The 144,179-nt window shown below is 36.4% G+C and overlaps 1 protein-coding gene and 1 long non-coding RNA gene across 2 annotated transcripts; one reads left to right on the top strand and one right to left on the bottom strand.

The window, feature by feature from the left end:
- Nucleotides 1-25,144: 25,144 nt before the first annotated feature.
- On the bottom strand, nt 25,145-113,688 carry LOC306664250. Its single transcript, XR_013764685.1, has 3 exons — nt 113,379-113,688; nt 107,328-107,455; nt 25,145-25,241 (listed from the first exon to the last, which is right to left on the bottom strand). It is a non-coding gene; the product is annotated as an uncharacterized lncRNA (long non-coding RNA).
- A 16,078-nt stretch (nt 113,689-129,766) lies between these two features.
- LOC306663947 (SPRY domain-containing protein 4-like) lies at nt 129,767-131,079 on the top strand. Its single transcript, XM_079144596.1, has 2 exons — nt 129,767-129,912; nt 130,114-131,079. Exons 1-2 carry the CDS (start codon nt 129,827-129,829, stop codon nt 130,667-130,669), a joined length of 642 nt encoding a protein of 213 aa, XP_079000722.1. The 5' UTR covers nt 129,767-129,826; the 3' UTR covers nt 130,670-131,079.
- The last annotated feature ends 13,100 nt before the right edge of the window (nt 131,080-144,179 follow it).

Genomic DNA, 144,179 nt, shown 5'->3' with positions numbered 1-144,179 from the left:
AGTCAGTTGTGGCTGACTATAATTTGGTGCTGCTCTGTATTCACTTACTTATTCACCCATATATTTAAACAATTACTGAGTACAGTCTGCCCTCCTTATCCATGAACTCCACTTCTGCAGATTAAACAAACCACAGATTGAAAATATTTGAAAAATTCCAGAAAGCAAAACTTGAATTGCCCTGTACCAAGCACGATGCTGAATGCAGTCAAATAACATGATGTGAGGACACACCCTGCTTAGCCTCCCACCATTTCTCAGGTCCTTACTCTGTCTCCAGCACTGGTTTGAGTGTTGTTCAGCTCATACCATGTCTTCTGCAGTTAGGCCTGTGGGGGTTGCATCTGTATTGAACACAAACATTCTTTTCCTTTTCATTATTCCCTGAATAATAGCATTCACATTGTAGGAAGTATTATAAATCATCTAGAGATGATTTAAAGTGAATGGAAGGATGTGTAATGTGGGTTGTTAGTATGCAAAGACTACATCATTTTATATGAGGAGATGGAGCACCCACAGGTTTGTGTATCCATGAGGATCCTGGAACCAATTCCTCTTGGATATTGAAGGATGACTGTACTTGTTTCAGCAAAGCCTGGTGAGGGAAATAATGAGTAAGCCATGATCTCTGCTTTTCAGGATCACTATGATCCTCCTAAAAGGATCATACTCCTCTCTCTCTCTCTTCCCTCTTTCTTCCTGTTCCTCTTCCTCCTCCTCCTTCTACTTCATTTTAAACATCTATTGACAGTATATGATTCAAGCATTGTAATAATTCTTTCAATTTTCATTATTCCTCATTTTACTGAGGAGAAAACTTATTCACACAGAGGTTAAAGAACCTACCAAGGATGAATAGCCCAGCTGGACAGGATTTGAATCCAAGACATAGGTCTTCAGAGCTTTAGTTTCTAGTAATTATGTATGTATAGATATTGTGTAAATTATTACAATTAATTATAAATATATGTATAACTTAGAGCCTTCCAAATTTAAAAATATTCTCCTTCTCTTGGTTACATCTTTATAATATAGTAAACACAGTAAGATAGAAATTTCAGTATACCAAGAGTGATAAACCAGTCAAGAGTTTCAATTCTCTTCTACACTTTAGACTGACCCTTTTACACTGCTCTCAGCCCTCAGCTTGAAGGAGATTATGTCACTTTTCAGAAAGGTCCAGGACCCCGCATGGCAATGTCTACTTCATTGACTCAGAGGTAGAGACTGGGGTGTGAGAGTAGTTGTGCCTGTAATTGTAGAAGAGCCTGAGGACTTGACCCACCTTCTCTTCCAGCAAGGAGAAGGGTTCTGATATAGTTACAGAAGGACACCCAGGTTAAAAGTCTCTAATAAGGAAATTGGCTCACACACTTCCCCAAGGCTAATCCAGAAGAAATTGCTGAGGGAAATTCCCAGTCCTTGCCCAGAGAAACCCCACCAGTTATTGAAAAAAAAAAAAAATTAAAAAAGGAACAACTTCTCTTTAAATATATTAAAGAAGCAGGAATTGAAGGAGAGTATTTGAATACATTAATATATTATTTATCATTCCTGTCTGTGGCTGCCCTACTTTTAGATAGAACTGGGACCACAAATTAATAAATTAATACCCACTTCTATTCAGAGTGCTCCTGAGTTTTCCCAAACATTCCCCATAATATCGTAATGTCTTTGAAGAGAGAGAGAGAGAGAGAGAGAGAAGGATATCAGGTATTATAGGATCTACAGGTGTGGCAATACTGCATCTGGGAATACCATATCAGAAAAATCTCTCTAGTCAAGAAGTACTTAGGTTAAGAATAGAGCATAAGAAATTAGTGGTAAGCAACTAGGTTAAGAGATGACTTCCACAGGGTACAGAGAGTTGTTATAATGTGAACTTGGGTAGAGATGGTGAAGATGCAGAGGAAGGTATGAGGTCCAAAGATTCCAATAATGTAGAGTCAAATGATTAAATAACTGCATGGCACGGGGAGGGCAAAACAAGATTCTAACCAGGCCTCTGGTTAGAGTGACTGGAAGAATTGATAATGTTGTTAAGGAAAAGAGTAAACCTCACTTTTTTGATGAGGAAAATAAAAGCATTTGATTTGCTATCTTTCATGAACTAGTCAGATATGCTTATGGCGTTGTCTAGTGAGCAATGGAGGGACAAAATGGCCTCAGCTTATAAAAACCAGAGGTGGCCTGTTTTCATGTAATGCTTTATAATCTTTCAAGTCCTGATTTGATTCTCATAATAAACCCATTAGTCAATCAGGAATTCTACACTTAGTTTCAAATTTCAAAATTGAGGCAGTGTGCATAGCAGAGCCAGAAACTTGAAGATTCCTGGTATGTTCAACTCATTTCTGCCACAAGCTATGCTGTCACAGAACCTGAATATCTTATCAGTCACAATACTCCTGAGATAATATAGATGCACTCTAGACTAATCCCAAGAGAAAAATCAATAACTTGGTTCTTAGTTCATTTCATAATAGATTATGTAAAGTTATGAAAGACTTGGGAGGGGATGTTGGTCAAATGATACCAAATTTCACTTAGGCAAAAGGAATGATTCTAAGATCTATTGTACAGCAAAACAATCATTATTATTATTGACTATAATGTATATTCCAAAACTGCTAAGAACACATTTCAAACGTCTAACCACAAAAAAGTGATAGTTATGTCAATTAGATTCACTTAATCATTCCATGTTGTATACCTGTATCCAAACATCACATTGTACATACAATTACAGATTGTCAATTAAAAATATTAATTTTTAAAGTAAAAATTCACTATTTTTCAAATGATTCAACCTTATTAGTCCATTCATAATTAGTGTGTTTGTCCAAACCTCTAGTGTCCTGGTGTATTATCCATGCTTTTTATTTTCTGATGCTTTAACAGCTTGGGCCTTCCTGATCCTAAAGGAATTGCCACTCCTAGGATTAGCTAATTTATGGAGACAGCCAACGATTGGCCTGCAAGCATGCCTTTCATAGGCAAACCAACCAATCCACACATTCAGCTACTCTATCACGGTCTGGGCCACTCTCTGTTTGCACTAACCACCCCGGAGCAGACACTGAACAACTAGGAACAACCTGTAGACCCAGGAAGTCATTCAAACTGGCCGGTACTAAACCTGCTTACCCTGATTCTCCCATTTCTTGCTGCAGAAACAAGAACTGAGGCTCTAGTTTATGAACCCCTATTCCAACCCCAGACCCCCGTGCTAACTCAAGTATCTCCTGGTGGTATGGCATGCCAGCTTCTCTTAGAGTCCATGAATGTAACAGGCTGGCTTTCAAATGGCAGTTAACCCTGGGTCTATTGACTTAGCCATACTTAAATAATAGAAAAATGTCCTATATTTTAAAACAACCAGTTAGAAACTAAGGCCCAAAATATCTAAGAAAACAAAGTGAACAGATTCTCCTCTTACTGGTAACATGAATAACAGTCATTATTTAAAAAAAATAAATAAAAGCTAAAATTGACAGGGCAACAAGTATAATAGCTACATAAAACAAATTAGGTCTCACCTGTTATACATAATAAACGGATTATTTCAACATTGTTTATTCCTAAAAATGCATTTGCTACAAGTTTTTAGTTTTTAAATTCCTCCTTATTATTAAATATTTTTACTTTAAAATCAATTATGCTATATATATATGTGTATATATACATATATATACACATTTGGACATATCAGAAAAGATAATTTCACTAATAATAACCACTATTCACATTAAGTTCTTTTCTTTGTATCTCTATTGTTATATTATTTGATATAATAAAATTATATTGCACATGCCAATGTTCAGTCATCCCTCAGAATCTGCTAGTGATTGATTCAGGCCCCCTCTAAACACACTATAATCCCTTCTATAAGATTGTCTGGTATTTGCATGTGACCCTATGCATATCCTCCCATATATTTTAAATCATCCCTAGATTACTTATAATTTTTAATACAATGTAAAAACTATGAAGTAAGTGCTATATTGTATTGCTAAGGAAATAATGACAAGGAGAAAAAAATACATATTTAGTACAAACAAAATTTTTTCCATGTATTTCCAAACCACAGTTAGTTGGATCTACATATATAATGTCTAATGATATTTTTTTTCTGTATTGTAATACATTTCAGTGTTGAAAACTCTGATGAGAAGTCAAACCTGGACTGCTGCCTGTATTTGTAAATAAAGTTTAGTCAGAATACAGTCATGTCCACTCATCTGTGCACTCCAATAACTACTTTCCTGCTAAGATGTTAGAGTTGAGTAGCAGCAGCAGATATCAAATAGCTAAACTATTTACTATCTGACTCTTTACAGAAAAAGTTCACTAACCTCAATACATAATGTACATTTTTGTATCATTTCTATTAAAATAATATTATTTTGAATCCTATAGTAATTTATTACAAGTTACACACTAATGTAATAAATCAAGTGCTAATTCTTGGATCATAATGTTGGATTTATGATTCTTAGGAGTAACTTTTTCAATTTGTTTTTAGATCATGAAGTTTTCCAGAAGTCTGAAAAGGCTACTTTCTAAACAATAGAGTTTTTTTAAACTTTAAATTACATCTACAAAGCAAAATATTGTGTATTAGCATTTGAAATATTAATTAGTCTAAATTAAGTCTCTGTGTATTGCATTTTCAGAAAGTATGAAACAAGAGCATAGGCAATGTTGAGTATGAGATGCAGAAGACATGTGTACATGTCAAGGCATGCAAAATGCCCAAGTTCTGCCTGACCACAGATATTCTCTCCACATGGTTTTTGTCTCTTCAAAGGGAGCCAGTACAGTATGCTGATAGTTCTTTTGCTCCTACATAAACTTTCCTCTGTTTTGGTGCAATTTGATAAGGTAGAACACACTTAAGGAAGAGCAGAGACTGTAGCTTATTAGTGACTGTACTAATAAACACTAGAATATATGAGATGACACGGGAGACTAAAGCTGTCACCCAAGGCCCAGTTCATTCCAAGTGACTCTTATCTCCACAGAGTGACCTCAGGAATGTTGAAAATGAATTGCAATAATGAGATGGACATCAAGAAGACATTTATACTATGCTAATACTAATGAAATTCTTGGGGTTATGCTTACTTTTGAAAGGAAATACACACAGTAAGTATGATTTTGAATTTATGACATTTGGATAAATTTACCTGAAATTGAGACTTTCTAACATGCAAAATAATTCCAGAAAATGAAAATCATTATAAAACAAAAGTACATATCATAACATAGTATGTTCAAACAGACCACTGCATATATGCCCTTCTCCCACATCCAGAATGTGGTGAAGCCCTTTGGTTTTATACTTTCTTATAAACCCATATGTCAGTTTTTATAAATTAGCAGTGAAAGAATAACAGTGCCAAGAGTAAGTGAAGGATAATCTCTGTAGGTACATGTAGGCGGGCAGGAAAGAAATGATCAAGGTCACTGACAGACAGGCAGGGTGTAAGGGATTTTAAACTGTCACCCGTCCTTAGTGCTAAGGTTATAGAATCATTTACAATCAGCAAGCCAATTAACTTAATACCCTTGAAAATTGTTAATGATCTATATAAGCATCTACATTTTGAAAACCGTAACTTCATAACTTTTTGCATAAATGCAAAAATAAGTGGTTATTATGCATGCTTATTAAATAACTTAAACAAAACAATCAGTTAAGAAAGAGCAAGTACTAGGGACTAAATTAGAACAAATTATATTCCATACTTTTAAAATTATGTCAAAATGAATCCTGTTATATATAACTAAAAAGAAATAAAAAAGAACAAAGATAAAAAATGAATAAGAAAAAACAAACTAAAGTTTTACTTTCCTTTCTCTGACATTTTTTCTAATTTTCTCTATTTTTACATCACCAATATTCGGAGGCAAGGTAAATTCAGGGCAGGGAATATTCTATGAAACCTTGATTCTGGTTTATATTGCCAGACATACTTCTTTAATCCCATACAAGATGTGCTTCAAATTGACGCAGAAAACATTACCAAAGAGAACAGCTGAGGTTAGACTGTTCATAAATAATTATAAACAAGCGAATTGTTTACTTAGTCTGCAATGTTTGAGCAGTCAATTATGCTACAATTTTCAAAGCCCTGCAACGAACCGACCAATCTGCAACTAGATTCTTTTCCCTATGCAAATCGTAGGTTGTTACTGCAGCACACTCATATCTCACCACTGAAGCTTTGCTCTTCCTCTTTCATTATGCTTAACAGATTTGAAAGAGAACAGGGGTAATTTTTCAATAAATTACCTTAATGTTCAACTCCAATAGTGTAGTAGTACCCTGGAGAAATATACCCAAGACTTGGTAAATGGGTATAGCTGTACTAGAATTTCACAGTGTGTGGAAGAAGTCATTTTACATAACAAACTAAATAGATAAGAGCCAGATTTCTCCCCTTTTGCATAATGTATATTCTGGTGTGCAAAGGAAGGTGTTACTCTTACATGTTATTTAATGCCACTTAAGTGTCCTCAACTGAAAGAAAGTCAAGTCCATTTGTTACTTAAGGATGAGAGTAGGTAGCCTTCCAAGATCTGTTTGAAGATATTACAGGTACAGTTGATCATAAGAGGCCCTTGCTTGCCATTGTTCATGTTCTTACTTGGTTTAAATATTTTATTTTCTCCCCAGATTATATTGCTACCATGATGCTACTATATCGTATCAATATGGCTTTGTAATTTGCTGATTGATAAATATTTCAAACATTGTAGAAGTAAATAAAGAAAACAGTAAGAATAAAATTCTTCCCATGGCTTCTTCCTGCCAACCCTCACCCCTGCCATAATCCTAGTCCTCAGGGAAAACTACTTAGTAAATCAGTGTAAGCATCCCAAGACCTTTGTGATGTACACAGCCATAACGTATATTTTAAATATTGCAATAAAAATCACATCATCCTGTTATATTTCTTAAAGTAATTACATGATCATATATTATGGGTAGTGCCTATAGAGGTAACAATATTCTTTTTTTGGCAGTGGGGGCAGTATTGGGGATTGAACTTAGAGGCACTCAACCACTGAGCCATATCCCCAATCCTATTTTGTAATTTATTTAGAAACAGTTGCTTAGCACCTTGTTTGTGCTGAGACTGACTTTGAACTCACGATCCTTCTGCTTCAGCCTCCCAAGCCTCTGGGATTATATGTGTGTGCCACTGTGCCTGGCAGGTAACGATATTCTTTAACAGCAATATAATCTTTCTTTGTGTGGCTATAATGTACTCTGTGGAACTAATAGACCTCTGGAAAATATGTCTTACTTTTTTCTAATTCTGTGATTCTACAATCATGCTGCTATAAACACTTTTGTAATATTTACTGGTATAATAGTTATTAGCAATCATTTAGATAGAGTTTACTGTCTTTCAATTGCTGTCAAAAGTGAAGCCACTTTGAGTGGCTTTGAGTGGTTTGAGTGAAGCCACTCAAACCTCAAAACAAGAGTTTGAATATAGTATTGTTACTATCTCCTATTTGGAATGAGAAGTAAAAGCAAAAAGGAAACAGAAAAAGAAGGTTTGTTTCCACATAGTGATTAAATGACAGAGTCAGGTTTCAAACCCTCACTGTCTGGCTCAAAAGCCAAAATCCTAACCACTGCACTGTACTGCCTGCAAGTGCCTTCACTTTGGGGAAAGGTCCACAATTGTAAGACTCATTTCTGCTTTCTTCTGGGTGTGCTTGGGCCTTTGATTACCTGACAATCTCCATGTTAAATTCCCCACTTTGATAACAAGTCTAGAAAGACAAGCCGTTTTCTTGACTCTTTTCTCAGTTCTTTTTAGGTCTCCACCCTGGTCCCACTACTCCAGAAATCTGACCTAGCTTCTCTGAGTTCAACCCACTAATCGCCTTGGTTTTAAAATAAAACAAGAATTTTACATAGTCAAAGAGGTGTAAGCCTTGGTGTCCGTTACGCTTGGGAAAAGCATGGATACTTATGATGTCAGAGTATCTGCTACAGATGTGTGAGTTTGTGACCTTGACCTCAATGTTCTCATCCATATAATGAAGCAATTTACCTAAATTCAGTGATGTTTGTACATTTCTTTTTTTTTAGTTTGTTCTAATTAGTTATACATGAAAGTACAGTGCATTTATGTATTTTGAAAAATCATACATAGAGTGTAATTTTTCATTTTTCTGATTATACATGTTGTAGGATCACATCAGACATGCAGTCATATATGTACATGAGGTAATAATGTCTGGTTCCCTCTACTATCTTTCCTACCCCCACAACCCCTCCCCTCCCTTCATTCCCCTCTACCTCATCTAAAGTAACTCTGTTCTTCCCTAGTCACCCCACCCACCCACCGTACTGTGAGTTGGCATCCACGTATCAGAGAAAACATTTGGCCTTTGGTTTTGGGAGTGTGTACATTTCCTCATTTGGTTATCTAGATGTCAGTCATCTAGTGTGTAGATTTCTCCTGACCCTATGGGTTTGGACTCACCTCCTCATCTCAGCCATTATGTACAATGAAAGGAGAAATTCAAATATGCCATCAGTTCTCATTTCTTATCTGATCAGTGATTTTTCCTTCCTCTCCTTATGTTCTCCAGGATGTTACTCAAGAACATTCACCTGAAATTGGGTCACAAGAAAAAAAAGTTTTGTTTGTTTGACACTGGGGATTGAACTCAAGGTCATTTTACCACTGAACTAGATTCTCAGATCTTTTATTTTTTATTTTGGGACAGGATCTCACTAGCTTGCTTAGTGTAAATTGCTGAGACTGGCCCCAAACTTGCAATGCTTTTACCTTAGCCACTAAGACTATAGGCTTGTGTCACTGTACCAGGTTCATTTTGGAAAATTTTATAATGAGTTTTGAGAAAAGATAAGTTTGGTGTATAAATCGAAAGACTCCTTATATTTATGCAGAAGAGCTTGGGCCCATAGGCCAAGATGGGACAATTAGGTGCAACTTAGTCAAGTCTTCAAACTATAGAATAAGAATGTGCAAGGACTATGAAAGACATCAGAGGAAACAAATGGATGAGAACTAAAGAAATAGTACATGTGAGATAAAACCCAAAGAGAACATTTTGTAATGGAAATTTACAGCCTAGCTCAGAGGTCAAAATGGTGCATTGGTCAATCTGGATAGAAGCAATTTCTTAAAGCAAAATTATGAGCATTATATTGCAGATGGATTACAGAAAACAAGGAAAAAAAAGTTCTATAGTTTGGAAACCATTGTTCTTATTCAAATCCCAACTAATATTAGTTGTGTAAGCTGAGAAAAAGCACAATGTGTCTCCATCTCAAATTTATGAAAAGGAGTCATTGGTTTCTACATTGTATTTCTTTTTATAAATATAATCTGAGTTAATGTATTTCTAAAAGATGTGAACTGTGAATATCAATGAATAATTCATCATCATTGGATTGCAATCTCTCAAGGTAGGAAGGACTCCATCTTTATTGATAATTGTTACAGGATTGCTTTCCTACTCTCTTTTGCTTTTTGCTTTTGTCCACTCCAAACAAGTAACATGTTACAGCTGGCACATAAATGACCACCAAAGAAAAAAATGCAACTAATTACATTTGATCCTTGGTTTTTCTCAACCAGCTGTTCATCTCATGGATTTTAAGACCTGATTTCAGCTCTTTCAGTTTCCTTAACCAATTCTTTGAATTATTGGGATGTGTCACTCATAGTTAAATCCTCTCCAAAGTTTTCATTTCTTGCAATTTCTCTTCAAGCATTGCTGCAAGTAATCATGCAGCAAGGAAGAGATAATTCTTAAAAGCTATGAAATAATAGTAATACTCCAATAATTATTTTCAGGTTTTCTCAATCATTGCACGTTTACTGGTTTACAAATCAGATACATTCATAGAGATTGCATAGAACAAATTAGAGCTTTAGAAAACAAAATATAAACAAATGCACATTCTTGAAAAGAGGACTTTCACAACAATAATATACACATCAAGTCTATTGCTATGTTTATTCTAACACATATCAACAAGACAAGTAGTTCCCGATTGCCTTTCCTGGAATCAATATTAGGCCAGTTGTAGTAGAACCACCTTGAGAGCTTTGAAAAATCAATTCATTCCTTAATCTTGTTAGTGACTTGTTGATTTGTAACCTCTGGGAGGGGATCTCAGGGTTCAAAGTATTATTTAAGGTTTCCCAGATTTGGCCATAATCTGATTCCAAGTCAGGATTGGATATCAGTCTGGAGTTACTGCATTTGATAATGTACACAAGTGCATGTAACTATGAATCTGATTTCCTAATTAAAGGCATCGCCTATCCTTCTTGGATTAGGTAGCTATGAAAGATTTTTTTCAACTTTGTGACTCTATCACATAGCATAATAAATGGCATGTGATACTTCCTTGTTGCATCTATCAATGCACAAGGCTGAATTCTGAATTTTATTGCTACATTATCTAAGACTGAGACTTAGCTTAATATAAAAAATGCATGGGCAAATGACTGGCATAACTGAGGCTGAGCATATCTTCTAATATTATTATATAAACAAACTAAATTTATACAACTATCCAAATTTATCTTCTGTCCTTTTCCATTGAAATAAAAAAGCAGCTAAAAAGGAAAACATCAGGATTCATGGAAAATCATGTACATCCTTAGATGTCAGAGAGAATAAAGGTTTCAAATTATGTGAGAAAGAATCTTCTGCCAACAAAATCAAAGTTACACTAGGAAAAAGTTAAATTTTTTAATCTATACAAAATCAAAATCCAGTTCACTATTTGAGTTATAGTGACAACCATAAAATAAATTGAGCTATATAATTTCCCTTAAGAAATAGTGCTTTCACTGGGTACAGTGGCACATGCCTGTAATCCCACAGGCTCAGGAGGCTGGGGCAGGAGGATCCATAGTTTAAAGCCAGCCTCAGCAACTTAGTGAGGCCCTAGGCAAATCAGCAAGACTCTGTCTTTAAATAAAATATTAAAAAGGGCCGGGAATGTGGTTCAGTGGGTAAGCAACTCTGAGTTCAATCCCCAGTGCCAAAAAAAAAAAAAAAAAAGAAGAAGAAAAGAAAAGAAAAAAGAAGAAGAAAGAAAGGATGGATGGAAGGAAGGAAGGAAGGAAGGAAGGAAGGAAGGAAGGAAGGAAGGAAGGAAGGAAAGAAACGGTGCTTTGGAGAGAAAATGGTTCATTTATCTTTTTGGTCCTAAAGTTTATTAATGTAAATAAATTCTTATTTTAGGTTACTCAGTCTTTATTATCTACCACTGGGGACAACTCAATTTTTTTTTTAATTACTGAAGGTAGAATAAAATCAAGCACATTCATACTGAGAATAGGAATTTTTTTTTATTTTTTATTTGTTACTATTAGTTATACATGACAGTAGAATGCATTTATGTACTTTGATATATTATACATAAATGGGGTATAATTTCTCATTTTTCTGATTGTACTTGTTGCAGAATCACATCAGTCATGCACTCACATGTACATCAAGAATAATGTCTGTTTCATTCTACTATCCTTTCTATCCCAGTATCCCCTCCCCTCCATTCACTACCTAATCTAAAGTAACTCTATTCTTCCCTTATTGTGAATTAGTGTCCACATATCAGAGAAAATATTGGGCTTTTGGTTTTTGGGAATGGCTTATTTCGCTTAGTATGATATTCTCCAATTCCATCCATTTGCCTGCAAATGGGATAAATTCATTCCTCTTTAAAGCTAAGTAATATTTCATAATATATATATACCACATTTTCTCTATCCATTCATCTGTTGAAGGGCATTTAGGTTGGTTACATACTTTAGCTATTGTGAGTTGAGCTGCTATAAACATTGACATGGCCACATCACTGTAAGTATGCTGATTTTAAGTCTTTTGGGTATAAATCGAGGAGTGAACCCAAAAGGTGGGTTCATTCCAAATCTTCTGAGGAATCTCCACACTGCTTTCCATAATGTGCACCAATTCGAAGTTCCACCAGTAATGTATGAGTGTATTTTTTTTCCCACATCCTGCCAACATTTACTGTTGCCTGTATGTCTTTAATATATTAATTAATTGCTTAGGAATTTGAAGAAGCAGAACACCAAGAAAAAACTTAGCCACAATTATAGCAGTTCTATCAATATCTTACATTCCAAACACTAAAGCCTGAGCACAGAAAGATTCCTTAAAGGACTGACTCTCATCAGATGAGATGATACGCACCCTCCCAAGATAGACAATGATCTCTCCTCATAAAGCATCTTTTTAAACAACCTAAGGGAAAATCCCATTATAAGACTATTGCTGGGCTGGATTTAATTCTTAGCACTACATAAAAAAATTTAAAAATAAAAAATTAAGTCATTGGGTCCATCTACAACTAAAAAAAATTTTTTTTTAAAGACTATTGCTACCTGCGATGTAATAGAAAAGAAGTTTTGTTTTCTTTGGTTTATGTTTTTAGCAATGTAATATAATACTTGGTACACATGCTTATTCTTCCTACAGTCACCTTTCTTATGTGATATTTCAGAGTCTCCTATCAAAAGATGAAATCCCATTCTCACCCCTTGAGTCTAAGTTGGTGAGATGAACTCCTTTAGTCAACTGAAATTAGCAAACCTTTTGCAAAAAGAGGCCTCAAACATGCTTGTATATTAGGACTCACCCTCTCTTGCTGATCTTAGAAACCTTGAGAGTGGTTCCATATAAACAAGCCTGGAGTGAGCTGATGGATGATGAGAGTCGTATGTTACCCTCATCACCCTGGCTGTCACCCCATTTGACAGTCTAGAGTGTAAGGAAGTCAGCTGCATGATCACAGATGAAAAGAACTGGCAACTAAGCCCAGAGCAATTGCTAACACTCAGATTTGGGAGCTAAAAAAAAAATGAAAGTAATTAAATATTGGTGTAGTTTGTTAAGCAGGAAAAAACTTATACAAGGAGATAAAGTCAAATTCATAATAAGAAGAAAGAAGTGGGGAAAAAAAACATTCTATTCTGGTTTGGTTACTCCATAAGAAAAGCCTTTAGAGTTGAACAACATGAGAGGTCATTCCAGTGCACGAGACTCTATCTGATGGGCACCAACTTCATTTCATTTTGTGGTTCTTTACCAAAGAATAATGAAGGGAACCAACACTTGATGCGTGTTTTTCATGCATTACCCATGTCCATAATTTATATCCATTACTTCATTTAACCTCAACAGCAACTGATGAGCAAAAGATTCAGTATTGCTATGCTAAACATGACACAATTATTGCTCAGAGAGATTGGCCCCAGGCTATATACTTAGAAAGTGGCACAACAGAAGTTCTAACCCGATTCTGCTTAATTCCAAAGCCTATTAAACTATGGCATAAGTGCATCTCCTTTGGAAGAAACAAACATGACTTTTATAAACAGATGACTGAATACTTGTCACGAACCCAAAAAGGTTTAACTCAGCAGTGGTTTTTCTGAGGCTATTGCTACCAGAGCTAGTTTTCTGAGACAGACTTACTCTTATTAGTTTTCTGTAAAAGACTCTGACCCTACCAAAAGCTGCCCTCGTTACGCCTCCTCTTGTACCTAGTATTCTAGCAATTACAAACTAAATGCAGTTCCTGTAACACCTCAGACTCTTTTTCTTTAAAAATAAGTTCACAGAAAATAGAAGAGAATGACATAATAAAATTCCATGTACCTATCATTGAGATTTGTCAAATAATGACACTTCACAGTTTCTTCTGTTTTCAAAATGAATTATGCATATAAACAAATATTTATAGAATATTGCTAAAAGTTCAGAGATTCTGGAATGTAGTTAAGCCCTGGTGAGAAAAGAACTAGGATGTGCCTGCTAATGTAGTTGCTTAATCATTGGTACTGACAAATGCAGCAATCTGGTGCCAGACTTTTTTCTGGATTGCTGCTACCTCTCTAAGAAATGTTTTCGTCAATGTCCAGGGTTTAGTATATCTCTCATTAACCACATGTACCTTCAATAATTCCATTCTGCTTCACATTTAAAAAAAACATCATAGCAGTAGACTCCATTCCTTTTCCTCCTCTAATTGTTCTTGTCAGGTCTTTTAGTTGCAGCAGTGAAAAAACTGAAATATGCTTTATCCTGAAAGTATGTTAAATTTTGTCACGTTTCTCTTTTCTATTGAGGTGATCATGTGATCCATTTTGTTCTGTTGACGTGGTAGACACTTTATCAATTGCTGCATGTTGAACCATCCTTGCATCCCAGAAGATAAGTCACATTTGATTGCAGTATATTATCCTTCCAATGTGATGTTAAATTGCATGTCCAGGATTTTTTTCAATCTCCATTCATCAGAACTATTACCTGTAATTTTTTTCTTGCATTCTTATCTGACTTTGATGTCAAGGTAATACTGACCTTACAAAATGCATTTGTTCATGTTTCCTCATCTTCAATTCTTTTGAAAGATTTTGAGAATGGTTATTAATTCTTCTTTAAATATTTTGTAGAATCCACCAATGAAGCCATCTGGTCTTGGACTTTTCTTTGTGAGGATGTTTTTGGTTACTGATTCAATCTCCTTACTCATTACAGATCTATTTAGGTTTTTTTATTTCTTCATAATTCAGTTTTGGTAGTTTGTATGTTTTTAGGAAGATATCCATTTCTTCCACATTATCCAATTTGTTGGCATGTAATTCTTCATAATAGTCTCTTAAGGTCCATTGTATTTCTTTAGTATCAATTGATATGTCTCCTTTTCCATTTTACTTTTTGTATTTCAATTTTATCTCTTTTTTTTCCCTTGGTTAATCTTGCCAAAAGTTTTTCAGTTTTTCTAATCCTTTAAAAAAACAACTCATCATTGATCTTAAAATTATTTTTCTGTTACCTACTTCATTTATCTTTCTTCCGATCTTTCTTGTTTCTTTCCTTCTGCTAACTCTGTTCTTGATGGGTTCTTCTTTTCCCATTTCTCCTTGATGTGAATTTAGGTTGATAGCTTTCTTTTAGTATAGATGTTTATCATTGTAAACTAACCTCTCAGAACTGTTTTCCCTACAACCTATATGTTTGGGTAAGTTATGTTTCCATTTTTGTTTGTTTTAAAATATGTATTAATTTCTTTTTCGAATTAATATTTGGCTTAAATTATTTTAACATGTTTAATTTCCAAATATTTGTGATTTTTTTTCTGCTATTGATTTCTAATTCATACCATTTTGGTCAGAAAATATTGAGATGATTTTTATCTTCTTAAGTTACTTAAGGTTTGTTTTTTGGCCCAACATATGATTAACCCTGGAGAATGTGCCACCTGCAGTTGAGAAAAATGTGTATTTTGATGTTGAATGTCATATTTTATATATGCCTTTTAAATCCTTTTCCCTAAATTGTAATTCAACTCCACTATTTCCATATTGGTTTACATTGTATATGATTTATCCAGTATTGGAAATGCTGCATTTTAATCCTTTATAACTATTATAATGCAATCTATTTTTCCTTTATAGTTATTAATATTCACCTTATCTAGTTAGGTACCTTGATATTGGGTGCATATGTTTTTATACTAGTTATATCCTATTGACGAGTTTTACAGTAATTGTTGGTAGATAAGTTATTGGATTTAACATATTTAAAATTCCCCAACTTTTCCTTTATTAGTAGTACTTTTTGTATCTTGTTTGAAAAACCCTTTATAACCAAAATCATGCATATATTATTCTAAGTTATCCCATAAAAACTTTATGTTCTGTTTTTACATTTAGATCCTTCATTCCACTAGAACTTACAGAATTTTGTAAGTCATGTTCTTTACTGGTCAATATGTACATGATGATCATTTTATTTATTTTATTAGTTCATTTTAGTTATACATAATGTTAGGATTCATTGTGATATAATTATGTAGACATGGAATATAATTTGCTCTAGTTTAGTCCCCAGTACTTCCCCTTCCCCTCTCATTTTCCCTCCCCCCCCCCGTTCATTTCCCTCTACTGATCTTTCTTCTCTTTATTTATAATTCTTTTAAAATTAGTGACATGTGGATTGAATAGAAGAGACAGAGAGAAACCCACATAGAAACAGTCATCCAAAACTTGACAAAGGTGCCAAAAACATACTTTGGAGTAAAGAAAGCCTTTTTGGGATTGGCTTATTTCGCTTAGCATGATATTCTCTGTCCTTCCATTTAACAGGAAATACCATAATTTCATTCTTTAAGTTGAGTACTATTACATCGTGTAAATAAATATCACATTTCTTTATCCATTCTGGCAGAGATAGACCTGTTCAGTCTCATGTTATTTAAAAAAAAAAAAAAAAAAAAAAAAAAAAAAAGAGTATCTTTTCCCATTGATCAAGTTGTTCATTTTGTTTTGTTTTTGTTTTTAGAAAACTACTAGAATTTTCTTGTTGTGCTGTGATTAGGGGTTTTCACTTCTGTCACATTGCATCATGGTGATACGTTCATCGAGCTGCATTTTCGTGATTCCTTGGACCTCACAGCCTAGTAAAGAGGAAGGCACAGTCTGTAATATAAGTCCTCATCTCTTGATATCAGACACATTAGCACTTGTTAATGCAGACACATTAGCAAGTTGTTAGTTGCTTGAATGTGATTTGGCTCACGAAGTGTGCATTGCTCACACATTTCCCACCAGCATCCACCACAGGAGAGACTGTCCAGCTATCTCAGAGTCGCTCCTACTGCTGACCAACCCGAGAGACGATGCATATCTAGTTTTAGCAGAGAACATTTGCGTTCCCCCATGACTCCTTAATGCCGCCTTAAAATGAAGTCTTGTTTCATGCTTTCCACTGGGCTCTGGACTCATTTGCCAGAGTGGCATTGTGCATGTACTAAGATTTCCAAGCTTTAAGTCAACAATAAATTAAGCAACAGCTGCTCCAAATCCTGAAGGTGAATTGAGTCTTTCAGCCCCCATGGTTTCTCAGTCCCATTCCATCTCTCTCTCTCTCCTCTTTCATGGTAAACCTCCCTTCTCCTTCACAACAGCATGCTTCTTTGCAATTTGTCTTTCCTCTCTCTTTCTTGCCTGTTTTTATAATATTCTCTCACCTTAAGCTACCACTTTAAAATGCAAATATAACTATAGAATTTTAGGATAGAAGGCAGATTTTAGGGAGTCAGAACATGAGCTCATGAAGAGATTTTGCATAGATTTGCATTAAACATTGGAAACATAAATCTTTGATCCCATCATACATACTGGAAATCAAGATTTTTTTCCCCCCCAATGGAACCCAAAAAAAAAAAAAAAAAAAACCTCACTGGCTTAAATACATAATACAATTTTTTCAAAATGTGAAGTGTGCCTTTAATGGCAGACTTCATGGGTTAAAAGTAATGTGATTTTATTATTATTGAGGACATTTACCTCTTTTGCCCTCAGCTGGAAGGTTTCTTATAAACAATTACATATGAAATATGCTGATATTAAAGAACACTTTAGATAAGTGAATTTGAACTTTCAACCTAAAAACAGTTTTTGTATTTTGCCTTTTTCCTTCTGGAGAATGTATGTAAATGGAAATTGCTGACTAATAGAAAGTTCTTTTAAGTAGGCTCATATGTATATACTAAAATTTAATTCATTTAACATATATTTTTAAAGTATCTATTAAGTACTAGGGCTTTTTCTAAACACTAAGTATATAGCAGGAGACTAGAATGGTATTCCAGTGCACTTATTCTAATTGGTGTGCACATATTCTAGTCAGAAATAAATACATATATAATTCAATATATATATATATTTAAGATCCAAGACCAATTTTAGTTAGCAAAAGAGTTGATTTAAGGATGGAAAATATGAATTTGTCAACAAATATAACCATACAAACAGAATTAAATTTCTTGCTTTTAAAATAAGTTGCATTGTTTTTCTTATGATTTCTGATATGTTATTTTTAAAAAGAAATGCATTAAGAGCAACATTTACAATACTGAGAACCTTTACTGGGAATTATACCATATACCTTTGTTGCAGTATCTCATTTAATATTTATAAATGTCCAATGAAATGGGTATAAATATTATCTCCATTTTTAACACAAGTAAATTGAATATGACTGGCTTAACACAGTCTAATACATTGAATGGAAACTTCTAGAATAAAAGCAAAATTTACCAAATCCCACACCATTAACTACTATACTATTTGTGGTAGGCCAAAGAATGGTTCTCCAGGTATATCCTAATCCATGAATCCTGTAACCATGTTAAATTTTATAAAAAGAGACTTTCAGGATGGAATTAAGGTTGCTAATCTGTAGAATTTAAGAGAACACTGCATTATACAAGTGTTTTCAATCTAACCCCTCAAGGTATCAAAAGCAGAGAAATTTTTCCAGGTGGGTTCAGTCAGAGAGATACCATGGAATAGAAATGCAGGAGAGACATGAAGCATCTGCTAATATGAAGATGAACAAGGCATGAGCCACGAAGGACCAGCTGCCTCTAGAAACTGAGAACAACCCCTGGCTGCCAGTCAAAAATGAAACAGAGGCCTCAATCCTAGAACCACAGGAAACTAAACTTTCAATCATCTAACTCAGCCTAGAGTATTTCTCCTACAGAGTCTTTAGGTAGGACCCCCAACTGGGCAACCCTTGGGACCCTATGGGACCTAAAGCAGAGAATCAAGCTGGGCCTGCTGGCCTTCTGACCTTTGGAACACTAGATGACAAATCTATGTTATTTTAACTGTTGAATTTGGGGTAATTTGTTACAGTATCCACAGAGAATATGTATGTTACTCTACCTACCAATAAATAAAAATGTTTTTTCTGATCTCATCATCCAGAGATGATAATTACTATCAGCATGTTAGTGTTTAACTTTTTATTCTTTCATATATATATATGTATGTATACATATAAAATCATATATATGTATATATATGTGTATATATATAAGAATCATATAAGATAAAAGACATTATCTTAATGTTTTTAAAGCCACATTTATTGTGATACTCTTCCTGTGATTATAGACATTCTTATATAAGAATTTTAATGGCTAATACCATTCCACTGAATAGTTAGAAGTTTAATGCCCTACATTGAATATTTAAGTGATTTCCAATATTTTTCTAGAATTTACCTAAACCAGCTATCTAATGTAACCTCATCCCCTGAGATTTAGACAGATTTTCCTGCAAATACTTTCTTTAGCCTAAAGGAGTTAAGATTCCATGAACCACAAGGGACTTGTGGTCTGAAGGTGACATCTGTCTTCCCATGTTATCTCCAGGCTATGTGACTTTTCTTTATATTTAAGATTTACTTTCAAATCCTCCAGAATGAGTTTCCTGACTCTAAATCATTAGTGGCTAATGTATACATTATTAATAATTTTGAGCATGAACTTGGCTTAGACAATGGACTTCATTTCCTTCTAAAATTTTCATCATTTGACATGATCTACCTTTCATAAATTGAAGCCAGAAGTCAAAGTAAAGGATTATTTTTTCTTATTTTTTATTACTACAGTACATATTCTTGTCCATGCATCATTATATACACTACTGAATATTTCCTTAGCATAAAGGTTGTGATCTGGAATTACTGAATAAAAAAGTCTACACACTTAAAGCCTTTCAGAACATTCCAGTTTCTTTTGACAAATATATTGTTCAGGTACAAATCAAATGCTAAAGTGTTTATTGGAAAGATTTTGAGATAAATTGAAGAGAACTATTTTTATTTCTTTTTTCTGCGATTAGCTGATTTTATCTGCTTTTCATTAATTCTTTTTTTCCCTCATGAGTTATAAAGGGTCTTAGTTATAAAGGAATCCATTATGTAATAATGCTTTGAAAAGCAAGCTGAGCATTGTGTCTTCTAAGCTGAATATTGTAACAATGAGCTAGGATTATTATATTTTTCTCAAAACAGTTTCTAGTATCATGTTGAATCTATTCAGGGAGAAATTACAAATGTGCTTCTACCGAAACCTCTTATCTTATTAAAGCATATTTCCTTCATGAATGTTTACCATGCAGGAAATAGAAGGGTTGGACCTATTAGAAAACTTTGTGCATTGCTCATTTCCCTAATTATTAGTGAATATTGTTCTGCTAGCATCACAAATTCATTTCTAAACTCATAATTAAATGACTAATAAATATAAGGTTTTGTATCCAGTAAAGGAAATAACCAAATAATTTCCTATATTTGATGGTATTTGGTCTTCTTAAAAGCACATGACCTCATTCTTCCCGATGCCAACATTGGGGTGCCCTAGACAAAAGTGGTGGGAAGAAAACTCGTCAGTTTTTGGCTAAAGTGGATTTCAAATTTGACACATCAGAATTTACAAAAAAAAAAAAAAAAAAAAAGAATTTACATTTTCCCAAACAACCCTTGAGAATTAAAGCCAGATTTTTATTAACTGAAAGAGGAAATTTCTGATTTGTTAATGATGAAGGCATGGCTTGATATATAATTCATGAAGAAACATTCTAAAGTTGATACCCAAAGCATTCCCTCAGTCTTCTGGTGACTGTAATTATAAATGAGTAAATTCTAACAAAAACACACGTATGGTTTGATTTAGTAATACAATCAGAGGTTTATTTCTAAAGGATACACCTCTTATCGATTTTGAGTTTGTGGAATCCAAATAAAAGTATGTTCTAAAACAGTGGCTCTCCAGCTTTGAGAGGTATCAGAATCTTATGGGGATGGTGGTAAAAACACAAAAGTCCAGGCCCTCACTTGTTCCAATGAGTCTGTGGCTCTAATTCCCAGTACATTCCCTTACGCTCTCTTGGAGAACCACTGTTCTAAATTCTGCTTCAGTTGATTACTTTCTTTAATGTATGTATGAGAAAACCTGAGGACTCTATTAAAAAGCAGACTGCAATTCAGTAGCACTATAGTAGAAATCAAAGCATGTATATTTTCAGCCATGTACCCAGGTACGGCTCTGGCTCTGAGGTGCAGACCACAGTTTTGATTAGCCTGGGGCATGGTTTATGTCACTCTAAATACAACATTTTCCCCAGGCCAATGGGAATAAAAATTTTCCACTTCCAGCAGCATTTGCCTAGGAGATATTAAAGTGACTGTTGTATTTCATCACAGCTGGCTCTAAACAACAGAAGTTTCCCTGAACTTTGAGTGACCTAGATACCAGATCTTTGTTGGACCTAATTGAAGACACTTTCCTGAAAATTGGAAAACAAGACTGTTTTAACTCCATGTACACAGACCAGTAGACTCATTCTGTCCTCTCCAGAGAGCTAGTTTTCCATGCTTAGTATAATTATAACCTCCCCCTCTCTAGCATATAAAAACCTGACTTTGCTCCTTCAGCAGAGGACTCTGAATGAATTTCCTCACTGACAGGTTTCATCGATTGCGTGTTTCATGTCTCTGGTTTGAGCTGTTGCTATCCATGCTGACGTTTGACTTCGAAGGTCTTAGTTTTACTCTTTGACATCAGGTTTAAAATACTGTTTTTCCTGAAAATTCCTGTTTGTCTATCAGGTTTTTCTCAATCCTGTCTAAGGACACTCACTACCTTTCCCAAAGGGATTCTGCTTCTTCATTGCCTCCTGGCAAAAGCTTCCATCACCTTCCAAACAGGAAAATGTGACTGTTTTCTACTCTGTGCCAATGCCTCTACCTCTAGTATGCACCGATCCCATGACTGGCCATTTGTAGGGTTACGTCTTCTCTTCTGCATTGCAAAGACAGTACCTTGAAAGCAGAGGTTATGTTTTCTTATGTTGTTTTCGTCATCATTTTAATATGTGTACCTCTCTGTCGAATTAAAATGCAGTATGGAATTTTATGAATGCTTCCCTCCACTTGACACATCAGAATTCATAGAGTACTCTTTTATATATGATACAATATGACCTGGTAACTTTTGTAAAACCTTTGTTTTTGGTGCAAATAATAAAGCTAAGACTTGGAGAATATAAATGATAGCCTTGAAGTCATACATAATTCAATATCATAAAAAGTACTGGAACCCACATATTTTCTCTAGATACACATTAATCCATCCTCAACCACAAGCAGATAAACAAATTTTCTTAACAATTTTTATTTGTAATTCCTTATCAAGACAGGATAAAGCCAAACCTTTGGAGAATAAGATAAAGGCCAAATAAGATGTGATAGAAAACAATGTTTCTTAAAAGAAAATAATATGCAATGAGGAAGCAGGTTAAGTAAGAACTCCAGCATTAATACAGAAGATACAGGCAGTCAGGAGAAATATAGGGGCAATGACTATCCCAGCAAGTAGGGAGACATTAAAATGGAGTAGGAAAGGAGAGACATCAAGATCCTTAGGAATCCAGCTGGGCACAGTGGTGCACACCTATAATCTCGGTGACTTGGAAAGCTGAGATAGAAAGTTCTCAAGCTCAAGGCCAGCCTATGCTACTTAGTGAGACCCTAAGCAACTTAGGGTCTTAGGTTTTATTTTAAGCCCGGTGTCAAAATAAAAAATAAAAAGGACTGGGATGTGGCTCAATGGTTAAGTGCCCTGGGTTCAATCCCTGGTACCAAAAATAAATAAATAAATAAGTAGATAATCTGCAGGAATCTAAGAATTTTTACCTGAGTTCCCAGCATTTTTCTTATGTTTCCAGTACACTTTTTTCTTCAAGTCTATCTTGAAACTTTAGAATTTGTTTACTATTTTTTTTTTTTAATTTGCATGTTTTCAAGAAAGTCTTCCTGACCTCCATTCGTAGCATTTTGGTAGACTCTATGTTTTAAGACTCTCCAATTATAGAATACTTAAAAATGATAGCTCTAACAAACTCTAAAGAAAATTGCATCAAACCAAGCTCATAGGAAACTAAAAGGCTACGTATGGGAGAAAGAAAATTTGCTGAAACCAGAGTGGTGGGCAAGCTCCCCACAGGTGGTTTCCCCAGGGACATTAGTCACTCAAAATAATTCAGCGCTTTGTTTTGTAAAGATCATTCGGAAAAAGGAAAATAAAATCTGTGGTCCCGGGGATAAGCCAAAGGAAAAAGCACCTACTTCTTAAAAGGGGAGATTGAATTGTCTCAGCCTCAGCTCCAGGTGAGGGAAAAACAATTCTCCTGAGGACCAGCTGCATCCCTGGGGACTGGTGGTTGAATTCACATTACCTATGTGGTTGATATATGACCAAGAAACTCCAGACCAAAAAATACATGTCATATGGTTCTGCGTTTAATTTGCTGGGCTTCTGGCAAAAGTAATGGTGAAAGAACATAACATACCATCAAACCAAAGTTACCAGACCATAAAAAATGAGTCCTCAAAAGCAAGAGCTAAGAAAAACAAAAACAGTACCATTAGATCTGCAAACTCTTTAGGTATTATAATTATTATAATCAAAATACAAAATAAGTATGGTTTAAATGCTTTCAGAAACAAAAGAAGAAAATAACAACTTAAAAAAAAAAACAAGCAAAAAGCAAAATAGCAGATGAACTGAATAGATTAAAAGCACAGGAAGAGAAGATTGATGTGGCAGACTGATTACAAAATGATTTCAGTTCTTCATTCCTCCCTGATATTTATATCCTTTGCAATGTGACTTTGCAAATCTTCTCACCAAGTGTGGAGCCTGTTTCCCAATCTTAAAGTCTAAGTTTGCCTTTCATTTGGCTTTGGCCAGTGCAAAATTGCAGAAGTGACAGTGTGCCAGGTCAATACCCATTAGGCAAGATGGTCACAATACTTAGAATACTAATGGCTCACAGTAATATAGGGACCTGCAGCAATGCCCAAACTTTAATTTCTTTTTTAAAAAAATGAAAGTGGGATATATAATACTGAGTCCAGCCTGGATTATACTCATATTTATACCAATATATTTATAAAATATAAATTTTTATGGAGTAAAGTTTATGAAACCAAAACCTGGCAGTCTCACAAAAGTAATAATAAAACCTGAGAGTATGCCAGTTTGAGTCAAGGCTTCAAGGAACCTTGGTCTGTCATAACCCTGCTATCGCCCTATCACCACAAGAATATGTATCACCTGCCCTGATGATAATGAGAGACTACACCAAGCAGACCTTAGACTTCAGACATTCTGGTTGAAACTACCCCAGATTAGCAAAACCATGTACCCGACCCACAGCAGCCTACAGATATGACATAAAGGCATAAAGGCAAGCCTAATCAAGACCAGCAGGACCAATCTGTCAACCTGCTTCATAATGAATAACATTCTTTTCATTTTAGGCCATGGAGTTTTGGGGTGGTTGGTTTTATAGCACTGACAAACTGATACAATTGGTAAACTGAAAGAAATTCCTAGAATAAAACCAAGAAAGATAAAGTAAAATAATGAAATTAAGAGAATGAAAGATAAATATAAAAAGTTGAAAATACCTCTATTTGGAATTTCATGTGGGAACTATCAAGAGATGACATTTAAAGTTAGGAAAACAATTTTTTTGGAATGGATGAAAAGCATAAATTTATTAAGGACAATAAATCTGAAAGAGCAAAATAAAAAAAAAACCCATATCTTATTACAGAGAAATAGTAAAATATATAAAGCAACTCACATTTGTAACAACTAGAAAGAAAAGAAAAACTACTAAAAGAAGGCAAAGTCATGAAGGTACGGCAAAACTAAAGCTTTCTAAAGCCACTTTAGAGGTACAATTGCCAAGAAAATTCTGTTTACTCCATTTATTTTCTCTGATCATTTAATGTAGGAAGGTTTTATCTCTTTCTGATTTTTCAGGGCACTCTTTAGAAACCTCTTATATAGTATGGATCCCAAAATTCTTAGTGTCATTATTTATGCCCAGGACAAACATTTTTTAATAGATATTTCTCTAAAGACAAATACAACCAATCAACAAATATATAAAAAATGCTCATTATCACCAGTCATTACAGAAATGCAAATTAAAATCAAAATGACATATCATCTCACATGTATTAGAAGGTCTATTATCAAAAAGATCAGGCATAACAAGTGTTGGTGCAGATGTGGTGAAAAAGGAAGATTTAAACATCATTGGTGAGAATGTAAATTAGTACAGCCATTTTGGAAAACAGTATTAAGTTGTGTGATCTCACTCTTGTGTGGAGTCTAAAAACCTTGAACCCATAGAAGTACAAAGTATCATGGTGCTTACCAAAGGCTGAGGAGCAGGTTGCGGGGCAGGGGAAAGGGAAATGTTGATCAGAGTGTAGGAAGTTTCTGTTTGGCAGGAGGAATAATTCTTGATGACCTATTGCAAAACAAGATGACTATCATTAATAATAATAATATATTTTAGAATTGCTAAAAGAGATTTGATGTATTCTCACCACAAAGAAATGAAAACTACGTGAGATGATGGATATGTTAATTAGCCTGATTCAGTCATTCCACAATGTATACATGTGTCAAAACGACACATTGTATTCCGTAAAAACGTAAAATTATTATTTGTCAATTAAAAATAGAAAATAAAAACTTTTTCAGTAAGAGAAATTTTCATGCAAAGGTATCTTGGTAAATAGTTCTGTTTTTGTTCTTTTCCGTTGTTTTTAAAGAGTCATCAAAATATTGTGTTTTTTTTTTCATATTTTTCCACTCTGTTTGCCTACTCAAAACCTTAAAATGTTTGATTGGCTTGTTTTTCTCTTCAATATGTGTTCACATTAAAATATACAACATTCCAGTTAAAAGCAGTACTTCAGTTTAGACTGTAAATAGAGTATGCAGTGAAGCACATTCAGAAGGAGCTTGCTTGCTAAGGATGGTTTTTAAAATCTTCTTATGTGTTATTCAGTCTGTATTTAACAGGGTTGTAATTCTTGATGCAGATGTGATTTGGTCTATAGATGCATGCTTCCTGAATCTCCATATTCTCAATATATTTATTTTGCAGTGTATTAAATAAGTATTCACTTGCTATGTTATCGTGCACATTAAATGCTGTCTACAGCTGTGCTGTGTAGCAGAGATTACCTATCTTTCCCTGGATGTTTTCTTTTTCTCTGGAGATTATAGTTATCTTTGTTGTTTTACTCGGTGAAAATGCTTTGTATCTTTTGTTATAATTTGGAGAGTCAAGTGCTCCTCACAGTGTATAAATACCAGTGTGTCAATACATTTAATTAATTATTCTATCAATCTGATCATTTGTAGAAATCTCTCCTGAATCCTTCTATCTTGTCTCATTGCACTTTTTTTCATGACAAAAATAATCTCTAGTGCAAAGATTGTGTTTTTATACTCTTAAAGTCCTGACTGCCAGGAGAGTCACTTACACATTGTCAGCTTTCAGTAAATTACTCAATAATGATGAGTCTATAACAAGCAGAAAGCAAATGAAGACTTTGGGACTGGACTACTCACTCTGGAATATCCCAGTCAACTGTTGACAGAAAGCTTTTATTATCCTCAGTCTGTATTAATAAGGCTACTTCAACAGGGTCTTCCAGATCTGTGACTTGACTTGTCAATCAGTTTAGTCCAACTGGCAACTCCATGATTGATCTGGCATTTGCATATCATATAACAACTGCTCATGACATACTGACTTAAACTGACAACTAGAAGTTATTCAACTCTCTCTTATTCTGAGTCTTCCCTTTTACATAAATGCATAAAAATATGTATATGTGCACATATGGGAAGATTGAAATGATTATCTCTAGCTACTTACTGGGAGTAGAATGTCTTGAGAAATTCAAATAACGACTCGTAATATATTTTCAATTAGCTGATGCAACTTTCATTTTGAAGCTTGGAATACTAGCTAACTCCACTTAGATTTGCTTTGAATCATGACAATGCCAGTCTGAAACATAACTACAGAAATAACTGACTTAACACCCTGCAATCTATTGTCTACTATAAGGTCTGTTTTGGTCACTTCCATACAGAAACAGTAAAATTGAATAGAAGAAGACAATATAAGAGAGGCAATTGAAACACAGTGGCCTGTAAATAGCCTCAAACTTTCTTGGGTTTGAATCATTTCTATCTGGAGAAGGATCCATAAGACCTCTAAACATTTCTGTGCTAATCATGAGTTTTAATGAGAGAGAGAAAAGTAGCAGTCGTATCCATCCCTAAGGCAGGGTAAACCAAAACAACTATACCAGCATAGTCCTGGGTGGACTTCATGTCTGAGACTAGATAAACAGCAGGAAGTGAGAAGCAACCAGAAAGAGGAGCAATAACTCAACCCACACATCCTGCCCTCAAGAGTTCTTTGCTGTTTGTTTTAATCCAATATGTTTGGGAAATGGAGAGAGACTTGGAGGCAGAAAAACCGGCATAATTTACACTGAGTTCTGTGTCTATTAGAATTTTTAAAAAATCTTTAAAATCGCATAGAAAAATGCTAAATAGTACATTGATAAGATATAAAAGCAATACCATATCTTTTTAATTATAATTTCCTAATTAAATATAGTCTTGAACCATGACTAAATTTTAAGCAAATGTGGAGCAGGAATAGACTACTTGGCATCTTCTCTCCTGACTCATTATCTTGTCTATGGGGAATCTCTGAGGATCAAAATTCATCTTAATGCTTGTTCTGTCTGCCAGCCTGGGCTGCCTCCTGAATTCAGCAACAGGTGCTCTCTCCTAAACCCTTGCATACTTTGTCTGTCATGTCTTTGACATATTTTTCCTTTTATCAAGAATCCTTCTTTAGTTTAGTAAATAGACAAAGAAATTAGTTGTTGTGTTTCTAAGTTAAGAAAGCATATTTCTTTATTTATTATATGTGATTATTGTGTTCATTTATTTACAGAAGTTATTCCTCTTTGTGCATTTCTTGAAGAACAATATCACACCTGTTGAAAAGGAATCCAGAACACAAAGGCCATGTGTCATTTATTTATTATACATTTTATTGTAGAAAAGTTCAAGTAGCATATATACAACTGGAGAGAATACTACAACTCATCACTCAGATGCAGCAATTATGAACTTAAGGCAAATCTTGTTGCAACTACAATCCTTACTTACTGATACTTCCATTATTTTGAAATGAATCAGGACTAGGTAAGAAATTCAAATATTTCAATTTTGTTCTCTGAAAGATAGGAATATTTTTAAAACTCACATAATCTCAATATCATTATGGAGCTAAAAGAATAATTCTGAATATTATCTAATATCTAGTTGTAGTAGTCCAGACCCTCCAGTTCTGGCAACAAATAAAGCCCAACATTCTTTACATTGCTATTTCTTTTATAGCATCTGTCAGTTCTTCTACTTCAAAAGTGAGAGATGGAGAAGTGAGTAGGGGCCTTGTAAAGGGAAGAAAGCTAGGGCAGATGGGCAGTTCCCTGGACTAGAGAGAGAAAAGCTAGAATTAAGATGTGTCAATCAAAAACTTCAAGGGGCTGCCTGCTAGCAAGGCCTAATCCAGAAGTATTTGTTTTGTGTTGATTGTATTGGGGTGCTCTGTCTCTATGAAGTCAAGGTATAGGGAATATCCTCTCTAAAGGAAGAAGATAATCTTTCATATACGATGTTGGGCAATGAATTAGAAATTACCAGGCATGCCAAGAAACATGACCAACTTTAAAAATAAAAAAAAAAAAAACAAAAAAAAGAATGGTACCAGGTGTTTCAGATGCTAGGTTAACTACAGTCTTTTATAATAGTTATGATTAAGTGTTCACAAACATAAGATGAAAGGAAAATTGAGTCTGAAAATTTAAATGTTTTCTTAAAAAAAAAACTAAATTGCCTATTTTGGAACTGAAAATGTAATAACAAAAATTGGTATTCAATTGCATTCAGATTTCTTTGTTTTATGAATATTTTGTATTTTAAAAATAATTTTTAAGTGGAATTTAAATAAATCAGGTGTGTCGCTTGTTTGATATATCTCTCAAGAGTCTTTTAAAATCACATCACTACCTGGGTGCAATGGTTAACACCTGTAATCCCAGAGACTTGGGAGGCTGAAGCAGGAGGATTGTAAGTTCAAAATCAGTCTCAGTAACTTACTGACGCCCTGTCTCAAAATTTGAAAAACCAAAAAGGACTGGGGATGTAGCTCAGTGGTTAAGTACCCATGGGTTTAATCCCCAGTACCAAAAAACCCACACCTCTATAAAAAATAAGTGTATAAGGTAATTAACTTTTTAATTTAGCTCATTTTAACCATTTCACAATATATACATATTTTAAAATATCATGATGCATGCCGTGAGGTAGGAATACAGTTTTTAATTAAAATAATAATTTTAAAATATTGAAAAGAAATTTGAGTTTTAACCTATAAGTTTCTTCTCATCTCTTTATTTCTCTCCTTTTTATTTTTTCCACATGGCTTCCTTATTAATACAAGTTCCTGAACCTGTAATTACTGGTCTACACTGCTATGTTCTTTCCCCTGGTGTGCTGGGTGTGTTGCTCCCTTCTCTGTTCTGCCTTTGGGTTGGTGGTTGGATCTGGATGTTTGATGAGATACAGGATTAGTTTCTTCAGCAAGCCTACTTGACAGGTGATGATGAATGTTCTTGTTAAGAGGAATATAATGATGAAGTAAGAAGAATATAAGGATGACATGAGCAGTCATCGATGACTAATGCCTAAATGCATTTTTTCCTGTGGAATCACAAAGAGGTGATAATCTAACTTGATTGATTTTTTTCATCATTTATTAACTGGAATACTTCCAAAAAGGGGAAATGTCCCTCACCATTCTTTGACTACCCTGAAGTAGAGTTTTTGTACAAAAGACAGGATGAAAGACTGATTTTTTTTCCTGTTTTTTACAAGTTTTCAAAATATTAAGTTGCTATGTTAGCATTGTTTAACAGTGACCATTTATATTGCTAAGTTTCATTATGAATTAATGGATTTAGAAGCATTTGGTGTCTAACCCATTTATTTCTAATCCATTTTGATAATACAATTACAAGAAGCCTATTCAAGTTGACTCCTTAGCCCTTTTTACATAATCTTACTTTTATTCTATGGTTTCCTAGGCCACAGATTTTTAACCTTAAGGAAATAGAAGCATGATTAAGAGGTATGTGTGTGTGCACATATATATGTGTATATTTATCTAATGGAAACATCATTCAGGTTGTTGGTCACAGACATCAACTGAAAACAAATGGAGAAAATCTTAAAATTAAAGGATAGACTAAATCCACCTTCTTATATAGCAGGCTTGAGAGGAAGCCTTCCACCAACAACCTGTCATTTCTCCTTACTGCCAGGCATTTTGTGGCAGAGTACACATATCTGCAACAGAACCAGCAGGAAACATGCCAATGTTATTTCTTCCTTGAGGACAGTTAAAAAGGAAACTGCCTTAAGATGCAGTGAAACAGGGACTTTTAAGTCTGACTTCGTGTGTACCAGTTTTGGTCTGTGTAAAAACTATGATTTTTTTTATGGATATAGGGAAGTAAGGGGTGGAGGGAAAACAGAATTTTCTGAAGCAGGATTGCCTGTTAAAGGGAAAAGTCTGATTCCTTGTGTGCCTTGGATGGTGTGGAAATGAACCCTCTGAAAAAAGACAATAAACTGGATGATTTTTCGGCATTTGGTTCCTTCAAAACTTCTAATTTCATACGACCAGCTCAACAAAAAATAAAATCGTCTTAGTTTCTTATTGTATGTCGTGTTAAGGCTGGATAATTGGCATCCTATTGTTTGTTCAGGACAAAATATTACAGGAAGAACACCATGTGACTTGGGTACCTCTTGGTTCTCGTGGGAACAAGAAGGTTCTTAGCAAGAGGGAAAAAAAAAAATATTCCAACAGCATAACCACAAGCTCACTAATGGCCATTCTCTGCTTAAAAGCAGGAGCTGGAGGAACTTTCTTTGTTTGATTTATTTTTTCAAAAGCATTTTATTTTTCAAAAATCAAGTAGGGAAACTGGAATATTTATTACAATTCTTGTCAACTTTATTGTTTTTTTTTTTTTTTTTTTTTTTTTTTTTTTTTTTTTTTTTTGCCTTGATATAAGAGGCTGCAGCATTCAGAATAGAATGTAGTTAAAGTTGTATGGTTTGTACTCTCTTAGTTGAGTATTTTCATCTTAATCAGGGAGACCTCCTCAATTTTCTGTGGTTGTGAATAATAATGATAGTAACACTTATGGAATACCCTATTAGTTTCCTCTTGCTGCCATGAAAGATTACCACAGACTCAATGACTTAAACAACATGAATACGTGGAAGTCGCAAGTCCACAGTGGGTCTCACAGGGCTAAACTCAAGGTGTGAGGAGAATTGTATTCCTCCCACAGGCCTTGGGGTAGAAATCTACCTCTTGGACATTTCCAGATTCTAGATGCCATCTACATTGCTTGACCCGTGGGCCTGCCTCACTGCAACCTTTGTTTCCCTGCTCACATCTCCTGCTTCTCACTCCCCCGCCTCCCTCTTTTCAGTATGAGGACATTTGTGATGCGTTAGGCCCATGTGGATAATTCAGGATAATCTCCCAATCTGAAGATGCTCAACTTAATCCAGGGATCAGGACATGGATATGTTTAGTGAGGCAGGGGGCTTTGCTCTTCCTCTCCCATGTGTATTATATACTGGGCAAATTTCTAAGTTCTTTATACATGTTAGTTTAAATAACGTGTATGACAGCAGATTGAGTAGTAAGGCTGGTAGTAGTAGTATTCCTACTTTACAAAGGAAGAATTAAAGTACAGAAGTTTGCACTTCTAGGAAATGGTAGAGCTGGTATGTATACCCACCTGGGCTCAAACTTTAACCTTTAAAGCATACTGCCTCTTTGAGAATAAAAATCACATAGAAAATTGGAAGACACAGATATTCCCACCTCCCATTTTAACCAATAATATCAAATATTTCAAGTATCTTTTGCGAGACCTCAACTAGGAATGACACTGGTTGTTTTGATTCTCAATTATTCATAACATATTGATTGCTCAGAATTCACAAAATCCCTGCCTTTTAAGAACTTACTTGGAAAAATAAAATGAAAACATTTAAAAACCACTAGAAAACAATAAAAAAGGACATGTACTCAAATGCTAAGTGGAATGGCACACTTCATTTAATAGTTTTTAGTAGAGTCCAAGAGGCAAGCCACATCATGAGTGTGTAAATTAAAGTATTTGGAAAAACAGTGAAATAGAAGAATCAGCCAGAGACATGGTCGACCTACAGAGTGAGTATCCATGCCTAGGTAGATGCTGTGTTTATCATTTCTTAACTCACATTAGAAGGGAGATTATTTCAGGGTCAAATTAATTTTGTTAATATTGATCATATTATAAAATGCCTTAGTTTGGATAATCTGTCACTCTCTCTGTACACTATGGTAGAAAATAAGTATATCTTAAACACACCTGATTGCTTTAATGCTTCCAGGTCTAATTGTTTTCAAATAATTCTTCATATGAACAGAATAATAGATTCATTTTATTATCACTTATCTGGAAGTGTTCATGTGGACAAAGAATATTAAGCACCACATAGAATACCAGATTTTTTTAACTTTTTAGTTTTAATTTGTTCTACTTGTTTATGACAGTAGAATTTATTTGTTTTGATAGATCATACATAAATAAAATGTAATCTCTCATTTTTCTGATTATACATATTGCAGGATCACATCAGTCAGGCAGTCATATATATACATGAGGTAATAATGAGAAGACCACATATTTAAGCTATTGGCATCATATGAGCTTTAGAGTCTAAGTGAGTTAAATAGGATCAGAGTAGATTAAGACAGATTGTTTGGAGTTATGGGTAGAGGAGATTGAGAGAACATACATTAGCAGATCTGATCATGTAAAAGATGAAACTCTTGAAAATAAGGGATTAATTGCCCTGAAGATTTCAGAAATGAGTTAAGTTAGAATTAGATGCAGGTGACAGAACCTGTTCATCTATATCCTCTGAAATAATTCTATATTCTCCATTATTACTTCAAATATTTAGTGTGAATAACATATTAATCATGCTACTGAATAATTAACATATTAGTCATGCTACTAATTAATACATTGGGATCTTATTTTTCTTTTCTGGGAATCTTCATTAATTATGCAATCAACTAACTTGTATTCAATTTGGGGGGGGGGTATCAGGGATTGAACGCATAGACACTCAGTCACTGAGTCACATCCCCAGTCCTATTTTGTATTTCATTTAGCAAGAGTAGGGTCTCACTGAGTTGCTTAGTGCCTTGCTTTTGCTGAGGCTGGCTTTGAACTTGCAATCCTCCTGCCTTAGCTTCCAAAGCCATGGGGATTACAAGGCATGCACCACTCCACCTGATTCTTATATTCGATTTTATTTCAATCTCTTTCTTAGCCTCTGGTTCAATAGATAAATAGCACTGACCCTGATCTATTCCATCTGTTGTAGAATCATTTAACCAATCCCTTCCCCAATTCCTGAACACAATATCATAATACTAAAATAGTTGTTGCTGTCTATCACTTAGTCTTGGGGTGACACCTAATAGATGAAGTTAACCAAGCAATAGATAACCAGACCAATAGGCTTTAACACTTCTCAATATACAGGTGCCATGAGGAGATCCTGAACACTTTATAATCTCTAATTTCTAACAGATTATCTACTAGGGGAAGCCCATTGCTGGAACGAATCCCCAAATCTCACTGCCTTAAAATAATAAAGATTTATTTATCCTTTATATAATCAGTGTTTAAATTAACATACTTTGAAGGAAAATACTCTTATATGATAGTCCAATGAAGTTCCGCAAAAATCATCTTTGCTGCAGTCTGTCAAGAACTCCTTCCACCTATCCAGTGGTTCTGCAGTCTCCTTCATTAACTCCTGAATCCAACAGGTTGTGGATGTCTTCTTTAGATCTTCTTTGGGCGACACACTAGGGAACAGAGGACGGGCAGCAGGTGGTGCCGAAGTTTCTTGGTTAAGCCTGGTGGTCTTCATCACTTTTGCCTCCCTTTGACTAGAATGCAGTCATTTGCCACACCTAACTACAGGAGTTTGGAAAAAGCAGTCTAGCTCTCTGTCGAGAATGAAAAGGAAACAGTTTGATGAACACAGAACTGTTTCTGCCATACATGGCCACAGTATGGTGAAATGGCATTATCTCTTGATCTGATTTTCAAGTGTGCTGTTCTGCAATATGCCTGCTGCAGAATGAGCACTCCTCGTAAGTAGAAAAGGCCACATGCTCAGCTCCTCAGGCACTTTCTGTCTCCCTTGCTGCAAGGTCCAGGAGTTTTGGCCATTACATCTTTCCTACTGTGCAGTTATGCTACCCACTTAGATGCAAAGTCTTAAAATAGGCATAAAGAGAGAACAGCTAAGGTCAGGAATGGGATGGGACTACAGGTCAGGACTCTGGCCAGCTCGGAAGTCAGCTGCTTGAGTGTCAATCAGGGGTCAAAGACCACTTGAGCCAGAGCCACACCATGCTCTTTCTGCTCTATTTTTTTTCTAATTTGTTTTCTCTGTTAAACCCACGAAAACTGCAATCCTCAATTCTGAGTTGGGTCTGTGGTTTTCTCTTTATTTTTCAAAACTGCTGTCAGCTTTGGTGCATGAGTGTGTGTGTGTGTGTGTGTGTGTGTGTGTGTGTGTGAGAGAGAGAGAGAGAGAAAGAGAGAGAGAGAGAGAGAGAGAGAGAGAGTTCATAGGTTTTTAGTCAAGAGAATTATCATGCACAACTAGACTACTGGGCTAAGTGAATTTCCCTCAAAATTTTTGTTTGAACTTTCATTTTATTTGTTCTTTGTTCGTGTTGTTCTTACTTGTTTTTAAGCTTTTGACTGTCACTTTCAGTATTATTCAGTGTAAACAATAACCAACTGCATTGTGGAACATAACCTAGTGTTTCTTCAAGATATCACTTGTTCAGTTAAAAGAAAGTTAAAAGACAGGTGTTAGACCAGGGAAAACAACTCAGACATCACCATTTACACAGGTGCTATTGACCACTGAGTTCTTTTGCACTTTCAAAATCTTCAATCCACTTGTTTAGTGAGCCCCTAGCAATCAGACTGGGCATGTGATATGAAGTCTATGTGCCACCACTGAGACAGAATTATTTAATTTTGCTGAAATACTGTGTTCCACTAATAAGCATTTACTGAGCATATACAATGTGGCAGGCACTATGATCTTTGCTAGAGATAAGTGATAAAGAAGAGCAAGTTCCATAGCACCAAGGAGCACACAGCCTACTGGTGGAGAAAACATTATATAGAAAGCAAACATTACTGGAGTTGATATAAGCACAAGATGCCATTAGAGAACCTAGACCAAGCATCCAACATGGTACTGAGGGTCAGAAATGCCTCTGAGAGCTGAGTGGAAGTGGGAGTTAATGAGATAAAGAGGAACAGCAGGATAAGCCAGTATTCCTTGTACCGCTTTTTAGCACTTACCCTGTTGCTCTGTTTAACCTCGTTCCTGGGTAATACCTTCTCCCAGGAACTCCTAGGCTAATTCTTCAGGTATGATATGGAAACATGCATTCTCAAAACATTATTATCTCATGGTGAATCATTTGTCTTTGTGGTGTTGAAATTTCAGAGGGCTGACATCAAATAGCTGTGGTTCTTACTTGGGAAACCTCCAAAAGGACTCTTTGCTCTTCTTTCTTTTTATAGAACTTACCTCTCCACTTTCTCCCTTGGTGAGGTGTTCTTGGAGACAAGTTCTTCGGCCCTGGCTGAACTAATCTATTGGAGTTGCTATGAGCCACCTCTACTCTTTGATTTGTGTCAGTTTTTATTTGTCATTCCACAATGAAGAGACTTGAGGACTTCAAATCAGAAAAACAAATTTCTGTCTTATCCTTGTTAATGAAAAAATGACTTTGTAATCATTTGAGGAAAAATTTTTTTAGGGGGGAAGTATGAAGACAATTTTTTTCTAATAACTTTCACATGGAAATGTCCATCCCTAGAGGTTAGAAGAATCTACAACATAAAAGATAGGGAATAAAAGATACTTCAGGGACCTACTGCCTCAGACCTCACTTGTCCAAACCTATCTTGTGATTCCTTCCATTCAACATTACCGTTTTTGAATTATCCTGAAAGTCTGTGGTTAAATACATTATACCACACCCTGGTAAAACCTCTGTGTTCAGCCTATATTCATATTCCAGCTTAGATATCTCCCAGTTTTATTTTGTTCTTAACTACCTAAAACTAACAGAGTACTGGCCTTGTTTTAAAAAAAAAAAAAAAAAACAACTGAAGGTAAATATTGTTGGATAGGAAGCATTTAAAGGATTTGCAGCAGGGACATTTCTAGATAGTCATTCCCAGTTATACCCTCTGTTAAATATTAAATGTACAGTGGGGAGATAAGCAGAAATCATAGATAAATAATAATAACTGAATCAGTGCAGGTTTAGATGCCAATAAAACACATGAATGTATGTTATATTTGAATTATTTGTCTCTTCCCACACTTTAACTACCAGGAAACACTTTAGGTTATGTCATTTCTGCTTATACCTGCAAAGAGAAAAGTGAGGGGAAGACTAAGTCACTTTATAAAAGTTGAAATTTAGTGAGTGAGATTGTAGCATTTATTTTTCTAAATCTTGCTCTCTACCTATTTAAGTATAACCTCTTCTGCTATTTATGCTTAGGTATTTCAGTTAAAGCATCATAGTGTTATTTCTAAAAAGGATAATAGCATTGACAATATATTGCTTGAAACCCTCATTTAAGTCACCTTTGGGAAATTTGGTTGGTGGACAGGCCAAGTTATAACCTAAAACTGAGAAGTTTTACAATAACTATGAGATGGAATGTTAAAATAAATTAAAAATTTAAAAAGCAACCCTAAACATCTGAACTACTAAGTAATTGAGAACATTTCAAAATATATATGTTCACCAGGTAAATACAATACAGGAATATCTCAATGAACTGAAACTAACCCAATGGATCCTGCAAGTAAGAGGAGTATGTTTAGTATTCTACTTCTTTGAGGGAAGGGGCATGGGAGAGTAAGAAAATTTCTAGCAAGTAAAAAATAAAGCAAATTTCAGTGTAAATCTGGTGATGAATACATCAAGACAAGCCTTCTAAGCTTCTGACTGATACTGCTCTGTGTGAAATTCACAAGTTTCAAAGGCAGGAATCTGCGCTGATGCATTTCAGAAGGATTTTGAGTAACAGTTTCATACCAAAAAGGGGTTTTCCATATTAGCCCCAGTTGACCACCACATTCAGATCAATGGCTTGCCCCACTTCCTAGTCATCCTGGTTGAGGCTGAAGGTTCTCACTGATGGAGCTATTTGCTGCACTGCGTTTTGAGCATCTCATCCCCTTTATCAACCGCATATTCACTTAGAAACAACCTCATCTGCCACAGCTTCTGTTGCATAAGGTCTTTTGATTATAAACTGTAACATAGGATGACTCACATCGCACTACTCAATGTGGTTATAAGCTCCTGAGAGAAAACAGTGCCAGAATATGCCCAATAATTCACTGCATGACCATTTCCCTGAAACCTTTAGAATGAAATGCTCCTCAACAGTCATAAGCACACATTATTCCCTTAACACACTTCCTACCCACTAAATAGGGAGACAATCACCCTTACATTTTCATTTATATCCAAAACATGTGACACGGAAAGTTCTGACTTCTCTGGTTTTATTGTGTAAGATTATGAATGCAGTATATATTTTCCACTGGAAAATTATATTTTATTAAATATTTGACCAGAGATCAAAATTTCTGCTTCCATTTTTCTTCCAAGTCCAGATGTTATATCATCAGCTAAATCACAGGCATATTTGGAAGAGTTTAAGTCCATTCCAAAACCTTTTTCCATCCCAAGAAATTTATTCCTTTCAAGTTTCTCTTCTCTCTGTCAAGACACCAGGATTGGATGAGTAAACTGTACTCTTCACATTTCCAAGTATGAATTTTAATTGTTGTCTTCTGATTCCAGGACAATACTTAGGTTGCAGGACCCACTATAATACATATGATCTGGTAAAAATTAAAGAATATATTGCTAATGCTCTCTCTCTCTTTCTCTCCTCTCTCTCTCTCTCTCTATCTCTTAATCTCAGGTATTTCAGTTATGAAATCTGAAATTAAAGATGTGAATCTGTGTGACCTTTAGTTGGAAACAAAGTCAACGGTCTGCTACTATATTGTTTGGTCTCTGGCATCATAGGTAGTCCTAGGTAGTAGGAAAAGGCTGTGGATACCAATTGCAAAGATCTCTATGGAGAGAGTAAAACTGTAAGATCAGTTTCAAGAAGAAGAGAACTGAAGGACCAAAAACTAATGCAGAGGAGATCTTGGTTATTAATTTCCCTGAGATTACTTGCAACAAGGGGTCCATGTATCTTTTATATCTGTAACTTCTCTACATTCCTATTATGAGTTTCCTAATTCAAGCTACCAGCATATCTCTCTAAGATCACTGCAATAGCAAGGGGTCACCTTTCCTTTCAGCCTCCATCCCTCTTGACTAGTATCCATAGCATAGCCTGAGACATTCCCTGCTTCAAAAATTTAAATAACTGACTCCTCATTACCTTTAAGATAAAGCCAATCTTTATATTCTATCTTTATTATTTTGCTCCTGTGTATTTTTCTGTCATTATCCTTTGACTACTCCCAGTTCTATGCCACCTAATCTCCAGTCAGACTAAATTTCAACTTTTAAAAAGTGACTTAGTCTTCCCCTCACTTTTCTCTTTTCAGGTTTAAGCAGAAATGACACATCCTAAAGTGTTTCCTGGTAGTTAAAGTGTGGGAGGAGACAAATAATTCAAATATGACATACATTCATGTGCTTTATTGGCACCTAAACCTGCACTGATCCATACTCTCTTACCTCAAAGGTCTTTGAATAAGCCATGACTTCTACCAGGGACACCATCTCGGGATAATTCCTTCATTTTCTGGATTAGATGATGCTTCTAGATGTTACCTTCCCTAAATCCTCAAGTTGAGTTGACTGACTCTCTAGTGTGGCTCTCCAATGTGCTTCCTCAATTCACTAAACCCTAGAGTCCATAACAGGAATGAACTATGGCAATTGGGTAGTGTGGACACTGGATGTTCAGAATCTCCAAAGCCCCACTGGGGTGTATTTAGTTTTCCATTTAGGAGAGTAGGAGGATATCTCATGGACACACTAGTCATCTTCAGTGGAAGGTTCTGGTGCCACAGTTTCAAATGACTTTTTCTTAGCACCAAAAATTATTTTGTTATAACTGCTTTAATTTTTTATTTGTTCTAATTAGTTATACATGACAGTAGAAAGCATTTATGCACTTTGATATATCATTCATAAATGGTGTATAATTTCTCATTTTTCTGATTATACTTGTTGCAGAATCACATCAGTCATGCAGTCACATATGTACATAAGGTAATAATGTCTGTTTAATTCTACTATTCTTCCTACCCCAGCATGCCCTCCCCTCCCTTCACTACCCACTACCTAATGTAAACTAACTCTATTCTTCCCTAGCAATGCCCTCTTTTTGTGAATTATCATCTGCATATCAGAGAAAACATTCAGTCTTTGTTTTTTGGCAGAATGACTTATTTTGCTTAGTATGGTATTCTCCAACTCCTTCCATTTACCAGCAATTGCAACAATTTCATTCTTCTTTAAACCTGAATAATATTCCATTGAATAAATATACCATATTTTATTTATCCATTCATCCATTGAAGGGCACCTAGGTAAGTTTCATAGTTTAGCTATTGTGAATTGAGCTGCTATAAACATTGATGTGACTACATCACTGTAGTATGCTGATTTTAAGTCCTTTGGGTATAGGCCAAGGAGTGGGATAGCTGGGTCAAATGGTGGTCCCATTCCAAGTTTTCTGAGGAATCTCCATACTGCTTTCCATAATGGTTGCACCAATTTGTAGTCCCACCAGCATTGCATGAGTGTGTCTTTTTTCCCCACATCCTGGCCAACATTTATTGTTGCCTGTATTCTTGATAATTACCATTCTGACTGGAGTGAGAGGAAATCTTAGAGTAGTTTTGATTTGCATTTCTCTTATTGTTAGGGATGTTGAACATTTTTTCATATATTTGTTGATCGATTGTATATCTTCTTCTGTGAAGTGTTTGTTCATTTTCTTAGCCCATGTATTGATTAGGTTGGTGTTTTTTGGTATTAAGTTTTTTGAGTTCTCTATATATATCCCAGAGCTTAATGCTTTATCTGAGATACATGTGGTAAAGACTTTCTCCCACTCTGTAAGCTCTCTTTTCACATTATTGATTGTTTCTTTTGCTGAGAAGAGGCTCTTTAGTTTAATCCATCCCATTTATTGATTCTTTATTTGACTTCTTGTGCTTTAGGGGTCTTATTAAGGAAGTCAGATCACAAACTGATATCGTGAAGATTTGGGCCTACTTTTTCTTCTAATAGGTGCAAGTTTTCTGTTTTAGTGCCTAAGTCTTTAATGCATTTTGTATTGAGTTTTGTGGAAGGCAAGAGATAGAGGTTCTATTTCATTTTGTTACTGATGGCTTTCCATTTTTCCTAGCACCATTTGTTGAATACACAATCTTTTCTCCAGTGAATGTTTTTGGCACCTTTGTCTAGTATGAGATAAACATATTTGTGTGGGTTTGTACCAAAATCATACAAAGACACATCAAGAAAAGAAAACTTCAGACCAATATCCCTGATGAGCATAGGTGCAAAACTTCTCAAACTTCTCAATAAAATTCTGGCAAATAACACATAAAAACATATTTAGAACAAATAAAAAATTAATAAAATAAAAAAAATACTGTGCCACATCAAGTGGGGTTCATTCCAGGGATGCAGGATTAGTTCAACATATAGAAATCAGTAATCATAATACATCATATCAATAGACTTAAAAACAAGAATCATATCTTAATAGATGCAGAAAAAGTGTTTGTCAAAATACAGCACACCTTCATGTTCAAAATACTAGAAGAACTATGAATAGTAGAAACGTACCTCAACATGTTGAGGAATCGTACAAGTTATATATGCTAAATACCATAAAAGTTATATATGCCAAACCCAAGGCCAGCATAATTCTAAAATTAAAAGCATTCCCTTTAAACACTGGAACAAGACAAGGATGCCCTCTTTCACCACTTTTATTTGACATTGTCCTTGAAACTCTAGCCAGAACAATTAGACAGAAGAAAGAAATTAAAGGCATACAAATAGGTAAAGAAGAACTCAAACTACCACTTTTTGCTAACGACATTATTCTATATTTAGAAGATCCAAAAAATTCTACCAGAAAACTTCTAGAACTAATAAACGAATTCAGCAAAGTAGCAGGATATAAAATCAACATGTAAATCAAACACATTCCTATACATCAGAAATGAATCCTCTGAAAGAGAAATTAGGAAAACTACTCCATTCACAATAGCCTCAAAAAAATAAAATACTTGGGAATTGATCTAACAAAAGAGGTGAAAGACCGCTACAATGAGAACTACAGAACACTAAAGAAAGAAATTGATGAAGATCTTAGAAGATGAAAAGACCTCCCATGATCCTGGATAGGAAGAATTAATATTGTCAAAATGAACATATTACCAAAAACATTATACAGATTTAATGCAATTCCTGTTAAAATCCCAACAACATTCTTCATAAAACTATAAGAAGTAATCACAAAATTCACTTGGAAAAATAAGAAACCCAGAATAGCCAAAGCAATCCTTAGTAAGGAAAGTGAAGCAGGAGGCATTACAGTACCAGACCTCAAACTATACTACAGAGCTATAGTAACAAAAACAGCATGGTATTGGCACCAAAACAGACACATAGACCAATGGTACAGAATAGAAGATGCAGAAATGATTTTTTACATTGATTTCACAAACTCATGAACACAGGAAATTAAACATTTATATTTTTTAAATTCACATTCATCTCTGTAGTACAAATATAAAGCTTATCAATTCAGGTCTCAGTCATCTCACTCAAGTCTGGGAGTCCCATGCCTTTCCTAGAAATGCATATAGGTTGAAAAGAAAAAAAAAAAGCTTGTTTTGTACCTAGGAGATGGGAGGAGTAATGGAAATCTGATTCTCAGTCATCACCAGCCATGCAAGCTGGCATTTGCTTCTTTGGTCATTGGTCTATTATAGGTCAGTAGTACTCTTGTTCTACCCCAAGTCCTCTCCAATCCAGTTCTATCTCAGCTCTTTTGGAACTCTCTCAGTTATTCCAAAACACTTGGTTCTTCCTGGCCCTGCATAGCATGGGTAAAATTTGAGACAGCATGTACAACAGTGCTGACTGTATTGGTTTTAATGGTTTTATGCCTTTCTGGGGTTGATACCTCCACAAGTCTTTACATCTCCCAGAACCTCATGTAGAAAAAAGGATACACATGACTTTCTCTTATGTCATCCTGAAACTCTGAGTCAAAATATACCTTTCCTCCCTATAAATTGTTTGTCTCAGTTATTTTGTCACAGTGATAGAAAACTAACAAAGAGTTTTAGTGCAGATGTCTTGCCTTTTGCCTCTTACCTCTTTCAGATTAACTAAGAATTATATTTTGTTACTGCATGTGGAACAAAACCTGCTCTTACACAAATTTTCAGAGTGAAAAGGTGGTGATTAAGATAAGCTAGGGTGTCCCTTTGCCTGTGACAAGATGTAAGCCCAGTCCATGTCTCCACAACATTGAGGAAAGAATAGAGAGCATATGGAGGAACTCGATTTCTTGAATTTTAAAGAATAGTCACCTTATTCACCAAAAAAAAAAAAAAAAAAATTGAACGAAGAAATAAATGAATAATTAAGCTAATGAGTGAATTAAAGTATAAAAGGGAAGATGCACAGGGAAAGAAAAAGTGAAGAAAAATGGAATTAGGGGTTCTTAAGATGTAAGAACAAATTCAGTTGGAAATTTCACTAGCTGTGATCAAGATTTATAAATCATTAAAAACTCTGAGCTGGTTTGGTTAAAAAAAAATGCATTTGAAAGACAGCTATCCCTGCCAGAATTAAATCAGTTCACTGGAAAAGGTTGAACTTAATACGTTGAAATACTATTACAACAGTCAGTAAGAAATATTAAATATGCTTGCATATAAGCATATTAAATATGCTTGCAAAGTTATAGAATTAGGATTTGTTTAGAAAAAAATTAATTTTTAGTCACTTGAATTAAAATTTCATTATATAGAAACAGAAAGTATGTAATAGATTACAGAATGTTCTAAAGAGAAAGTTATTGCTGTCTATTATTAGGATTTATGGAATGTCACCAAATGCTAATTCTGTTAATTTCAAAAAGATAGAAAGAATACACAAGTATTTGTGGGGTATCTGATGTTCCTAATTTGCTACAGAGCTCAAACCATTTTTGAAAACCCAGAAGAACTTGGGAAAGAAGCCAACAGGGGTAGTTGCTTTGCCAAGCAAGAATTTCCACCAGATCAACAAACAAGAATTCAGTTACCTGAATGAGCAGAAATGCCATAGCTGAAATTTTCAAACCAGTCAATGATGCTTTACAAATGGCTGTGTGTCCAGGAATTCACCTGACCTTTTTCCTGCTGCATACATAGAAGCACACAGTTAAGACTGTACAGAGTCATATGTTAACAGAAATAAATGCTTTTGCTTTTATTTCATTTCTTTATTTTTTATTTCTCCTTAACTTCTTACTTCTTAACATAATTCTGAAAGGAAATTTGAAATTGGAAACAGTGCATGAAATGCAATATACTGAAAATAAATAGTTGAAAAAATCAGGACAGAATCAAAAGGATGGTAGGAAAACCTGATTGACGCCAGGGAGAGGAATGCTGGCCTCTGAGCTCCTCTGTGTCCCATTGAGGCAATGTGATTGTTTTCAGAGTCATAATGTCCACATGCAGAAACACTGACAAGTTTTCAGAAGAAACTTTTCAAATATGAGCAGCGCTGAGCCACTTGTCTTCACTACATATCTATAGAACCATTGCAATAGAAGTTTCCAGGTCTTTGCTCCCCATATAAACACAAACTCTATCTAAACTCTACCTAATGAAATTTTCCTTTCTGTATCAATGTCTTGTTAAACATAAGGTACATTAGTAGAGAATGAGTCTCATTTTGCTAAGGAATATGAACATGTACCTTACTTATTTGAAGCACCTGTTGTTTTGTAGAGGGTGGAGCTTTTCAGTCTTTGTCTCATGTAATGTTTTCTGTTAGTAATCATGATTTACTCCTTGTGATGATTCTGTTTTCATGTTGTGACCCTGCCTTTGTGGGTGTGAATTGATGAAGTGTATTTCTGTTCAGTTTATGTTCTTCTATTCCTACCTTCTTTTTTTTTTTTTTTATTGTAAACAAATGGGATACATGCTGTTTCTGTTTGTACATGGAGTCAAGGCATACCATTTGTGTAATCATAAATTTACATAGGGTAATGTTATTTCATTCATTCTGTTATTTTTTCCTTCCCCACCCCTCCCACCCTCTTTTCCCTCTATACAGTCCTTTCTTCCTCCATTCTTGCCCCCCTCTCTAACCCTAACCCTAACACTAACACTAAACCCTTCCACCCCCCATTATGTGTCATCATCTGCTTAACAATGAGATCATTCATCCCTTGGTTTTTTGAGACTGGCTTATCTCACTTAGCATGATATTCTCCAATTTCATCCATTTGCCTGCAAATGCCATAATAATGCCATAATTTTATCATTCTTCATGGAGGAGTAATATTCCATTGTATATGTATATATATATATAGTATATTGTATATGTATATATATATATATATATATATATCACAGTTTCTTTATCCATTCATCAATTGAAGAACATCTACCTTGGTTCCACAATCTGGCTACTGTGAATTGAGCAGCTATGAACATTGATGTGGCTGCATCTCTGTAGTATGCTGATTTTGAGTCCTTTGGGTATAGGCCGAGGAGTGGGATAGTTGGGTCAAATAGTGGTTCCATTCCAAGCTTTCTGAGGAATCTCCACACTGCTTTCCAGAGTGGCTGCACTAATTTGAGTCCCACCAATGTATAAGTGTACCTTTTTCCCCACATCCTCACCAACACCTACTGTTGCTTATGTTCTTGATAATCGCCATTCTAATTGGGGTGAGATAAAATCTTAGGGTAGTTTTGATTTGCATTTCTCTTATTACTAGAGATGTTGAACATTTTTTCATATATCTGTTGATTGCTTGTACATCTTCTGTGAAGTGTCTGTTCATTTCCTTAGCCCATCTGTTGATTGAATTATTTGTATTCTTGGTGTAGAGTTTTTTGAGTTCTTTATAGATTCTGGAAATCAGCACTCTATCTGAAGTATGAGTGGCAAAGATATTCTCCCACTCTGTAGGCTCTCTCTTCACATTACTGATAGTTTCCTTTGTTGAGAGAAAGCTTTTTAGTTTGAATCTATCCCAGTTGTTGATTCTTGCTTTTATTTCTTGTGCTATGGGAGTCCTGTTAAGGAAGTCTGATACTAAGCCCACATGTTGAAGATTTGGACCTACTTTTTCTTCTATAAGATGAAGGGTCTCTGGTCTGATTTCAAGGTCCTTGATCCATTTTGAGTTGAGTTTTGTGCAGGGTGAGAGATAGGGGTTTAATTTCAGTCTGTTGCATATGGATTTCCAGTTTTCCCAGCACCATTTGTTGAAGAGGCTATCTTTTCTCCATTGCATATTTTTGGCACCTTTGTCTAGGATGAGAAAATTGTATTTATTTGGGTTTGTGTCCAAGTCCTCTCTTCTGTACCATTGATCTACCTGTCTATTTTGGTACCAATACCATGCCATTTTTGTTACTATTGCTTTGTAGTAGAGTTGGAGATCTGATATTACGATACCCCCTGCTTCGCTCTTTCTGCTAAGGATTGCTTTAGCTATTCTGGGTTTCTTATTCTTTCATGACCCAAATGTCAGCCCTTTCCTGGTCCCATGCCCTTTCCCATTTGCTCTCAATATCCATATAGGGACCTGAGGGCAGGGCTGGCCTGGCTGAGTTGAAACTCTCCCAAGTCAAAGGAAAAGGCAGGGGGCCAGTATAAACTAGAATCTTCTGAGAAGCCTGCTCATTTCATTTAATTGGATTTGCACTGCACAATGAATGAGTTACTGCATTCTGTGGGCATTGCTCATATTTTTTTCTGTGTGCAACGAATTTCTTAGGTTGATAGAAACCTGTGGACACCTTGGATTCTGTACTCCCCTCAAATATTGGTTTCCTAAGGGGAATTCCAACCACGGCCTTAAAGAGCCATCTGTCTTGATCCTTCTACTCTAAGAAAACACGAGAGATTTGTGTCTCACCCTTTACATTAGTGTTATATTGTTGCCCTAGCAAATAATCTCCAGGGTGGCAGCTTAGGAAATAAACATCTATTTATTATTTCATAGTTCTGTAGGTTCAAAGTCCAATGCAGGTCCAATGAAGCTAAAATCAAGCAGGCAATGTCCCTTTTGGGTCTCTGGAACTAATCTGTTCCAATCACACTGAGTTTGATGGTGAAATTCAACTCTTCAATCACAGGGCAGAGGTTCCATTCGTTTGCAGATGTCAATTGAAGTTCACCCTCAGCTTCTGAAGACCCCGTCTCAAGTTCTTACATATGAGTCCCTCCATCTCAGAACCAGTATCCTTCACAAGAATTGTCCTCATACTTGGAATTTCTGATTTCCCTCTTGGTGCAGCTCTTTCCTACCTCCACAGGAGTTAAATTCTCTGCTTTTAAGGATTGGTGTGATTAGATTGGATTTGCTTGACTAATTCAAAATAATCTCTCTATTTTAAGATCTTCAAATAATTCAATCTGCAAAATTATTTTTGCTATGTTAGATAGCATATTCAAGGCTACTGGATTAGGATATGGGCAGTTTTGGGGGACTATTACTCAGTCTAACATGTTATCCTTAATACTTGTTAGTTTGAAGCCCCTATATAATGCCCATTAGGAATTTTACAATTCCCAAGGGAATTCCTGGCAGTCTGCTTGTAAAGCCTCATGCTGTGTCTTATAACTGCTACTAATTTCCCCAGGGGGTTACAGCTTACTTTGTTTCCCTATGTTCCCTGTAAATAGTCCCACTATCCCAAAGCACATCAGTTATCTCTGCTGTACAAGTTAAATGGTAACAAGCATACACTCCTCTTATCCCTTCTGCCTCAAACACCTCATCAGTAATCATGACACTTATTTTTAGTAGAGAGGTTAGAAGAAATACTATATCTTGAATTTGCCTATGTAGCTCTTATTTTCTCATGCAGGCACACACATGCATGTGCATATAGTCATTATAACCCATGGCTTACTGTAGGACACTAGTGCAAATACCAAACCATATTATTCTAGCACTTCCTAATACAGCAGGAAAAGAGGCAATAAAATAAGAATCTAAGAACCCTGGGATTTTTCATCCAGGCTCTGTTTGCTCAGAAAAATACCTCAAAAAATGTGCTCTATTTAGTCAAGCTAAATGATAACTTGATGAAGAATGAATAATCAAATCTGAAAAGTTCAAATCTACACAAACACAAAAATAGCTTACCAAATTTTAAGAGGTATTTATGAACATAATTTAAGTGACTTCTATATTGCCCTTCTAGTTCACATCACGTGTGTGTGTGTGTGTGTGTGTGTGTGTGTGTGTGTGAGAGAGAGAGAGATTATCTGCAGGTAAAGGGATATAAGCTTATGACAAAGAAAGAGCAACTCATCAGATGACCTCCCACAAGGATTCCCTCCCACTCGTCATGTCCTGAGCATGGGGTGAACCTCAGTGAGCAGCTACTAGTGAACAGAACACAAGACAGGGTGGCAATTTCCAGGACTCGGTGATAAATATTCTACAGCTTTGTCTCTGATTCTCTCTGGTGCTCTCTGGCTGTGCTCTCTCTGTCCCTCATGAACAGTTCACTTGGAAGAAGTCAATAACCACGTCAAGAAGCATCCTTGTGGAGAGGTTCACACAAGTGAGTCTGAAGCGGATCTTTCTTCAGTCTAACTTTGAGATGACTGTAAGCTTGACAAACCATTTCCCTCAACCTCATTCAGACCTTGAAGGAATAAGTGAAGCCATGTTCATGTCCCTGACTTGTACATATCAGGAGATAATAAATATTTGCTCTTTCAAAATGCCGTATTATGGGATAATTTTTTACATAACATTTGATAATATATTACTAATTATTATATTCATCACAGATACAGACTTTGAGTTCAATTCAATCCTCAAAACTAACAGTCTATGGACTATTCCCCAGAGTCTTTATATCCAAAGAACCCTGGCTAGAACAGTGTGACTAAAAGAAAAAAAGCAATGATAATATTTTATTGATATAATAAGATAAGACACACATGTGGAATGTGATAGTCTCCATAGTAAAGTAGTATTCGCTTGATCTACTACTTTTTTTTTCTTTGTTTTAATTTTAATTAAAAATCATAAATTTACATAGGACAATGTTGTTTGATTCATTCTGTTATTTTTTCCCTTCCACCCTCCCCTCCCACCCCTCTTTTCCCTCTATACATTCCTTTCTTCCTCCATTCTTACCACCCTCCTTATCCCTAACCCTAAACCTAACCCTAACCCTAACACTAACCCCTCCTACCCCTCCCCATATGTCCTCATCCGCTTATCAGCGAGATCATTCGTCCTTTAGTTTTTTGAGATTGGCTTATCTCACTTAGCATGATATCCTCCAATTTCATCCACTTGCCTGCGAATGCATAATTTTGTCATTCCTCATGGTGGACTAATATTCCATTGTATATATATGCCACAGTTTCTTTACCTATTCATCAACTGAAGGGCATCTAGGTTGGTTCCACAATCTGGCTATTGTGAATTAAGCAGCAATGAACATTGATGTGGCTGTTTCTCTGTAGTAAGCTGATTTTAAGTACTTTGGATATAGGCCAAGGAGTGGGATAGCTGGGTCAAATGGTGGTTCCATTCCAAGCTTTCTGAGGAATTTCCATACTGCTTTACAGAATGGCTGCAGTAATTTGCAGCCCCACCAGCAATGTATGAGTGTACCTTTTTCCCCACATCCTCGCCAACACCTATTGTTGCTTATGTTCTTGATAATCGCCATTCTAATTGGGGTGAGATGAAATCTTAGGGTAGTTTGGATTTGCATTTCCCTTATTACTAGAGATGTTGAACATTTTTTCATATATCTGTTGATTGCTTGTATATCTTCTTCTGTGAAGTGTCTGTTTATTTCCTTAGCCCATTTGTTGATTGGGTTATTTGTATTCTTGGTGTAGAGTTTTTTGAGTTCTTTATAGATTCAGAATATTAGCGCTCTATCTGAAGTATGAGTGGCAAAGATATTCTCCCACTATGTAGGCTCTCTCTTCACATTACTGATAGTTTTCTTTGCTGAGAGAAGCTTTTTAGTTTGAATCTATCCCAGTTGTTGATTCTTGCTTTTATTTCTTGTGCTATGGGAGTCCTGTTAAGGAAGTCTGCTCCTAAGCCAACAAGTTGAGGGTTTGGACCTACTTTTTCTTCTATAAGATGCAGGGTCTCTGGTCTGATTCTGAGGTCCTTGATCGATTTTGAGTTGAGTTTTGTGCAGGGTTTGAAACAGTGGGTTGAATTTCAGTCTATTTCATATGCTTTTCCAGTATTCAGAGCACCATTTGTTGAAGAGGCTATCTTTTCTCCATTGCATATTTTTGACACGTTTGTCAGGATGAGAAAATTGTATTTATTTGGGTTTGTTTCCGTGTCCTCTATTCTGTACCATTGATCTACCTGTCTATTTTGGTACCAATACCATGCCGTTTTTGTTACTATTGCTTTGTAGTAGAGTTGAAGATCTGGTATTGTGATACCCCCTGCTTCACTCTTTCTACTGAGGATTGCTTTAGCTATTCTGGGTTTCTTATTCTTCCAGATGAATTTCATAATTGCTTGCTCTATTTCTGTAAGGTACATCATTGGGATTTTAATTGGAATTGAATTGAATCTATATAGCACTTTTGGTAGTATGGCCATTTTGACAATATTAATTCTTCCTATCCAAGAACATGGGAGATCTTTCCATCTCCTAAGGTTTTCTTTAATTTCTTTCTTTAGTGTTCTGTAGTTCTCATTGTAGAGGTCTTTCACCTCTTTTGTGAGATTGATTCCCAAGTATTTTATTTTTTTTGATGCTATTGTGAATGAGGTAGTTTTCCTAATTTCTCTTTCTGAAAATTCATCACTTATGTATACAAATGCATTGGATTTATGAGCATTGATCTTGTAATCTGCTACTTTACTGAATTCACTTATGAGTTCTAAGAGTTTTCTGGTGGAATTTCCAGGCTCCTCTAAATATATAATCATGTCATCAGCGAACAGGGATAGCTTGAGTTCTTCTTTTCCAATTCGTATCCCTTTAATTTCTTTGGTTTGTCTAATTGCTCTGGCTAGAGTCTCAAGAACAATGTTGAATAGAAGTGGTGAAAGAGGGCATCCCTGCCTCGTTCCAGTTTTTAGGGGGAATGCTTTCAGTTTTTCACCATTTAGAATGATATTGGCCATGGGCTTAGCATGGATGGCCTTCACAATGTTAAGGAATGTTCCCACTACCCCAATTTTTTCTAGTGTTTTGAGCATGAAGGGATGCTGTATTTTATCAAATGCTTTTTCTGCATCTATTGAAATAATCATGTGATTCTTAACTTTTAGTCTTGTTGATATGGTGAATGACATTTATTGATTTCCGGATGTTGAACCAACCTTGCATGCCTGGGATAAAACCCACTTGATCATGGTGCACTATCTTTTTAATATATTTTTGGATGCAATTTGCTAAAATTTTGTTGAGAATTTTTGTGTCGATATTCATTAAGGATATTGGTCTGAAATTTTCTTTCCTAGATGTGTCTCTGTCTGGTTTAGGTATCAGGGTGATATTGGCTTCATAGAATGAGTTTGGGAGGGTTCCCTCCTCTTCTATTTTATGGAATACTTGGAGAAGTATTGGAATGAGCTCTTCTTCAAAGGTTTTTTAGAACTCGGCTGAGAACCCATCTGGTCCCGGACTTTTCTTTGTTGGTAGGCTTTTGATGACCTCTTCTATTTCATTGCTTGAAATTGATTTATTTAAGTTGTGTATGTCTGCCTCGTTCAGTTTCAGTAATTCATATGTCTCTAGAAACTTGTTGATGTCTTCGAGGTTTTCTGTTTTGTTGGAGTACAGATTTTCAAAATAGCTTCTAATTATGTTTTGTATTTCACTCGTGTCTGTTGTGATATTTCCTTGTTCATTCCGAATTTTAGTAATTTGAGTTTTCTCTCTACTTCTCTTTGTTAGTGTGGCTAAGGGTTTATCAATTTTGTTTATTTTTTCAAAGAACCAACTATTTATTTTGTTAATTTTTCCTATTGTTTCTTTTGTTTCAATTTCATTGATTTCGGCTCTGATTTTAACTATTTCCTGTCTTCTACTACTTTTGGTGTTGGTCTGCTCTTCTTTTTCTAGGGCTTTGAGCTGTAATGTTAAGTCTTTTATTTGTTGATTTCTACTTCTTTTGTTGAATGCGCCCCATGAAATAAATCTTCCTCTCAGTACTGCTTTCAGAGTATCCGAGAGATTTTGATATGATGTGTCTTTGTTCTCATTTACTTCTAAGAATTTTTAAATTTCCCTCCTGATGTCTTCTGTTACCCATTCATCATATAACAGTGTATTATTTAGTCTCCAAGTATTGGAGAAGTTTCTGTTTTTCATTCTGTCATTTATTTCTAATTTCAGTCCATTATGATCTGATAGAGTACAAGGTAGTATCTCTATCTTCTTGTATTTGCTAACAGTAGTTTTGTGGCATAAAACATGGTCTATTTTAGAGAAGGATCCATGTGCTGCTGAGAAGAAAGTGTATTCGTTCTTTGTTGGATGGTATATTCTATAAAAGTTGGTTAGTCTAAATTGTTAATTGTGTTATTGAAATCTATGGTTTCTTTATTCAGTTTTTGTTTGGACGATCTATCCAGCGATGAGAGAGGTGTGTTAAAATTGCCTAGTATTATTGTGTTGTGGTTTATTTGATTTCTGGAATTGAGAAGGATTTGTTTGACGTACATGGATGAGCCAATGTTCGGGGCATAGATATTTATGATTGTTATGTCTTGCTGATTTATGCTTCCCTTAAGCAGTATGTAATGTCCTTCTTTATCCCTTCTGACTAGTTTTGGCTTGATGTCCACATTATCTGAAATGAGGATGAATACTCCAGCTTTTTTGTTGTGTCCGTGTGCATGGTATGTTTTTTCCCATCCTTTCACCTTTAGTCTATGGGTATCTCTTTCTATGAGATGGGTCTCTTGCAGGCAGCATATTGTTGGATTTTTCTTTTTAATCCCATCTGCCAGTCTATGTCTTTTGATTGATGAGTTCAGGCCATTAACATTCACAGTTATTATTGTGATATGATTTGTATTCCTAGTCATTGGACTCATTTTTGTTTTTTGACATGATTTGGTTTCTCCTTTATTTGGCTATTCCTTTAGGCTAGTTCCTCCCGTTACTGATTTACATCATTGTTTTTCATCTCCTCCTCATGGAATATTTTGCTGAGAATGTTCTGTAATGCTGGCTTTCTTTTTGTAAATTCCTTTGGCTTTTGTTTATCATGGAAGGATCTTATCTCATTTTCACATCTGAAAGTAAGTTTTGCTGGGTATAAAATTCTTGGTTGGCATCCATTTTCTTTCAGGGCTTGGTAAATGTTGTTCCAGGCCCTTCTAGCTTTTAGGGTCTGGATTGAAAAATCTGCTGATATTCTTATGGGTTTCCCCTGAATGTAATCTGATTCTTTGCTCTCGTGGCCTTTAAAATTCTGTCTTTATTTTGTATGTTAGGTATTTTCATAATAATGTGCCTTGGTGTAGGTCTGTTGTAATTTTGCATATTTAGAGTCCTATAAGCCTCTTGGTTTTCCATTTCATTCTTCAGATTTGGAAAATTTTCTGATATGATTTCATTGAATAGATTGTTCATTCCTTTGGTTTGTTTCTCTAAGCCTTCCTCAATCCCAATAATTCTTAAATTTTGCCTCTTCATGTTATCCCATAATTCTTGTAGATTCTGTTCATGATTTCTTACCATCTTCTCGGTTTGGTCAACCTTGTTTTCAAGATTAAATATTTTGTCTTCAATGTCTGAGGTTCTGTCTTCCAGGTGATCTATCCTATTGGTTATGCTTTCTATGGCGTTTTTAACTTGCTTTATTGTTTCCTTCATTTCAAGGATTTCTGTTTGGTTTTTTTTCAGTATGTCTAACTCTTTATTGAAATGCTCTTTTGCTTCCCTTATTTGCTCTTTTAACTGTTGATTGGTCCGTTCATTTAATGCCTGCATTTGTTCTTTCATCTCCTCGTTTGCTTCCCTGATTGTTTTAATTATGTACATTCTGAACTCCCTTTGGGACATTTCTTCTGCTGTGCTGTCATTGGGTTTTATTTATATAGTATGTAGGTTTGTTTCGGACATTTTCTTCCCTTGTTTTCTCATATTGGTCAGATGTCAGTGGGACTCTGTGATATTGTAGATTTCCTCTATTGGCTTATAGTGTCCCTGTAGATTTCCAGTGTATCACCTACCATCCTTCAGTAGCCGGAAGTCTTGGATTAATTTGATAATGCAGTGCTTCTGAAGAACGCTGCCACTAGCCCGCTACTGGTTCCAGGGAGAGAGACCTGGAGAGGTCTCTTGCTGCCCAGCCCTGGTCCCAGAGGCTGGTTGTAGGTTGGAGGTCTCCACTGGCTTGGGGACTTGTGGCTGGCTCTGTGTAGACAGGCTCTCACTGGGCGGTTTGCCCCGAGAAGCTAGCCTAGAGAGGCGCTTCCCACCGGAGGGGGCTGGGCTGCTTGGGGAAGTCCCTGGCGCCCTGTGCTGGTCACTGAAGCAACCTGCGGGTGCGCTGAAGCTGGCAGCGGGTCGGCCGGAGCTGGCCACGCTGCTTCTGTGCAGAAGGGCTTTCACTGGGGGGCCTGCTCCTCGAGGCTGGAGGATCTGTCCCTGTGGGAGGAGCCCACCGCCAGACTGCACAGAGCTGCCTGGGGGAGATCTTATCTGCCCTGTCCTACTCTAATAAGCCACTCGAATCCGGGCCTGCGGCCCAGCTGAGCTTCACTGGGGCAGGGGGAGACTCACCCGGTGGTTCTATTTTAGTCTGAGTCTCTCAATGCCTCCCCTTCTTGAATCCTGGGTTCTGGGGCGATTGGAGATGCAGTCACCCTCTAGTCCGCCATCTTGGATCGCCCCGTGGAAAAAGCCTGCAGCTGGAGGGGGACACGGCTGCCTGGAGAGGTCTCTGGCTGCCCAGCCCTGGTCCCAGAAGCTGCTTGCGTGTCGGATGTCTCCGCTGGCTTCTTGATCTACTACTTGACATCATTGTTTTCTGCTATAATCTCTAGAATCTGAGGGCAGTTTCTTACAATCCTTCATGAATGAGTATTATTTAAGAGAGTTGATATTAGCCTACAATCAGCTGTGTATCTTTGCCTATATTGTTCAACGCTTCCGCCATCATTAAGTCCATTTAGTTGTACTTCTTGAACAAGCCCTGGAGACTGCTGATTTCTTTTGGGTGAGGGCGTATCAAAAGATTAGAGACATTAAAAATCTAAATATCAAATATTACTCATAGCAATGAGGAATTAAAAAAACAAATCCACAATGAGAAATCATGATAATGTTTTTACTACAGTTTCCTCTGAGTTGAAATGGAGCCTAAAAATTAGTAAGTACTTTGAGTCCCTTAGAAAAATGGACTAAAATAATAAACAACTACAGAAATAGAAATTAAATATATAAGAAATATTAACAATTATAAAGCTTCATTGATAATTAAAGAAATGCAGATTAACCAACAAGATATACTTACAGGATACCCTATCAATTTGGTAATGATGAAGAATAAAACTAAATACTGATGAAGTAGTATGTTTTTGGAATCAAGGAATTTCTATAGAGTTGTCTGGCTATATGTTTAAATAGTTTAAAATTTTGATTGCTAAAGTCCACTTCTGGAACTATTTCTGAATGAAATACTATGAGATGTGGGCAAATATTTATTTATATATATTTATATTTATATATAAGCATATATTCATATATACCATAGCAGTATAATTAATAATTGAAACATAGAAGGTAGAAAGGAAGAAGGGAGCAATCTTAATATTCATCCATGAAATGATCTGATAAATGCATACTATGAAGTATTAATATTATGGTTTGGATACAGAATGTTCCCAAAGGTTCATATATCAATTTTCAGAAGTAAGGCAGTTGGGAAGAAATAGGATCATGAGGGTTCTTGTCATTGAACTGATCCATTGATAGATTCCTAATTTGAGAGGACTATTGAGAGGAGGAGAAAACCAGGTAGTAGGACATAGTTGAAGGGAGTGAGTTCTCTGAAATTATATTCTTAGGAAGATATTGTAAACATAGATATCACCCACACATACACACACAATTCAGCTCTTAGCCAGAACTTTACCTAACCTCATCAACTCACAGAAAATAACTAGGGTGCAATAGTTTCTTTGCCAGATGATCTCAGAATAAGAATCTGAGAGATCAGGGAGAGGGAGCTGTGAAGGGGAGAAAAACCAAGGCAAGATGTGTTGCACTGGGCAATGGGAGTCCTTCCTGTGTTTATTTTTGCTTGTTTGTTTGTTTTAGAAACCTTTCCAGGACCTTGACCATTTCTCAGAAATGTCCCTCTGAAGGATTGGCACTGGGGCTTTTGATCACTAGCTTCAATCCCCAATTTTTAGAGGCTACCCCCAAGGTGTATTAACACACTGGTGCTGAGAGTATACTCCACAGCTTCAGACAGGCTAGGCAGACTGAATGTTTGTGTCGCCCTTAAATTCATATGTTGAAGCCTTACTCTCCAGTATGATGGTATTGGGAAGTGGGGATTTGGGAAAGTAATCAGTTTTGAATGAAATCATGGGGATGCAGCTCTTACTGGATTTGTGCCCAGACTGATCAAGACAACTGTCACCACACATAGCCTGCCAACCACAGTCACAGAGCTAAGTAAGGGGATAGGTCACAGGCCACAAAATCATCAGTTACACTCTGTTCATTCTGCCTTCCACGTTCTCATTTCAGGGCTTCTGCTTAACACTTTCTTAAACCTGAATGAATAACACAAAAGATCTTATACCAGGTCTACATGGTGATGGTAAGTCAAACTGAAAGCAGGAAAGTCTTGGAGCTGGGGCAACAGTGAACTGTTCTTTGAAGAGGCAGGTTCAAGCACAGTAGACCTAGTGATGGTCACTGGTTTTACTTGGAGCTAAGAATGGAAAGAAACTTTTGTTATTATCAAGACAGATACCTGTATTTGGAAAATAAATTTTAAGTAATTGAAGGCAGTTAGTGCAGAAATTTGGAGGTTGAATGATCTCACTTATTTTTGTACCTAACTCCCTGCATTACAATACTACACATACAAAATATTGACAACTACATGGGAGATAACTGGAATACTCCACATTATGAAAATCACTTTGCTGCTCCAACTCCAATTCTATCCAAGCACTGACCACCACACATTTGAAATACCTCCTTATTTGTCTCTTTTCTTCCACTAGATTGGGAGTTTTTTAAGAAAAGAAAGTATCTTATCTTCATGTTCAGACTACACTGAATCCCACTGATGACCTCACAGTAAATATTTAATTAATGAATTAATATTTGAGATGTGCTTGGAGATTATTTGGCATGGCTTTGAATTCTCAAATTTTCTTTTCATATTAATACCCAAATTATTTTACAAATATTTTCATCTCACTAATGTCTTTAATACAAAACACAATGTTTTGCCTATGTGATATTAAAAAAGTTTGGGACAATGTTATATGAATGTCAAGATGTTATGGACAATGTGTATTTTTCAACAGGGTGGCCATTAGTCAGATATGGTGACTTAAATTTAGAATTAAATGAAAATTAAAATTCAGTTCCTGAGTCACACGTTTCAAGTGCTCAGTAGCCACATGTGACTATCTGACAGCACAGATTAGAGAACATTCCTTCTTCCATCGTGGCAGAAAGTCTATTGCACAAATCATAGAACGGAACTTGACAGAAACTCCTCTTCTCCTTGCGTCCACATGATGGACCACTGAGTTCTAAGGTTTGTTTGGCAGTGGTGCTCCAGAACCCAACAAATGAACTTTTTTGCCAAAAGGTGACCAATGAATGAGCTTGAACAGTTCATCCCTCATCCACCTGCCAACCTCCCTTAGGGATCTGAGTGAGGAATGGAGATGGGCAAAGGTCAGGTCTGCAGCACAGAGCTCATAGAAAGCTTTTTCATTTCTTCCTTGCGTGAAGAAGGTTATCCCTTATTGTAAATTCTCTTCAGTGCATTCAGAGATCTAAGAGCTAAATCCCAAGGACTATCCTTCCTATTTATATTCAGTGACAGATATATTCAGTGCATAGATATTGGCTGTAAAGGTCTCACAAGTCACGTTATTAACTCTAAACAAATTCCCTTGATGGGGTTTTTCTGTGACTCCAGGGTTCTCTGGTGGTCTCCTTTCCTGTGGTAAATGCTGTGCTGTTGTCTAAACCATGTGAATTCTGGGCTTCGCTTACTAACCACAGATCTTGAAGGAAATAGTGCTGTACTTTTCCTAGATTTTTTTGGGTGTATACTGCATTTTAGGTTGAGTTTTGAATTAAGATGTTTAAAATCAAGTGACCCCTAGCTTAACCTTTAGAGCCCTAAATCAACTGTTTGAAGTCAGGAAATGCCAGACCAAGTACACCATTTCCCCCTCCGTGCTCTGAGTCTGCAAAACCACATGGTGCTTATCAACCAGAGGCCAAGACGTTCCCTTCAGTTGGGTAAATTAGCAATTATAACAGTTAGTGCTATGTCAAAGTGATGTGTAGACAGTATCTATCCTTTGCTGAAAATGATTTTTTTAATTAGAACAGCCAAAAACTATAAAATATCCAGATTTTTACTAAATCCTGGAGCCCAGCTGTGATGAGTGAAGCCCCAAATGTAAATCATCCTGTGAATCACCCTGTGGTTTGCATTCACGTGTTCCCAAACAACTTTGTGTTTATTTCACTTTAACCAACATTACATTTAGATGCTGCGATCAAGAATAAGACAGCACTCAATTGGAGAAACTTTATTATTCACAATCAAATTTTTTTTAGAAAATTATGATCACTCTATTTCCTTCCTTTTGTTTTGTTTTGTTTGTGTGTATATGTGTGCGTGTGTGTGTGTATGTGTGTGTGTTCATTGTGACCTTCATCCTCATCTTGACTCTTTCCATTCTTATAAGTTCATACTCTGCTTGCCTTCTAGGTAATAGTATAAAATCCCCATCCTTTTGGATATCTTTAAGTTTTGCCAAGTACAACTTTTGTCAAACCCCAGTTGGTTTACCTGAATCAATTTCTGTGAACAAGCAAGGAGACATTTATTGAATTGGGTAGGTGTATCTGTTTCCATATTTCATGCAAATTCATCTACCACAAGATTTATTGGAAAATAAATGGATAATGATTGCATTATATTTAACATATATAAAAGATCTAGCAATTTCTTTAAGGGTCAAGTCCCTAGGACATAATGTAGCAGCAAAAGCAATAGGATATAAATGGGAAATAAATGCTTCATAAGATAATTTTAATCTAATTCACAGCCTCTTTCTGATTCTAATATATAAGTTTTAAATATTCTTGCCTATGGAGAGCTAAATTTGTGAATGAAAATTTATAAGGATTAGGAAAAATAGGAAGAAAAAGAGGGAGGAATTTGCAAACATATTCATGAATTTTCACAATTTTCTTTTTAGAAAAGTGAAGCAGTGAAAATATGACCTAAAGATGACTAGATTGACAGAGTTTCAAGATGGCAGACTAAGGGCATCTGCATTCCATGTTGCTCCAGGACTCAGGATTCAGGAAGAAGAGGTATTGAGAGACTCAGGACCAGCTCAGAGCCACTGGGTGAGTCTTCCCCACCAGGTGAGGCTTCCCGGTCAGGGTGGTAGTTCCAGACGAGAGAGAACGTTGCAGAGGAGAGCTGTCTAGCCAGACTTCCCCGCTGGGTGAGGCTTCACCACCTGGGTGGTAGAACCAGAGACCCAGGCCCAGACCAACCATGCCCCAACCTGCAGTCTAGTGCCCCTTTGGCTGACCATCAGTCAACACGTGGAGGTGCCTCTGCCCACTAGCAGAGAATATACCCCACCTGGAGGCCACCACCCCTAGAGGGACAGCTTCCTTTGTGGATCACTTCCTCCAAGACTTTAGGCTACTGAAAGCTAGGAGGTGAGTTATTTGAAACCTACCCCTATAGGTTTGACACTATAAGTCAATAGGAGGTAAACTGCAATATCTCAGATATTCACTACAAGAGGGGAAGACACCTGAGCAATATGAGAAAACAAGGGAAGAAAATGTCCCAAACAAACCTAGATGCTACATCAATTAAAGCCAATGACAGCATGGTGGAAGAAATGTCAGAAAGGGAGTTCAGAATGTACATAATTAAAATGATCAGAGGAGCAAATGATGAGATGAGAGAACAAATGCAGGCATTGAATGACTGCACCAATCAATAGTTAAAAGAGCAAGGGCAGGAAGCAAAAGATCATTTCAATAAAGAGTTAGAGATTCTGAAGAAAAAAAAACAGAAATCCTTGAAATGAAGGAAACAATACACCATATTAAAAATTCTATAGAAAACATAACCAATAGAATAGAACACCTAGAAGCCAGAACTTCAGACATTGAAGACAAAATATTTAATCTTGAAAACAAAGTTGACAAAATAGAGAAGATGACAAGAAATCATGAACAGAATCTCCAAGAATTATGGGATATCATGAAAAGGCCAAATTTAAGAATTAATGAGCTTGAGGAAGTCACAGAGAAACAAACCAAAGGAATGAACAATCTATTCTATGAAATAATATCAGAAAAATTCCCAAATCAGAAGAATGAAATGGAAAATCAAGTACAAGAGGCTGATAGGATTCCAAATATACAAAATTACAACAGACTCACATCAAGGCACATTATTATGAAAATACCTAACATACAAAATAAAGACAGAATCTTCAAGGCTGCAAGATAAAAAATTCAAGTTACATTCAGGGGGAAACCAATATGGATATCAGCAAGAGACACATCTCATAGGAGGAGATACCCACAGACCAAATGTGAAAGGATGGGAAAAAACATACCATGTACATGAACCCAGCCAAAAAAAAAAAAAAACAAACAAAAACTGGAGTATCCATCCTCATATCAGATAATGTGGACTTTAAGCCAAAGTTAGTCAGAAGGGATAAAGAAGGACATTTCATACTGCTTAAGGGAAGCAAAAATCAGCAAGACATAACAATCATGAATATCTATGTCCCAAACAGTGACTCATCCATGTATGTCAAACAAATCCTTCTCAATTCCAGGAATCAAATAGCCCACAACACAATAATACTAGGTGATTTTAACACACCTCTCTCATCACTGGACAGATCTTCCAAACAAAAATTGAATGAAGAAACCATAGATCTCAATAAAACAATTGATAATTTAGACTTAATGGACATATATAGAATATTCCATCCAACAATGAGCAGCACATGGATCCTTCTCTAAAATAGGCCATATATAGTGCCACAAAGCTACTCTTAGCAAATACAAGAAGATAGAGATACTACCTTGTATTCTATCAGATCATAATAGATTGAAATTAGAAATAAATGACAGAATAATAAACAGAAACTACTCCAAAACCTGGAAATTAAATAATATGCTATTGAATGAAGATTGGATAACAGAAGACATCAGGGCAGAAATAAAAATTTCTTAGAGGTAAATGAGAACAAAGATACATCATATCAAAATCTATAGGACATAGATTTTGTCCCATAGATTTTGTCCCATAGATCATATAGAAATCTCTGGGAAACTATGAAAGCAGTACTTAGAGAAAAAGTTATATCATGGAGTGCATACAGTAAAAGAAGAAAAAAAAATCAACAAATAAACGACCTAAAACTACAACTCAAAGCCCTAGAAAAAGAAAAACAGATTAACACCAGAAGAAGTACAAGACAGGAAATAGTTAAAATCAGAGCTGAAATCATTGAAATTGAAACAAAAGAAATAATCAAAAAATTGACAAAATGAAAAGTTCGTTCTTGAAAAAATAAACAAAATTGATAAATCCTTAGCCACACTAACAAAGAGAAGTAGAGAGAAAACTCAAATTACTAAAATTCAGGATGAAAAAGGAAATATCACAATAGACACTATTGAAATACAAAACATAATTAGAAGCTATTTGAAACTCTATACTCCAACAAAATAGAAAATCTCAAAGTCATCAACAGGTTTCTACAGATATATGATTCACCCAAACTGAATCAGGAGGACATACAAAATTTAAATAGATCAATTTCAAGTAATGAAATAGAAGAACTCATCAAAAGTCTACCAACAAAGAAAAGTCCAGGACCAGATGGATTCTCAGCCGAGTTCCACAAAACCTTTAAAGAAGAGCTCATTCCAATACTCCTCAAAGTATTCCATGAAATAGAAGAGGAGGGAACCCTTTCAAACTCATTCTATGAAGCCAATATCACCCTAATACCTAAACCAGACAGAGACACATCGAGGAAAGAAAATTTCAGACCAATATCCTTAAAGAACATTGATGCAAAATTCTCAGCAAAATTTTAGCAAATCACAAACAAAAACATACTAAAAGATAGTGCACCATGATCAAGTGGGTTTCATCCCAGGGATGCAAGGTTGGTTCAACATCTGGAAACCAATAAATGTCATTCACCATATCAACAGACTTAAAGTCAAGAATCACATGATTATTGTGATAGATGCAGGAAAAACATTTGATAAAATACAGCATCCCTTCATTCCTCAAAACACTAGAAAAAATAGGGATAGTGGGCACATTCCTTAACATTGTAAAGGCCATCTATGCTAAGCCCATGGCCAATATCATTCTAAATGGGAAAAAACTGAAAGCATTCCCCCTAAAAACTGGAACAAGGCAGGAATGCCCTTTTCACCACTTCTATTCAACATCGTCCATGAAACTCTAGCCAGAGCAATTAGGTAGACCAAGGAAATTAAAGAGATACGAATAGGAAAAGAAGAACTCAAACTGTCCCTATTTGCTGATGACATGATTATATATTTAGAGGATCCTGGAAATTCCACCAGAAAACTTCTAGAACTCATAAATGAATTCAGTAAAGTAGCAGGATATAAGATCAATGCTCATAAATCTAATGCATTTTTATTCATAAGTGATGAATCCTCTGAAAGAGAATTTAGGAAAACTACCCCATTCACAATAGCCTCAAAAAAATAAAATAAAATACTTGGGATTTGATCTAACAAAAGATGTAAAAGACCTCTACAATGAGAACTATAAAACACTAAAGAAAGAAACTAATGAAAACCTTAGGATATGGAAAGTTCTCCCATGTTCTTGGATAGGCAGAACTAATATTGTCAAAATGGCCATACTACCAAAAGTGCTATACAGATTCAATGCAATTCCAATTAAAATCCCAATGATGTACCTCACATAAATAGAGCAAGCAATCATGAAATTCATCTGGAAGAATAAGAAACCCAGAATAGCTAAAGCAATCCTTAGCAGGAAGAGTGAAGCAGGGGGTATTGCTATACCAGATCTTCAACTCTACTACAAAGCAATAGTAACAAAAATGACATGGTATTGGTACCAAAATAGAAAGGTAGATCAATGGTACAGAATAGAGGACACGGACACAAACCCAAATAAATACAATTTTCTCATACTAGACAAAGGTGCCAAAAACGTGCTATGGAGAAAAGACAGCCTCTTCAACAAATGGTGCTGGGAAAACTGGAAATCCATAGCAGCAGAATGAAATTAAAGCCCTCTCTCTCACCCTGCAAAAAACTCAACACAAAATGGATAAAGGACCTTGGAATCAGACAGAGACCCTGCACCTTATAGAATAAAAAGTAGGTCCAAATCTTTATCATGTTGACTTAGGATCAGACTTCCTTATCTTATCTTCCTTTTCTTCCTTATCAGACTCCCAAAGCAAAAAATAAAAGCAAGAATCAAAAACTCGGGTAGATTCAAACTAAAAAGCTTTCTCTCAGCAAAGGAAACTATCAGTAATGTGAAGAGAGAGCCTACAGAGTGGGAGAATATCTTTGCCAATCATTCTTCAGATAGAGCGCTAATTTCCAGAATCTGTAAAGAACTCAAAAAACTCTGCACCAAGAATACAAATAACCCAGTCAACAAATGGGCTAAGAAATGAACAGACACTTCACAGAAGGTGTACAAGCAATCAACAGATATATGAAAAAATGTTCAACATCTCTAGTAATAAGAGAAATGCAAATCAAAACTACCCTAAGATTCCACCTCACCTCAATTAGAATGGTGATTATCAAGAACACAAGCAACAATAGGTGTTGGCGAGGATGTGGGGGAAAGGTACACTCATACATTGCTGGTGGGGTTGCAAATTAGTGCAGCCACTCTGGAAAGCAGTGTGGAGATTCCTTAGAAAACTTGGAATGGAACCACCATTTGACCCAGCTATCCCACTCCTTGGCCTATACCCAAAGAACTTAAAATCAGCATACTACAGAGATGCAGCCACATCAATGTTCATAGCTGCTCAATTCACAATAGCCAGATTGTGGAACCAAGCTAGATGTCCTTCAATTGATGAATGGAATATTACTCAGCCATAAAGAAGAATAAAATTATGGCATTTGAAGGAAAATGGATGAAATTGGAGAATATCATGCTAAGTGAGATAAGCCAATCCCAAAAAACCAAAGGACAAATGATTTCACTGAGAAGTGGATGATGATACATAATGGGTGTGGGAGGGAGGCAAGAATGGAGGAAAAATGGACTATATAGAGGAAAAAGAGGGGTAGGAGGGGTGGGGGGAAAAATAACAGAATGAGACAAACATCATTACCCTATGTAAATGTGTGATTATACAAATGGTATGCCTCTACTTCATGTACAACCAGAGAAACAAGTTGTACCCCATTTGTTTACAATAAAAAATAAATAAATTGCAAAATACAAGATTTGCTTGCAATAATTAAATTATCTTCATTATGAAAAATAGAACCACTACATTTAAAAAGCAGGTCGTGAATTGTCAACCACAAATATGAATCTATTCCTCACTATGATTCATGACAAATACTGTAGCACTCCCCAAAGTATTCAGGTCGTATTTATGACTTTTGATTTTGCATTGCATGGATGTCAGTGCTTGTTTTCTTTGTAATCTGATTGGTTTGAAGTTATCCAGCAGAAATTTCACCCCAATTGAACTCCATCTGCCTGCTCAATATTTCTTAGAGTGAAGTTACTCTGGATTAGTTTCTGAGTCTCTTCCAGTGGGTTCAGAAGAGAGGAAAGAAAAAACTAGAAGTTCGCAATAGCAGAACAAAAGTAATAGCATCCCAACTAATCCCAACACCCAGAAAACCAAGAATGCCTCATAACCAGGAGAATATATATGCTTTCTGTAACAACATACTGAAAATCTCAATTTCTCTTGGTCATTGTTACCTGGAGTAGGAGATGATCTCCTCAAGCCATATCCCAAGGACCAGGATGAGCCCTCTTATCAAAAGTGTGACTGCTGACTAGTAATACCCACATTCAGTGCATGCCCTATGACTTTGTCAAATGCACCTTAACCTTCAGACATACTCTTTCCTCCTTTATTTTATCTAAAATATTCTGTAGGCATAGAGAATGCAGAAAAAAATTAAAAACAGAGGAGCAAACTGCATCAAAATATTTCATTAAGTTGGAACAATGAGTTGTTTAAAAAAATTATAGGTACATATCCTGTAATGATAAGATTTAGTTGGTGCAAAGTTTATTCCCCTTGAAACAACCAAGGGTTCGTCACTTCCTCTCCTCCCAAGAGTTCTGATATCTGTGAGTACTTTAATTTTGGCCATTCTAGGAGGTATGGTATCTCATTGTGATTTTAACATTGTTTTCCCAATGTCTAAAGATGCTGTGTATTTTTCATTGCTTAATACCCATCCCTATTTCAGTTTACAGTTTTTACTTACTTTTGTAATGCTTGGTAGGTTTGAATACTCTGGATTTAAGAACTTTGTCAGAAATACAACTAGAAAACATTTTCTCCCTGTGGGTTTTATTTTTAAAATTCCAAATATTATTTTTTTTCAAAGAAAATCTTTTATTTTACTAAGGCTTAATTTATTTTTTATTTCACTGTGCTTTTGTTATCATATTTTTTAACATGTTTGTCTAACCCAGGCCACTGAGCATTTGCCAGTTCTTGGTTTAATTAGGATAATGTTTGCAGTGGATTCATATAGATTTTTGGTAACCACAGCCATGAAACCAGCATGTGACAGAATTTGTGCAGCCAGTGAGAAGTCTGTTTTTCCTAAGAGTTCAAGTGTCTTCTCAAGTTGTACTAACTCTTTTAATTTAAGATGAAACTTCAAAATCCTGTTTCTTGCAGAGGACATGAGCTTTTACATGTGACAGGAGAGAAAGGCCAGATTGTCCTTATTCTTTGGATTCCATGACTTGAGCAGGCTTCTATTTGCATCCTTGGTTAGTCCCATCCTACATTGTACTGGGGTCAGTCTCTGTCAACAACAGCTTTCAGGAGATGGCATGTCACCTCTTAGATCACATTGTAAGAATCTTCAACTTATTATTTGGATATGTGCCCTCTTCTTGGATGACTTGCTATGGAGGGTCTGAACAGGCCCATGCAGAAAGGAACAGATTCCCCCTGATAACAACTACTTGAGTTACCTTGGAAGTCATGCCTTCAAATGAGACCACAGTCCTGCAGACTGTCTAACTGCAACTTCTAGAGAAATCTTGAGCCACTAACTGCCAACAAAGCTTGACGCACCAAAACTTAAAGAAGATAATTTTCTTTGGGGGTCATTTATTACACAATAACAGCTAACCAACTCAATAATACACCATCACCTCCATCCCCAAACATGAGGTCCTGGTCCTGGGCTATCAGCCCTGCCTCAGAGTTCCATCTCTGTTAACTCTGATAAGAACCTTCGTCACTTGCCTACTTGGGGTTATAGTTTTGTTTGCTTAATCAGCTTAAGTTTCTTATCATTACAGGATATGTACCTATTCTTTTTTAAAATAACTCATTGTTCCAAATTAGTGAATTATTTTGATGCAGTTTGCTCATCTGTTTTTAATTTTTTTCTGCATTCTTATTTTACACATCAATTTTACCATCTGTGGCAAATTACAGATGGTCACAAATTCTTTGAAACATCTCCCACTTAGATGTGGTGTCTATTTCTCCTCCCCTTGAATCTGGGTCTGATTAGAACTGTTTTGACCAATAGAATGTGGAACTGACTCTATGCCAGTTCTGAGCCCAGCTTTTAAGAAAAATTTGCAACTCCCCTTTTGTTCTCATGAGCCCTGAGCAGACAGGCAAAGTTCCAACTACTAGAGAGATCATATAGACAGTTCCTGCAACCGTATCGAGGGAGGGGGAACCCAGCAAAGCAGAGCTCTCCGTCATCCCTGCCACTGACCCTCCTAACCAGCCTGACCTGACCCCTGATAAATAATACCAAGTGACTCCTGTTAATGCCACATGAAGTGCAGAAATTCCTAAGTCAACCCTGTCAAATTGAACCAGAATATCGCACATCAATTTTACAAATTTTATTGTATATTGTCTCTTAAATGTTTTGTAAATGTTTTGAATAAATTCTGAAGACTTGCATGTTCTTGTGTTTTTTATTTCTGTCATTTATTACCCTCTAAAATTTCATCCTTTATTTTCATCCTCTTAAACGTTTTATGCTGATTTCAGCATCACTTCTTGTTAGTTTAAATCATTTAATCTTCGTATTAGAAAAAAATTTTTCATTCTTACTTTAAATTTTTTAATTCTAGTCTTTAAATATATCAGTCTTACCCAGTGATTAAAATCAGAGAGCTGAGTTGTATTTGAGGGAGAAAAGATTACTGTTTTCATCTATATGCTTTTATATAGCTTAAATGTAAAAGTGATGCATTTGTATAGTGCTCTACATTTGAAGGAAAGGGGACAAAAGGTCAAGAAGCTAATCCTATTTATTCTAAACACTTAACACTAATTTTCCTATGGGTAACTGCATTTGCAGTTCACCTTTTCATTAGCATATATGTCAGTATCTGTGGTGTAGCACTGTGTAAAAACTCAATTGTGTAAAATAACATGTCAAAATTTTCTCTGAAGGACATATAAGTCATCTTTTTCTGTCTTAAAGAGTCTAAAATTCATGCATGTACAGCAGCTTCTATGAAGTTATTTGAAGCCATCACCTATTTTTCTGTACTAGGGATTGAAACCAGGACCTTGTGCATCCTAAGCAAGAATTTTACCGCTGAGCTACATCCCCAGCTTTTAAGAAGGCTTACAGTTGGGCCCTGTACCATCCCAAGTCCTCTGTAGCTCCTCTCAGATATTTTTGCCATAATTATAAGAATGTAGTTGAATAAATAGCATTACCATTCTTTGCTGTGACTCAGGTGATTAGCTTATATGGTGTTTACCAGCAACATCAAATGTCTCATCTTTAGATAATAAAAGAGTGCAAGTTACATATTTAACTATAAACAGGTTGTGCAATATGTTCATAAAGATGACTGTGGTTGCCACAAAGTACATTGTTCACCTTGAAATGCTGCTAATGTGTCACGCCTGCAGATGGAAGGGATGGGGCTGTGCACTGAATTAGGGGCTTTAACTATAGTTTTGCAGAGTTACCGTCTACCTACCAGTTCAAAAGTTCGATTTGTTTTCATGTAGAATATGTATATATACTAAACATTTCAGTCTTTCAAATGGCCTTACTCTGAATCAGCCTCCTCAAATACTCTTGTGCTGTGCAGTAGTGGCTGTGTGTAAAGCTGTGCACTGAGAATACACACACACAAAGTGTGACATGCCCAGGACAATGCTGCATGCCAATCAGATGTCCACTTGTGTTTGTTGACAACCCTTTACCACAGAGTGTTATAAACACTATGAAAGTTTCATTCCTGTCCAAGTTAAATAAGTAAATGAATTTATTCCTGAATAAATCCAATTTTAATTAAGACGACATGTACTAGGATATGCTACAATGGCCTCTGGTGTTGTGTTTTGCTAAGAATATTTGTAATATGAAAACACTCTATTGGTTGTCTATTGCTGAGTAACCAATTTCCCTAAAACAGCTGCTTCAAGTGATATATCAGCCCAGTTTCTGTGGATCAGCAAACTGATCATAGCTTAAAACAGGGTCCTCTGCTTCAGAGTCTTCACAAGAATGGGATCAGGGTATCAGTCAGGGCTGAGATCTCACTGAAGCCTTTTGTTGGGGAACATTCTGCATCCAGCTTCTGTGTTTGTTGGCAGGATTTAGTGTCTTATTTTCTATTGACCAAAGGTCACCCTCAATTCCTTTACTTGTTGATCCTTCCACAGGGCAGTTTACGGTGTGACAGCTTGTTTCAACGGATCCAGAAAGGAGAGTCTTCTAAAAAGAGAGAAGAAGTCAGAATCTAAAGTAATCTATTCATGAAAGAGCATCCCATCACCATTTCTATGGTCTATGGGTTAGTAGTGTGACATAGATCCTGCACACACTCAGGAGAAGGAGATTATGTGAGGATTTATAATCAGGGGCTGGCAAGGTAGTGCAGGCCCATAATCCTGGGGACTTGAGAGACTGAGGCAGGAGGGTCACAGGTTCAAGGACAGCCTCAGCAATTTAGCAAGACTCAGCAAATTAGTAAGACCCTGTCTCAGCAAATTAGTAAGACCCTGAACTGGAATGTAACTCAGCAGTAAAGTTCCCATGAGTTCAATCTCCAGTACAAAAGGAAGGAAGGAAGAAATATAGGAAAGAAGGAAGAAAAGAAACTTAATCAGAAGATATGGATCTCTGGGAGTCATTTTATAATCTGTTCTGTCTATTCAAATGTACACACACAATCCCTTTTACAGGGATTATAGGCATATAGTTGCTGATTGTTTACTGCAAGATACCAGGAACTCTTCTTGATTACATGTAAAAGGTTCTATCACAGTCCTTAGTATATCTCTGAACCACTGATATATTTTATTGTGAATTTCATGACTCTTTTCGAGTTGGCAGTTTGAAAATTCAAGCCCAGATTTGCTGCCTATTTCTATGACATAAAGACATACTGGTAGCCTACATTTCTGAACCCTGTTTCAGTGACATGTAGACTCAGCTTACTATCCAAAACTGTTCCTTCCTTTACTCTGATTTCTACCTTGGTTATCTTTCTTTAGAATGTATTTCTTTAAGCCATCTTGATTCTTTGTAGAAACTTTAGGTAAATATGTAAGCAAACAAATTAACTCCAAATGTCTTAATATTGACCCCTTAAAGAACAAATACTCTCTACATTGACGGCATTCTATTTTGCCAAGTTCAAAGTTTATTAGTTGATACAGGCTTCCCTTGCAAGTAATAAGTATAAAGATATATACCTCAAAGGCTTTTATTAGAATACCAACTGTTAAAGCCAAGATAAAAGCTGTTACAAAACCACCCTGTTTTTTATCAAATCTGTGTTTGGTAATGTTTTGGAAGACGCTTGACGTACATAGAAAAAAAAAAATTTCTGAGTCTTCAGATCAAAGGCAGGAAAGGAATACAAGTGTGATTTTTGTCTCTTAAAAAGTACTGTTGATGACTAGAATTGGGGATTATCTGATATGCTACCTTAAGGAAGGACAATGAATTCAATCTTGCCGCAGGCTGAAGAACAGCAGAGTACAGCCTGGGCTTTTATAACCTTAGAGCCAGGAGGAGAACCATTTATCTTTAGGTAGATCATATGAGGTTGTTCACCTGAAAGACCCAGTGCATCTTGAAATGTGATTGCTTCCAGAGAACTGACCTTTATCACATTTGTATGGAGAAACCAGGCATTCAGAGTTTGAGAGCCCCCTCCAAAGGAAGTGAAAATAAGTTAGTACCTAAGACGTAAAAAAGCATACAAGTCTCTGCACTCTAGAACTCTGAGATCAATGCCTGCCCCCTGCCTTCTACAGGATAAAAACCAGCTAGACCAATGTTCTATCTTCAGTGTCTTCTGAAGAAAATACAGATTCTCTGGGGTCATTATCCTCTTGATTTCCAAAAACTTTGACTAAAATGAAGAGGCAGAAATAACAAATGGAAGATTTGGAGTTGTAATCAGTTTCCTACTTCTCTGTTCACTGTTTTCTGCTGTAAAGCAGTATGGTACTTAGCTCTGTCAACACCAGCAACATTCCCGAGGACACTGGTCTTTGGCAAGAGTGAATGAAGTCTCCTTTTTTTTCTCCCCATTTGGAGATACCAAGAGTACGTTCTTAAGATTCAGGATTAAATCATCCACATAGAAAGACCTCTAGCCTGCAAATTGCATCAGTCCAACCTTTTCCATTAGCCTGGGATAAGGTGCCTGCCCTCTGAGGGCTTCACTTTCAATGGTATACTGAGTCTACAGTAAATGTGACATCCTTAACAAAGGTTTCATGGACTGAGAGCTCTCAAGTGAGGTGGTGATGGAGAGGAGAGTTTCCAGTGCCTGGAAATGTAGAACTATTGGGTTGGTTTTTAAATAGGGGCTTTGAGCTAAAATTGTTGAGAACCACTGAACTAAATATTTATTTTGTATACTAATGAGATGACTGATGTTTGGCAATTGATGGGTAGTTTCGGGTTGAAATCTAGTCACCAGAAAAGATAAAGACCTGATTAGAGAGTGGGAACTCTCTGCTCTACACCCCTCCCAAACTCTGGGGAGGGGAGAGAGGCTCAAAATTAAATTGAACATCTAAGGTCCATGATTTAGTCAATCATGTGCATATAATGAAGGTTCTACAAAAGCCCAAAAGGACAGGGCTCAGAGGACTTCTAGATAGCTGAGCCTGTGGTGGTTCCTGGAGGGTGGCATGTCAGGAGAGGGCGTGGAAGTTCCATGACCCTTGCTTTGCTCTATGAACATCTTCATCTGCATCCATTGTAGCATATATCTTTATATAATTAACTAGCAAACATAGGTGTTTCCCTGAGTTCTGTGGTCACTGTGGCAAATTAGTGAAACCCAAGAAAGGACTAATGGAAAGTTACAGGAAACCTGATTTGTAGTCAGGCAGTCAGTCAGAAGTCCAGGAAAATCTGGGACTTGCTATTGGCTTGCAACTGACCCTCCCCTACAGAATCTGTTACCTCTAGGCAAAAGTGTTAGAATGGACTTGGAGGACACCAGCTGATATTCATTGCTACAGCATTTCTTAGTGGATGAGTAAAATACCTCATGTAACTCCTCTGATGTCAGGAGCACATTGTGAGAGTATAACAGAAGAAACTGAGTTTAAGTTTATTAGTTGTAATAAAATATGTTACTGCCCACAAAAGAAGAATAGACTGTAGTATTTAAAGAAGTGAGAGGTTACAGTTGTCAAGATGTGGGGAATTGGGAATTGAGAATGCTTCAGGGAAATTAGTTTCAACTTGTGCATGCAGAAAGAGCAAAGTATTTTGAGCAGAGGCAATAACTTGAGTCAAACATAGAGTCCAAACTGTGTTATGTGAGGCAACAGTGTGCAGTCATACACATTTGGCTAGACTAGTAGATGTGGGAAGAAAAGAATAAGAGCAATAAACCAGAAACCAAGTATCCAAATGAACAAAAATAGCATACACACATGGAATAAGAATCCTGGATGAGACTTAAGCCAAATCTTCTCCAGCGTTTGAGTATTCTCTTAGTGGCTTTTGATTTTGTGGGAGTACACGTGCTTAGCTTCCAACACTGGGAAACAGAGCACACCTGATGTTCTGTACACATACCTCCCTTCAACTTACACTATTACCATATACCTACAGAGGTAATCTACACTGCTAATTCTCAGTATCCAGGGTAATTAAGTTTACAAAAGTGCTGTGATCACTCAGTTAGTTAATACTAAAACACTGCGTGTGTGTGTGTGTGTGTGTGTGTGTGTGTGTGTATTTTTTTCACAGCACTAGAGATTGAACACAGGCCACTGTACCACTAAACTCAATCCCCAGCCCTTTTAAGAAATTTTTATTTTTAGACAGGAAAAAGTTGCTGAAACTGACCTTGAACTTGTGATCCCCCTGCCTCAGCCTCCCAAGTAGTTGGGAATACAGGCATGCACCTCTGTGCCAGCTGTATCTAATAAACCTATGCCACTGAGGCATTGACCTTGAACTCAAGGCCAGTAGTACGCTAACTCATACCTGAAAGGAGTTTATCTAACACACACATTTTCTCCATAAGGTACATCACAGTCTTCTGCTGAGGAGCAGTAGACACCACTTCAGCACTGCACCTGGGGGCCACTAGAAACTATGAAATAAGCAACAAGCCGCACAAACTGCAAAGAACATAGTATGAGATGTAGGAGGACAACTGTTTACAATTGAAAGATGAAGCAAGACAGTGAGAATTACTTTGTTTATCTGCAGCTGAGAATGTGTCCTTGGGCAACTCAATTCTTGTCATTCTGCACATGTCTGAATAATTGGGAAATTGCCATCAGTATTTATTTTGTATAAATGTGCAAATAAACCAGTATTTATTTTGTGTAAATGTGCAAATATGGAAACTGCAGATCATAAAGATTGACTACGTATGTAAGTCTTTATTGCATATGTATATTGTGAACACATGTCTATTTTCCCTCAAAATCCCTACACTGAAATCCTAATTTCCAGTCTGATGGCATTTGGAGTTGGGGCTTTTGGGAGATAATGAGGTCATGAAGGTTGAATGCTCATGTATGGGATTAGTGCCCTTAAAAAAAGGGATCTAAGACCTATCTTTCTGTCCTTTCTGCCTGTGAGGATACCACGAGAGAAGTCTGCAAGCTGAAGCCCAGAAGAGGTCCCTCACAGGAACCGACCATGCTGGCCCCCTGATCTCAAACATCAAGCCTCCAGAAATGTCAGAAATCAATTTCTACTGCTTATAAACCACCCAGACCATGGTACTTTGTTGTAGAAACCAGAATTAAATGTTTTTAATCATTAATTCTTTAGCAGGTATATTAATCAGTAAGATAATTCACACATAGTAAATGAGAATGCCAAGGATTGTTATTTGGTTGTCTTCTAAATATCCAATAGCTATTCTAAGTGAGAGACCAAATAATAACCTGAAGGTAACTTGGGTAGGATGGAAATGGAGAATACTAGTTATATGACTTGACTGTTTTAACATTATCACACCAAGGGACCCAAGTCCTTAGTGCAAAGGAGCATTAGGTAAAGGGTAAATTAAGACAAAGAGGTCTGCTTTGAATGAAGGAACCCAAGAACCTGTTTGGCTATAATAGCCTGCCTTTCGACTGGTATAGAGTGCACAAGTATTTTTGTGCTGGTGTTTCAGGGAAAGCAGGCTAACTTTCAGGTGATACCCACATATCCAGTTTTATAAGCTGTTGTTACTTAAAGACAACCCATAAAAAAAAAAAAAAATCATTCTTTTCTACTCTAATCCAAAAGATAAAATATTGCAGCTAACCTGGAGAAAGTGAGGGTAAGTTTGATCAGAGATGACTGGAGAATCAGGTGGGAAGGTGTTGGATTCGGGTAATGATGGTTGTTTATTCCCATCAGTTCTACTTGGTGACATTCATGTTCCATGGGGAGTAAATCCTAATTATTCCCTCGTTCTTCTATCTATATCAATCTTATCTTTAAAATACATCTCAATATATGCACATCTCTCTCTACTCGTTTCTCCTGATGCTTTAGTCAGTTTGAATTCCTTCATGCTCTTAATGATCAGAACTCTCTTCTTTCCAGTGTTTTTTCTACTTGAAAAGCTTTTCCTATCTCCTTGATGGATGGCTTGTTCCCTTGCCTCATTGTTCAGCTTAAAGATCTACTTGACATTCCCTGTCCATCTGATCCTGGGTAACCTTTGCTAGCACCTCAATTGTTCTTGTCTGTCCTACCCTTATGCAAGCTACATTCAAGCTACCTTCTTGAGCACAAGATCATCTTCTATCTCCTTCCCCTGCCATGTAAACACTATAAAGACTAGAAGTCCTGCTGGAGAGGTAGCTCAGTTGGTAGAGTGCTTGCCTTGCAAGCACAAAGCCCTGGGTTCAATCCCCAGCACCAAAAAAACAAAACAAAACAAAAAAAGACTAGAAGTCCTCATTCACCACTGAGTCCCCAAGTCTGGAAAAACGCTTGTCTCAAGTCAGTTGTTCACTATTTTGTTTAATGAAGATTTATAAAATCTACCCAAGTAACCAATAGTCCTACAAAATAAACACATATGAGTGCAATCAAAACTCATAATTATACTGTAAGATTAAAGACTTCTGGACACATTTTAAGTCTCTTCAAATTGATTGTTCAACATATAATCCTAATCATGCTGGTAAATTTGGGAAGTAGGATAAATGCCAGTTCTGCAGACATCGCTAATGCTACCTGTTGATAAGACAAAGCTGGGTGTTTTGTTGACTGCCGTAATGGAGAGCATCACCCAGTGAAGTCTTGATGGGGTACTGCGGAAACGGAATTTATTAACAACCAGAAATTTTATATAAGGTAGGTCTTTCAGTGGGGGAGGGGCAAGAGGAAGGGTTTGTTTAGGACCAGGTTAAGGATCGAATGATTTTTCTGGACTGCTGGAAATAGGAAGGTAGACTTTTGATAGGGATTCAAAGAACAGTAACACAGACAGTAAGGTTTGAGGGATTTGTTGTGTTGTTTGTTTGTTTGTTTGTGAGTTGGGAGGAGTTAGGTAGTTTCAGTCCTCATTGCCCCAGCAGAGCGGGCATAGACTACTTTGATTTTCAGGCTAAGTTTTGTTCAAATTAACACCCTTAACCACCTACCTTCACAACTAAACCAAAGCAAGAATGTAGGAACTAAATGAATTACCTTTCTTTAGCCCTCAGGAACATACATTTCTAAAACAGATTTTTCCAGGAGGAAGTCAACATTCTTAATCTGATGGAAAAAGGTAATTTTAAATGGGCAGGAATCATAGATCCATTCAAATCGCTTTACCCACTCTGAGGCACTCCTAAGTGAACAGGCATAGGCTGACAGAATTCCATTAATACATACTCATTTTTTATTCCACTCAGGAAAAATTATATTTTTACTTTGAAAATGTTTCTTGGATTTTTAAAACATAACAATAAAACAAAATTTCTAGAGTAAGTAATAAGTGAAACAATAATCTGTTTAATATGAGACCTAGTCTATGCATATTCTCTTTTAGCTCCTCGTGTGAGCCAAGGACTGTACTATATAATTTGTGTAGTGTGTGTAACCTTTGATGAAGGCAGCTAAACAATGCTTATTTATTGCTTTTCTCCTCTTAAAATAATCACATTGGACTGGACATACCAAAAGCTCAAATCACATATTTTGAAATTACTTGTAGTCATAAATCAACATATTCATATCAAAGTCTTACAAGAGAGTTTTGCAGAACCCATAAATCTTCTCAATTTTAGAATTACTTAGTTTAAATCATACAACACAGCTATTACTGGCCAAACACTGCAATTTTACGCGGTGCACCTTAATAGAATTTGAGAGATGGATGGATCTTAAAAATCACACAGTGCAACAAAATTCCTATTGGAAGCTAAAGCTTATCAGGGACAAACAGCTTGCCAGAGTCACAGTCTACATGTGGCCAGACGTCAGCCTGAGAATCAGACATCCTGATGTTCCTCTTACTGCATTCAGATCATAGATAGTGCCTTGACTGCTGGACAGCTTTTTAAAAGGAACATCTTTTAAAAACAAGTGTTGCATTTTGGATAAGCTAGGCTACTGATTCATTCAATATGTTTTGCTTGGAAATGGTTGGGTACACTGATTTTTGCTTCAGTTCTTAATTAATGGGATATTATTTCACAATAAAGGGAGATTGCCATGTTGCTCCCGCTGGGGCTCACAAGCCCCTCAGGAAATTTATTTTGGAACAGTTAATCATTGCAGTAGACTCATTGTCCTTTAACTAAGATTCACTGTGCCCAAGAACATAAGAAGCAGTTTCTCATAATTGGCCAATGATAGACACATATGACTCCCTTAAAACTTATTCATGACACTATTTTCAGCCCTGGTGTCTGTAAAATGTTTAGTTCCTTAGGGCATTTAAACAATGGCAGATTAAACCGAAACAACCTACTTTCCTAAGAATTTATTTTACAAAACTCTTTCAACAGATTGAGAATCACTGGATAATTCACAAGACAGAACCATTTGCAAGAGTTAGTGAGAGTGTTGTCACTGTATCCATTAGCTAAACACATACTAAGCTCTGGTCTTGAGTCACAGGACAGAGCAGGAGATGGCCAAGGCAGTATTCTATGCATCAGGCTTGTGTCCCTGTGGCCTCATATGAGAGTGGAAAACTGTAATTGCTCCAAAAGGAAATAAGTAGACTCAGTAGCCTCCCATGCTGTTTGACTGCACTTTGTAACAGTGCATTACAGGAAAGCCTCCTTTTTATGTCACTATGGTGGTTCTTATCTGTCGATTAATGACTCTCTAACACACAATATTTTAAATACTCATTATCATATTTTTCATGATATCTCACTTTACGTAAATAGAATCATGTTAGGAACTTCTGAGGTGACAGAAAATAAGTCTGGCTGGCAATAAACATTTACTCTCAATTGCGGTTCTCTGGTTTCTCAGCATATCTATTTAATATAGTAGAAAGCCACAACATTCCAACATTCACAGCAAACATTCCATAATAGTTATAAGGTAGAATCTGGAGATGAAGGTTACAATTGATTGAGGCCTGACAGTAATCTCATTCCTGGTAGTTGCCAGGTGTGTTTGCAGTTAATCATTAAAATGTGAATTTAAGGAAGGGGATCACAAATCATCCTTTAGGCCTCTTGTCTTGATCCATTAACCATGGTATTTTCACCCACTACCACTGATTTGCTTTACTCTTTTCCTTTTTCTTTTCATCCTGTTTGAAATTCCTCTCATCTGTCTTATGTGGCTTGCATTATGTAGAGATGAACTGGTAGAACTGCAAAATATGAAAGTTGCCAATCCTGCCACTCCTACTCGGCCTTACTACTTTGGAAGCTGTGAGGACTCAAATGAAAGACGGGGTGGAAAAGAGTAAAACAGCAGTAACCTGCTCATGGGGGCATTCTGAATTGCCTTTCTTTTTTTCTCAAGCTCACTTCTTCCGATCCTTCCCAGGATTACCTGAACCAAATAACTATTTGCTTTCAAATCCTTTACTCAAGGTCCATGTTAAGGGTACCAAGTGTGATGTTTTGTGTGATAGCTGTGTGGTGAGGATCTCCTCCAAACTCTACAGCCTGAGTTTTCACTTACAACTCTCAACTGAGGATTTTTCATTTTAGTACAGCCATGTTTATCTTGTTCATTAGTAATAGTTCTTGCATGTTTTAAAAAAAGTGTCTTTCTGCTACATGTTCATGAAAATAATGTTTCACACTGTATTTCAGGATTTTAATTGATTTACTTTTAATGTTTAGATTTTAAATCCTCTGGAACTTATTTTTGTGTATGACAGGATGTAGGGAATTAAGTTTGATTTGTTTTTTCCATATGAGTATCCAATGTTCCCAGTACCATTTGTTAAGAAAGCTAATCCTTTGCAGTTCCTTTTCCACAAATCAAACATCCTTGCAGTCATTGATCTGTTTCTGAGCTCTTTATTCCAAAGATCTATTAGACTATCTTTGTGAGACTCTTTTATTTCCCTTTTACCCCTCTGATATAACAATGTTTGGGATCTCAATACAGTATCAGTGAACTCATCAGGGATTGCTTCCACTTGGAAAACTTGAACTTCTGTATGTATTTTTATTTAAATCCCACTATCCAAAGTGCTGCTGAGACTCACATTTGCCCACTATGAAGACAGCAAACATGAACAACATCTCCAAATAGACACATTTGTCTTCTCCCAAATAGTGACCTGGGAAATATTCTGCCTTGGAAGCATTTTATTTGCTTTGGTGGACTTTTAAATGTACATGCTCCTTGACTGATAATGGGGTTATGTCCCAATAAACTCAACATAAGTTGAAAACATTGTACACTTTTAAAAAATATCTCATGTATAAATTACATGTATTGGTACTGAATATAATACTGAAAGTGAGAAACTATGGTTATATGGATATATTTTCACACCACCTTTTAGACTCCAAAACCTGTAAGATGAACCATCCTAAATCAGGGACAAGCTGTATTTAGCCCAGATTTTTCTCATTGTCCTCAATATCCTATTGAGTCTGCCATTTGACCAGAGTCAGAAAGATTGCTATAAATTGGCTTGCATAATACACTGAGTTTTTATTTCTAATTCAGTCACCTTTATGTACTATCTATAACTATATCTATATATCTCCAAAACTTTTACACAGTATTTTAGTGTCTCAAATTATATGAGAATTAGTGCTGGTGTGATTTCTCCACATCTTCTCTTCACTCCCTCTCATTCAACCTCAGCTTCACCAATGTGAATTATTTTCTGCCCTTTGATAACTACTATTTCACAAAACTATCATTTTTATTTTTATTCTTTTTTATTTATTTATTTATTTTTATTATTTGAACAAATGGGATACATGTTGTTTCTCTATTTGTACATGGAGTCAAGGCATACCATTTGTGTAATCATAAATTTACATAGGGCAATGTTGTTGGATGCATTCTGTTATTTTTTCCCCTTCCCCCCAACACCTCCCACCCCTCTTTTCCCTCTGTACAGTCCTTCCTTCCTCCATTCTTACCACCCTCCTTATCCCTAAACCTAAACCTAACCCTAACCCTAATGCTAACCCCCCGGGCCCCCATTATATGTCCTTATCCACTTATCAGCGAGATCATTCCTCCTTTAGTGTTTTGAGATTGGCTTATCTCACTTACCATGATATTCTCCAATTTCATCCATTTGCCTGCAAATGCCATATTTTATCATTTTTCATGGTGGAGTAATATTCCATTGTATATATATATATACCACAGTTTCTTTATCCATTCATCAACTGAAGGACATCTAGGTTGGTTCCACAATCTGGCTATGGTGAATTGAGCAGCTATCAACATTGATGTGGCTGTATCTCTGTAGTACACTGATTTTAAGTTCTTTGGGTATAGGCCAAGGAGTGGGATAGCTGGGTCAAATGGTGGTTCCATTCCAAGCTTTCTGAGGAATCTCCATACTGCTTTCCAGAGTGGCTGCACTAATTTGCAACCCCACCAGCAATGTATGACTGTGCCTTTTTCCCCACATCCTCGCCAACACCTATTGTTGCTTGTGTTCTTGATAATCTAATTGGGGTGAGATGAAATCTTAGAGTAGTTTGGATTTGCATTTCTCTTATTACTAGAGATGTTGAACATTTTTTCATATATCTGTTGATTGCTTGTACATATTCTTCTGTGAAGTGTCTGTTCATTTCCTTAGCCCATTTGTTGATTGGATTATTTGTATTCTTGGTGTACAGTTTTTTGAGTTCTTTATAGATTCTGGAAATCAGCGCTCCATCTGCAGTATGCGTGGCAAAGATATTCTCCCACTCCTTAGGCTCTCTCTTCACATTACTGATAGTTTCCTTTCCTGAGAGAACGCTTTTTAGTTTGAATCTATCCCAGTTGTTGTTTCTTGCTTTTATTTTTTGGGCTATGGGAGTCCTGTTAAGGAAGTCTGATCCTAAGCCAACAAGTTGAGGGTTTGGACCTACTTTTTCTTCTATAATCTGCAGGGTCTCTGGTCTGATTCCGAGGTCATTGATCCATTTTGAGTTTAGTTTTGTGCAGGATGAGAGATAGGGGTTTAATTTCATTCTGTTGCATATGCTTTTCCAGTTTTCCCAGCACCATTTGTTGAAGAGGCTATCTTTTCTCCATTGCATATTTTTGGCACCTCTGTCTAGGATGAGAAAATTGTATTTATTTGGGTTTGTGTCCATGTCCTCTATTCTGTACCATTGATCTACTTGTCTATTTTGGTACCAATACCATGCCGTTTTTGTTACTATTGCTTTGTAATAGAGTTGAAGATCTGGTATTGCAATACCCCTGCTTCGCTCTTTCTACTGAGAATTTCTTTAGCTATTCTGGGTTTTTTATTCTTCCAGATGAATTTCATCATTGCTTGCTCTATTTCTGTAAGGTACATCATTGGGATTTTAATTGGAATTGCTTTGAATCTATATAGCACTTTAGGTAGTATGTCCATTTTGACAATATTAATTCTGCATATCCAAGAACATGGAAGATCTTTCCATCTTCTAAGGTTTTCTTTAATTTCTTTCTTTAGTGTTCTGTAGTTCTCATTGTAGAGGTCTTTCACCTCTTTTGTGAGATTGATTACCAAGTATTTTATTTTTTCAATGCTATTGTGAATGGGGTAGTTTTCCTAATTTTTCTTTCTGAAGATTCATCACTTATGTATAAAAATGCATTGGATTTATGAGCATTGATCTTGTAACCTGCTACTTTACTGAATTCATTTACGAGTTCTAGAAGTTTTCTGGTGGAATTTCCAGGCTCCTCTAAATATATAATCATGTCATCAGCAAACAGGGATAGTTTGAGTTCTTCTTTTCCTATTCGTATCCCTTTAATTTCTTTGGTTTGTCTAATTGCTCTGGCTAGAGTCTCAAGAACGATGTTGAATAGAAGTGGTGAAAGAGGGCATCCCTGTCTTGTTCCAGTTTTTAGGGGGAATGCTTTCAGTTTTTCACCATTTAGAATGATATTGGCCGTGGGCTTAGCGTACATGGCCTTCACAATGTTAAGGAATGTTCCCACTACCCCAATTTTTTCTAGTGTTTTGAGCATGAAGGGATGCTGTATTTTATTGAATGCTTTTTCTGCATCTGTTGAAATAATCATGTGATTCTTAACTTTTAGTCTGTTGATATGGTGAATGACATTTATTGATTTCAGATGTTGAACCAACCTTGCATCCCTGGGATAAAACCCCTCGATCGTGGTGCACTATCATTTTAATATATTTTTGTATGCGATTTACTAAAATTTTGTTGAGAATTTTTGCGCCGATGTTCATTAAGAATATTGGTCTGAAATTTTCTTTCCTAGATGTGTCTCTGTCTGGTTTTGGTTTCAGGGTGATATTGGCTTCATAGAATGAGTTTGGGAGGGTTCCCTCCTCTTCTATTTCATGGAATACTTTGAGGAGTATTGGAATGAGCTCTTCTTTAAATGTTTTGTAGAACTCGGCTGAGAACCCATCTGGTCCCAGACTTTTCTTTGTTGGTAGGCTTTTGATAATCTCTTCTATTTCGTTGCTTGTAATTGATTTATTTAAGTTGTGTATGTCCTCCTCGTTCAGTTTAGGTAATTCATATGTCTCTAGAAACTTGTTGATGTCTTCGAGGTTTTCTGTTTCGGTGGAGTATAGATTTTCAAAATAGCTTCTAATTATGTTTTGTATTTCACTCGTGTCTGTTGTGATATTTCCTTGTTCATTCTGAATTTTAGTAATTTGAGTTTTCTCCCTCTTTCTCTTTGTTAGTGTGGCTAAGGGTTTATCAATTTTGTTTATTTTTTCAAAGAACCAACTATTTGTTTTGTTAATATTTCCGACTGTTTCTTTTATTTCAATTTCGTTGATTCTGTCTCTGATTTTCACTATTTCCTGTTTTCTACTATTTTTGGTGTTGCTCTGCTCTTCTTTTTCTAGGGCTTTGAGCTGTAATGTTAAGTCGTTTATTTGTTGAATTCTACTTCATTTGTTGAATGCGCCCCATGAAATAAATCTTCCTCTAAGTACTGCTTCATAGTGTCCCAGAGATTTTGATATGAGGTGTCTTTGTTCTCGTTTACTTCTAAGAATTTTTTAATTTCCCTCCTGATGTCTTCTGTTATCCATTCATCATATAATAGTGTATTATTTAATCTCCAGGTATTGGAGAAGTTTCTGTTTTTTATTCTGTCATTTATTTCTAATTTCAATCCATTATGATCTGATAGAGTACAAGGTAGTATCTCTATCTTCTTGTATTTGCTAACAGTAGCTTTGTGGCATAGAACACGGTCTATTTTAGAGAAGGATCCATGTGCTGCTGAGAAGAAAGTGTATTTGTTCTTTGTTGGATGGTATATTCTATATATGTTCGTTAAGTCTAAATTGTTGATTGTGTTATTGAGATCTATGGTTTCTTTATTCAATTTTTGTTTGGACGATCTATCCAGCGATGAGAGAGTGTGTTAAAATTGCCTAGTATTATTGTGTTGTGGTCTATTTGATTTCTGGAATTGAGAAGGATTTGTTTGATGTACATGGATGAGCCAATGTTCGGGGCATAGATGTTTATGATTGTTATATCTTGCTGATTTATGCTTCCCTTAAGCAGTATGTAATGTCCTTCTTTATCCCTTCTGACTAGTTTTGGCTTGGTGTCCACATTATCTGAAATGAGGATGGATACTCCAGCTTTTGTGCTGTGTCCATGTGCATGGTATGTTTTTTCCCATCCTTTCACCTTTAGTCTATGGGTATCTCTTTCTATGAAATGAGTCTCTTGCAGGCAGCATATTGTTGGATTTTTCTTTTTAATCCAATCTGCCAGTCTATGTCATTTGACTGATGAGTTCAGGCCATTAACATTCAGGGTTATTATTGTGATATGATTTGTATTCCCAGTCATTTGATTCATTTTTGTTTTTTGACATGATTTGGTTTCTCCTTTATTTGGCTATTCCTTTAGGCTAGTTCCTCCTGTTGCTGATTTGCATCGTTGTTTTTCATCTCTTCCTCATGGAATATTTTGCTGAGAATGTTCTGTAATGCCAGCTTTCTTTTTGTAAATTCCTTTGGCTTTTGTTTATCATGGAAGGATCTTATTTCGTTGTCAAATCTGAAAGTAAGTTTTGCTGGGTATAAGATTCTTGGTTGGCATTTGTTTTCTTTCAGGGCTTGGTAAATGTTGTTCCAGGCCCTTCTAGCTTTTAGGGTCTGAATTGAAAAATCTGTTGATAATGTTATTGGTTTCCCCCTGAATGTAATTTGATTCTTTTCTCTTACGGCCTTTAAAATTCTGTCTTTATTTTGTATGTTAGGTATTTTCCTAATAATGTGCCTTGGTGTGGGTTTGTCGTAATTTTGTATATTTGGAGTCCTATAAGCCTCTTGTACTTGGTTTTCCATTTCATTCTTGAGATTTGGGAAATTTTCTGATATTATTTCATTGAATAGATTGTTCATTCCTTTGGTTTGTTTCTCTAAGCCTTCCTCAATCCCAATAATTCTTAAATTTGGCCTTTTCATGATATCCCATAATTCTTGTAGATTCTGTTCATGATTTCTTACCATCTTCTCTGTTTGTTCAACTTTGTTTTCAAGATTAAATATTTTGTCTTCAATGTCTGAGGTTCTGTCTTCCAGGTGATCTATCCTATTGGTTATGCTTTCTATGGAGTTTTTAACTTGGTTTATTGTTTCTTTCATTTCAAGGATTTCTGTTTGTTTGTTTTTTTCAGCATCTCTAACTCTTTATTGAAATGATCTCTTGCTTCCTGTATTTGCTCTTTTAACTGTTGATTGGTGCGATCATTTAATGCCTGCATTTGCTCTTTCATCTCCTCCTTCAATGCCTGTATTTGCTCTTTCATCTCCTCATTTGCTTCCCTGATTGTTTTAATTATGTACATTCTGCTCCCTTTCTGACATTTCTTGTGCTGTGCTGTCTTTGGGTTTTATTGATATAGTATCCAGGTTTGTTTGGGACATTTTCTTCCCTTGTTTTCTCATATTAGTCAGATGTCAGTGGGACTCTGAGACACTGCAGATTTCCTCTGTTGGCTTATAGTGTCCCTGTAGATTTCCAGTATATCACCTCCCAGCCTTCAGTAGCCTGAAGTCTTAGAGTAACTTGATAATGCAGTGCTTCCAATGAAAGCTGCCCCTAGCCCGCTACTGGTTCCAGGACTTGGAGCTGGCCCTGTGTGGAAAGGCTCTCACTGGGGGGCCTGCTCTGAGAAGCTGGCCGTGTGGGAGGAGCCCACCACAGGAGTGCACAGAGCTGCCTGGGGAAGACTCTAGCTACCCTACCCTACTCTGATAAGCCGCCCCTATCTGGGCCTGCCACCTAGGCAGAGCTTCATCGGGTGTGGGAGACTCACCCTGTGGCTCTATTTTAGTCCAAGTCTCTCAATGCCTCCCCTTCTTGATTCCTGGATTCTGGAGCGACTGGAGATGCAGTCACCCTCTAGTCCGCCATCTTGGATCGCTAAAACTATCATTTTTAAATGAATATTTGATTTATTGAACATATTAATTAAAACACCAGTTCTTAAGAAATATTTAACCCAATGCATATGTTACATTACTGCACTTATAAAGTTATTAATTTTGAAAATGTTTAAAGAAGCTTATTACCATTTGGTTAATTAAAAGCCCCTACATAGATTTAAATTAATTTAATATTTAAGATATCCAATTTTAATTTTAAGGACTAAAAATGCAGAATCATTTTTTAAAAAGTGGGATCATTAAGAAACATCTTCTACAGTTCTTAATTCTCCCATATATAAATATAATGTGAAATAATAGCATACTTCTATTGAAACTTGCACAAAAAATTAATGCAGTGGTTTGATTTATTTATTTATCTCCATTTATATTTATTTATTTATTTATTTATCTTCATTCCAATGCTACATTTTCCCAGTACTAAATTTATTAGCCATTAAAAAAAATAACCATCTTGAGTAATGTGGCTTTTCCTTTCCATATGAATGTAGAGAAAGTTTTTCAGTTGAATCAAATTTGTTCATAAAAAAGATTTTGACAGTATTAGATATAGAGTTTCAGGGAATTTTCTCATGATAATAAAGAATAACCAAGATTTATTGTATAGTCGCTATGCCAATAAAGATTCTCCAGTTAGGGTAGTCTTAGAGCCAGTGTACCATAGATTTAATTTACATATTAACTAGTCCCGGACTTATTTCAGTTATAAAAAGAAAAGTTGTATCTCTCCTCTGATATTGCTAAGGTTAATACTATTTACATTCTCTATTGTCACCATTTTTAAATCCTTCATATTTGTTTAACTTATATAAAGTTGAAAGTCAATAGGTGGCATTTTCCTTATCATGATTATGTAAATATTTACTACAGACTAAGTAACAGGGTAGAATAAACTTTTCTCTTTGTCAAATGTTTCAATCTTTGTTTTGTGTAAAAGATGCCTAACACACTGGTAAAACCAATGCTCTTTTCTTACACTATTATAGACCTTTCAAATCCTATCACAGTTTGTTTTAAATCTGAACCATGTCATTCTTTTGTAGGTTTTTTTTGTTTGTTTGTCTGTGTTCTGGAATCTAGTTAGCTTTTTTTCTCCATTTGGAGATGAGGAGACATTATTTTGTTACGTCATTACTACCTCTGAGCCCTTTAGTTGATTTTCCTGTTGCTAGGTTTGCATCCCACTCCACTTCTTTTGTTAAAGATTCCCTTTAAAGCTGAATGATTTCCTGTTATATTTGGAAGAACCCCTTTTTTTCTTACTAGGCTTTTTTTAGAATGTTTTTGAATTTTTATCATAAATCATTGCCTATACCAGCTGCTAATAGAATTTTGTTTGTGTCATTCCAATGTAGATGAGACTTTTTTTATTAATTTTTTATTTGTTCTAACTAGTTATATATGACAGTAGAATGCATTTATATATTTTGAGAATTCATACACAAATAAAGTATATTTCTCATTTTTCTGATTGCACATGTTGTAGGATCACATGGGTCATGCAGTCATACATGTACATAAGATAATAACATCTGTTTCACTCTACTACTATCTCACTAGTTTTTATTTTGATGAAAATGAATAACAATATATTATATTTTTATAACAATATAAAAATCCCATGTCCCCTGGCACCCAGAATTAACAATTGCTCATTACATATGCCTTAGCTTTCTTTCAACAAATAATTTAAAATATACTGGCTAAAAATAAAACCTCATTAATTCCCAATCTCTAAAATCACATTCTCCTACCCATGCTGCATGTACATACTACCACTGACATGAATGTGTTTTGCATTTTTCCAATCAATTTCATACTTCTTATACATATATGTAAGCATTAACAATACAGACTAACATTTGAAGCCATGTTTCTCAATCTATATGTAGTGGAGAGAGCCAGATATTTTAGTTTTTTTTGTATTTTCCACAATCAGTTTTAGTATGTGCCACTAACACCTATGACTGATAATTAGCATGAGCTACATGCAATTCATTAGTGAGTTCAGTCACATTTAAACTAGTCTATACTCTCATTAAAAGAAGTCCTGATTGCACACTGGAATGTCATGACAATATTAAGTTCCTATAAATCCTGTCAACACATTCCCAATTTCTTTTAATGGATCATAATGAGCAGTTCACATCAATCCTCAGAATGCACTCTGAGTAACAGTGTCTGGGAGATGTTATCTTTTATTTTACTTAATTTTTTAATACCACACACATAATTTGGAAACTTGATATTTAGTTTCTAGTTATTAATGTAATAAAGTTCAATATTGATGTACAGTTAGGTTGTTTCTAGCCTTTTGCTTTAACAAGCACATAATAACTTGTTAAATATTTGAGTGTCTAATACGCCAGCTTCCTTTAGAGGTCCTATTTATACAAGTAGACAAGATCATTTGTCTTCTGCTGCTTAAATTCTATTTAGGAGAGAGAAAAATACATTTATCTACAAATAAATGAACAATAAAATCTGAGATAGTCATATAGCTACAAATTGTTTTGTGAGTGATGGGAGGGTCATAAAAGTTCTCTTTTCTGTAATTGCCTTAATATTTTCTTTGCTCATTTTCAGTTTTTTGTCTCTGCCTTATTATTCAAGAGGATTTTTTTTTAAATCTAGTTAATTAAGGTCTACTTACATATACTAAAATTCACTGTTTTAAGTATAAATCTAAGCAAATTTTTATAAATATGCATTAACAAACAACAATCAAGATATAAAATATTTCCCTTATGTAAAAAAAAAAAAAAAAACCCTTTGTGTTCATTGATAACCAATCCCTCCTCATTCTTTTGCTTTCAGTTTCTGGAAAGTATTGATCATTTTGTTTCTCTGTGGGTTTTGATTAATTTCCCTGGTACCTGATATTCCAAAGAATTCCTCTTGATTGACAGAAGCCCTTAAGACAAGAACTAGATCTGTTTCTATGAGTTGTCTATTTTAGATTTGGGGCCAATACCTATATGTTCTTAGTGACTTTCCGCTGTTTGGCTAGTAGGAAGCTAATTATCCTCTCGGGTGTCCCCTCTTTTGTGGTTCTGGTTCTCACCGGGTTCCAGTAACACTTTTCAACACTTAGACGGTTGGTAAAACTTCCTTAGCTTTCATTTCCTACTTTCTCAGAATCTCAAAATCAATGAGAGGTCAGAGGTCATGAAGTCCTTTTCTGAGCATGCTCACTTCCACATTGATACCTGTATCCTTTTGGAGTATGATAGAACTTTTCAAATCCACTATGGAATCTCATTAGCCACTATGGAAATTTCTTTCTCTCTCTTTTAATAGCTAGGTGGTTAGTCTGGTTTTCCCCCAAAGTTATCCACTGCCTCAGACAGACATAAGTGAAACATTTGCCTGTATTCTTTTTTTTTTTTTTTTTTAACAAACAACCTCAGAGAGGAGGCTCTTTGTGCCGGTGAATTTGGACTGAGGTCCAATAAAGGCAGTCTTGAAAGTGGAGTCTCCCAGTGAGCCATTCAACTGGAAAAATAACAACAATGCTCTAGCAAAGGGTCATTAATGAAGGTCCAGCTTCCTTTCACCTCTTGCAGTTGGGGTCAGACTGCAAGTTTTCATTATGATTGATGACTAGGGGCTTTTTTTTAGATTACCATATTTTTATTTGTTTTTTTATATTACCATATTTTTGTTTTTCTGTTATTTCCATTTTTAAAAATTTTGTAATTTGTTCTAATTAGTTAGACATGAGAGTAGAATGCATTTTGATACATTGTACACAAATGAAGTACAACTTTTCCTTCCTCTAGCTGTACATGGTGCAGAGCCACATCAGTAATGTAAACATACAGGTATATAGGATATGTTGGTCTCATCCCACCGTCCTTTCCATCCCCTCATCCCCTTCCATCCCCTCACTTCCATTTGTACGATCCAAATTTCTTGCATTCTTCCCTACCCCGTCCCCATTATGGATCAGCATCTGCTTAACAAACAAAACACTGGGCCTTTCAGTTTTGGGGTTTGGTTTTTTCACTTTGCATGAGATTCTCCAGCTCCATTCATTTACCTACAAATGCTATAATTTCATTCTTATTAAGACTGAGTAATATTCCATTGTGTATATGTACCACATTTTCTTTATCCATTCAACCTAGGCATCTAGGTTGGTTCCATAGTTTGGCTTTTGCGAATTGAGCTGCTATAAACATTGATGTGGCTGCATCACTGTAGTATGCTGATTTTAAGTCCTTTGGATATAAACCAAGGAATGGGATAATTGGGTCCAATAGTATCAAAAATAATATGGCATTGGCACCAAAATAGACATATAGATCAATAGTACAGCTTGTGTCTTAAAGAGACAAGCTCACATAAATACAGTTATCTCATACTAGACAAAGGTGCCAAAAATATATATTGGAGAAAAGATAACCTATTGAACAAACAGTGCTGGGAAAACTGATAATTCATATGTAGTAAAATGGATCTCTCTCTCTCTCTGCACAAAAGTCAACTTAAAGTGGATCAAAGACTTAGGCACTATAACAGAGACCCTGTGCCTAATAGAAGAAAATGTAGGCCAAAATCTTCATCATGTTGATTTAAGACCTGACTTCCTTAATAACACTCCTAAAGCACAAGAAGTAAAATCAAGAATCAATAAATGGGATGGATTCAAACTAAAAAGCTTCTTCTCAGAAAAGGAAACAATCAATAATGTGAAGAGAGTGCCTACAAAATGGGAGAAAACCTTCACCACATGCACCTCAGATAGAGCACTAATCTCCAAGATATGTAAACAACTCAAAAAACTTAAAACCAAAAAAACAAATAACCAAATCAATAAATGGGCTAAGAAACTGAACAGACACTTCACAGAAGAAATACAATCAATCAACAAATATAAGAAAAAATGTTCAACATCTTTAGCAACTAGAGAAATGCAAATCAAAACTACTCTAAGATTTCATCTCACTCCAGTCAGAATAGCAATTATCAAGAATACACGCAACGATAAATGTTGGCAAGGATGTGGAGAAAAAGGCACATTCTTACATTGTTGTTGGGACTGAAAATTGGTGCAACCACTCTGGAGTATGGAGAATCCTCAGGAAACTTGGAATGGACTAGGGGATTTTAAGACTAGAATATGAGATAACGACAAATGAAAACATCACAGAGCACAGTTCATCTTGATATCCAGATGCTTTCCTTTTTATTTTGTTATTGTTATTTTTTATACATTATTTTATTTATTTACTTTTACATGGTGCTGAGGATCAAACCCAGTGCCTCACACATGCTAGGCAAGTGCTCCACCACTGAGCTACAACTGCAACCCCCAGACAATTTTCTTGAAAAATAATTTAATCTAGATTGTTATATTTTGTTAATTTTCAGAGTTGTGAAAAAAATCTGATTCTAATAGGTTTTCCTGTTTGCTTATCCTGTTTCTGAAAAAATTTCCTAGGTGCTTCATATTCTGTACTCACTAGCGTCCTCCAGATCAATCTATTTTAAAGTCCTCAACTACCCAGATTATTCAGAGTAAGAATACTGCCTCATCCTATATTTCTTCAGTAATTGATAAAAAAGGGGTTTCTCTCTCTTTTAGATATAAATTATTTTGATGATTAATTGCAATGCCTAAAATCTCTATATAATATCTAGCTGTGCACTGGGCATGAGCTGAAGAGTTCATAAAGACTTTGTTTGAAGTTTGACTCCTTTAGAGTTAAAAAAAATGAGAATTTAAATCTTATTTTAAAATATTAATAGAAAATCACCTACATAGCAATTTTTTTAATAGAAGCAAAATCTCATTGATGGAATCCTGTGTTCTGATTTCTAGGGGTATTGTTTCAACTAATAAGAGGCATTAAAAACAGCCATTTGTTGAAACTGCAAATATGATAAATTTCATACTAACTTACATCTAAACTACTTTTAAGTTAAATAAAAGTGATTCAGGCAGCACTTTTTGTCACAGTGAAATGTTTCAAGTGCCTTATTTTCTTTACCTCCTTTCCCTGTTCTGACATTTAAAATGATCACATGATGATTTTCATGGAAAACAAAAATAATTTTTTCCAAGTTTTAAATGCATGCTTCCAGTAAAACCTTTAGGCAACCACACTGACACTTACAATGCAATCTCTCTTTCTCTTTTAATGTATTCAGCATGGTCCAATTCATCAAACAGATCTTCATCAATGAGGTGTATTTCAAAAATATATTTTCCATGATACGTGTGATTACAATTTGTGTCCCATTCCATGGTTGGGAACAAGTCATGTGTACATTTTACAGCCTTCTACATCTGCAGATGTCTGGGATACTAAAAATTCTGACATGAAATGTTCTTTTTTATTTGTCAAGAAGCTAAAAAGTTCAGGTTACCTGAAAGAGTCGGAATTCTACAATCTCATTCTTAGTGTATTTCATTTTCCTCTTTATCTAGATGAGTGAGTTTTGCAGAATTGGGAATCTCGCTTTACTATAAAGTCCATGCTGGGAATATGGAGGACAGAAAAATGTGCTAATGTTATCAAACAATCAAAAACCACAACAAGAATGCAATTAAGCATGGAGGAGGTGCATTTTCATCTGACTTTTAAAACCATATAATTATGGGATAATTCTGGGAAATTATAGTTTGCTGGCAAACAAGCTGAGTTGGCAGTTCCTACGGTTAAAATTCCAAAGATAGATCATGTATAGGGGAACTAAAATATCAGGAATTGCTTCCCAATGGTCGCTTTATCACCACATAGCTGGTATGACTAGAAGGTTAATGCTTGAAATCATTTTTGGAAAAGATGGGAGCTGAAGGGGGAAGAGAAGTTGCAGAATCTAGCCTGCAAAGGTATCCCTGCACAGAAATACCTAACAATTTGGAAGCTTGAAGAGCAGCAAAATCTTCACTCTAAGTGGTAGATAAGGCATAGAGACAGAGGAAAGGCAAGAGTCAAGGGAGACATGTAAGTAAATAAATTAGCTGTAAAATCATCATGATGTTGTTTAATCTATAAAATTGTTGCTAGGTTGAATATACTGACAGTTTGTGAATGCTGAAAACTAAAAGAAATGTCCTTATACTGAAGGTACCTGGTTCTCTTAATTTCCTCAATAACTGCAGAATTATCTTTGGGGGCTGTAAGGGATCATGGAGCTTTTTGTCTAATAAATCATAGAGATAACTGACAGCATATTAGAATGAAGGAGCACCTTTCACCTACTGTTCTCAGCTTTAGGGCTCTGGCAGAAATTCTGAAACAATGAGAAAAGCTCATTGCTCATCCTGTCAAACATATTTTTTATGGTAACAGTGAACCAACAATTACAGTTATCTAGAAAAAGAAAAATAGCAACTTGAATTAAGTTTCTGGTGACATAAGCAAAGAAATTTGAACATGAAGATGTTACAGAATTCATGCTTCTCTCTAAGTTAACTAAGTAATAAGTTCATGTTGGGGGTAGGGAGAAGTTCAAGTTGACCCCTAGATTATGGACATGCATATGTGAACAGATGTTGATCCTATTTACCTTACAAGAAGTAATAGAAAAGGATCAGATTTGATGTAATGGGATCACGATGCCGATGTCGGACTTCTGGAGTTTGAGACTATTTTAAAACAACTGAGATGAGATATTTAGCGTATTGAGAAGTTTAGGATAGACAAACAAGTCTGGGAGCTATCAGTAAGTTGAAGTCATGGAGGAGGATAGTATTTCCTTAAACAGAGTGTAAAGTAAGACAATTATGTCTAATATCATCAGTGAGGAAGAAACACTACGGTTTATTTCTTGACATGGATGATGGACATGGATATGTTCACTTGTTATAATTATTTATGCTTATGATTTGAAATCTTTCTATAAGTATATTGTCTGACAGTAAAAAAAAGTGAAAAGAAAGCATAAAGAAAAGAATATCTTCAAACGAGGTTCAAAGAACTCTAGTAATTAAAATAATAACAATGAGCCCCCAGTGAAGATGGGAGAGGAAATGTCAAAGAGACATAAAGAAAACTAGAAGTATGCATGATCTCAGTAACCCCCACGAAAAGATAACTTCAATAAATATTTAATTACGTCAGACCGTAGTGAGACATTTATGAAAAACTGAGCATGTCCATTGCATTTACAAGGAGGCTAACTGGTGACCATAGTAAGGGTCATATTGGATAAGGAAAGGAATGAATGAGTTGAGATTTGAGCAAATAAAAAATTGCAAATAGATACAAATTTTTTGTAAGATAGGCTAGGACATGAAGGAGTCCTAAGGTGACACTTAGGGGGAGATATGGAAAGAAAGGAGATATGGTAAATAGACCCGAGAATGTTTAATTCCTGCCAGTAAAACTGAGTGGTAAATTGTTTTATTCAAGAAAGGGCAGTATAACCAACAGGGTACAATTCTTTGGAAGACAGAGGAGAACCAATTAACTATTAAAGAGGAAACATTAGGAGATGGGAGAAGGCAAATCTCTCAGCATAACCAAAGGAAAGAAAAAGAGAATGGGTATATGCTATTGATAATTTTATGTGTCAACTTGACTGAGTTAGAAGGTACCCAGATATTAGGCTGTAGATTATTTTGGGGTCTATCAGGGTATTAACAGAAAAAAATTACCATTTGAATCAAGAGGTTGAGTAAAGCAGATTCCACCTCAGCAATGTGAGTGTGCATTATCCAATCCATTTATGGCCTGGGTAGAACAGAAAAGCAGAAGAATTCCTCATCTCTGCATGGCTTCATGGACTGGGCCATCAGTCTTCTCTCTCCTCAGACTGGAGTATACACAGTCCCCATTCTCAGGCTTTCAGACTGCGACCAGAGCTACATCATCAACCTTCCTGGAGCTCCAGCTTTCAAATGGAAATTGTGGGAGATCTCAGCCACCATAAGCTATGGAACCAACCTAGATGCCCTTCAACAGGTGAATGGATAAAGAAACTGTGGTATATATACACAGCAGAATATTACTCAGCCATAAAGAAGAATAAAATTATGGCATTTGCAGGTAAATGGATGGAGTTGGAGAATATCATGCTAAGTGAGATAAGCCAATCCCAAAAAAACAAAAGCCATATGTTTTCTGATAAGTGGATGCTGATACATAATGGGGGGTAAGGCAAGAATGGAGGAAGGCTGGATTATGTAGAGGAAAATGAGGGGGAGAATGGTAGGGGTAAGGAAAGATAATGGAATGAGACAAACATCATTACCTTATGTACATGTATGACTACACAAGCGGTGTGACTCTACATTGTACAGCCAGAGGAATGAAAAGTTGTCCCCCGCAAGAAAAGAACAAAACAAAAAAGGGAATGATTTATAAATTCAAGTCTACTGAATTAAAAATAAAGTTAGGATAGGACATCATAAACAAAAATGAAAAGTTAAATCATAAACTGAAAAAGGTATCTATCTACAAATTGAAGAATTAGTATTTAGAATACATAAAAATGATGATCAAGGCAATAAAAGACTGAAGAAATCAGTCTTATTCATTGAGAGGAAACTAAAATTATCAGAAAATTATGAATTAAAAACTAATTAAATTTAGTTAATAAACTGAAATTATCAATAAATATATTAAACATAAATGAAACTCAGAAGAATTCAGGAAAATTATAAGAAAACAAGTACAGAATAATATTTCATGTCCACTCAAATGACAAAAAAATTAAAAGTCAAACAAGAAGAGGCTATTTTACTTCTCTTGGGCTACTTATAAGAGTGTAAATTTTATTCTCTTTGGAAAACAGTTTGTCATTAACTTTTTAGAATTGAAAATGCACTTTTCCCATGAATGAGTAATTTTCGTTGTAAAAATTTCCACATACCTAAGTGCGAGAGATAGGCACGTGGATATTGACATGACAAAACCTGAAGCAACCTCAACTCCGCTCAACTGGGAAAGAAAAATATACATTTTATATACTGACAGAAGAGAATATGTCACAATAATTAAACAATAAAAAAACTGAAAATAAGGACAAAAATGCATTTGCAAAAAGATAAATACAAAATACCATTTATATAAGTTTTTTTAAAGCAAAACTTTGTTTATGAATACATACTTATGCATGTTTCCAGTCTCTAATGAGGTGAGTATATTTTTCACATCTATAGATAATCATGATCCACAGGTTGAACTACTTTCAGAGACAGAACTAATCTGATCTACCCTTGTTTCCATGATGTATAACATGTAGTAGGTTCACAGTATATTTAACTAGTTAACTCATTAATAAAATCCAGGTTCAAAGCCTAATACTAACCCCTCCCTCCCCCCATTATGTGTCATCATCCACTTATTAGCGATATCATTCGTCCTTTGGTTTTTTGAGATTGGCTTATCTCACTTAGCATGATATTCATGATTTCATCCATTTGCCTGCAAATGCCATAATTTTATCATTCTTTATGGCTGAGTCATATTCCATTGTATATATATATACCACAGTTTCTTTATCCTTTTATCAATTGAAGGACATCTAGGTTGGTTCCACAATCTGCCTATTGTGAATTGAGCAGCTATGAACATGTTAGGGTTAGAGTTAGGGTTAGGAAGGGAGGCAAGAATGGAGGAAGGAAGGACTGTATAGAGGAAAAAGAGGAGTGGGAGGGGTGGGGGGAAGGGAAAAAATAACAGAATGAATCAAACAACATTACCCTATGTAAATTTAAGATTACACAAATGGTATGCCTTTACGCCATGTACAAACAGAGAAACAACATGTATCCCATTTGTTTACAATAAAAAAAAAAATCCAGGTTCATGACTTTCAATGCCAATTCCCATAGTATTTACATGATACTAGCTAAGACTTTTGGAAACACACATTCTTGAAGGACAAAAATTAATTCTTCATCAGAGTGGCTGAAAACAAACACAACTACCAAAAACTTTGCTGGCCTTATCTTCTAAGAAATCATGGATGACACAGCAGAGCTCCTTCACAGAAGGCCATATATTTTGAGATACTGATCTTCAAAAAACTGTTTCCATTTACTAAAAACAAAAAGAATGTTGAAATCCCAGGCTGATTCTATGGGTAATTTAAACATTCCTTCTTTTCTTCATTAAAGTCCTGAAAGCATGTTGTTCTCCAGATGCTAGCCCCAGAGACCTAGTCTGACCCACTAATAGTTTAACAAAGATAGTCCAGATTGTCACACATCCAGAGAGACAGGATTCACTCTAATACATCACTACATTCTTAACTAGGTCATGATCATTTTTCAAAGTATCATTTGGTAGTGATTTCCCACCATTTTTTTTTAATTCTGCTACATCTCATATGAAATTATTTATAAAATACCTCCACAGGTACACCTAGCAAGAGACAACCTACAATATACCCTCCAACTCACATTTTAGTGGCTCAAAAACTTTTATCACCAACAGAAAACACACTGACTGATGTGTCCTCCCACACACTCCCCGCTACATCTCCTCCACTTACATCATTCCACATCTGTCCTGAATCTTTGAATTTGCTTGTGTTAATCTAGGGAAGAGACACTGTGGGAGCAAGGAACAAGACCTTTACTGCTTTGCATTCAGCTCTCAACTGGAATGTTGAAACACACAGGTGTGAGACAAATGAGTTTGGGAAAAGGATTAGAAACTAGAGTGTGTTAATTGTGCATTATCCAAAATGTCTTACATCCGAGCAATAAGTCACACATCTGAATCTACACTCACCCATTATAGTGTTTCATATGTGAGCACATACATTACAGTAGAAAAGAAGCAAAGATTCACAACTGTTAGATAAATTTTAGTTGCTTCAGGATCCCTTAGTATAGTCCCACCAGGAAGAGTCAGCCCAACAAGAAAATGATGTTCGTTTCTCCATCTTAGATAATGCCAAATTATAAGTTTACTGCATAAGTTACCAATAAGTCTGTTTTCCTCCTAAATTATATAATTCCCTAATTCCTACATAAATGAAGTTCATGGTTAATGATATAATGGTAACTACCCTTTCAAGTCATAGTTCAGAATTTATTGTGCCCTGCTAATCTGGACGGTGACTGTAATATAGGCCCACAAGATCTCCCTGGCAAGTGGTGATCATTGAGGTATACAGACATCATTAGGATTTGATGGGAAACCAAGCAAATGTGGCAATCTGGTGCCCACCCTCTAGTTTCCTGCTCTGCTCCCTGAAGACCGACTGAAGCTAACAAGTGAATTACAGAGCTTGTAAAACTTGAGTGGATCTAGGCAGGTGGCCTGATTTGGGATAAGTGACTTAAGGAATGTTCAGAAAACTGTTATCAGTGTATTTAATATCATTTCACTTGCATATGCTTATTTCAGATGCAAGTTATCCAGAATTTCCTTTTTCTCCTAAAATCTTTTTATATTTTCCTGAAATCATTCCATTGCAAAAGGTACTGGCTTCTGGCACAGAAAGAGTTTGAGATGTCTGTAGAATGACAGAGACCGAGGTTGGAGCCAAGGTCTAAATTGCCTGCCATATATCCAGTGGGAGTAGATGGGGAAAGTGAATGAAATATCCTCTGGTGCAAGGCCTGGCTCTCTTGATGTAGCTCACAAAGCCTCCACACCCATTGCACCTCCTTTGTGATCCTTCCATAGCACGTGGTAGGAGACTCAGTCATCCTCCACTCCGGACTCCCCAAAACACCATCCATCATTCTAACATCGAATTCACCATGATACACTCGTGTGACTGTCTACTTATAATGTGTTTGATCAGAGACTAGTTTGTAAACTTGTAAAGGATTTTGTAAAGAATGGGAATTTAGTGAGTAGCTTATCAGTTTAAAAGGCAAACCATGGACTTCCATCCCCGGAGCAAAATGAGAGCCCTTTGGTTAAAGCAGTATCATAATGTGACATACAAAAAAATGGAGCTTCTCTCTGATTTTTGTCCTACATTTCTCAGGTGGCAGCTGTTTTCTCAGTAGACAGCTGGTCTTAACTGCCACCTTGTTAATAAAATATAAGCTGAGTTTTGAGCCAATTTCAGAGGATATAAATGACCTCATCTGTTCCGAAAAGCTTCTCAAGCTAGAGTCAGTTCCTGAACTGGTCACTTTCAAAAAATAATTTGCCAAATAATGGGCTTGTTAAACAGCAAATGTCAAAAACAGATTTCCAATGTGACTAACAAGCATTCACTGAAGTAAAAGCAAATATTTGAACCCATTGGAATGTTAATCTAAGACAAATACACTTATGCTGGCAAAATGAATCTGGATGCAAAGCATGACATTTTTAAAAAAAACAGTAATCTCATAAATATATTTATACTAGAAAATACTGAAACTTGGATGGAGTGCGCTTTTTTAAATGGCAAGCTATGCATATCTTGCCTGTATACACAAAATTTCATCTTATTTAAATGTATTTTAATTCTCCATGTGATTTCAGGATTTGAGTGTTTTGATCAATAACCAGAAAAATGGGCACAAATAAATATGAAAGAATTGGTTTAATTTCCCACTCACAGAGATTTCTGACAGGTATTTGAACTGACCACTTTTAATAGTTAAGGTAGACAATTGATTTTTTAAAAAACACAGTAAATTGAATGGTTAAGTAAAATCTTTGGATATAGACTGATGGACCAGAATTCTAACTCCTATGCTTATGTATATAATAATTTTAACTTTTCTAAGTTACTATTTTTATTTCTGTAAAAACAGTTGATTCACTGTGTTGTTTTAAGGATAAAATGAGATGCAATTTATAATACCCTTAACTCAGAGTCTAACCATCACTAGCACCTGGAGAGCTGCTAGTGTGTATTTGTGCATTATTCAACATAATAATAATATGTACAACATTCTCATTGTTGTTCTTTCCATAAATGCTTCCTGAAAGGTGCTCTCAGATGCTTGTGTATTCTGAGTACTCTAATCCTATGAAAATGATGTATTTATTTTCTTTTGTTGCACATTTTTCCATTTTCTATATTAAGACAGGTTTCATTCATCTTTTATCATTATAACTAAAACATTCAAACTAAAAGACTTCTTCTCACAAAGGAAACAATGAATAACATGAAGAAAGAGCCTACGGAATAGGAGAAAATCTTTACTATAAGAACATCAAATAGATCACTAATCTGCAGAATACAGAAAGAACTTAAAATACCTAATACCCAACAAAACAAATATCCCAATCAATAAATGGGCTAAGGAACTGAACAGACACTTCACCAAAGAAGACATACCATTAATCAACAAATATGAGAAAAAATGTTCACCACGTCTAGCAATTAGAGAAATGCAAATCAAAACTACTCTAAGATTTCATCTCACTCCAGTCAGAATGGCAATTATCAAAAATACAAGCAACAGTAAGTGTTGGTGAGGATATGGAGGAAAAAGCACACTCAGACATTGCTGGTGGGACTGAAGATTGGTGCAACCACTTTCGAAAGCAGTATGGAGATTCCTTAGAAACTTGCAATGGAACCACTATTTGACCCAGCTATCCCACTCCTTGGATTTTACCCAAAGTACTCAATATCAGCATACTACAGTGACATAGCCACATCAATATTTATAGCAGCTTAATTCACAATAGCTAAACTATGGAACCAACCTAGATGCCCTTGAACAGATGAATGGATAAAGAAAATGTGGTATATATAAACAATGGAATACTACTTAGCCTTAAAGAAGAATGAAATTATGGCATTTGCAGGTAAATGGATGGAGTTGGAGAATATCATGCTAAGTGAAATAATCAGTCCCAAAGAAAATAAGGCCAATGTTTTCTCTGATATGTGGATAGTTATCATAAAGGGGCAGAGCTAGGAAAGAGTGGAGGAACTTTGTATTGGACAAAGGGGAGTAAGGGGAGGGGAGGGTTATGGGGATGGGGAGGAGGGTGGAATGCGATGGTCATTATCACTCTATGTACATGTATGATTGCATGAATGGTGTGACTGCATCTTTTGCTCCATTTGTGTACAATGAATTGAAAAGCATTCTGCTATCATGTATAACCATTACAAATAAAAATATTTTTTAAAAAACTGAAACAGTCCACTCCTATGAATGTTGCTTCTCCATGATTCTTACTGCCATTCAATAGTATTGCAGTTCTTTACAATATAAAAGAACTGATTTTATTAATTTTTTGAATTTCCTCTTTTAAGAAGCTTCATGTCCCCTGAATCTTTTGGGATTCCTAAAATAGCTACTAATTTTATACTACTATTTATTAAGTTATTCAAAGTCTTTCAGACAAAGACTGATTGAGGAAGTAAGCTAACTCATTCCAGGGTACTTCTGGGTTATCTTGACCTTAACATCAACTTGAGTTAGATTTTTTAGAGCCAAAAAGAAGTTCTTCACTCAATAATGTCAAATATCACTTGGGAACTTTACCACTAAGATCCACTTTGATCTCTATTCATCCTGTCTAATACAGTGTTTTGGAAAAAATATTTTGCTCTCTATTTGGGAAGACTATTCTTATTTTGTTTTCATTTGCTAAGGAAAAAAAATTGTCGAAAGTCTCAAAGACTATGAAAAATACTTCATGAAGCTTTGGGTCCAGATTGCTACTCTAATAGTCTTTGGTTATTTTTTTAGGTGTATACTCAGTTTTGGGGACTGCTCCCTCCATTTCACTCTTTGTCCATCTTCTTTGAAAAAGCAATCAGAATCCTTCCTTGAATCATAAGAAAAATTCGCCTTTTTTGCATTTTGATCCTTGTGAGAAAATTTTTGTTATCTAGTCTTGAACATGGTATTACCAACTTAAAAAGAAATCATCCTCAGTGGGAGTACATATCTCTGACTCTTGGGAGGAAAAAATACTTTAGATATCTTGGCAAATGGAAACAAGTATGAGGATGAGATAAAAGAGAAGTGCTTCCTTGGACACAGTGCAAGACTGAGAGTAGGCTCTTCAGAGCAGTAGCCCTAGCTGGGCAGGGCCAGGCAGGGTTGGAAACCAGGATGTCACTAACATGGGTTCCTCCTGATCAATGGAGCTCCTTCTTCAGCATCTAATTCTTTTGATATGTACACTTCAGCATGACTCACAGTCTTTTTCTCTCCCTCATTTTTAAAAAGTATTGGCAATGATGCAACAGTGGGTAAAAGGCACTGAAATCCCTTGGGGGATCTAGACTGGAAGTGGCAGGAAACTGGGGTCTTGGGCAAAACACTTCCCTTTTCTTGACATCGGTTTATTTTTTAAATGTATAATGACTGACATAGAAAAATGCAATAAATAATTGTTCCTTCCAGCTCCAGAATTCTATTTTATTTTAGTCTTCAATACATCAGGTATTTCCTTCTAAAGATCTCAAGTACATTGCATTTGTAATGTTATTTTTAAATCACATGCACAGATCCACCTACGTACACGATGTTTAAATCTCTCTATTCGTGAACTGTCCAGCCATTTCAAATGGGAAGACAGCCTTCACAGTTGATGGACTGTGTTCAGTAATTGATGCCCACTGACAGAACAGGGTCATGCACATTGGAACTGCAGCCCAAGAGCATGAAGTCCACCCTCCAATAATCTAAAATGGGAGATTGCTGGGCATTTGGCAGGGTCTCCTTTATAAATTACTGAGTTCATATGATATTCTCAGAAGGGCTACCCTTGTTATTTACTACCCAGTATTTGATGCTGAACATCAAAAGAACCAAAGCACCAAAATATCAAGTCCAAATAGGAAAGGTTTCAAGAGAATTTCTTTTGGTACCAATTTAACTTTTCCCTGAATTTAGAGAACAAGGGTGTGGGCTTGACATCAAACCACTATGTTAAATGGAATTCATCTAGTTCTAATTACTACTCATTAATACAAGGCCCAAGGATGCCATGATATTTTGGGCACATGTAAGTTACTGGATGGACAGACTGTACTAAACAGAGAAATCTCCCTAATTACAATTATTAAAAGAAAAAATATAGAACGACCTTCACCACAACTCTGTAATTTTTATTATCATATCCTGAGATGTACAAGATTTGAGAGGAGGGCCAGAAGCTGAAATTCTATTTGTTCATAATATATCTGTGATGTATTTCTTCTGAAGAACTTAAAATATAAGGAACTTTGTCCTATGGTAGGTACTTGGCACAGTTTTGTGGTTGTTGTTGGTTGGTTGTTTTTTGAAGTCACTTTCTTTCATCTTTTTAATAAAAAACAGCTGAGAATAGCTTTACTAGTTCTAGGCATATGAGTGATAGTTTCTTATGAGGCACAACCTGTTCTAAGCAAATTTATTTTTTAAAATGTCTTGCTTCTTTTCTGCCTGCTAATTATAATATTAATCTTTCTCTTTGCCGTTGCTCAGCCTGTTTTCTTTTCTTTGCTTTTTGTGGTCTCATGATTTGATTGTTTAAATCACAAACTAAGGGATAAAAAGCAACTAAAAATCTATAAATTTAAATTTGTGAAGTCTACTCTGTGCAAAGAGCAAGGCCAGTAAGCTTCCAACATGCAAAACCAAAGAGCCAGACACGATGCATACATGACAAGGGTAATAGCTTAAGAGAAGTACAAAGAAAAGAAGAAACTTCACAACGTTTGATCTGTTGTGCAGATACATTGCAGTGGAGGGTACAGCTCATCTGGAGATCAGGTTTGCCTTATGAAGCCTCCTAAGGAACAACTGCACAACAGCAGGGCAGAAACTCTGAGGTTGTGTTAAGCTCCTGCATGGTGTTAACCAAAATGTCTGAGTCATTCAACCCTGTCCAGTTCATCAAAATGAAAGTGCATTGTCCCATCATAGGACACCTTTTCTCTTCCAAGGCCTTCTGAAGGTTAAACGTCCTGCAACCTAGCTGACTAACACTTACGAAGGTAGGAATAAGAAGTACATTTAACCCCAAAAGTCTGGATGGATGTGGAATTAAAACAACAGTCCACAATGCCTATGAAGACAATTGTTATACCAAGGTGCTTTGAAGGCACTGGAAGGAAGGGAGGTTTTTCAAAATTTCCCCAAACCATATCCCTGGGCACGGCATGCTGAGGATGATTCCTGAGGAAGAGTGTGAATCCAGGAGGAATGTGGTCAGGACAAGTTACATGGGATCAAGGGACTAAGTGTAGGAAAATGTCTGTAGCTCAAAATGCATCCTACCAAGTTCCAAATGAACCATGTTTTGATACTAAGCACTCCCTCATAATTGTTTAAGTGCTAATCACATTTCCTTGGCTTGGTAACCAATTTTCAAATCTAATACTTGGATTGCAAACAAAGACATCTTTTATCTCAAAAATGCAAAGTATATTGGGCTGGGGTTGTGGCTCAGTGGTAGAGCACTTGCCTGGCATGTGTGAGGCACTGGGTTCGATTCTCATAACCACATATAAATAAACGAATAAAATAAAGGTCTATCAACATCTAAAAAATATTTTTAAATGCAAAGTATAAGCTTTTGTATAAAATCACAAAAAATTGGGGGAAAACAGGGGAGATTCCCTATAGCAGTGGTTCTCCAAATGCGGTTCCTAAGTTAGGTGTAGAAACTAGAAACTTGTTAAAAATGCAAAATTCTAATAGAGTCTGGATAAGAAACCAGGGATTGGGACCCAGTAATCCTTTTATAAAAAACCTTTCAGTTGAAGTTTGAGAACGACTGTTTAACAAATAGATAGAAATCATCACCATACTTAAAAGTTCAACATTTTTTTCTTTTTTTGGTACTGGAGTTTGACCTCAGGGCACCTGACCACTCAGCTACACCCACCATCACCACCACCACCTCTTTTTTCTTTTTTTCTTCTCTCTCTGTCTCTCTCTGTCTCTCTCTCTCTTTTTTTTTTTTTTTTTTTTTTTTTTTTTTTTTTGTGACAGGATCTTGCTAAATTGCTGAGGCCAGTCTTGAACTTACAATCTTTCTGTTTCAGCATACCAAATCACTGAAATTGTAGGCATGCACCACTGTGCCCAGCTTTATAGTTCAATTTTTAAGACCAAGATGTTAAATCTATTTGTACGAAAAGTGCTGTTTTTACTCTGTTGACGTGACAAGCATAAACCTGGGCCTGATGGAGCAGACTCAGCCCTGCAGAGGAAACGGCCAAAGAACAGGAAAAGACAGGATATCACTGAGAAACCAAATCAAATGTGGGAGGAAAGAGAGGAGGCAGCATCAGCCAGGAGTATCCAGAGAGAGTACAGAGAGAATGTACTGGGCTCCTTACAAGAAACTTTCCCAAGAAACCAGCATTTTTAATTCATGAGAGAATTCTTATTCCATTTATCCAAGAAAAAGAAAGGAAAAAAAAAAAAAAAAAAAAAGACTCTGCTTCCCATCACAGCCATAAGGGGTAGACATTGACCTCCTGTAAGCAACTTGATGACCCTCCTCAGTCTCTGCTTTCCATCCTGAATGTAGTAGAGTTTATGGCCAAACAAGGAGTGAGAGCTAGACACCCTCCTGCCTGGGTGGCCTCAGGCAACAGTCAACAAAACCAGAAAAAAACTTCGGTCTGAAAAAGACTGAATAGACCAGAAGATGTGTGCAGTCCAGTCCAGAGTCCAACATCATGCGGGGAGAAGTAGGGCAGCTGGGAGTGACAGCCATTCTCCCTGGAAGTGGACACAGCCCTGGGCAGGGACCCAGAAGAGGCCCACTGTGTGAGAGCATAGCCCAGGAGCCTGCTACTGTGCTCCACAGGCAGCGCTGTAGAGGCCATGCTGAGAAAGGGCATGCTGGCTCCTCTGGGCTTTCAGTGCAAGGGTTAAAGAACCGCCCTGGTTTCCTTAAGTTGGGCACCTTGAATTGTTAAATGAGAAACTAATCAGGTTCTTTATGTGGGTAATATTTTCACAAATAGAAGCCAGAGGTTCAGCATTCTATAGACATGATTTACTGGTTGTGAAGGGCTTTGCACTAACAACCCCACACCAGAAATTTACAGCACTATTTGATAGTAGACCAAAGGAGTCATGCCTTACTTTAATGTTTTCTGAAGTATGGATCAACAGCCATCAATTTAAGACTCTATTTCTTGCTAAAAATTCAGGTTCCCAGGTTGTATCCCAGACCAATACAATCAGAAAACCATTAATATAAAATTTAGGAATCTATATTTTAGCAAAATTGCCAGGTGGTTTGTATGTCCATTACAATCTAAACCTGGATAGTTAGCTGAATAGTCAAATCCCTTTGCTGAAGAACAGGCATACCATGTGCATTGTGGTGTGTGCTTTGTGCAGTGACACAGCATGAGAAGGAGAGGTGGAAATCATTTTGATGGAGGTCATAGTGGGCAAGGGTATGAACAGGTAAAAGAATTGAGATAAGTGGAGTGGAGGAAGGGAGTTTAAGGAGAGAAGGAGGGGCAGGAAAAGGGAGGAATGGTGGAATGCAGCTGACCAAGCGATTCTATGTACATGTATGAATAGACCACAGTTAATTCCACTTTTATGTATATCTATAATGCTCTAATTTAAAAATACTGTGAATGAATGCAAGAAAGCTGGTAGAATAGAGGAAAGAGAACGGGGGAGAGAAGAAAGGAAGAAGAAAGGGAAAGTACTGAAGACTAAATTGGAGCAAATTATATTCTATGCCTGTATAATTACGTCAAAATGAACCCCAATATTAGATATAACTATAATGTACTAATTAAAAAATTTTTAAAGAAACAAAAACAATTGAACAAGTTTAACAACAACAACAACAACAAAAAGAAAAGAATTGCAATGGGATAAAAGAGAAAGTGACAAAGAAGCTATTTTACTTTCCTGTGTAACAAATGACCATAAAATGAGAGGCTTAAAACAACAGAAATCTATTCTCTCACAATTCTGGAAGCAGATGTCTGAGATCAAGATGTCAACAGAGCTGCCTTCCTGTAAGAGCTCTAGGAGAGCATCCTTCTTCTGTTTTTTCATGCTTCTCATGGCTCTTGACAATCCATGGTGTGTGGCCTCATGGCTGCATTCTGTCTCTGAGGTCCAATAGCCTCCTCCTCTTCTGGATGGGTCTTCTTCTCAGCTCCTCTCTCTTACAAGAAGACATGTGATTGCATTTTGGGGTCCACTCATCAACTCTTCCTCTCAAGATCTTTAATTTAATTAAACCTGCAAAATTATTTTCCCAAGAAAAATTCATATTCACAGATTCCAGGAATTAAGACATCAACATATATTTTAGTGGACATCATTCAGCCTGCTATAGAAACAAGGAGGAGGAAGAATCAAGAAATACATAAGGTGAGAAAATAGCAGCTTTTCTGTCTTTGACACGTTAGCCAGAAATGCTGGGGTGTCCTGAGGTGTAGATGAGATCATGTGTCAAAGGAGATTGAAGTTTAAATTAGTAGAAATTTCTACGTCCTGCCTTCCTCATTGGTTTGCTTCTGTATTCTACAAGAGACTGGGGCAGATCCAGTCCTCGGGAGATCAATGATGATTTAGACAAAGGAAATTACAAGCTGAAAAGTACAACTAACCAGACACAATGTTATTACCATAAGTAATAAGAAGAGTTCCGGAAATGCAATGTGCACATAGTAACAAAACATGTCAGCAGACCAACAGTTTCCCAATCCTAGGAAAGACTTTGGAAAGTGATCATCTCAAATGCACACTTCAACCTCTGATACGCTCCAAATCCTCAGTCTCGGAAAACTTACTTCACCACATAAAGCACCTATAATTACATGATCCAGGCAATGAAATCTCATTACCCAAGCATATGTCTGCTTTACACTAGCTAATAACACTTGGCATAAGTAATTTTTAATAGGACAAATTGCTTCAGAAGTGTAGGAAACCATGATCGCATTTGTGTCTAAGATATGAAGAATTTTAGAAGTTGCCTCTTAAATATTATGATTCCAAAATCTTTGCATAGGAATGCACTATAGGACAGAAATGGAAAGTCATATCCAGTCAGCCCATTGCCACATGTGACTCAATCATACGGAAGCACACATAGCCTAATACATAGTTCTTCAGAATGCTTCAGTTTCAAATTAAGAAATCATGTGACTTAATTTCTTATGTATTATATTACATTACATTAGACTTTATCCTGTTTCCAAGGAATTCTGGTGAGATTGTAAAAAATCTGGATTTTTTTTTTTTTCCTAGTACCAGAGATTAACCCTGAGGGCACTTAACCACTGAGTCACATCCTCAGCCCTTCTTATATTTTATTTAGAGAGAGAGAGTATCACTTAGCTGCTTTAGGGCCTCACTAAGTTGCTGAGGCTAGTTTTGAACTCACAACCCTCCTGCCTCTGCTTCCCCAGTCACTGGGATTACAGGCATGCCCCAGTACACCCAGCCATTGTGGAAACTTTGAGGTCCTTGGCCCTTAGTGGGAACTGTACCTAAACTCTATACAGTGGTAAATCCTGCTCATGCTCACCACTTCCAGTACCAGACTACAGTTGGGGAGTTAGCATTATATTAACCTAATATTATTGGGAAGAAATTTTCTTATCATTTATAAAAATTCAATGTGTCCACCTAAGGTGAGAGCCTTAGTGCTAATTGTACTAATAATGACTTTTTACTAATAACAAGCGCTATCTCATTCTTTTTTAGTTATTTAATTTCATTCTCCAGCCCCAAGGATAAGATGGTGACCCTAATTTTATAGACTTACAGAGATGAAGCAATTGCTGAAATGCACACAGGAGGGTGGGAGCTAGGTTTCACTTCTTGTCAATCTAACAAGGAGCCTTTGGCCTCTTTCCTTTGACTCCCACTAGAGTGATTTCTCCTTCTGCCAGTGTGTCACTTTGAATTGTTCCTTCCTCATTTTCTGTGTGATCTACTTATTTGTCTGGATATTTTCTTCTCAGTTCCTTTGACATTGATTCAAATTTCAAATCTGCAGACCCCACAGTTTGTTTTACAGAACCTTAAGCATCTCTGCTTCTGTTTCCTTCCTTTTTTGAGTTTATAGTACCCACCTCTAAATCTTTGTCTACTTCCTTCAATCACAAAAAAAAAAAAAAAAAAAAAAAAAAACTTACCCTTCCAGGAAGTCAGATAAATCCTGTGGAGACTGATCACTATAGCTTTGAAGTGAGTCACCAAAGTCATAACATCATCTAGGATCCTTCAGAAAAAGCTCCATTTTCTTCTAGCATCACTCAGTTTTCTGGAAAAGCATAAAACAGGTTCGGCCTTGAGCCTGTCATCTCTGTGTTTCACACCTTCCTTAGCAACCAGAACCATGAGGCCCAAGTTATTATGGATGAATTATTCTTGCTAGCATCCTTTATCAGTTCAAATTCTTTCCAAGTCTTATTTGTAGCTTGCTGCATTCCTTGGAGAGGCCTAATGCCCCACCCCACAAAGAGGAGCTGTGATTGGCCAAGCTGGAAGGAGTAGGGAAGCATGCTTGGGACCTGAAGTTCTGCTGATTGATGTCACGCTAGAAGAAACTTGCAGAGAAATTTCTCCAAAATCCTCTCCCTGACAGTCTTATTCACTTTCCATCCATTGTGAACAGTTAGATGAAGAGCTTTCATTCAGACAACACTTTCTCCTTTCTTACCAAATATCACTTATGATGGGCTGACAGATCTGGCTCCATGAGAATGTTATAGGCCAGACTCTAAGGGAAATGACTAAACAGACTCCATTTTGCTCTGAGACTCCATGTTATGTAGGAAATAAGCTTCTCCCATGGGAACACCCCACCTCTGTGCCCATCATCAGTTACTTGGTGTGACATGTTTAATAATATACAATGGCAACTCCTATGTAGTAAAGAATCACTCTCTTTTGATTCCTATTGCTCCTAAACAATGTACCATGTGAAAAGTGATTATGTGGATATTAGCAACCATTCTTTAGTTTGTACCTAGGTAAGGGTCATTTTGATCCACTTCCCCCTCTGTCGACGATCTCATGATGTTAATGTGTAATTTCGAATCATAGCAACAGACACTTATGATTAATGTGATTTTTGGTATAAGAACCCCTACAACCCTGGGGTCGGGGCTGTTCTCCCAATAGCCATTTTTGGGGGCATTGTGTGAAGCAGTCAGCCGGCCGGCTTTACAAAGACTTTCAAATTTGGATTTCTCAGTGGTGATGGGTCTGTTCTTAAGTTGCACCCCATAACACCACTGAGAGCAGCTGACTGTTTAAGCATATTCTCTGGAATTAGTTATTTTTTAAAATACATTTTTAGTTGTAGATGGACACAATGCCTTTATTTTATTTATTTATCTATTTCTTTTATGTGATGCTGAGGTTCAAACCCAGTACCTAACATATGTTAGGCAAGTGCTCTACCACTGACTCACAGCCCCAGCCAAGGTCAGTCATCTTAATACATTCTCTGGAAAGCAGATTAGTGCCAGGTTGAGGGAAAGGAAAGGGTCATCCCTTCTACAATTGTCCCCCCTGAGAAATTTCTCAATTACTGAACTAAAGGGTGCTTAGAAATTGAGGAAGAATAAGGAGTTCTCTAAGAAAATCCACTGAACACCCAACTATATTTCCCATTATACTTGCCTTCTCTATCCCAATTTCCTTCTCCTCTAAGTAAAGGAGAGCAAACTTCATATTCCTTGAAAAAAAACTGAATGTGATGGCTGAGGTTGAAACTGCATTTCTCACATAATTTTTTATAACTGTTTAAATGTAATTATATTCTCTTAGAATCAAAGAAATTAAAAATCCATATAAGATACCATAAAGTCACCATGAACCCATAAACCAATAGTTTTAATTCAAAATTTGGTTAATCTAGTGTTTTATTTGAAGCCATTCCCAAAAAGTTTGAAAAATCTTTCTTGATGAAAGCTACCCGAGTCTTAGAAACCATCTGAAAAGTTCTGAATGCCCCTTGCTACACTTAAATTGCTACTTCTTGTTTTACTTAAATAAACTGCATGTGCTCAGAAGCAATTAAAGGAAAATAAAATGTTTCCCAGGACTGTGCAATCTGTGCATTTGGTTTAAAAATAATTTGGAGTCTGTAGCTAATAATACACATGAGAAAACAAATTAACAAATACATACTACTTTACAAATTCCTATAAAATCTAATTAGTCAGTTGTATAAAAAAAGAATGAAAAAGAAAAACTAAACAGAAACTTGAAAATTGGAAAATACCCTAAAAACCCTAATAAAAAACGAGTTAGCTGCATCCAGAATGACTCATATGGAAATTTTTCATCTTAGTAATGAGCGTGGAGTCATATCAAAGGACACTAGTGAGAAAATAGTATCTCTTCATTTTTTGATAAAACTAAAATTCATTAAGGATCATTTGGAGATCTGTGAAAACTATTTAAAAATAATAAATGCCTAATATTACAGTTCTTAATTTGTTATATCAATGTTTTAAAACTTTCGTGGTATTACAATAATACCAAAATCAAATGTGGTAATTCCACGTGTTTTTACCAAAATTAACTTTGTGAAAACAGACTCAGGTTCACACATAACAACTGAGAAAAGATAGGTACAGAATTTTCTACTTAAGTCGATGTAGGTATTTAACTCTTAGTATCATAGTAGTCTCTGGATCCCTTTAGGAATCCAAATCATCTGATAAGAAAATTGACCTACTCAAAGACACTGAGGGCTTATGAAGCTCCTTGTACCTAGATGGACATGGTGTCAGTGTAGTACCTAGCAGTACTAGGTGCAAGAGGCATCAGAAATAGGTGCTTCTCTAATCCCAGTGCCTAGGATAAAGTAGGTGCCTTCAATCATCTCTGGAAGGAAGTGACAAAGGGGAAGGAGGAAAATGGAGTAAAGAACATCAGGATTGTGATCCAAATGAGATATTTCTTTTGTATTTGTTAATTAAACTGCCATAACAAAATATCACAGACTGAGTGAGTTATACAACAGAAATGTAGTTTTTCAGTTCTGAACTCTAGAAGGTCAAGTTCAGGTTATTAGCAGGTTTGGTTTCCTCTGAGGCCTGTGTCCCTAATGACCACCTTGTTCTTCTTTCTGTGCACACACACCCTTTTTTTCTCTATATATATTCAAATTTCCTCTCATAAAGACACTAGTAAGATTAGATTATGGTCCATCTTAAAGATCTCATTTTAACTTACTTCTTTAATGGCCCTATCTCCAAATAAAGTCACATTCTACAGTATGAGTGGTGAGGGCTTCAACAATGAATTGGGGGGGAATATACTTTATCCCATAATGAAGGGAAAATACAAGCTTATATACACCTTTGCCCCACTTTTTCTCCCCTTCTCATCCTAAAATTTTGGTTGGAGATCAGATTGTGAGATGAGGCACAGCAAAGGGTCCCAGGCCTTCAGGTGACATGAACAAAGATGCCAAGAGGTCCCTCCAGCTCTCCCTCTAGGATACCCTACTGACTAAGTAGAAAGAGTTAGAAATATCAGAGGTGACCACGGCCAACCATCCAAAGGGCAGACTCCAATCTCAGAAGTTGCCTAGGATTTGATTTTTTCCAAGGCAAGAGGCTCTCTGTGAAAGGGCCAAATGATTTACTGTTGTAGGAGGATATCTGTTACCTTTGGGAATACCTTCATTCCCTAGTCAGAAGGAGCAAAAACAAGAGCAGTTCATCTCCATACAGGCGATAAACTGAGTGAACTCATCAGAACTGTGATCAAGTGACTGTCTATGCACACTAGGAAACAAATTTACTTCTCTGCTAGTTGTATAAGAGGTGGAAATACACCCTTAAAAAAATTCTGCCCTCCTGCTAGGGTCCTTATAGAATATCTTTTCCTGTCGTGCTTGTCTAAATGACTTGCATAGGAAATCCCCTACTTTGTTATCTATTTCAAGGCTTCCTATTTGTAGCTGCATGCTGGCACAGTGTGCAGTGGGTCAGAGTCTCGAGGCCCAATAATGGCCTACACACTGGTGACACCTGTGTCTGCCACCCGTCACTTAGCCCTCTGAGCTTCTGCTTCCACTTCCACATCCATAACTGTGGGAGTAATGTACTCTAGATGAGAAAGCTTCCAGCAATATGACACAAGGGCACACTCTGGCAGCCACCAACCAGTCCTGGGGATGCCATGCTTTCAATGCAAACAGCGAAAACCTCCCCATATGAAATCATATAGTACAGAATTCAGTAGTTTCCATCCCCACCCACCCTACCATGTATCTAATACCATGTATTAGATACCATGTATCTAATTTCTCAGAAATTTTGGAACCCTTAGGGACCATTTCAGTATTTTAAAACTTATTCACTTTATTTCATAAACATTAATAGAGATTATCAAAGGATTAATTACATCTTAAAAGTTTTAATCTAAGCACCTGCTGTTCTTGTACAGTCAACAAGATACCACTGATGATGGAGAAGGAAGTAGAACAAAATAAGAAGACTCTTCAATTTCTCTCTTTAACGTTCTTTAGTTTTCATTCTACAGGTTTTTTTTTTTTTTAACCTCTTTTGGAGACCCTGCATCTACTAGAAGAAAAAGTAGACCCACCCAAAAACAAAAGTAGCCAGAACAATCAGAGAAATGAAAGAAATTAAAGGGATATGAATAGGAAAAGAACTCAAACTGTCACGTTCTGCAGATGACATGATTCTAAATTTAGAGGGCACCAAAATTTCTACCAGAAAACTTCTAGAACTAATAAATGAATTTGGCAAAGTATCAGGATATAAAATGAATACCCGTAAATCAAATGCATTTCTATACATCAATGATGAATCCTTTGAAAGAGAAATTAGGAAAAATGACCCCATTCAAAATAGCCTCACAAAAAATAAAATATTTGGGAATAAATCTAACAAAAGAGGTGAAAGACATAAACAATGAAAACTACAGAACACTAAAGAAAGAAATGGAAGAAGACCTGAGAAGATGGAAAGATCTTCCATGTTCTTGGAGAGATAGAATTAATGTTGTCAAAATGGTCATTCTACAAAAGGTGTTATACAGATTTAATGCAGTTCCGATTAAAGTTCTCATGACATTCCTCATAGAAATAGAAAAAAAAATCATAGAATTCACTTGGAAAAATAAGAGACCCAGAATAGCCAAAGCAAATCTTAGCAAGAAGAGTGAAGCAGGAGGTTTCACAATACCAGACATTAAACTATACTACAGAGCAATAGTAACAAAAACAGCATGGTATTGGCACCAAAATAGACATGTAGACCAATGGTAAAGAATAGAAGTCACAGAGACAAACCAACATAAATACAGTTATCTCATACTAGACAAAGGCACCAAAAACACACAATGGAGGAAAAAAATAGCCTCTTCATCAAATGGTGCTGGGAAAACTGGAAATTCATATGCAGCAAAATGAAATTAAAACCCTATCTCTAGGGCTGGAGAGATAGCTCAGTTGGTAGAGTGCTCGCTTCCCAAGCTCAAGGCCCTGGGTTTGATGCCCAGCACCGCAAAAAAAAAAAAAAAAAAAAAAAAAATTTTTTTCTCACCCTGCAGGAAACTCAACTCAAAGTGTATCAAGGGCCTAGGAATTAGACCAGAGACTCTGCCTAGTAGAATAAAAAGTAGGCCCAAATCTTCATCATGTCAGCTTAGGAACTGACTTCCTTAATCAGATTCTTAAAGTGCAAGAAATAAAATCAAGAATCAATAAGTGGGATGGATTTGAACTGAAACACTTCTTCTCAGCAAAGGAAACAATCAGTAACATGATGAGAGAGCCCATAGAATGGAAGAAAATCTTTACCACACGCACCTCAGATAGAGCACTAATCTCCAGGATATACAAAGAACCCAAAAAGCTTAACACCAAAATAATAAAAATAATAATAATAATAATAACTGAAATCAATAAATGGGCTAAGGAAGTAAACAGACACTTCACAGAAGAAGATATACAATCAATAACAAATATATGAAAAAATGTTCATCATCTCAAGTTATTAGAGAAATGCAAATCAAAACTACTCTTAGATTTGATCTCATTCCATTTAGAATGCAATTGTAATGGTTAATTTGAATTGTCAAATTGATTGGATTAAGAGATGCCGATGATTAAGAGGCTTCTTGATGTGTCAATGAGGGTGTGTCTAGGAATGATTGGAATGTAGGATAGTGAACTGAAGTGGTGACCCTACCTAAGTGTGGGTAGCATCACCCAATAGGATGGTGGCTTGGATGGAATAAAAGTTGGAAGAACAAGGAAGCAGATGCAGATGCAAGCTCGGCTCTTCTTGAATGGGTTCTTGATTGCTGCTTTGATCTTCTGAGGCTATCAGACTCTCGCTTCTTCATTCTTCCAAAGTGGACTCTGCCAGTGATTCTCCAGGTCAGAAGCCTTGGTCTCAGACTAGGGTAGTACTGTTGATCCCTCTTGTTTTGGGGCTTCCATCTCTTGGACTGCACAGCTACAGTTCTTCCAGCCCTGCAGATGACCATTGTGGACTATCCAGCTTCTGGTCATGTAAACCAATTTAATAAATCCCCTTTTTATAATCATATTTCCTGTTCATTCTATTCCTCTAGAGAACCCTACAATAATGATCAAGAATACAAGCAACAATAAATGTTAGTGAGGATGTGGGGAAAAAGGTACACTCATACCTTGCTGGTTGGAATACAAATTGGTGCTATCATTGTGGAAAGCAGTATGGAGAGTCCTCAGAAAACTTGGAATGGAACCACCATTTGACCCAGCTATCCCACTCCTCAGTTTATACCCAAAGGACTAAAAAGCAGCAAACTACAGCGATGCACTCACATCAATGTTTATAGCAGCTCAACTCACAATAGCTAAAGTATGGAAACAACCTAGGTGTCCTTCAACAGATGGATGAATAAAGAAAATGTGGTGTGTATATACCATGGAATATTACTCAGCTTTAAAGAATAATGAAATTCTGGCATTTGATGGTAAATGGATGGAGTTGGAGAATATCATGCTAAACAAAATAAGCCAAATCCAGAAAAAAAAACAAGGACCAAATGTTTTCCCTGATATGAGCATGTTAATCAGGGGGTCACTAAGGAAGAATAGTTACTTTAGGTAGAGGGGAGTGAAAGGAGGGGAGGAGGTATGGGTGTAGGGAGGATAGTAGAGTGAAACAAATATTATTACCTCATGTACATATATGTCTACAGGACTGATGTAATCCTATAATATGTACAATCAGAAAAATGAGAAATTATACTGTATGTATGATTTATCAAAATGCATAAATTCATTCTCCTGTCATGTGTAACTAATTAGAACAAATATTTTTTTTTTAAAAAAATCAAATCAAAAAGAAGAGAAGCCTCTATTCTGCTATATCTCCTTCTACCCTACCTCTCTCCAAAATTTATAAGACCTGTTGTACTAAGATAGTTGTAGTGATAGTGATAACAATAACACATTTATGAAACTTTAATGGTCTACTTTTTTTTTCCTTTTTCTTTTTGCAGTGCTGGGGATTGAACCCAGGGCCTTGTGCTTTCAAGGCAAGCACTCTACCAACTGAGCTATATCCCCAGCCTGATGGTCTACTTTTTATAATGGTACTCTTCAGTGTACAAAGTTACATTGCCATTAGAAAGTTTAAAAATAATAAATTTAATTACCACATCAATTTCATATATCAACAATGAAATAAAGAAAAAACGCCTTACTAGATATAGAAAGCACATTTGATAAAATTTCATATTCATTCATGATTGAATAAATACTATTAGCAAACTAAAAGCTGAGAAGAACTTTATTATTCTGATACAAGGCATTGCAAAGGAACTCACAGATAACATCATGCTTAATACTAAAATAATAAACACTATTCTTCTAAATATGGAGGGCTGATAATAATGCATTAGAGTTAAAAACTAGTGGAATAAATAAAAAGATAAACTAATGAAAAGCATAAGTTGTGCAAAACAAAAATTATCAAGATCTGTAGATAAGATGGCCAAGTATGTAGAAAATAAAAAATATGCAGTATTAAATCACTGGAATTCTTAATCACAAAATACTTATAGATTCAAAATAAATTGACTATATTTCTATATACCAGCAACAGTCAGAAATTAAGAAATTCAAAACTGTGTTCAAAATATCCTGAAAATACCATGCACCAAGGAGAAATTCTAACAAAAACTGTGTAAGACCTTGCCCTAATTCAAATATCTGACTTTCAAACCAAACTCATACAAATCAAAACTCTTACCATGTTTTAAACTTTCTTAATAATTTCAAGGGCATGAAGCAACAGGGCAAGGACTGGAACCTCCCCTGTGGGGGCTACCTGCGTCCTGCTCCTGCCTGAGAGGAGTTCCCTGAACACTAGAGGAGTCGCTGATGACGTCTGTGGGCAAGTTCCCATAGCAGGGAAATGTTAAGCTACAAAACATCTGACTTCATAACCCAGAGAGTTTATAGCTTATGTGACATTCTTCAAGGAGCCATACCTCATAAATCCATAAATTGTAGGTGTATTTACAGTAAGCAATTCTAAACCAGGGACACCCTGCTCAAATCATTCCATAGATAAAGATTCTTCTCCTAGCAACTATCATTAGTCTGTTTGTCTGGGGATCCAGTTACCATATTTATAAAGAGAATAGGCCAGGTCAGTAATCCGTTGGTAATAAATAGATCACAGGTTGGTGGCTTTAAATTCTACCTACTCAGACCTCTAAGCATAAAACTATAAAATAACAAGAAAAATTAGCATCGACTAAGCCAGGAGATGCATTATTTTCATGGATAAACTTACTCAGTATTCAAAGATGCTAATCCCTTTAAAAGGATTTATAGATCCTTTGCTCAAATTCCCAGGGTGTTTTTTTACAAATGATAAGCAGACTCTGAAATTTACATACAAATGCAATAACCAAAAATAGTCAAGTCTTCCATGAAGAAAAAATGCCTGGTTCTATGGCACAGACATGTAATCCCAACAACCTGGGAGGCGGGAGGCAGGAGGCAGGAGAATCCCAGGTTTGAGACCACTCTGGGCAATTTAATGAGATTGTCTTAAAATAAAAAATAAAAAGGACTGGGGCTATAACTCAGCAGTAAAGCACCACTGGACTCAATTCCAGGAAGAGGAAGAGAAGGAAGAGGAGGAAAGGGAAGAGGAAAAAAGTAGGAAATGGTGAGAGGACTTACTCTACCAGATGGCAACCTGATTGTAAAGTTACAGTATAAAGTTTGTGTGCTATTGATCAAAGATAGACGATAGTCTTAAGGAATAGGAAAGAGAATAGATTGTACAAAAAGAGCAGTCATGTCTGTGTGGACACTTGATTTAATGATAAATTACAAAGTATGGAAGAGAAGTCTGTCTTTTCTTCTTTTTTCCTTCCCCTGCCTGTGCTGCGGGTAGAACCCAGGGCCTCACACATGCTAGGCATGCACTCTATTACTGAACAAAATTCCCAGCTCAAGTCTTTGTTTTTAATAAATGCTGAGTAAGAAAAATATTGAGGAGAGAGAAACAACATACCAGAGTACTTGATTGTGTAAGAAGGAGAACTAAAATCCGATGTTCACTTCGTAGCCTCCTGAGTAGAAAGCACTGCCACAGTTACCCATTTTATGAGGTCAGGTTTGGCTGAGAATCGTGTGTAGGCTTGGATTAGTTAGATGTCAGGTGTCAATGTACCAACACTTGAAAATATCCATCCAATAAATCTGAACAACCATAAAAGATATCTCACAAGCAGTATTAGAAACTCAGATAATCTGTACGAATTTGTCTCACAGAACTTTGAAACTAATCAAAATGCACTGCCTACCAGAGTACCCCCAGTGCAGGACAGAATGACTGGAGACGCAGTGACCCGTGATGTGTTGAGGCAGAAGAATGACAGCAAAGATGCCGCTAAAGAACTCACAAGAAAGGCACAAGTTGGAAAAATATTTGCATGGTTTATTCTTTTCCTAGACAACACAACTGAGAACTGAGCTTTTTGTGCACTGGCACATAAGACTCTAGGAAATACCTTTAATCTGTTGTGCCATCTCCTTGAGTTTCTGCTATTTAAAAACCTAGCTGCTATAACCATGCTAAGCTCAACTCAAGAAAGTAAAGGAACTGTTTGGGGCTAAAATTACAGAGCATGAAGGAATTCTCAGAAAGAATAACTATTTGGTAGCAGCTGATCTATTCCGCACCTGGGAGTAGAGCGGTTTACCACTCCATGGCATTCCCATCGGATAAGACTCTGAAAATACGCAAGAAATCCATTCCCCTTTGGAAAGAAGAAAGTAAGAAGGCAAGGACAGTTTGTTCCAATTCTGGTTGTTTTGCTGACTTGCTCTGTGAGCTAAAGCAATTTCAGGAATTTGTCTTCCTCAATCCTGCGTCTGCAGAGGGGAAAGAAAAACAGTAGCAATGTACCCTGGCCATCTACTCTGAAAGCTTGCTAAAATTACCAGAACAATTTATACCTCTAAGCAAGGTAGCAAGAAAATACTTTAGGGGTTGAAGGAAGGCAAAGGATTAAATGTCACTACTGCTTTAACAATTAAAAAAAAATGATTTTGGGTGAATGTTAGCTTTGGGGCTCTGTAATTATTTCATTCCTAAAATGAAAATAATAATTTCATAATTATGAAAAGTTGTAGAATTAAATAATATTTATATATATTTTAGAAATCATAAAATCATTTAACATAGGCATGCAATAAATTATTCTAGTTATAATATCAACCCTACATGATCAAACATAATGAAACATACTTCTCTGCTAGAGAGATTATATATACATGCACTCATAATTATCAGGACCAAATGTTAGACCACTTACTTCCAGTATTAAATGTTTTTCCTCACAGTCAACTCAACGATTTTAAAAAATCATTTCATAAATAAAATGCTTATCTTTTTCATTTGCCTTCTTCCTCTGTCCCTGACATTTTGCCATTTTTATTCCCCACTTCGTTTATTCATTTCAAGTTGGAAGATTAATGAAACCCTTGGATTAATGAGACTTTAAGACCCCTCAAGGTATAGGATTTTCTTGTTAATTGAATTGTCTAGTTAAGAAGAGACTAAATCAGAAACTCTTTTGTTTTGTCCTTTTGAGTTTATAATGAGTTGGGTTCTCTCATAATTAAATCTGTGTTCACAGTTTAAAACTCTTACCTGACTCAGGGCTCATTTTATAGTCCAGGTCGTTATCTCCCAGTCAGAGAAATGTAAACTCATACATTTTGTGAAGGCTTGCTATGTAGATTCAAATATTTCAAAGATATTATACTTAACATAGACTGGTTGCAAGATCAAGTAAAAAAAAACCAATGCTTTTTTTTTTAGTAAGTTTCTTAATGGCATATTTTGCTACTATTTCCCACTTCTTTCAAAAGTGACAAAACTGAAAAACTACCATGATTAACTAAAACATTGGCTTAGATTCTAATCCCTTCTCAGACCCAAGTATAAAAAGACACTAATTTAGCAAACTTTTATTCCCCTACCTACAGTAAGCAGTGTACTTAATGGAGGACAGGAGTCTAATTCCAAATTAAATGACTTCTTAAAGTATCTTTTGGGGATTATCTCCTCCTCACCCTTAGGCTTTCCTGAAAACTAGCACTCTGTCAGCAAGAGTGATCTGGGTAAATATGCCAATTTACTAAGAACAATGAACAGGCAAGAGAATTGGAAACTTATGAAGATTTATTTATTTATTTATTTATTTATTTATTTATGTATGTATTTATTTATTTATGCATGCTGGGGATTGTAATCAGGGCCTCAAGAATACTAGCCAAGCACTCTACCTCTGAGCCACATTCCCAGTTCAAGAAGTGCAAATTTTAATTCTCCCTCTAGAACCAGGAATCAAAGTATTCAAGTTGCAATGCCAGGTGAAGTCCTACCAGCAGATCTCTTTCTTACTTACACCTCCTGCAATCATCTGACTTCCCCAATAACAAACTAGAACAAAATTGCAGAAATTACTTCCACTTAAAACTATTTAGAATTCCTCAATCCCCCAACGGGTCAAAACATCTTCCACACCTTGAATCCTGATTACCATGCCCCCTAGGTCTTTATCTAGTATAAAGGGGATCCCTGTTTTTAATAAGCACAGTGCCCATTTTCTTTGTCCTTCCAGCTTCTGGTCTCTCCCATTGCTCATAGTCCATCTCTCCCCTGAACTCTGTCTCTGTTTAGTGGTAGTCTCTGTATAGTGAACTTCTTTTTTTTTTTTTTTTTTTTTTAATCCAGAAGCCTCATCTACCAAAAAGCAGAAAATTGAGTCTGCAATAATTCGCTGTCAGTTATTTTGGATAGCAATCATCTGCACACAGGTCTGATGAAACTGTCTGAATATGTCCACATAATTGATTCCATTTTTTGAGGACAGAGGTTCATTTACACTTGTTAGTTGAGTTTCAAGAATATTTCTTTAGCTATCGTAGCAGATGCTATCAGTGAGTTAGTTCCTGAGGCCTTACCCCATCAGTGTGCATTGGCCCTATTACCAGCTCCAATGCTTGCCTCTCTTTACCTGAGGACTTTCTTAGAAACCCAGAAAGGATATTTTTCCCAAGCAGTGCAGGTATAAATTCTGAGATTTATCATTTCTAAGAAGCAGGCTTCACCAGACAATCACAAAAGTTGGAGCATATATATCTCAGTTCCCTTGGATGGCACATAGGACTACTCTTAGGTTCCTGTAATTAAAGAGTTTTCTTGTGGAACTAAGCTACAACAGCGTAGCCCACACAGGGACATATTTTCCTGACAATACACCCTTCATTAGTGTTGTCTCCCTGCCTTTCTTACTTTTCCGCTTCCATACCCATATTTCCTGAACCTTACAAACCTATTTTCTCAAGTCTTTGTCTCAGAGTTTCTATCTGGAAGATCTTACATTAAGACAACTGTCTACTATTTTCCAGATACAGATAAGCACTAAAATTACTAAGATAAATAAGAAATTGTTCCCCTTCAAGACATTCACAATTTGCTGGAGAAACAGAACAGAGAGAGGATGAGTCAGATAACCTATCACCCTCCTTCCTTTCAAGCCCCACCCAGTACCGCAGCAAGCACCCCTTCACCCGAGTCCTGACTCCTCTGCAAGACCCAGAGTCCTGTGGCTCTGTCTGGCCATGTTATCTCAGCAGGATTGCCTAGAAGAGACACAGGGCAAACTGTCCCAGTTTATAGAGATGAGGTCTGAGGTGGCACATGGCTGACAAGGAAACTGATCAATATCGAGTAGGAATCTGTTGTCACATTGAAAGTGTGCACTACTTTGCATTCCTGAAAAACTGGTGGGCATTTTTAAATGTGTTTCTCTGTATACAGCCTTGCCTGCCCAACATGTACTCAGTTGATTTATTAGACAATATTTCTAACTGATAAGAAAAAAATAAATATTTATGTTCCACATGAAAAGTCAATTTCAGATATTGGGCATTGACACAAAGTTTCAAATGAACTATGTTTATTAAGGAGTGTCCTTGTGGGCTGAGGATGTAGCTCAGTGGTTAAGTGCTCTCCAAGCATGAGCAAGACCCTAGATCTGATCCTTAACACCTTAACACCACACACACTGTGTGTGTGTGTGTGTGTGTGTGTGTGTGTGTGTGTGATCCCAGGAGTGCCCTTGGGATCAATATTCAGGAAAGTGAATGGCAAGAAGCAGAAATGGGGGAAAAAAAAAGTCAAACTACAATAATATCCCCGAAAAAAGACTTGGCCTATGCCATGGGGAACTCTGCATTTAAGTGACCAACATCAGATTTGTCCTTGAATGGAGCAAGAGGGTCTTCTAAGAAAGGGTATTGGGAAGGATGGCTATCTACGGTGGAGGCAGACCTGGAGGGGCTGACAGCTAAGGATGTCAGCACCAACTAGTCCTTCATTAAATGTCAGTCTGGCCTGTGTGTCATGCTATCCACCACAATTTAAGAGTCCTTCAATGTGGGCCATAATAATCCTTTGCATGTTCATCAGTTCATAATACTGTGGGTTCACTGACTGAATTGCATGTGCTAAAGTTCCTGTATTGCCTATCTCGTGGACTTTTTCATGAAATATATTGAGCTAGAAACAACTATCAGGCATTTGAAAAGACATTTTAAGGCACCCTCCAGTGTTCCTAGTGCATCCTTGAGGAAAACAGTGGGAGTACATGGAATTAAGCAAGACCTATCAGACATTTCTCCACAATACCATTATTAATGGGCCACAGATAGAACAGGGCACTACCACTTGTAACAGTGGTCATAAAAATAGCAGACAGTTCAGAAAACTAAGCTTTAAAATATCATTAATCTAGGTCAAAATATGTAGTTGGTCAAAAATAATTTTCATGAATTAAATAAACTTAATATTATTTCAGTAGTTTAGTTTACTTCATAGACTTTCAAGAGCCATAGTGATACGGTTCAGCTGTTGCATAGTAGCTATAAAGAATAGGGTCTCCTTAGCTACTGTGAACTGGGTTCACAGCCCAGTTATGAAGAAGCAAAGTACTTGGTCACAAAAATATAATAAAGATATTATTTACGTGAGTGCCTACTTAACCTTATAGCATGAAACCCTTAATAAAGCCAATGTAGTCATTTTGAGTCAGAAGCTGGTTGTGCTTCTAAGGATGATTGAGATGATCCCAGCATATGGTGACAAGGCCACTGGGCTAAAAATTGTACAAGTTACTGAATGACCTTGGGAAATCAGCCTCATTTTCTTCATCTATAAAAGAATGGGATTAGAATACTGGATAGTTTTTAACCAGGAAAATGAGGTTAACTTTTAAACAGTAGATCTATATCCTACAATTCACTTACATACCTACATACCTAGTATATCCTACAATTCACTTACATACCTACAGCTGGTGTAATAAGATTCTCTAGATAAACATAGATAATAGGACACGTAAAGTTATATATTCTATATAATAAAATATGTAGTGTAAGAATTGGCTTCTGTGATTACAGATTACAGAGATCTAGGAAACTCATATTCTGTCATCTGCAAGCAGGAAAATCAAGAGTACCAATGGTTTAAGTCCAAGCTTAGTCCAAAAGCTCAAGAATCAGGAATGCCAATGACTGAGGGCTTGAGAATATGCGTGTCCCAGCTCAAGAGAGGACAAATTCACCCTCCCTCTGGCTTTTTGTTCTAGCTTCAGGCCCATCTGGATCAGATGATGCCAATCACAAATGGTGAGGGAAGATCTCCTTTACTCTGTTTATTACTCAGCCTTTCCTGATGATCCAGAAACATTCCTCACACACACCCCACAGAAATCATGTTTGCCAGCTATCTGAGCTTCCCATAGCCCAGTAATATTGACACATAAAATTAACCATCATTAATAGCTTATGTACTCCTAGATGCCACTTGTGGCTTTTTGTAAAAACAGAATTAATACAATTTGGGAAATACTCTCATATGGAAGAATTCATGTTCTGCTTCCATCACATTCTTACTCACTTGAATCAATCCTCACAAAGAGGGAGATCCCATTCTATTATTTTTAAGAATCTGAGTTAGTATCTACCCTATGGTATGCAGGCAGAATTCTGGGGTGGCAGTGCCATTACAATGATGTGGGATGGTGCCGGTGGTTCCCAACTAGAACGAGTACTGCCAAATAGGCCCCACGATCTTACCCAAAGATAAGTAAGTAAGATAAGTACTTATCTTAGTGACCAAACTATCCTTTTTGGCTTCTGCACAACTACTCTTGCCTGAGTTCCCTTAGCTATCTGGAAATTTTTCCTCAGTATCTTTCCAGGACTCTCTTCTTCCACTCCCCATCCAAACTGGGAGTTTCATCCTAAGCCCTCTTCTCCATTTTTGTACTTCTCTTGAGCGAACTCATAAAAGCTCAGAATTTCAACCACCACTTCTGGCTACCCTGAACTTTTGTGCAAGTTCCAAAGTCACATTTTCAATTGTCTGCCATATACACTGGGTAATAACTTCTGATACAACATACTTGAAAACTGAATTTCAGAAGTTTCTTAAAACTCTGACCATCCCTCGCTTAGTGTCATTGTCATCCCCATCACAAGTCATCCCTGAGGAAGCAATGCTACAACTGCTCTCCCCTCGTGGTTTATATTTGAGTACTGTACACCCAGAAAAATGGACCAAAGTAAGGCAAGTCCACAAAAGACTGCTGGCGTGAAGGTCATGCAACAGCAAGTCAGGTGGTCAAGTGCTTATCTGGTTGGGAATCAGTGTGGGCAGAGTTGAGACTATGAAGTGCCTATAACAGCATCAAGAAGAAGGGAAATGCAGGGGGGACAGAGAGCCTCCAGGACAAATGTCACTGCTTCTCAACTTTGGCAGAGGCTTGCCTTAACTGAACCCAGAGCAAGCATACACATAATAAATCAAAGTGGAAATTTGTACTTGGAATGCATGTCCCTAGGGCCTGAAAGTAGACAGACTTATAGACATTTGGAGGTCAAAGAAGGCACTTAAGGTCATGATACTCATGAAATTTTTGCTAAAATTGGCAGTGTGATGGTAATTTTAGCCAAAACCCACACAAAAGCTATGCCAAAACCATGAAGTATTTGTTGAATATTCACTAGGAGCCTAGCTTTATATCTGTAAAGAACAAATAAAACTTACAAGACTTGGCATTGCTACATGCAATGCAAAACTACCTAGGAGGTGAAATAATAGCAAACACCTCATGGTTCATTCTTTATGCCTTCTGTTCACATTCCTTAGTTCAACCTGCCTTCAGTTACTGCTGAGTTCTTTGCACACTATTCTTGTTATCTCCAAGTCTTTTCACAAACTCTTCCTTCTCTCATTTCCCTTCCTGAAGTTCATCTTCCCCACTCCCGTGTCATCTAGCTAATTCCCAAACAACACTTCAGTTAGAAAGCCTTTCCTAAACTCAAGTTATGTTTGGATGTGGGTAATTAGAGCATAAATAAAATTAATGAAAACAGCCCATGGCATTTTGGTGGCTGATTTGTATTTCCCACAATGCCATAAATTCTGGGACACTATTTTGTCCATTATTTGTATATACACATATACACATGCATACACTTAAAAACTATATTTGTCAAAAAGGAATGAATGGTTGGTTTTTCTTGAGACAATATAGGAATTTAATAAAGAAAGTGGTACTTGAATATAAGCTTATAGGAAGCCTAGGATATTGAGCGGTGGAGAAATGACCATGGTTTTATATATGAGATTAAAGGGAGGCTTGTATCATATTAAGGCAATAGGTCTCAGCCTGGGAACTACAGATTCCAATGTAAGAATAATAAGAATATTACCTATCTTCAATATTTCAAAACGTCCCGAAGAATCAACATACAAAGAAATGTGCACTACATAGTTTTATCTCCATCCAGAATGTTATTAATGCTCTAAAATGAGGATCATTTTTTTTAAATTATACTGAAGAGAATAAGAGAGGAGTAGAAGTTGAGTGGACCCTTCACTGAATACTTTCTGCATTTAATGGTTTAAATCTTTAATACAAATTTACTTTTCTCATTTTAATATGTGAGAAAACAAAGTCATTCATTAACAAGTTACTAATTAGAATTTCTTCTAGGTGAGTTAGTAGTTTTGTTATAAATTACTTGATGTAGTTTTAGCATTTAAAAAGTATACTGAGGGAAAAAAAAAAGAGGATAAAATCATTTCTGTTGTAAATGTTCAGGAAAAGCCATGTGGATCAAGTTAAATCTTTAATTATCAGGTTACAAAGTTTAGCTGCTGTGTTCATAAGACAGCAATTTGATGAATATTTTTTGAAAAAGCAAATTGATTTCTCTCCACAGAAGAACATGTTCAGCCTTAAAGCTAATAAGTTGGTGATTTTTTATAGAACTTTTTAAATAACTGAGAGATTTCCAGGATATCAGGGCACAACATGAAATTTGGTAAGAAAACTTCAAAAAATTAAAAGGAGGTCATTATAAAATTCTTCCGTGTGGGAATTTTTTTTTTTTTTTTTTTTTTGGTGCTGGTGATTGAACCCAGGGCCTTGTGCTTACAAGGCAAGCACTCTACTGACCGAGCTATATCCCCAGCCCCGCTGTGTGGGAATTATTAAAGGAGGTTAGAACTTCTTTTGAAGCTTTGGGTTATTTCCTAATTGAATACAACTTTCTAGATAAGTGTCAAGAGAAGGAGGTGATTGCCAAACTGCCTTGGGAACATACTGAAATGTAGCAGAATAAAAATTATAGGCATTTTGGTCTATAAAACAAACATGTAACTTATAGTATTCTTTTGTTTTTCTTAAAGGAAATTATTTATATTTTCACATAGATACAGACTGAACATCCCTAAACCAAAAATCTGAAATCTAAATTTTTAAGCACTGATATGAAGCCATGAGCAGAAAATTCCACACCAGATCTCATGTGTTGGATCACAGCAAAAATACATGCATTTCACAAAATGCCTTCAGACTATAGACATGAGGTGTGCATGAAACAGAAAATCATTTTGGCTTTGGATTTGAATCCCATCCCCAAGATTTCCCATTATGTATGTTCACATATTTGTTTTCTGAAAAATAATCCAAAAGTCAAAACATTTCTGGTCCTAAGCATTTCAGATAATGCATATTCAACCTGTAATTTTTAAAGACTATATAAATGTGATTTTATTTTCCTATGTCAACTTTTTCCTTTGTTATTGGTTTCCTCTTCTCTCATATCTTTATTTCCTTATACTCATTATTTTCTGTGCATTCCACCCCATAGTTTTCTTTAATTTTTTTTACTTGTTCTAATTAGTTATACATGAGAGTAGAATGCATTTATTCTGATAAGCCAAATTAACATTCTAGTATTTTCCTGTAATACTTTTCAAATCCAATCTTATATAATATTAAACGAATGTGAGTTCATGTTTGTATATGCGTATATATACATACCAGATGTTTAGATATAATTTTATATAATAATGGGAACCGATAAGCCCATGCATGATCTTCCTTATCTTACTTTTCTCCATTGACAGTGAGATATAGAAATTTCTCCAAGTCAGTCATAAAAATAATTCATTTTCTGAAATAACTTCATAGAGCTCCATGTTGTGAATATGTCGCATTTTTCCTACTATATATCCTGCTCATGGGAAGTCTCTTTAATAATTTTTTAATTGTTAAGAATAATGCTATTGTGTTTTTATTTCTAAGAATACATTCTGAGAAGTGTGACTGCTGGATGGAGTAGTGCACACAATTTTAACTGTGGTAGAAGTTATCAAATTGCTTCACAAAAATCACTGCAATGATTCATAATTCCACCACAAATGCAGGAAAATATTCTTTTAATATTTTCAGAATATTAAATTTACTTCCTTTAAGAGTTTTGCAAATAATTTAATAATTTCCAGTTACATAAAGTTATGTCTACTTACTTGTGTTTTCCTCACCATAGAGGAATTTAATTTCTTTTTATTTTTTGGAGCTTTGAAATTTGTTTTTCTATTATTTTTTCAGTCAACTATCTTTGCTTATTTTTATATTTTATTGCTTAGTCTTTACTTGTCAATTTTAAAAAGCTCTGTAATATAGATATTAACATTTTGTCATCTGTGGTATTAATTTTTAACCTTGTTCTTTTTTTGATAACTGGCTTTACTTATGGTAGCTTTTGAATAAATTTATTTTAAAAAATCAAATATTTATATTATTTTGTCCTCTGTAGACTAGGCTTCTAGTTCTTATTATTAAAAGGCTAACATTATTAATATTTTTATTATTTTATAAAGTTATGAAATACAAAAAAAAAAGACTAACATTACTTTAAAATGTAACTCCCAAGATTTTTAATGTATTCGTACCCAAATCTTTCAGTTTTCTGTTTTTTTTGGTTTTTTTTTTTGTTTTTTGTGGGGTTTTTTTGTTTTTTGTTTTTTGTTTTTTGTTTTTTGTGTGTGTGTGTGTGTGTGTTTTAGTACTGAACTGAACCCAGGGACACTTTCCCACTAAGCTATGCTATATCCCCAGCCCTTTTTATTTTGTAAAAAGGACCTCACTAAGTTGCCCAGGCTTGCCTGGAACTTGTGCTGCCCCTGCCTCAGTCTCCCAAGTCATAGGATTATAAGCATGGACCACCACACCTGGTTCTTCTGGGTTCCCGTACGTGGTATATGCCTGGCGTTCAACTTTACTAAATTTTCTAATTTGAAAACATAATATTTCTTGCCATTTTTCTATATTGTTTTATGAATGCTAAAACATTTTATAGTTTTTTAATGTTTTTCCAAATCCATATCTACTTTATGAATTTGATACTATTGTGAAAGAAATGTTTTTCCCAAGTTCTAAGTGTTTATTGTTTAAATATAAAACAAATATTGATATTGCACAGTTATATTTTCTCTATTTATCTTACCAATTGCACTTACAATTTTAATTCTTTCCCTACTAAGATCTTTTCAGTTTTCTAAGTATGTATTACAAAAAATAGTGAAAACACATTGCACAACCACGCAGAGAGTGTATTGATGAAAATGCAGGTTCTATATGTGGTTGTCCATATGTACTTCCATGTACTATTAGAGTTATTTGCTTGGGAAAACAAATTACTCTATATATGTGCTTTTTCTTTTATAAAATAAATCTAGGAAACTATAGTTCAGGATTATTGTTCATTTTCCTAGATATTTGATTTTGAACATCTCCAGGAAAGATTAGTAAACCCCACATCATAACATCCTGGAAAGTGTCTTGGAAATAATTATGACACTGACAGAGTCTATGCAGCTTCAGTTTTGTTCCTTAATGCAATTCAAGATGACATTCATCAAAAGCTTCCATGTTTTGTTACATGAAAGACCCACTGGTGTTCAGTGGAGGCCCCATTACAAGTGGCTCCCCTGCTGGGGTATTGAGAGAGCTTGCATGAGAAGTCCATGCATCTTAGATCTAGGTTTGTAAGAATGCAGGTGAAACTGCATCCCCTCTTGAAAATCTGTCAAGGAGTAGCCAAGCACAAGAGAAGGAGAGAACTGGGATTTTTAAAATATGAGAAACTTTGGCAACCACTAACACATGTGTACATACACACATCACACTCATGGGCACAGTTGCATAAGATGCATTTGAATGAAAAGTTATTTTTGTCTTGACTGTTTATGCCAATATTGGGAGACAGTGAGAACTGGTTCTTATTTTGTCTCCTGTGATTTGAGAGTCATTTCTCGCAAGATGACTTTCAGACATCAGAGACAGAAACACTGCTTGGGAATCATGATCAACCAGAAATCTGAGATTCAGATATTTCATGAACAGAGCAGACTCGAGGGAAAAAAAGAGTTTACTCTCAACTTGATTTATCTCCTTACACAAAACCTCTATCAGGAATGTGGTCTGGTTCATCATGTTAGAGTCTTCAGATGAAAGGGTAGACTAGAAATACCTGATCCTTTCCATTGAAACAAGCCTCTGCATTAATTCAATCATTTTGGGTGCCCTATATTTAGATATGTCCTCTGTGTGCTGGGAAAATTGGGACTGACCCACAATCACCCACTCACAAGTAAAACTGAGAAATCTCTTGGCAACGGTCTTAACCAATAAAGTGTTTTCCAAATGAGTCTTTCAATCCCTACTGAAGACTTTCTCCTTAGTGCTCAAATGAATAGATCCTGGAAGCTCAATGCTGGCAATGCTGTGAAGAGTACCCACACACATTGGAAGTCTTAGTGAGATATTGTGTCCTTTTGTTCTTATTCTGTGTGTTCTTCAAAGAATAATTTCTCAGAGGAGCTGTATGTACCTTAAAACTTTCTCCCAGTTTATTAGATTACAGTTGATGAATTTTTCTAGCACTAAAATCCTCAAACTTGTGATCAATCAATGCTTTGAAATCTCTACTTCTCTTATTAAATTTGTCTTGTATTTGTAGGCAGTGCCTCCTTTATTGTACATTGAAAATATAAAACATTTGCTTAATTATTCTCCTGTGATCACTCATTCCTGAGTGATGAGTAATCAGAAACAGTTTACTATTGTTGTTGTTTAATCATAATTAGCACCTTCTTTATTGCATTAACTGTTTCATCTTTATCTTTAGTCATCATTGCATCTTCAGAGTCAACATGTCTGTCCCAGCCTGGGTCCCCATCCAAATCCAGAGCTCATGATAAGGGCTTATGTTTAATTGGTTTATTTAGAGAACTTCATGGAAAAGAAGTGGAGGAGAGACAGCCAATCAAAAAACTTATGGGACTGGCTACAAAGCGGGGAACTGAAGCTTAATCATATCCGGACCCTTGGAGAAGTTGGGTAGAATGATCCGTGGAAGTTGTAAAGAACTGTTCATTGAAAAGATGGGAAAAGGGAGTGTAGAGCCACCAACTCCAGTTCCCCACTGAACACTTTACCCAATAATATTAATCTCCTTATACTTTCGCTTTGCACCTGTGCCAAAATGGCTGCACAGGCTCTGAATGCAACCAACTGTGCCATTAGAGAAAATTCATGGAGAAAAGCAAAATCAAAACATACATGTGCATCTGAGTAAACTCCTTGTTGCAGCAAGAACTCATAGAAGTTAAGTTTCTTGGGGAACTGGTCGGCAGATGGCGGGGTCTCCAGCAAGGGAACCTACCCTGTGTTTCCGTGGCGTAAGATGGCGCTGCCCTTTGCACGTTCTTGGCGCTTTTGCCGCTGGGGAGCCAAACGATATGCGGTTGCTGCCGGGGAAGCCCGGAGAGAGTCTTGCTGAGTTGCCCAGGCTGGCTCAGAACTTGCACTGCTCCTGCCACAGCCTCCTGAGTAGCAGGAATTACAGGCGTGTTTAACTGCGTCCGGCTTCCAGCTTGCCTTTTGACTTTTCCCTGCTTCCTTGTGATCTCCTGACTGCCTGCTTGAGAACACAGCACCAGCCCAAAGGTTCTAGCCACTGTCATCATGCAGTCTTTTTGCTCTGCCCGCAGGCATCAGTTTCAAACTGGAAGAAAAAACTGCCCACAGCAGTCTGGCACTCTTCAGAGGTGACACATGTGTCAAATATGGCTTGGTAGGATTGGAACCCACCAAGGTGGCCCTAAATGTGGAGCGCTTCCGTGAGTGGGCAGTGGTGCTGGCAGACACAGCGGTCACCAGTGGCAGACACTACTGGGAGGTGACAGTGAAGCGCTCCCAGCAATTCCGGATAGGAGTGGCAGATGTGGACATGTCCCGGGATACCTGCATCGGTATTGATGATCGTTCCTGGGTGTTTTCCTATGCCCAGCACAAGTGGCACACCATGTTGGCCGATGAGAAAGCCCCAACTGAGGGTATTAGGCAACCGGAGAAGGTGGGACTGCTGGAGCATGAGGCCAAGAAGCTGAGCCTGGTGGATGTGAGCCAGGTCTCTGTGGTCCACACACTACAGACAAATTTCCAGGGTCCCGTGGTGCCTGCTTTTGCTCTTTGGGATGGAGAGCTGCTGACCCACTCTGGGCTTGAGGTGCCAGAGCATCTCTAGTATGTCCCTTATTACAGCCCCTAATCATGCTTTTGGCCAGCTTCCAATTGAAAGCATATGAAACTGTTTTACTTTGCCCCAAACAATCTCTCTCTCCCACAACTTGTTGTTGGGTCCTCTGTGCAATATCTTAGTCATTTTCTATCTCCTACCTTGTGAAGTTAGGCATACAGCCAAGCTTCCCCTTCAAACTATTGCCAGTATCCTGGGCTCCACAGGTATAGTTTCCTATACTTGATTCCTTTATTCCCTCTGCCTCCTTTGCCTCAAGACTGTTCAGTCCTAGGGTCTTGTCTTTTAGCCTAGTTGAGTTTATTCACTGTGATACCTCTCTCTCCCTTTATCTATATGTTACCTGTTTGTTTTGAGGTTTCTACCAAATCTCTCCAGAGTAAATCTTTTCTACCTCTGGCTGGAGGAGTGGCGAAGTCAGTGATTTGGTCCTTTCTCTGCAGCACCTACAGAGTCTGGTCTGGCCCCTCAGTGTTTATTGACCCAGTGGATCAGAGTGAAAACAGAATCACCAAGTACCTCAGAGCCAAAGACCCTCAGCCCCATACAGATGGCAGCTATCCTTACCCTGAGTCCATGTACCTTCATCTGTATACCTCCTGCACCCACTAATCCATCATCATTGTGCCAGTTATAATTGTGACAAAGGAAAAAGAACGAGGGGGAAATCTAGGGGATTTGTGTCAGAAACATTATTCTTCTTAAGTTCTGCCGTCATTTCTGCCACAGTTGAAACTTCCAGAGGAAGGAAGGAGGTCTGAGGTTTCGCATAGTCCATTTGGGGGGTCTGTTGAGACTCAAACACTCATTCCCCTTAGCACCATAATACACTTACCCTAAAACAGTATTTGAGGTTGAGGAAGTGAAGTATGTGAATATGTAAGTGAAATGTGTATTGTTTGGACTCTATCTGACCCTGTGGTTCTATCTTACTTTACCTTCTATGATGGCGATAAAGCTGGAGTGTCCCTAGGGGAAAAGAGAATGACTAAGTTTAGCAAAAGTAATTTGTATAATTAAAGTTTATTTGAGTACAAAAAAAAAAAAAGTTTCTTGTGTAAGATGGAGATGACAATAACATCTACCTCATAGTAGATGCTGTAAGGGTTGAACATCTAGTTACAACTCATGGTGGTTGCTGTAAGAGTTAAAAGGGATCATGCAGGTTAATTTGTTAATCCCGTACCTAACATACAGTAACTGCACAATGAATATTGCCATTGTTGTTATATTTTGTAGGTATGGACCACAAGAAAATGTTGGAATCAGACACAGGTTTTCAAATTATTTAGGATGTTTATTGTGATAGAAATCATTGAGATTGTCTATAGAGAGAACATAGAGTATAAAAAGGACAAAAGAGAGAAATTGAGTGATGACCAAAGGAATCGGAGAGAATAAGGGGAGGGAAATCTGGAAAATCTAAGAAGGGTTAATGAGACAACTAGGAAAAGGCCAAGAAAGTATGGCATCAAAAAAGACAGGGGACCACCTTCTTTCTTACTCATTTGTTAATTTAAAATAAATATAAGCCAGGTACCATGGCACATTTCCAGAACCCAACTACACGGGAGGCTGAGCAAGGAGTTCAAAGACAAACTAGGCAATACAGTAAGACCCTGTCTTGGGGAAAAAATAAAATTTAAAAATATCTATTGTTTAGATGTTAGGTCTTAAAATTCCCAAGAGACAATATCACTATAAAAATCAGAAACTACTACTGAGTTCCCTAGAAATTATTGCTTTGGCTTAGGAACATTCTTACCAGGAATTCAATGTTCTTTCCTCTTCATTGTATCAGAGAATAGTTTCCTCAGTCCTTAGTTGGTCTAAAAAGGACTATGATGAAATGATATTGTGATGGAGGAGGGAAATGGTTGACTGTTTCTTCAAACAATGTACAGCCCTGAGTCAACACCGATGTCCTCTTTTATCAAGGAACTTACTGATCAGATGGCTTTGAGTGTATGCCATTTGCTTATGATTGAAATAACAACAAGAAGCAGCCTGCTGCATCTGTTTTATATCCATTTCAATGTATTCTTTGTCATTCCTAACTGCTCTCCATTAGCGCTGACATTTCCAGATTCAATGGAAAACCAGAAATTGCACATTTTGTTTGTGGTGGGGTCTACTTTATCTTCAGAAAAATAAATGATGGTTCAGAGTTATTTCGGAGAAATTCATCTCCAAAGCCTGCTACTTTACCAAATGACCATATCCTCTGTAACCACAGCAAATTATTAGGGATGCTCTGACAATCAAGAATGCACAGAAAATATGATTCTTCACATTGCTTGCTTCAAGATAGTAAACAAATAATTATCAGACTCAGAACATATTCTTTAATTAGATAGAAAAATGATAATTGGGTTATGTTATGACATTTGCTACAAATAAGTAACACCTCTTTAATTTTATAAATTGTGGATATGATAATATCAAAACTAGCAAAGTTCCAATGATCTCACCACATTGAAAGTACTGCATCAGAGTTTCCAGATAGGTACTGCTATCTATTTATCATGAATGATGTTGAGAGCTATGGCTAGATATTGTTCTGATTCAACTCTGATTGAAAACTTAGGGTTGCTAGACAAGAATTCTACAGGCTATTTTCTTGATTGCTATTTCTAGAATCTGTAATCTTTGTGTGTGTAAATTCCAGAAAGAACGTAAGCAACGAAATAGGTGCACATCCATTCATGAGAACTTCCGTCTTCATTAGAGAGACATAATCTGCATTCAACAGTGCATGAAGATGATGCTCAGTCAATATTTGCTGTACTATCTTTAGAGACCTTATCATTAACATGAGTATCTATACAATGCCATCTGTTTAATATGTTATACATGATAGAAAAGAATTATCAGACTCCCTTTTGAGCTGACCTTCATTTATATAGTTATTGCAAGAGTCACAGTTGTTCTCAAGTATATTTACAAGTCATGTTGACCAGAAATAATGGTTTTGATTCAGAAACTGCAGTTATTATCTCTCCTTTATTCCCTGAATCAGTTTTATCTATTTAGTCACATAAAGAACCTGGAGTTATTTATGTGTATCAAATACTACACTTCAGCATTCAGCAAGTAAGTCTATTATATTGTGACCAATGGCTTTAATTAATTAATAAGATCCTCTGATTGGCAGATAGTAGATAAGGAATTTACCTCCAGAGTTTCAACAGCCATTTAGGCACAATGTTAGTTCACATAACAATCTGATGCATTTTGAAGACCAGCAAGCAAATTCAGAGAGGATAGAGAGGGGAAAAGAAACTTATTTCAGAATTTGCTTGATTTGACACAATAAACAAAACTAAGAGCCTATTACAGACAAGAAGCAGAAGGAAGGGCTAAGAGCATGGGCTCTAACTTCCAGAAGCCTGGAGTCTAGACCACTTAAGTTCATGGAGCTATACTCCACACATAAATCTACATTTAACATGACCTCACTTCACCAGCAGGCAAATTTTAATCCTTAGGCAGCCTCCTGGAACTGAAGTCTGAGAATCAATTTATTCCATTTTAGTAGATTCCTGTTCTCCTCCTTTGAATTCTCAGCAGTACTAACCTGATTAGCAGGGAGGCCAGGACCAAGTATTAATGAGATAATTACAATTGTATTCTTACACTAGGCAACCAGAGACTTCTGCCAAAGACCAATAGGATGGAAAGCCAAAGAACAAAGGTAAATGTTAGTTTCCAGAAATGACTTAGGATCTCTGATATCTTCATCGAAGAAGCAAAATCTAATAACAAACTTTGCAAAGAAACAGCACACAACAAAAGGAAGGAACAATCAGTACAAAGACCTGGGAAGAAAAAGTCCTTACCAGAAGCTTCTCTGTGGCATAGATTTCAAAGTTCATAAACTGAACTTTGAAGCATATACTCTGGGAAATATCTCCTATAACTACCATGTTTTTCAACATTTTTTTTTTACCGGATATGTACCAAAGTTGTGAAATTTAAGTCATTTTGCAATGCAAGTATACATAGGGAATTTAATTTCTTAATTTTTCTTTAATATCTGCCTCTCAAGCCCCATCATTTAGCAGAAAAGAGATAAAATGTCCAATTTAAGTTAATGATTAATCAAATCCAATAATTTATACGTATTTCCCTAAAATGATGTATACATCTTGATTAGATAAGTATGCAGTTCCCCTTCTTTCTGGTGTCACGCTTCAGGGATATTTCAGTACCCACTAGTACCCAGCATGACACCCCTTTTTCTCGTAATCAATAGGCAGTGCTAGAATCAACTCCTAGCTACTCAATCCATCTTTACCTAACAAAATTGCTCCCTGGGAGCATGAGTAATTTCCTCCAGTTCTGACTCAGCTCTAAGCTTTCAGACCATACAGATCTCATTCCCAGTCTTGCCCTGACTCTTACCAAGTCATTCCCCATTTGGACTATGCAATCACCTCATCCCACATGCACTTTGTTTTTGTTTTATTCAAAAAATTGTTCAAATAAATTTTATAATGCAAAATACATTAGATAATACCTCATATGCAAAAAGCCAATATTCTAGGAATCCATTTTCATGACTTCTAAAATGAAATGAAACTGGAAAACATTTTGGTAGTAGGATCTCTAATTCCTCAACAAATGAACTAAAAAATCCAGATGAGAATTCAAACCAAGGTATGGGTTAGGGAGAAAGTGAGATTTTAAAATGCAATTGATTGTGGTCTTCACAAGGCATTGGTTCCAGGAACCCCAGGGGAATAACAAAGTCAGCAAATGCTCAAGTGCCTTATAAAAATGGCATAACTTTTGTATAAACATACATCCTTGAATTTACTTAAATCATCTCTAGATTACTTATAATACCTAGTAAAATGAAAATGCTATGCAAATAATTGTTACACTGCATTGCTTAGGGAACCAGGTCAAGGAAAATCTGCATATGCTAAATGTTTTTTTCCCCATATTTTTGATCTGCAGTTGATTGACTCTGAATGTAGATATAGAGAGCCAACTGTAACTGCCTTTGTAAAACATAGAAACATGGGGTAGAAATGGTCCGCTGGGCTAGGCACTGTCTTTTACTTCAACTATCTGCACATACTCTTATTTTAGTTTTCCCAGTTCCCTTTATGCTGATGGGGGAAGAAGAGACTGCTGTTAAAAGTCACAGATAAAGATTGTGTGAAGCATACTTGTGATTTTTTTCCACCCTTGAACCCAATGACTGGTGAGTGATCTGCTTCTGTATTAAGCAGGAGATCAAGTTACAGAAATGCCACCTGAGGTCTGCCTGCACCACAGGCGTCGCCTCAGTGGATGCCCAGTGGGTGTTCCTACGTGGCTGGAACACTGCAGGGCCATTGGAGCTCTCCTGCTTGATGTGCCACTAACATGGTGAATGCCAGGCTGGTACAGGTGGAGATACTGAACAATCTCCAGCTGTGTCAGTTTACCCCAGAAGTGTGCTCTTTGAGGGGATTGTTGGTAACTCTTGGTCACTACTGAGACACGCAGAGATGTCAGGAAGCAGCTCCTTTCTGCTATGAAAAGCTCATCCCAACCCTGTCATACAGCCTATCTCTCAACTCAGTGTCTACACCACACAGCCACTGAAGAAGCCTGAGAAGTGTGCTCTAGAACCACAGGCACTCAATGTAATTTTGATCGAGTGTCTTCCAATGCCCATCATTCAAGGCTTGGTCTCCAGAGTAGTTTCACACACCTTGAAGATATGGAGACCAGTAGAACATCACTAAGCCATTGAGGGTGTGCCCCTGAAGGGCACTGAAGGACCCTGGTCCTTCTTTTCTCTCTTGCTTCGTGACCCTGAGATGAGAACTTTTGCTCTTCCACAAGCTCCCATCATGACATAGTGCCTCATCAGAGTCGCAAAACCATAAGGTCAACTGTTTATGGACTGGAGCCTCCAACACTATGAACGAAAATAAATCTTTTCTCTGTATGATTATCTCAGATATTTTGTTACAGTGACAGGAAGCTAACACAGCAATTGACCCTCTTCACTTCCTGCACTAGAATGTTCTTCACCCTGTATTCAGGTCCTTCTCCCAAAGCCCAAGGCAGGAAAACCAACCCAACATGTAAGGTTTAGAGAAAATTACTTGAGCTTAGTTCTGAAAGATATGGTGGTGTTGGGCAAAATTGTGTTGTACTAGAAAAGTATCTCAGGTTGTTAGAGATAAATGAAAAAGCAAAGAGGCAAACAGCAACATGACATTTCAAAACAGCTGAAGATGATTCAGTAGAAAAGAACACAGAAGCTTGTATAATAAAGTTAAAATATACCCAAGAGTATGGGCAATGTCTGGATCACCTAGAGCAATATCTTCTATTCTTTGTGTGTAGGACTTGAGGGAGTTGTTAAAGGTTTTTAAGCAGAGGGAAAAAATATATTTGCATTTTTAAAAGATCACTCTAGAACTATATGAAAACTCAATTAGAAACCTGGAGATTATAGAGAAGGCTATTAAAATAGTTGAGTTGAGAAATACTAGATTCATAACTAATAGAGTGACAAAGAAATAGAATTAAGAAATTCTTTCAAAAATTATGGACAAACATGGCAGAAGAAGGCCCCTAGTATTGAGAGAAATATATGTAATTAGAAAGAGGGAGAAAAAAGATGAGATTCTTGGCTTGAGAGAGGGAAGTTGGGAATATGAACAGGTTTTAGAGGAGAAGATGGGTACGTCCAGTTTTTGTTATTTTTTTATATGACTAGCACATGACTTAAACTAGTTTCAATGACTCAAAGCTTTGACAGGAAGCAAAGGAAAAAGAGAGAAGACATATTGCACATTGGTGGGAAGTGAATGTGAATTAGTACAGTCATTTTGGAACAGTATGAAAATTACACAAAAAAATTAAAAATATAACTACCATATGATCAAGCAATCCTATTCCTGGATGTGTGTACAAAGGATATAAAATAAATATGTTGTAGAGACATCTACACTTGCATGTTTATTGCAACATTACTCATTATAGGCAAGAAACAGAATCAACTTGGGTGTTTGTCAGCAGAATGGATGAATGGATAAAGAAAACATTGTATATATCTAGTGATAGATCATTTGGCAATAAAGGAAAAAAAGAATGAAATCCTGTTATTTGCAACAACATGGGTGGAAGGGAAGAACATTTTGTTAAGTAAAATATGCCAGGCACCACAAGACAAGTACTACTTGATCTCATCTGTAAGAGGAATCTAAAAGAGTTGATCTCATAGAAGTTGATTGTAGAATGGTGATTACCAGAAGTCAGGGAGAATAGTGGAGAGGGAGGGATGAAGAAAGGGTGACTGACTGATGTGTACTAAGTTACAGCTAAATAGGAGCAAAGAAGTCCTGTGTGTTTCTGTATGGTAGGGTAAATATAGGCAATGAAAAATGTACTGTACATTTCAGAGAGCTTGAAGAAAGGAAAAAGTTTTCATCCGAAAGAAATGAAAGTCATATTAAAACATCACACAATGCATACATGTATTGAGTCACATTATCCCATTAATATATACAATTTTTATGTTTTTGTATTAATTAAAAATGTATTCAAATTTTTAAGGTAATTAAATTAGCTTCTTGGAATCCTCAATCTCACACTCATTTATTATGTATATCCAACAAATCTTATTGATCTCTCAGTTAAAGTCTATAGTCTTTTGAAAAAATTATTTCCACAGAGCCTTTTGTTCATACCCATTGATATTAGAAAGGAAGAAGTTTTATTTTGTACACAAAGAAACAGCATGATGGGCATTTACTTGAAGTGATCCCACGATGTGCACTCTGCCATTCCAAGGACTTGGTTTTACATAACTGTGGTTATTTGGAACGCAAGTCCCACTGAGGGTGATGAAGACTCTGTCCCCCAATAAACACAGGCATCAGAGACCAGGCTCGGAAGGCACAGATCTAATTTTACTTATGATTATATAAGACATATATAGGCACATTATCCAATTAGGTTAAGATGCTTGTTAAAACATAACAGAACCAACCTATTAGGTAAGCTATATGTCGTACTAATGTAAACAAATCAAGTATCCCTAAGTGATTCTGTCCAGCAACAAGTCTGAGACAAAGACTGGGGGAACGGAATGGCAAGCTCCAGCACACAGCATGGGGCGAGGCAGCACGTGCAAACTCACACCACAGCTTGCTGGGATGCCTGCTGAGCAAGGCTTCCCCTCAGTTCGTAGCTCAGCCTCAGCAACTGCAAAGGCCTACAATCCATGGCGAGTCTTTATCATTTCCTCAGTTTCTCCATCCAGACGGTTAGGTTTATTTAAACTACGGTGTCAGCGACTGCTGTCAAATAAGCTTGAGGAACGGTCCCTACACAAAACTATCATCAAACTGTTTGCCACCAAAGACCAACTTAATTAAAAAAAAAAAAAAAAAAAAAAAACCCACTAGCTATAGAATCCATAAGAATATTTACCTTAAAATTTACCATCAGTGCATAAGTTTGTGTTTGACCAAATTTATAGATTTGGTGTCCAATCTAAAGGTTGAGATTCACAATTTTATTCCATACTTTCTCTATAAGGACCTCAAAATAAATTCACCTCAGATCAAAAGGTTAGAAAAACGTTGTTCTTTTAAGGAATTAATGTATGGTGTATCCTAACAAATGAGAATAACACCATCAATTAACTAACCTCTTGCGTAGGCTATAGAGGATCTGAGTATAAAGTTTGGGTTATATTATACTATTTTGGGTTGTATGTATACTATTCTTATTCTGAGATTTGTTTTATTTTCTAAATGCTCCTGCTCCCAAATTTATTAATAAAAATGACTTTTATTCTGTTACTTGTTTCATTCACCTTTACCATATTCTCACTATTAATCAACTTAGAATTCCTCAAGAATGCCCATTTTCCATGTTCCTGGAGTTATAGGATCCTGCCTGCTACTTAGGGCCTCCTAGAGTTCCCAGGCTATATAAATATTTTGGTGGGATCCTTTTTATTTTTCTTTTCCTGTCTCTCTCTCTTCAAAAGCAACATCAAATTTCCAGCTGCTGGGAATGGTTGTTTTTCCCTATTATTGGAATCAATGCGTCAAGGCATATGTCTTTAATGGAGGTTTTGGCAAACATGGTATTGGAGTTATTATTAGATTTGACAAAAGTAAACTGAATAGTTTGTTTTCCGTGCTACAAATACAAATTGATGGTTTAAACTAAACATTGTAGTTTGTAATGCGGCAGAAATGTTTACATAAACAACTATGGTGATTAATGCATAGCATTTTTTAAGTTAAGCTTTTAGAAATTCCAGAAACACAGAGAACAGAAAGGTAAGAACAACCCCCGACCCAAAGCATATAAATCCGTATTGGTTAGGACATGTGCTTCCCTCTCAAGGAATTGGTAACAGTTGGCATTTTGTAGCTGCAAGGAAAAGAATACTTAATTTAGTTATCCCAAGAAATATTGGGGATTATAAGGTGGTATATCATATAAATAAAAATGCTCTGGAATGCAGTAAAAGTCAAACTAGGGCAGGACCCACAGGACAGACAGAGTTTGGGCTGAACATCAAGTCTATAAACATAGTAAAACACATACTAGTACTGCACTGTAATACATGATTGAAGCATTCTTTGTTCCCAGATTTTATGACTACCCTGTAATGAGATGTCCCTGATATCCTTACTTGCTATTTTCTGTCCCATCACCAATTTCTTGGATTTTTTCCCCTCCTCATATATTTTCTTATATATTTATCTTTTAAAACTTTATACATTCTTCTGACTACAATGTGACTTCAACTTATAACTTCAACCTCACATCATGGATTCGGTGTGTGTGACCTTTTACATGTCTCCCACTTCTCTCATATTTCCAACTTGGGGTCACACAAAAAGTCTGATTAGTCTATACATCTTTTTGCACCAGGTTACACAATACATCATTGACTTATCTCTGGATTTGCATGGGAAGGCTATGGAGTCACATGATACTTCTGTACCTGTCCTATGAACTACGAGTAAAGAAGTTTCACTTATGAGGTACCGTAAAAGAGAGGAAGACAGATAGAAAATACATAAAATTCTCTTATAAAAAAACATAAAAATGTTTAAATGTAAGAGAAAAGTTCCATACCATAACTAAATCCTGTGTAATGAATACAAAGCAAACTGTATCCACTACAACATCATAAAGTTAAAAATGATATTAATATGCTAGTCAATCGAAAATGTTGTGAGGCCATTAAGATTGAAATGACAAAAGCTATAACACATAACAAAATGTTCACACTCAACCATTAAGCAAATAAGCAAAATAGAAAATTATAATGTAACATGTATCAAGATATACTAAAAATAAACAAGATAAAATGACAAAAAAACAAAAACAAAAACAAATGAATTTCTGATTATCTGGTGGTGTTCTTTATCCTCATCACCCTCACTTCAAGTGGCAGAGTCTCTTGCTGTAATTGATCACCTTTAAGGACATTACTGGTCAACTTCTGATGTATCCATTGCAAGCAATTCCGGAGGCATGCCTTGTATCTTGAAGGTTTCAAGTACTTATGGAACAAAATATTCTTGCTTCAAAATATTAAAAGGGTTAAAATTTATATACTTAATAAGTGTGAATTAATAGCATATAGGTTATAGGTAGACTTAAAACTCATTGAAAACCAGTATGTACCTCTCTTATTCATTGCTCTTCCCCATACACAATGCAAATTCTGATACATGGTATGTGCCTAATATATTTTTCAGAGTATGTGCCTGATATACAACTAACCAATTAAACAATGAACACCATATCTACTTGTCCACAACTTCTGAACCGTTGGAAACATGGAGATTAGAGTCTTATAAGGACCCTTTTTGGGTATGCTATCAAAAATAATCTCCAAATTCTATAGCAGCACTATGTAGAACATTAAATGAGAGGTAGAACAATTTCTAATGCAGATCTGCTGATTAAAAATTAGTTCCTTAATGAAAGTAAAAGTAAAGACACAACAGAGACTCTAACAGGAAATAGAACTATTTAGTTATTCTTAGCCTATATATATATGGGACAAGAAAAAGTATCTTTTCTCTTTATTGTATATATCTTTCTGAATATAGCTTCTACTAGCCAATGCTTAATGTTTACTGCTTGGTGCTCTAAGATGAAGAAACCAAGGAATAAGGTTCCTTGACTCTTGTGGAGGAGGAAAGATTTTTGAAAACAGCCAGGAAAGCTCTACCACCCCAGAGCAGGCTCCACCCTTCAGCAGGAGTTGGGAGTTCCATTGCCAATCCCAGAACTGAGTTTGTAGGGAAATTTTCTTGCTTTGAATTACCTCTCATCTCACTTTATTGACACAGAGTCATTAGATTTCTAAGTTCATGTTCTCTGTCCAAGTAGGAAGAACAAAAAGACAAAAAACCCAAAGAACATCACGTTACTCATTTTTAATTTTGTGTGAATAGTTCCACAGTACATGATAAGGCACAGGCATGAGTTTGCTATCACTGAAGAGTATTCACATCTCTTCCTCATTCAACTGAACCCCCATGTGAGAAGCTTTGCTTTGAGCAGTGCTGCTGCTTTCTCCAGACCAGTCATCATTGCTTGAGATCACAGGAAAGGGCTAATCCACCAAACTGAATCACTGCCCCAGAGACCAAGTTCTGGAGGCTGTGCCCCGAGGCCCAGGGCCTGGATTCTTTCTGTTTCTGATGTGGGTAACTGGTGCCAGCTCATTTGGTAAGGCTTAGAGGAATTCTTCAGCCTCGTCCTTTAAATTAAAAAATAAACTTTGCCATCTTGATCTTTCACAAAGCACAACTCTTTAGTAAATGAAAAGAAATGAATTTACTCTTTGGCTATGAGCCATGAGCTGTCTTAAGGGGTAAGACTCATGGGTCTCAGGATATTCCCTCTCTTCTGTATTAATTAAGTGCTCCCTGTTTGACAGTCGGAGGGTATTTCTGCCACATTAATGTATACTTCTTCAACTGTGTTTCACAGATCCACCAAGGACCAGTGAGGGGGATTGGCAGGTGACACACAAGGCCACTGGTCCCCCAGGCCTCTCTTCTGACATCCATTGACTCCTCCTGCTACTAGAGGAGCTGGATTTTGCTCTTTTTTTTCACATGTTAAATTTTTGCATGTTTCATTTCAAAAAATAATTTGAAGACTTAAAAATGAAAACCCATTGCATGGGGAAATGTGCACCAAAATAAATTAGGACATCTTGATTCTAGTCCTAATTCAGGCCCTAATAAATCAGTAAACTCTGAGAAATCACTTCAGCATTTTTTTTTTTTTTTTTTTTTTTTTTGGTGCTGGGGATTGAACCCAGGGTCTTGTGATTGCAAGGCAAGCACTCTACCAACTGAGCTACCTCCCCAGCCCACTTCAGCTATTTCGAGCCTATTTTAATAAGCATGTTTTAATGTCATGACCAAAATACCTGACAAGAACAATTTCAGAGGAAAAGTAGTTTACTTGGGGGCTCACGATTTCAGAGAGCTCAGTCTACCAATGACCTACTTCTTTGTTCTGGGCCTGAGGTGAGCGTCAATATCATGGTAGAAGGGTCTGGCAGAAGAAAGTAGCTCAGAACATGGCCACCAGAAAGTAGAGAGAGTGAGCCTAAGCTCAACTCACAAAATATATACCCAAAGGGCATGCCCCCAATGACCCACCTCCTCCAGTCACACCCTACCTGCCTACAGTTATCACCCAGTTAATTCCTATCAGATGATTAATGCACTGATTAGGTAAAGCTCTCATAACCCAATTATTTCATCCCTAAACTTCCTTGCATTGTCCCACGCATGAGCTTCTGGGGGATATCTAATATCAAACCATAGCAGCCTAATTCCTCTGCTGTTAACATGAGGCATCAGTTCTTTGAATTCAAGCCAGGCCCTGCGGTGCCTAGCAGTTCCTTGGAGGTTCTCAGTGCTTACCTTGGGAAGGAGGCGGAGGTTCCATTTTCCCAACTCCACTTTAAAAAGTGAATTTTTTGTTACATACACACATTTACATACAATGAAGGGAGAGAAACAGGGATAGAGATCAAAATAAAAATTTATATTCTCCATTCTGACATTCCATATTTCCTATTTTCCACTGATTAAATAGCAAAGAAAAACACCTGTTGATGGCTTTTTTATTCATGATATCATGCTATTTGTTGATATTAATGGCATGTATGGCACATAACATTTTTCTAGGTACTCAGAATATACATAAAAATTCATATATATAAAAATTCATTTACCTATCTATACATAAAGTTTTCTTTGCATTTATTTTCTATGGAATACTCTTTTGGGATATATTAATAAGTATGGAATGAAAAAATGTTATTAATTTACATTTGCTCGCTCTATAGGTGATTCACAATACACATGGGCAAGTTTAAGGCTCTGAAAAGAATTTTGGTGGAAAATCTATTTGATTTGATTTAATCCAGAGTTTCCCAAACTTATTTCAGTGTAGCATTTTTTGTTACTAATATAAA

Source organism: Sciurus vulgaris (assembly GCF_902686455.1).
Source record: "Sciurus vulgaris genome assembly, chromosome: 6".
Classification (NCBI taxonomy): Eukaryota; Metazoa; Chordata; class Mammalia; order Rodentia; family Sciuridae; genus Sciurus; species Sciurus vulgaris.
The sequence above is the reverse complement of the archived record's forward strand: the minus strand, read 5'-3'. Positions and strand labels throughout refer to the sequence as shown.

Excerpts from the sequence above, each read along its gene's own strand:
- LOC306663947 (XM_079144596.1), top strand. The coding sequence starts at position 129,827 with ATGGCGCTGCCCTTTGCACGTTCTTGGCGCTTTTGCCGCTGGGGAGCC. Across the intron at positions 129,913-130,113 it reads GCCGGGGAAGCCCGGAGAGA|TCTTTTTGCTCTGCCCGCAG; the intron begins GTCTTGCTGAGT and ends GTCATCATGCAG.